A 140,756-nucleotide genomic window follows, 5' to 3' on the forward strand; every position below is an offset into this window, starting at 1 on the left:
TCACAGGGATTGGTGGAGGGGGACAAAGCCAGAGCGTTCCTGGGGCCTCTGGTCCGTCAGCTGAGCGGGACCCTGCATGCCTGCCTCTCCTGACCTGGACCTGGGCCCTCCCCATGGTGCACAGCCGGGCACAGTGACAGGCAGAGAGAGAGGCGTGGGCTGCAGGTAGAGCTTCGGGCTGGGCGGCACACAGGGGACCCTCGGAGGGAGGCGAAGGCGCGGGGAAGGGCAGCCGAGGACAGGCCTGGCCGCCAACCAGCATTTGGGATACGTGGAGTCTGAGGTGCCAGGCGGGGGAGGCCAGCAGCTCTGTCTCAAGGGTCTGGGAGAGGAGGGGCTGGAACCAGGGGGCTCCCCCAGGAGCCAGGGCTCCACGGGGAACTCTAGGCCTGAGATCTCCAGCTGGGCAGTGAAACCAGGCCTCACAGCTGAGGAATGAGGTTCAGGGTGGGCCGCTGACTGCCCCGGACCATGTGGTTCAGACAGGCCTGGGCCACACTCGGACTCGGGCCCTGGCCTGCTCTGTAGAGGGCCTGCCCTGCCCAGCTTCCTCCTGGGAAAATGAGGGTATGATCCCTGTCTGGGTGAGGGCAGGCAGCCCAGCAGTTTGGGCCAGGCATCCCAACAGGGGAGGGGCCCACACTCGGGAGCCCGCCGCTTTGTTTCCAGGGAGACAGATGCCCCCTTATCCCGGTAGAAAGGCCTCTATGGCCTCCCCCTGAGACACCCGGGGCAGGAAAGCCCAAGGCTCTGAGCAGGCTGGCAGTCGCCTGGAGCGGAGCATCCGGGTCCCTCTGGAACCTGGATGGTGATTTCGCGATTAGCTCCGAGAGCAGCAGCAGCCACCAGAAAGGGTTACAAGGCAAAAACAGGGAGCACAGAGGTGAGAGGACAAAGGTGGCCTTAGCTCACCCCATTCTCCGGAGTGGGCGGGGCCCCAGAGATGGTGGTGCGGACTGGAGGTCATACCCCATCCTGAGGTCCCCGTGTCCCTGTCCAGCCATGCCACCAAGGAGAGAAAGGACACATAAGGGGGAAAAGGGGACAGGAGACCCAGACGAGGTGATGGGGACGGGCAGGCCCTCGAGCCACCAGCTCAGATGTTCTGCTCTCACAGCCCTTTGATGCCCACTCTCCAGACCTCTCTGGGCCTCTTGCCTCACCTAGGAGGACGGTGCTGACAACAGCCTATTCCAGGGACAAAACTCCAGCCCTGGGGTATTCCCTCCTCCCAGCAAGTGCATAGCACTCTTCCTCGGGCACTTTGTCCCTTTTCTGCTCTTGGGCGAAGGTGTCACCCCCATCCCTGGATCCCAGTGCTCAGGCCTGGCCGATCAGAGCATGGCAACTCCATGGCACATACCCAAGCCAACCCGAAGAGAGTCCATGGACTTGGCTGGACTGTCAGGGAGGAAGCTTTCATCCATTGGGGGATGGGTAGACAGGCCCCAAGCCTGGGTTGCCGGTGGCCACTAGAAGAGGAGGGCAGTAAATGTAAAGGGAAGCAGATCCAAGAGGCGAAGAGAAACTGTGTCCCAGTAACATAGTTGGAGCACTTGATCCGACTAGACCTGAAGCCAACACCATCTCTCAAACCACTAAGTTGTTTTCTTCTTGGTTTTTTTTTTTTTTTCTTCTCTCTTTTCCTTCTCTCTCTCACTCCCTCTGGCTCCTTTTTTTCTTTTATTGTTAAGCTCATTCAATTTGGGCTTTTGTCTTTTGCAGCCTAGAGAATCCTAATCATACCTAGACTATGAATTTCATCAACAGTGCCAAGAGTGAGTCAACTATGAATTACTCCTGTATGACCCTCCCACACAAGCCCAGCATCGGAGCCGGACTCCGCCTCCCCCAGCCCAACAGACCCCAGCCTTGAATGGACCCTCCCATGGGGTCGTTTTCTAGGTCCTAGACACCCTAAGCCTGGCAGCTGGAGCCTGACGGAGAACCTCTCACCACCCCACCCTGGGAAACCCCCAGCTCAGCACCCACCCACCCCACGAAAGAAAGAATAGCACAGGCACACGGCAAGTTTCTGAAATAGGCTTCTGGGTTTTTATTCAAAACATGGTGGCAGCTGCCACTTGGTTTCTCTACGCCTGGGCCATCTGGGCCAGCAGGGACCAGCGCCGTCAGGAACCAGGAGGGAAGTTCATTCACACCGTAGAAACTGTACAGCCACTCGGAGTGTGATAGTCACGGTGGTGGGCCCGGGCTGAGGGCTTCTCGGAGGTGGAAGCCTCTGCCTCCTCCCCAGGCCCTAGCCAAGCCAGGCTCCACCACGAACACTGATTATTGCACAAAGACAAAAAGAGTATGTGTATCTGGGCTAAAGAGCGGCTTCTAAGACCCCAAGCCCTTACACAGCGCAGCAAAGAGGGCCGGAGCTGGCCCTAGAAAACAGAAGGCTCTAAGGGAAGGATCTAGGGGGAAGACAGGCCAGTGGGCTGGTACTGTGCACGCTTCATCCTTTGGGGAGCTACCAGGTGCAAAGAAGGTTGGGCAGGGGACAGGAAGAGTGTTTGGCCAGGGTGGGCCACGGCCCTATCGGGTCTCGGGTCCCTCTGTGCAGATGCCTGCCAGCCACCACTCGGCACAGCCCTGCAAGCAGATAGCTTGGGGCGTCCAACATCAAGTTCCCCTCTCTCCCTGGGGCCAGATCTGTGGGATTTAGGGTACGTTTGTGCTTTTGTGATGAACGGGTCACGGGGTCAGGAGGGCGGAGGGGCCATTCAGCCAACCCCCATTCATTCTGGCTTGTCCTAGCCAGCCGATCACAGCTTCCCTGACCCCCTAACTCCTGTAGCTCCCAGAAACAAAGCCCAGTGCCCGGGAACAGTACCTGGAGCCCCCCGGGGGAATAAGCCCCTTCTCCCACAACCACAGCCCCTCCCACCCCAGAGCAAGCGTCTCTCTACCTTCAGCTGATCCCACTTTTAGACTCACCCTGCTCTGTCGGGCCCGGCTTCGCTAGGGCTAGTCCCTTTGCCTAGACCGTCCTCCCCACGCGTCTGCTCATTCTGGGACCACAAGGCTGAGGGTAAAAGGATGGCTTTGTGTCGGACACACCAAGGCATGTTCCCTGCCCCGGCACCCATCACCTGGTGACGCCGGGAATGTCACTTCCCCGGACTGTGCCTAGCCACAGCCATGCACACTGCTAGGGGCTGCCGTGCAGATTAAAAAAGACGATACCCAGGCCCGGAAAATGGACGCTGTTGATAGGTGTCAGAGACCAAACCCTTGAACCCAGTCAGTCCTCTACTCAGTCTTTCCAGGTCCCATGTCCCTCTTCTGGTTCCAGCACACACGTCCCTCTGGGAATGTGCTGACTTGCACACCTAATGTGCGTGTGGACCCCCCTCCAGCCACGATGGCTCGGGCCCAGTGGCAGGCTGGGAGGGAGGGTGAGGCCGAGCTACCCGGGGCCTCTTCTTCCCCGGAGGAGCTCCCTCTATCCCAAAACAGCAGGGCAAGGGATGCAGCACAAGGTTCACAGGAGCAGGGAGCTTGGGATTTGGGCTCAACCTCCCGCAACCCCGCTGAGAAGCTTCCAGGAGCAGAAGAGGACAGGACCCGAGGTCCAGCTGCTCCCTGAGAGGGAGGGCTCAGACAGCCCTCCCGCTGGAGGCTGCCATCCTGGGAGGGGGTTCAGTGCTCGGGCATCTCCTTGCTGTCTGCACAGCGGCCCCCCATCCACACTTCCGGGGGAGGAGAGCCAAAATCCAGAGGCTGAAGGGCTGACGCAGGTCTGACCTCCACGCTGGCCCTATGGGGTTCAGCCAGCGGAGACCCACATGCAGGTTTCGCCTTCTGAACCCACTCCTTCTGACCACGGGGCACACTTTTTCATACCCCACACACCCAGGTGCTGGCCCCCTACAGAACTCCAGGACACTGAGGTATCCCCAGCTGGCCACTTCAACCTCTCCAGGCCTCAGTTTCCTCATGCGGGAAGTGGGCCTGCCCACCCTTCCCCACTCCCCGCACCAGCTCTGAAAGGTGGGTCACTGCAGACCACAAAGGCTGAGTCACTCACTGTCTCCTGCCCAGGCCCCAAGCTCCCAGAAGGTGCCTGGAGCCCAGGCAAGCTGCCAGTCCCCCAGTATCACTCACCAGCCCGGCCCGAAGGCAAGTTTCTTTAAGGTCAGGGTTTGGGAATGAGGACAAGAGCCCCTCCGCAGGGCCCCGCTGAAGCCATCTGAGGGGAACTCACCAAGGCAAAGGACCCAGGTTATTGCTCGAAGTGTAGCATTTCCTGAACTGGCAGCCTTTCCCACCCCAGGACCCCGTGGGTGTGCAGACCAACAGCCTCTACCTTCACCTTCCCGATCAGCTTCTTTAAAGTGACCTTAAACCCATTCACTTCTGAAGACTTCCCCTTGACCTAAGCAGTATCTGTGAAATGAAATCATGGGTTCGGTGTATGGTTTATTTCCTAATAAATACTGAAATAAATGCGTGACTATTTGAAGAAAAAAATACCCAACTGTGAACCCACTTGGGAAGCACAGCTAAAGTAAAACCTGATCTGCAGCCTTGGAAAGTCGTGGGGGAGGAGAGCCAGGCTGGTCCCAGGGCTAGGCAGGTGCCCCATCCGGGCTTAGAATCCTGTTGAATCTGCTTTCCCCTGTACTCCCCTGGAGGGGAGCAGACCTGTCCAGGGGCCTGGGGGAGCATGACCTCCCGGAATGACCATGGCTCAGAGCCCACCTGGCGGATAGATAAAAGGTGGCATGTGATGGCCACCACTGCCTGTATTAGCCCAGGGCACCCGCAGGGGAGACTGGCCGGCACAGACCAGGCTGGTACCCTTGACTTCCAAGCTTCTGCACACCCTGCTCAATACCCTTTACCCTTCCTCTCTCCTGCTGCCTCCATGCCTGCCCTTGGCCTCCCTGGGGGGCAAAGCCATGGCAGACTGCCCTCCCCCACCCCTGGAAGTGCCCTGCCCACTGGCTGAGGCCCCTGCCCAGCCTTGGAGCTACCCTCCACCCCCCACCCCTGCCCTAAGAAAGTACGACTATTCACCCCTGGTTTTCCTAAAGAAAGACATCTAACTGGTTGACTAAGAGTGTGCTCTGGGGCATCTACAAAAGACTGTTCACGACAACTAGACAGTCAGGAACAAGACAGACACCCCAATACGTGGGGGGAGGATCTTAGCGGCGTTTCTTCTTTAAAGGAAAAAAAAAAAAAAAAACGCACCCTGAATTTCACCTCTTCTTCTGAGCCTGTCTCCCCGGCCACTGTAACTTCAGAGGCCTGAGAGCTTGTCCCAAGCCACTCCCAGCCCCGGGCCGGGGGAGATACCAAAGAGCTCCGCTGCTGACGCCCCAGCTGGACCATCCGCCCTGGGGTAGGTCTGGCCTGGGTCCGAAGCATTCGGCAAAAGCCCTATATCTGGGCACCAGCCCGCACCCCCCACCTCCAACTGTAGCACTTTCTGGAAATCATAAGCTCTCAGTAAAAAAAATAAATAAATATATATGTCTGTCTCTCTCTATATATATGCATATATATATGTATATGTATATGCACGGGAAGGACCACGGCTGCGGTCCACGGCCAGGGCCACGGCCGGGCCTCGGCGAACCCAGACCCTGCTCAAGCCCACCCTCTCGGCGGCCCGGCGCTGGCTGGCTGGCCCCTGTGCGACGCCCAGGTTGTGGCCGAAGTATTGCTGCCTGCCCCCTGGCTCCTGAGGTAAAAGACGGTGGGACGGGGCGTCCGGCTGGGCCCCGGCGGCCCTCATCTCTTCCGCTTGCTGGCCGCGTCGGCCGGCTGCAGCTCCGCCGGGCCCGGCTGCTGCTCGGGGGGCGCCGCGGGGGCCCCGCCCGCGTCCTTGCTGCGGTCCGCCGCCCAGGAGGGGCTCCGGGCCAGGCCGCGGGGCCGGGCGGGGTTGCGCGGGCGGCGGGGGCCGGGGCCGGAGCCGGCGGCCAGGCTGCTGGTGCTGCTGAACCTGCGGGCCGGCGGGAGCCCCGGGGGCGGCGGCGGCCCGAACAGCGACGTGAGCGACAGGCTGCTGAGCGTCTCCGAGTGCTCGCTGCCCGCACCCCCGCCGCCCGCGCCGCCGCGGCCGCCCGCGCCCTCCTCGTCCGAGGGGTCCATGGAGTCGTGGTGGGTGCAGCCCGGGCTGGTGGAGCCGCCGCTGCTGTGGCTGCGCTGGTGCGCCCGCAGCCCGCGCAGGCTGAACAGACCCCGGCCCCGCAGGCTGAGCCGGCGGCGGGTGGCGGGCGACAGGCCGGCTCGCGGGCCCTGGGCGGGGGCAGGGGGCCCCAGGGCGCGCCGGGGACTGTCGCTCAGGGTCAGGCTGTCCTCCAGTGTGGTCTGCAGGCTGCCCGCCGAGCTGCTGCGGCTGGCCTCCAACGATGTGTCGCTCCCTGTGGCCTGGGGGGCAGTGGGGGGAGGGGTCGGCAAGTGGAGGGGCGGCTGAGGGCCCGCAGCAGGTGTCCCCCATTCCGCCGCTGGGGCAGGCTGTCCCTCCCAGAGACACGCGCACAGCAGCCCCTCCGATCCCTCAGGAGCTCCCTTCAGAATGCACCCAGGACCTCACGGCTTCTCCCCTCCGCTACATCACCACCCATCCCTGATTCCGGGTGGCCTTTGTCCAGGTAGCCACTAGGAGTGGCCTCCTGCTGCGATCCCTGCGTAGCCCCCCCCCCCTTACTTAAACACACTCATGCGGTGACCGGAGAACCCCATTCTAGCCCTCTGGGACCTTTCTTCTCACCATCCTCACTCTCCCCCTCCCCCCAGGACCCCTCAACCCTGGCCCCTGGCTGCCTGGAAATCTGTTCCCTAGACATCCATGTACCTCACCCCTCACTGCCTTCCCAGCGCCTAGAACTGCCCCCCCATAGCCCCTTCCTGGGCCAATGTTCTGCCGGCCAGGTATCACTCTCAAATAGATGATGATTTTCACGCACTTCCTTTGGCTTTCCCTCTCCTCTCGCACCCCTGCAACACATACACTGAATGGCACAGCGTAAGCCACGGGACAGGGATTTTGTATTCTGTTGCCCCCTAGCCTCACACACAGCCAGGCACCTAGCTGGGACCAGCAGCTGGCCTAGCGGGGGACCAGCTCTGCTTCCACCATATATGCAGGAGCTGGGGCAGCTCCTGCTTCTCCGAGCCCTGGGGCTGCGGGCTCTGCGTGACCTTTCTGCTCTGTGCTTCTGCCCTCTGCATGCCCAGGAGGCAGCCCCAGCCAGTGCAGTGCTGGTAGCCGTGTAGGTCAGACCTCCCTTGCCCCAGATCTGCCCCTCCTTCTTCACCTGGACATCAAGGCCCCACTCAGATGCCCCACCCCCCAGCAGGAAAGCTCATGGAGACGGGGAGGTGCCCATACCTGCCGGAGGAGGCTGCAGTTGACACTCGGCGACCGTAGGGATGCCCAGGAGCCCTGCAGGGCAATCTTGGGGAGGGTCCCAGTGCCAGGGCCTTTCTCCTGCCCTTTCTGGCTGGCAGACCCAGCAGGGTGGAAGAAGTCGGCGGGCATGGGCAGGAGAGGGCTGGAGGCATCCGGGGAGAAGGGCCTCGGGGGTGCAGCTGGGGAAGGAGGAGAGGGGGCTGGGGAGCGGGCTCGGGCTGGTGGGCTCCTGGAGGATGCCTTCTAGACCCGCAGGCAGGAGGCTTCCTACCAAACTGGCTATGGGACTGTGGGTATGTCTCCCCCTCTGAGAGTTGATGTCTCCGTTGCGAAAGCCAGAAAGAAATACTGAGCCAGCCGCTCTGATTCCTGGCCACTGGGCAAAGACAAGCTTTTGGAGCCGGTGGACCCAGGCTCAAGGACCCTTGAGCTCCTTCCTCTTCAAAAGAGGGACCCAAGGCTGGATAACCTGAAAGTCTCCAGCAGGCAGGGGGCGGGGGTGGGGCGGTTCCCGTTCTGTGTCCTCTTATTGTTTAAGGACTACACAAATGAGTTAACTAAAGGGGACAGGCTTTTACTCAATCACAGTGGCACTTGGATCCTGCGCCCTCACTCTGGTCCAGGAAGCCTGGGGTCTTGGCACCTCAGCCATCAAGGCCACTGCCTTTAGGGAGAGTCCTAAGAAAAATCACTCCACCCCCAGCTCCTGGAAGGAACTAGATGCCAGGCCTTCCAGAAAGTACCTGGGGGGGGCCTAGGGTCTGGAGGGGTCTCTTTGCTGCTGAGCTCATCCCAGCCAGTGCTGTGGAACCAGATTCCCACCACCCTCCAAGAGGACTTGAGGTGAAGGTGAGCCCAATTGACGAACAAGGGCACTAGGTCCTCTGACCTCCGCCCACAAGCCCAGCCACAAGCCCAGTGCACAGACGCAGGATGCTGAGTGTGGGGCCGAAGGATAAATGTCCCAACATTTTACAACGGGCTTTCTGTTGCTCAAAATCACCTCATGTGAAGATGTGGACAAACACGTCTCAAATTCAGCTCTAGAAAAATACCGCAATAATTTGGCAGCTTTCCTTCTGCTTAATGAGAACTCTATGTGACCCCTTTCCCTTTTCACCACAGCTTCTAGGAGCTCAGCATGAACCTCCCATTAGATCAGGTTGCCAGATAATTATTATCTCGCCTCCCTGTATTATCTTGATCTTTTTATCATTGTTATATCAGACCAGAGAATCCCATCTTTTATTGTCCATTAAGCATCTGGTTCTTTCTGGACTCAGCAGAATTGTCTGGGCAGAGACCCTAAGAAAAGCACTCGGCCAGCCCCACTGCAGCCGCTGCCAGAGATCGGGGCCGTGGGGAGCTGATGAGGGCTCCCCCTCCTCACCTCGGCTGCTCTCCTGCTTCAGCCAGGACCGGACGGGATTGGACGGGACCGCCTCCCTCTCCCACAGGAAGTTCTCCGGATCCGATGAGACAGCTGTGTTGGGCAAGGGGAAGAAGCATTCGCCCACCTCTCCTGCGTGCACGGGCTCAGGTGTGTCTGGCTCACCCTGCAGGAAAGGGAGGCAGGTTAGGGTGGTGACAGGGGGACCCAAGGAAGACCCTGCCCCAGCTGCCTTTATGCCCCCGCTCCACAGCCTTTGCTCGGGCCACTCTCATCACCCAAGATGGCCCTCTCCTCGCCTCTTCCACCTGGCTAACCACGGTCATCTTCCAAAACCCAGGTGAAAGGGCCCCACCTCCAGGAAGCCCTCTCTGGTATCCCAGGCAGGTTGCCGTTTCCTGCTCACTCCAGGCTTGGCCCTGAGATCCCCAGGGTCTTCCTTGTCCCTGTAACCAAGTGCCTGGTAAAGACCCAGGCCCAGTGCAAAAGTCAAGTCCAAGTTGGTGAAAGCATCAGAAGACAGGTGGAGCGGCCCAGGGGCCTCCCTGTGAGCAGGGTGGTGGGCGGGTCCCTTCCGTTCGCCAAGACCCGGCATCCACATCCATAAATGAGAGAGAAAGCCCTCCTTCCTGGGTCTGGCCCCCACAAGCTGCCTGGCAGTCCTGGTGGCCCTCTCTAGGCCCAGGCTTCCCTCAGCCCTGCAGCCCAAGGTGACCCCTGCCCAGCAGCGACCCCAGAGCTGCCTCAGGGTACCCTTTCAAGGCAGATGGACCCCCATGACTTGCTCTCTAAGCCCAGACTAAACCCAGCTACACTTGCCGAGGCCCAGCCAGGCCCCAGAAGCAGAGCACGTCCGATACCCTGGGTGGGAGAGCAGTGCAGGGGTGCAGAGGCAGGAAGGGGCTGGGGGGCGGGGGAACAGGAGCTGCCAGCTATTAGGGAGGGGATGCAGAGCGCGGTGAGGGGACTGATGGAGGACGGTCACGAGGGACAGTGGGGCCAGGCCCAGGCTGCCCTGCAGGGACAGAGGCTGCAGGGGAAAGAGGCTCTCACAGGCAGTGCCTCCGCATCCCTACCTCAGGCCAGGCAGCGCCCTCCCCCTGACAGCTCCTCTTGGCCCCGAGGTCCCAAGCCCAGCGGGGGACCTCTCCTGCCTAAGTCGGCCACAGGGACACAGTGGCATTCCTGCGTGAGGGGAGCAAGCCGCTTCGCTCCCCAGAGCCCGGGTTTACACAGGTACTCAATGGAGCTGAGTCGTCCCCACTACCCGGAGCGGGAGACGGGCAAACTGGAGCGCAAGTGGCGGGTGCACAGCAGGTGTGTGCGTCTGGTGCCGCCGTCCTCCGCCCCCTTCAGCCTCGAGCCCCCTTCCCCAACCCCACCCCTGAGTTTGTCCTGCTTGGAACAACCCCCATTAAATGGATAAAAAATATCCAAAGAAACAAGGAGTGGCTGAGGCCACTGAATGCCATGCCTGGGGGCCTAGCTGGGCCGGTTGCTGTGTGACTTCAGGTCCATCACTGCACCTCTCTGAGCCCCACTGCTTTCAACCGCCCAACAAAAGAGGTGGGCCCGTCACACAGCAGGTGCTGCTTCTATCTCGGTGCACGAGGAAGAAGCAGTGTTCTGGCTGGCCAGGTGGAGGCCAGCCTGCAGGGACAGCCCCACGAAGCCCCCTGGGACCACTCACCCTGCTGTCCTTGGGGCCGAGGGGGCATGCTGTGGGATCCTCGAGACTCAGGTCGTCACCCAGCAGGATGGAGGAGGACTTGTCTGAGTTCAGGGAGAAGGCCTCCGTCTCGGCCAGCTGCACCTGCAGGGAGAGGTGGCTGCCTCAGGTCACGCTGGGGGCTGGGAGGGGGCAGGCCTGGTCCTCCAGAAAGGCACAGGCAGGTGGTTAGAGGGAGCAGAGATTTGCTGAGCATGGAAGCTATGCCACCATGCACCGGGGACCCAGTCTGAGCAGGGGGTAGGGGACGCACGATGGCGTCACGGTCAGCACAGTGCTAGGCCGGGGCTGGGCCTGCGGGTAGCCTCACTGTCACAGACTGTGAGGACCAGCGCTGGTCCACATGCCCCCAGACTCAGCACCCCTGGCAGCTGAACGGCGCTGGTCAGGGGGGCCCAGGCTCTTCCCTTGGGCTGTCCTCCGCCAGACGTCACGCTGCCCCCACCACGGGGTGCCCGCTGCCCACCGAGGCCGCCATTACCTCCTGCTTGTCGTGGTGACACTTCTCACAGCCGGCCGGCGAGGAGTAGTGGTGGAAGATGGAGCCGGACAGGTTGTCGATGATGGTCAGCTCCCCCTCCAAGGAGTCCTTGATGATTAAAGAGACGCTGTCCAGCCACAGGTTCTCCTAGGCGGACGGGGACGGGGTGGGGACAGGCGGGATTATCGGCGGCTCCGGGGGGGGACTGTGGGGCGGGCGGGACCCAACCCCCTCGTCACAGGGTCACCCCTTCAACGGAGCGGGACAGGGCGGGGCTCAAAACGACCCAGGTCTCTGCCTGAGGCCTCGGACGCCCGACTGCCCCCTCCAGCCCGCGGTGCCGCCCTCTGCACCCCTGCCCACCTGGGCCGGAGAGTAGCAGCGCCGGCACAGGCGGCCCTCGGCGTCGCCCCCGCCGCCCGCCCCGCCCGGGCCCCGGCCGGGGGCCCCCGGGGAGCTGGTGGGCGGCCGCGGGCTGGGACCCAGGCCGTGGGCCATCTCGAGCTCCAGCTCTGCGTCCATCTCGGCGTCCTCCTGGGCCTCCTTGTTGCTGTCGTCCAGGTGCTTCATGAGCACGGCCACCACCACGTTGATGAGCACGAACTGGGCCGTGAGCACGAAGCTGACGAAGTACAGCGGCGACACGAACTGCAGGCTGCTCAGGCAGCTGCGCTCGTCGTGGGTGCAGTCGCGCAGCGTGTCCTGCCCCGGGGGCGGCGAGGCTCTGTGAGGGCCTGGCAAGGGCCCGGGCGCCTCCGCTCTGCGCTCCCTGAGCCCCGTCCCGCCCAGGCCGGGCCGTGGGCCACAGCCAGGGAGCCTCCCCTGGGTGGGCAGGCGAGGAGGACCGGTGCCTGCAGCCCCTGACCCTGGGCTGTGGGCCCCAAGTCCCCTCTAGCCCTGGGCGGAGCCCTGATCCCAGAGCAGCAGGCAGAGGTCCCCAAAGAATGATTTCTGGGCTCATCTCCACCTCGCTGGGCTTCAGAGCTCCAGGCAGGTTCCCACTGCCCTGCTCTCCCCTCCCATGTGCAGTGGAGCGCCAGGCGGGAGCCCTAGCTGTCAGGACCCTTGCTCCCAGACCCCAACCCGCTGGCTCCCTCCCCAGCCTGCCCCCGGGTACCTTCATGATCCCGTTCCAGTTGTCACCGGTGGAGACCTGGAAGAGCGTGAGGAAGGCCATGCCAAAGTTCTCGAAGGTGGCATGCCGGCTCATGCCCTCACAGGGGTTCTCGTCATTGCAGACTGAAAGGTGAGAAGAGATCAGCCCTGTCCCACTCTAGCCTCATTTCAGGGTCCCCAATCCTTGGAGGTGCATGTGGACTGTGCTCAGCCCACAGATGGAGAAACTGAGGCTCAGGGAGGGGCACACAGACTCTGGGAGCCTGGCTCCTCCCCTCACTGGTGTATCAGGTCCTGAGAGAAGGGAAGCAGGGGTGAGGGCCAGCCCCCAAGGGAGCCCCGCTTTCTGAAACCAACCCTGTGCAGGGCCGGCTCAGCATGGGCTGTGTTGCCCTCGGCCTCGCTGGAGCCGCGCTGGCTCAGGACAGGCACTGGTGAATGTGGCCAGAAGGGTCATCCTCACGGAGGCTCAGACAGCAGGGGGGGGCTCCCAGTCAGGGCTCTGTATGCCGCAGGCCTCGCGAACGCCGCTGCATCCAGGCTGGCGTCTCTCAAAATACCACCGGTCCCGGGGGCGGGCGTCGATGGCTGAGGGTCACCCCTCCATCCCCACATGGGCCAGCTGTGGGATGTCCCCCACTACAAAGACCCTGATGGGACACTCGGCCACGTCTGCGGCCTCCCCACCCTGCTAGCGCCCTCCTCTGGGCCCGTTCTGCCCCCTCACCAGCCCCGGCCTGCTTCGGGAGGCACTCACCCAGCTTCCCGAACAGCTCCACGCCCAGCGCGGCGTAGATGAAGAAAAGCAGCATGAAGAGAAGGCCCAGGTTGCCCACCTGTCCGGGAGGAGGTGGGGGGCTGGCCTGAGGGTCGGGCTCTGTGCCCGGGGCTGTCACCCCACAGCCGCCCCCCCGGGGGAGACCGGTCCGGCACAGGACACAGAATAACAAAATGCGGGCAGAGCCCTTCCCCCGAGCTGCCGGTTTCAAACACCTCCGATCCGTAAGCTCGCTTACCCCACACAGACATCTACGAGCTACAGGTTACCCCATCCTGGAGATGAGAAAGACACGCGCTCAGTGGGGAAGTGGCTTGCCGAGATCACATTGCTAGGAGGCGGGAGGACTAGGATTCAAACCCTGCAGGCACAATCACTCCACCACACACGCGTGTGCTAGGCCACATCCCGCGAATGGATGCGGGGGGGGGGGGAGGGGAGTCAGCAACAGCGCTGCTGCCCGTGTCCCCATCACCGGCCTCAGCAGGGCCGAGAAGCCTTGAGAGCCGGGACGGGGCTGGGTTAGATTGGGTCTGCCTCCTCCAGCCCGCGCAGGGCCTGGCCGTGGAGGGAAGCGAGCAGAGGAATCACGCAGGGTCGTGAGCCCCCGAAGCTTCCCGCAAACCCAGCCACCCCGGTCCCACGGCTCCTGTGGGAACAAAATGTCCCCGATTATAAAGCTATTTCAAATCCAGCCATACACGGGAAACGGCCTCTAACACATGCTACGAATGAGATAAGCCTCGAGAACATTCCTGCCCTAGAAACAGACTACCTCCCGGAACCCTCAGAAGGCCTGCATGCACAGAATCAGAAGAGGGTTTGCATTAATCGTTGAAAAGTAAACCATGTTAACCACAGCCCCCTAATGTTTCTCTGCTCTGCAGGAGGATTTCCTTCCGAGCTGTTGTACAACCACACCAGTAGCGTCTGACTCATTAGAAGACACTCTGCTCGTTAACGGTGCAGGCACTTACTGCGCACCTCCGAAGCCAGGGAGTGAGTGTGGCCCTAGACCTCCGGTCAGCTTTCCACCCTCTGCAGGCCCAGGTGAGCGGCGCTTCTTAACCAGGGTGGACCTCACCTTCCCGGTCCGTCCCTCCTTCCTCCCACGGCATCTCCTAGAGACTGCACAGCCCCAGCAGCCTCCTTGTTGGCCTCCCTGCCTCCAGCCTCGCCTTTAACCCACTCCTTAAAGGCAGACCTGCTTGAGGCCTCCCCTGTCCAGAACCTCTTATGATGCCCACTGCCCACAGGATAAAGCCCGAGTTTGCTGTCCTGGCATCGAAGCCCTTTGTGACCTAGCCCCGTGGACTAGCCCCCACCCCGGCCTGATCATCCCACCGCAGACTCCAGCCGCACAGAAACCAGACTCCATTCGCATATTCTGTTCCCCATGCAGGGAAGACCCTTTCTCTGTCTTTGCCTAGTGAGTGCCTCTGCCCGATCCCTCAAAACCCAGGTCAAGAGTCACCTCCTCTGAGAAGCCTTCCTTGTTGCCTCCTCTCTCTGCAGGGGGCAGAGACTGGTGGAAATGTCATTTTCATAGCACTTTACACAGAACGGAGAAAATGTCCGATGTCCATATGACAGCTAAAAGATTTTGAGGGTACGTCCCCCATCCTACGTGGTACTTGATGTGCACGTTTCTTAAAAGTGCTGACATGACCGTCATTACTATCATGTTTCCTACTTGAAGCTGGGACCTCCCGGGCATCTCCATGTGACAAATTCCTCCGAAGGGATTGCATGTTGGGAAAAACCACATCTGTCTGAAAGAACATCCCTGCTTGCTTTCTTTCCCTCCAGACCTGATGAGAGCCGTGTCGCTATCCCTTTGTAAGGAGGCTGCTGGGACACTCAGAGCAAACTCGCGAGCATCCTTGGCCCATGTGCCTGAGAGAATTAGCTTTGAAACTTCCACCTTCCCAGGGCTGTTCATTTTTTATCCTCATTTTTATCATGCTGGATCGTGCCCTTTATTTTAAGATGACTAAAATTCCTGAAGACTAGATGAGTCATCATGAATAAATGAATGTGTATGAGGCTCTCCCCAGAGCAGAGGCCACCCTGAGGTGAGGGAGAAGGGGAGTCCTAAGGAGTCAGGACAGAGGGGGAGGGGAGGACTGAGATTTCGGATTTCCCAGGAAGATGAAAGTCACATCCTGTGTGGCCCTGATCCTCTCTCCCTTCCACTGGCCAATGGGATGAGGCAATGTGCACTTTCCTACTTCCTAGGGTTTCCACCCAGGTCAGCGTCTCATGCTGTCCCCACCAAACAGGTCCTATCCAAACCTCCCATCCACATCACCACCTCCTTCTGCCAAGCCACCCCACAAGGTCAAGTTCACGGTCCCCTGATGTCCTCCCTGATTTCCCCAGGGAGTGTCAGGACCCCTCCTTCTCCTCCCCACATTGTCTGGAGCCATCTGTCTTCCCACTAGCCTGGAGACTCCTGACAATAAGGGTTGTCAGAACCCAGCTCAGGGCCTGGAGTGGAGCAGGCACTGTGAGCACTTGAAGTCGGGAAGAAAAAGGCACGGGGGCCCTTTCCCTCTGTCACAGCCCCGGGCTGTGGAACCTCGACCCTGGAGACAGGATTCTGCCCTTGCTCCGGGCAGGCTGGAGAAGGGAACCCTGGACCTGTGAGACGCGACAGCCAGGCAGGCCGCCAGAAGGGGGCGCTCTTACCTGGGGCAGAGCCTGCACCACTGTGTCCAGCAGGGCCCGCATCCCCGTAGCCATCTTCAACAGCTTCAGCACTGCAGGCGAGACCCAGCCCGGCCCACTCAGCCCGGGGGCAGGCAGTGTGTGTGTGCGGGGCGGGGAAGGGGGGGAATGTGTGCGTGTGTGCGAAAGTGAGGTGGAGAAGGGAAAATCCAGAGGGGCATGTGAGCAAAGGGGACAGCTCGGAGATGCCGCACCGTAAGTACGTGGGTGTCCCTGAACAAGGGTGTGCACAATGGTGCATGCACAAGGTGCAGGTGTCCGTGGGAATGTGTCCAAGAGAAGGCGGGCACACACACAGTGGGACCAAAGCGTGTCCGTGAGCACAGCTCACTGAGATGAGGCCAACGTGCCCGAGTGCCCACATCTCTCCCTTCCCTCAGGCTAAAGAAAGCTCCAGACTTCTGTGCCGAATTTCTCCACACCCTCCCCACCTGGGAGCCTGGAGGCAACAAGCTGTTGCAGGTGGAGAAGCAAAAGGCCTGGAGGCACCTGGCCAGAGGCAGGAGGTTTGTGAAGGGAGTGGAGGTCCAGCCTCAGGGTGAGAGAGGAGCTTCTGGGGGAAGCAAAGGCTGTAGGAAGCATCGAGGACTGCACGTCTTAGCCAGTGTTGGACTCACGCCCACGAGGAACTAGAGCTCCCGGTGCCTTCCCCGCTGCCCTGAGCTCCTTTCCTCCCAACCTGAGGCTGGTGCACATGGGTCATGGTGTTACAGGGAGAAGGGGTGGGATGCCTGGGCGGCTCTGTCAGTTAAATTTCTGCCTTTGGCTCAGGTCATGATCCCAGGGTCCTGGGATCAAGTCCCGCATCGGACTCCTTGTTCAGTAGGGTGTCCACTTCTCCCTCTCTTTCTGCCTCTCCTCTGGCTTGTCTCCGCTCCCCCCCCCAAATAAATAAATAAAATCTTAAAAGAAAATCCGGAGGTGGATGTGCAGTGTGCTGTACAGAGCAGTCTATGGACAAGGGCACATGAGTGAGTACACACACGGGGCAAGTGTGTATGTCTGGCGTGTGCTCCTCCTGGCTGCTGTTCTCGCTGCTCAGCAGGAAACCCATTATGCCCACATGCCTCTCCCCACCCCACTCCTGGGAGTCCCAACCAGCCCCTGCCCAACCCCACCCCATCCCTCTTGCCCCTCACCCCGGGCGATGCGCAAAACCCGCATAATGCGGATGATGGTGGGGTTGATGGGCAATGCTGCGTTGATCTCGATCTCCTCCAGCGTGATGCCCATGACTGACAGCAGCACAATGGCCAGGTCCAGCTGGTTCCACCTGCTCAGCCGGGCAGAGGAAGGCAAGAGTGGGAGGCAGGGCTAGAAGCGCTCTGGCTTAGAAATGCCTAGGTTGGGAGGAGCGTCACAGATCTCCACCCTCCTGCTGAGGCCCACGGCTATGTGTGGTCACCCTCCCTACCAGCCGCACCAGACCCCACTGAGTCTCGCTCCCTCTTTGACCCTCACAGCCTCCAATCCCTCAAGCGAGAAGCTGACCATGTTAAATAAACGTCTCTGGCCTCCTGAAGAGGAGGAGGAATGAGCTATGACTTCTAGATTGGAATCCTGCACGTGCTCCCTCCATGCGACCTTAGGCTAGTCCATCAACTTCTCTGAACCTCACTTGTTCCTTCTGAAAAGGAGGACTGGTGTGAGGTACGCCCTGTTCTGCCTGTGGGTTACGGAGGACCCATGAAAAATGAACTGGAGAGGTGTAAGAGAGTGCCCTGTACCTGTCAGGTGGGACCATAATCACTCCCTGTTCAGAACTGCAGGCAGCAGCTGGGGGACCTGGCCATCAGTGCCCACTTATTGGTTCCCCTCCTCTGGCTGTTCCAGGCTTCCCCAGGAGTCAGGACCCCTTCCCCATCCGGCAGCCCACTCCATGCTGCCCCAGCCCAGCCAAGCTGCTCACCGATCCTTGAAGAAACGCCTCAGCCCAAATGCCACCAGCTTCAGCACAGCCTCCAGCACAAACACAGTAGTGAACATGTAGTTGCAATACTTGAGGGCTGTCTCCAGGGACTATGGAGGGCAGAGAGAAGCATGATCCAGACCCCAGGGGCTGCCCCCTACCTTCCTCCACTCAGAAAGTCTCTGCCTTTTTTTTTTTTTTTTAAGATTTTACCTATTTATTTGACAGACAGAGATCACAAGTAGGCAGAGAGGCAGGCGGGGGTGGGGGGGTGGGGAAGCAGGCTCCCCACTGAGCAGAGAGCCCGATGTGGGACTCGACCCCAGGACCCCAAGACCATGACCCGAGCCAAAGGCAGAGGCCTAACCCACTGAGCCACCCAGGCTCCCTGAAAGTCTGTCTTTTAAGGGGAGAGTTTAGTCCATTCACATTTAGTGCAATGGTTTCTATATCAGCTTTTATTCCCTCTATTTTAATTATCGTGCACTATTTGTTTTATGCTGCTGTTTTTTCTTCCTTATTTCTGCTGATTTGGTCTAGTTATGCCTCTGGAGGCAGTATGAGGCAATGGTTAAAGAACAAGGCTGCTTAGATATAAATCCTGGCCCAGCACACACTCCCTATTCACTATGTGACCTTAGGCAAGTCACTTGACCTCTCTGGGATTTAGTTCCCAAATCTATGCATGGGGGATAATAACAGTACCTACCTCAAACAGTTGCTGTACAAATTAAGTGAGGTAATAGTCCAGTGCTGGGCCCACAAGAAATAGCATCGTTACCCTACTTCTTCATATTAATTTGGAAGTTCTACAATTATTGTTCATTCTGCCAATGGTTGCCTTCCTTTCCCCTGCATTTGTAATATACCTCTCCTGTCATTTAAAACAAGATACCAAAACCACACGTGGAGGCTCAGCTTCACCCTTTGTCCCCCCAGCTCCAAAATGTTGAGGCTTTTAGAATGCACTTGTCCCTACATGCTCCTTGCATGCCCCTCACCAGCGCTGCTGGCAACTGGCTGGGAACTGGTCATTTCCCTCCAGGCCAGTGTTTGCCTCCAATGGTCCTGCCACAGGAATGCCCCTCCCCCAGGCTCCATATGCCCAGGCAGTAGCGGAGGCCACATGGTAGATCTTGAATGCAAATCTTGAGTTCCAGTCCTGGCTCTGCTACCTATAGGCTAAGTCATCTGGGTAGCATATGTCCTCTGAGCCTCAGTTTCTTCCTCTACAAAATCTGTAGAAAGGCTCCTCCCCCACCTTTGGTTGCTGTGAGCATTAGAGTAATATCTGTAGCCTGTCTTGCGGAGTCACGTTGCACACACCACTGCCACTGGCACCCATGTTCAAGGCTGGGCCCGAAGGTCACCTCCCCACTCACCAAGAACAAGTGACATTTCCCTTTCTCTCATTTGTCCTACCAGGTCATGAGCTTCCTGGGCCCAGGGCCCCAAATGGGGGTGCTGCTCGGACTCTCCTGCCTCACCCGGTCCCTGGGTCCTGCTGAGGACCCAACCCTACCATGTGACCTCAGGTTGGGGCCAGGGCTCACCGTGGGCTGATTGTAGTGCTCCAGGGACATGGTAACCACATTGAGGCAGATGATGAAGGTGATGAAGATGTCCAGGTAGTGGCTGGTACACATGGAGTGGATGAGCAGCCGGGTGGGACAATAGGTGGCATAGTAGGGCAGCCGCTGGGCCTCTGCAGGGGGATGTGGGGGGTGGGGGAATGGCACAAACCACAGAGGGTTGGGGCCCAGGTAGGGAACAGAGCACGTGGTGGGAACAGCACAGGGGAGGGAGGAAGCAAGGGGAGAGACGTCAGAACACCCCGGGCCCCGAGAGTCAGAGTTAGGTCTCTTCCACCCAGCTGATGGTGGGGACACAAGGAAAAGGGGTAGGAGGTGGCAGAGGGCAGGACAATGACTGTCCCCATCTCCTCCAAACATGCCCGTGGCAGGGGCTCCAGATCTGCTGGGGGTAAGGAAGGGGTCCCGCAGCTCATGGCTGGGCGCCCAGGCCTTTGCCCTCAGGAACTGAGCCAGCAGGGGGCTACCAGTGGAGTCAGCGGACAGCAACGGGGAATTGGGTCACCTGGACAGGCAGATTCTGAAGGAGGGGGCAGGGCCAGCGGTCCAGAGTCCACCTTCTGTTCCCTTCCAGCCCCCGAGGCCCAGAGGGTGCATGGGGAAAATCAGTTGCTGCACCAGGAAGAGATGGGGCGCACGCAGGCAGGGCGCACACAGGATGGGGCGCACACAGGCAGGGCGGCCCAGGCCAGGGAGGCCCCACCCTCCGCAGCCACCCACTCACTCCGGCGCTTCTTCTCCAGGCGCCGCAGCCGCTTCTCCTCGCGCCGCCGAGCCTCCTCGGCCTCCTGGTGCTGCCGGCACTTGTGGAAATTCTCCACCACGACGCCCACAAACATGTTGAGCACGAAGAAGCTGACGATGAGCAGGAAGGAGATGAAGTAGAGCAGCATCCAGGGGTTGTGGTTGGGCACGGGCTGCGGGAAGCAGCAGATGGGGCTGAGGCAGGCCGACCACGGGGCACCGCGATAATGAGCCTCCGGGAGCTTCCACAAGCGGACCGGGCTGTAACACCCTCCCTGATTCCCACTGCCCTCAGCTAAACTCCAGCCCTATGCCCTGGCACACACAGGGGCCTCCTGACCTTCCAGCCCTGCCCAGCCTCTCCACCACCTCCTACCACCTACCCTCAACTCACGACTCCCCGAACATGGTGCTCTCTCACGTTGGGCCTGCCCTGCTGTCCCTCTGCCAACTGGCTCACCCCCTCTCCTCTGCCTGCAGTTGGTTCTAGATACACAAGGCTCTGACCCTCCATGCAGAAGCCAGCCTAGCGTCCTCTTCCTGCATAGCAGGGGGTTTGTGAAGTAAATGGCACAATGACTCATGCTGCCTTAACGGTGGCAGATTCAGGCTAGGACGGTGAGGGGTGGGCCATGGCTGGCGGGGGCAGCGGGGGGGACACCAGGGCTGGGGATCCTGCTGATGCCAGTTTCAGACAACCGGGCCCCAGAGATACCTTGTCCCTCCCTCACTGCCCTCTGCACTGGCCCCAGCCCACCCCCACCTGTTGGTCCACAGCGACAGCGTCCAGTCCATTGTACATGATGTTCACCCAGCCGTCCTTAGAGGCCAGGACAAAGAGGGACATCAGGGCCTGGAAGACACAGGAGGGAGAGGACCTGGGGTAGTAGGTACAGACAGCTCTCCATTTTTCTGCCCTCAGGAGGCAGAGAGACAGCGGCCTTCCCTGAGGATGACAACAAACCGTTCCTGAGGACCTGCTAAGTGCCCGCCATAAACCCTACAGACACTCCTGCGGGTGAGTGAGCACTAAACCAGGAGTCCTGGGCTTGGCTCTGAAAATTCGAGAAGATTCGTGAGCTCTTGTCCCCTCGTCCACAGAATGGAGCTAATGCTTAAGTGCCTGCCAGCTGGGTCTGCTGAGACTTTAAACGAGAGGGTTCCTGACAAGCATGAGAGGCCCTGCCACCATCCCCCAAGCTTGCCTCTAGCACCTGAAAGCAAGAGCTTACAAAAGAAGTCAGGAGCGCTGGGCCCCGCCCCAGCTCTGCCACTCACTGGCTGTGACACGGGGGCAATTTCCTCAACTTCTCTGGGCCCCAGCTTCCTTGTCTGTGAGTGGCAATACTTGCCTTCACTAGTGTGAGACTTTTTAAATGGAAGGAATGCCCAGGAGACAAGAGCCAAGGCTCCTACACAGATGGCAGGCCAAAACACACTCATGTCCCCTCAACAGCTCGACGGACTGGTCCTGCAGCAATAGCTGTGAATGTACAGTGCCCTGCATACAGTAGGTACTCAATAAAGGTTTTCAGAGATGGACAGCAGCAGCCGCGCCATCCCTGCAGAGCGCCAATCCCCAGCGGCTGACCAGAGGTCACACACCCACTCCAGAAGCTCCCCGGTTCAAGCTCACACTGGCTCCTTTGTTGTGGCCCAGCCACCCCGGGCAGGGAAATGGTGTTCTGGGATGGGTCTCCTGCCCCGCAGGTGCAGGCCCCTCCTTCCCACTCCCCAGGGCACAGACTCCACCTCCTTCCCTCCCGCTGGGAATGGTGCTGAGGACTGCCTGGAAAGGGCTCAGGCCCAGGAGGACGACAGAGCAAGGGACACAGAGGGAGCCCTCGTGGCCAGGCAAGGGCATGAAGCCCTCACCTGCCAAGAGGCAAATGTTCCTGGGGGCCCTGGGGTCACAGAGGCCTGAAGTGCAGAGCCTGGGCCCCGGGAAACACACAGCTGCTGTCATTTCCCCCTTTACAGGGGAGGGCACCGAAGCACAGACGCTGGAACCTTCCTGAGTGGCCTGGCAAGCAGCCAAAGGCTCTGGGCCGCGCTCTAACTCCCCCATACGGGCACTGAGAACACCTTACTTCGAGAACACCTTACTGGGGTGTTAGCCTGGCATCGAGCAGGCCCAGAATGGGAAAGGGCTGGGGATGCTCCCTGGGCACAGGGCCCTGGGCCTGGCGCTGAGCTCAGGGAGTCGGGAACAAGTTCATAGAATGCCTCCGCAGGCTTTCCCTCAGCTTCCCGGAACATTTTTTTTTTTTCAAACCTCTTGTTTTATCAACCACTGAGTCATTAACAACTTGAAAGGCACTGCTTCTGGAAAATCTGGAGGGGCTAGGGGAGCTCCCGTGTCCCAGTTCCTGACTCCCTTTCCCTGCCCATTCGCTGCTGCCCTAGGGCCCATGGCTCCGCTCCGAGGGGGCATGGCGAGTGGGATCCCTGGTCACGTGAGGGGACAGCTTCAGTGGCATCCAGCCAGAGCATCCCAAGCAGAGGAGCGGGGCATAGGCCCAGGGTCCCACAGGCCAGATCTTGTTCCCTCCTCGTATGACCTGGGGAAGGCACTCCCCGTCTGATCACACCTAGCTGCCCTCAAGGTCTTCTCATCTGGGGCACGACCAGATGGGCCACGCCGGGCAGGCCCCCCAGGACAGGGGGACCACAGGCAAGGCAGGAACTGGGCAGGGGGCCTGCCTGCCCATGGAGGTGGAGAGCAGAGTAGATGGGTGCTGGGAGAGGAAACCCACTCTGGACCAGGGGCTTGCTACCTTCTGTTACCATTGCCTTCCTGCTAGGCCATCACATTCCCATTTTACAGATGAGAAAACGGAGGCTCAGAAAGCCCACAGCTACAGTAACTGGCACAGAGCCGGGATTCACACCCAGGTCTGGCTGTCTCTAAAACTCCTGTCCAGGTACCCGGGGGGGTGGGGGGGAGGTGGGGGCCAGGAACCAGTGTTCACTGAAGCCCCTGCACACACCTCGCACTCCCAAGATGCACAGCACTTGGGGTCTCTAAGCCTCGCACCGCCTGTGATGTGAGCTCCCCCCCACCTATTTTGCAAGAGAGAAAAACCAAGCCCTAGAAAGAAGTCACAGGGTCAGTCCCTGCAGAGCTGGACCAGAGCCTGATCTGTGATCCCGGGATGTTGGCACCGAAGAGCTTGTGCCCCCATCCACTGGGGAGCGGGGGCTCAGGGCAGGGGTGCGCGGGCAGGGCTCACCTGGCCCAGGTTGTCGAAGTTGTACTTGTGGTGGACCCAGCGGTAATTGGCGGCCACACAGTCAGAGCGGTTGGTGATGTTGCGGGTGTCCACGCCCAGACAGTGGTAGAACTTGCCCTTGAAGAGCTGGGGGATGGGGGGTGGAAGGACCATATGGTTAGCGGACCAGTCTACCCAGGCTGGAGGAGAGGGGATGTAAATCGGGAAAGGGACCGGCCCCACAGGGGGCACTTCCTCTGTGCACAACCTGGACCAAGCGCTCAGCACAGCATCTCACCAAGTCCCCCAACATGGGGTTCGCCTGCTCTCAGCCCATCTCACCGATGAGGAGACAGAGGCACGGTGGTGTTAGGTAATTTTCCCAAAGTCACATGAGGTTTAGGAAGGGGCAGTCAGGGCGCCTGGGTGGCTCAATTGTTTAAGTGTCTACCTTCAGCTCAGGTCGTGATCCCGGGGTCCTGGGATCAAGCCCTGCATCGAGCTCCTTGCTCGGCGGGAAGCCTGCCTCTCCCTCTCCCACTTCCCCTGCTTGTGTTGTCTCTCTCCCTCTCTCTCTGTCAAATAAATAAAATCTTAAAAAAAAAAAAAAAAAAAAAGGAGCAGATCCAACGTCTCCCTGATTCCTGGGCTCTTCCGCAGACCTCAGTCCTGAGAATATGGGCAGAAACTCCACAGGAGAAGTTGCCTGCCTATCCCCAAGCGGGAGAGAGAGAGGTAAAGGGACTCTCTCTAGGGACCCAAGCACCTTGCCTGGAAGGGGCGGGGCCACTGTCCACATGGAGGCCGCATCAAGCCCTTCCTCTCGGCAGCCCCAGAGGACACCCGTGACCGGAGGTCCTCTGCAGCTCCAGCCCCACACCCGGGACCAGGTGAGGAGCCTGGGGGTCTCAGCTCAGGACTCAGACAAGAAAGAGGAAGTTCCCAGCTGCAGCTCAGACCCCAGAGGGCCCAGATCATTCTAACCATCACCCTGCCGCACACTTTCATGATGTGCCTCATTCCTTCTCCCTGTCCAGTCCTAAAGCCCCATCCTATTCCTGGGCTCCAAGGCAAAATTCGAGTTAGCTCAAGGCCCTCTCTGTGACAGAGCCTCTCCATGGTCTCCACCCCCACAGAAACTGGCCCAACTTCTTTTATTTTCTTTTAAGCTTTTATTTATTTATTAGAAAGACAGAGAGAGAGCACAAGCAGGCAGAGCAGCAGGCAGAGGGAGAGGGAGAAGCAGGCTCTCTGCTGAGCAGGGAGCCCAATGGGGGCTCGATCCCAGGACCCTGGGATCATGACCTGAGCCAAAGGCAGACGCTTAACTGACTGAGCCATTGAAGCACCTCAACTGGCCCCAACTTCTTAGCTGCCATTCCAGGCCTCTCCCACCTTGGCCCAGCCCACCATCTGGCTCCTGGCTCTGTGCCAGACCTAGCTCCTGAGCTCACCTCCACACACGTGCCCGCCCTCCCCTGAAACACCTTCCACCAGCCATGACCTGTGGAATCACTTCCCCTTCCAGGCCCAGTGCCCAGGCCACTTCCTCCAGGATGTTTTTCCTCTTGCCAGCCCAGCCCTGTGTTTCTGTGTAGCTTGGACCCCTGGGATCCCATTTACCCAGGCTTCTTTGCGCTCAGACATTTAAGTCTGTGTCCGCCCCTCTCCCCGGACTGGGCGCTTGCGGCTGGCAGGGACATGGGTCGTCTGGCAGGGCTGCCTGAGCCCGCAGGTTGGTCAACACAGGTCGGGAGAGTTGAACAGGAATGCAGAGCCCCTTCCCCAACCCCAAAGCTCACCGCAGTGCCTGCCCAGCCTGAGCACCCCTCACCTGCACCCCCAAGATGCCGAAAATGATGAAGAAGGCACAGCAGATGAGGACGATATTGCCAATGGGCTTGAGGGAAGAGATAAGTGTCTCCACTACCAGCTTCAGACCAGGTGCTCGGCTGATGACCCTGGAGGCAGACAGGGGCCGGGGGCGCCATAAGCCCACAGCCATGTCTGGAGAAAGCACCTGCTTTTTCCCAGAGTCACCAGGGGAGAGAACCCCAAAGCCCAGATCTATATGCACAGCAGTGTGCTATGCCCTAAGCCCGTCCCCTTAGGGTCCACACCACACCATCTTCTGGAGACTGAAGGCCAGAGATGGCAGCGAGCCACCCAGGGGGACACAGAAAGTGGGTAGCAGTCCTGGGGGCCACCTTCAGTCCAGCCTTTCCAGCACCCGCCTCCCACCAGGGTCTCCAGGCTCCTCCCCCAGGAGCAGCATCAACAGCCTGGTCCCTGTCCGCACAAATCTGGCTATCAGAGGGCTGAGTGCGTAAGGAGGGCCAGAGGAAGGGGACCACTTAGACCCCAGGAGCTCACTAGACCGTGCAGGGATTCTCCCATCCGCAGGGGAGGAGTCCTCACCGCAGGGGGCGTAGGGTGCGCAGGAGCCGTAGGACCCGAAGGACCCCTAGGATCTTGGCTCCCCCGGCTGAAGCCACGGAAACCACAATGTCGATGATGGACACGAAGACGAGAAAGCCGTCCAGCACGTTCCAGCTACTGCGCAGGTATGCCTGCTCACCAAAGTACAGGCCCAGCGAGACCACCTGGGGGCGGGGCGATGGGCGGAGTCAGCCGGATGGCGATTGGGGACCGGGGCGGGGTGTGGCCAGCCTCTGCGAGGGGGCGGGACGAGGTCAGGTGGGACATGTGGGGACCAGTCCCGCAGAGGGCAGGGTGTATGGTCTGACCCGGGACACGTGCTCCACCGCCCCCCGAAACAGGCCCAGCGGGCCACCCCGTTCCCTGCTCCCCGTACATCTGGCTAACCCAACTCAAAGCCGACCGCTCTGGGAAGCAGCCGGGAGGGAACCTTTCCCCCCTGCCCCACACCTGCAGCAAGTACCCACATTACACCTTCAACGTTTCCCTACATTAGCCTTTCACGCGGGATGTGAGCTCCTGGAGAGTAAGGACGTGGCTGACCCCCTCTGAGTCCCTGGAGCCCAACCTAGGGGCTGGCACCTAGCAGGGACCGGCCTCCGGGGCCTCGGGTGGAATGTGGCTGGGGGGCAGGTAAGTGACAAGCTTTCAGAGAGGCTGGCCCAGAGCCAGGGGTCCCAAGCCGGGGGTGGGAGGGAATCCCAGGTGAAGCCGGGAGGGACCTTCAGTGTCATCTCGCCTACGAAGATGGCCGTGAAGATGTAGTTCGACACAGTGAGGAAGATACGTTCCTGGAAGAAGAGAGCTTTCGTGGGCCCAGGGGCTCCCAGAACCGCCCCGCCACCTGGTCAGCCTCTTCCCTTCAGCCAAGGGCCACAGTCTTAGGAGACATCCCCCTCTCCAGAGGCGAGCTCCTACCACACGTCCCTCCATGGGGCTTGGTATTGGGCCTGGCTGAGCTCTCCTAGCCCCCTGAGCCCGGCACAATGTCCCAGGGCAGGCCCTGGTGGCCTGGCCCCTCTGCTTTGGCCTTTGCCCTGCCCGAAGGCTACAGCCACTCACGGTGCTGCCAGCCTCAATCTGGGGCCTCTCCAGGGCGATGGTGATGCAGTTGAGAAAGATGAAAGCCAAGACGACATAGTCGAAGAGCTTGTGGGCGATGATGGTCTGACACAGGACCCGGAACCTGGGTGGGGTGGGCAGGGCGCCACGTGAGGGTCAGTTTGCCCACGCCCCAGCCGGGAAAAAGGCAGCAGACCCAGGCACACACGAGGACTAGGACAGCCTAGAGAAGCTGACGTCTCTCTTCTCTGGTCTTTGTGTATGCTCAGGGTGCCCACTCGAAGCTGCCTTCCCCGAGCACGCGGCAAAATCTGGCACCACAGGACAAAGGGCATCCCCCTTGCCCTGGCACTCAAGGCCCTACAAACACGGGTGCAAATCTCTGAGCCCAACTCCCAGCCACTTGGACACACATGGCCTGATACCCTCCCCTTCTGCCCCCAGGCGTCCCCTCGGGCTGCTCCCTCTCCCTGGACCAGTCTTCACGTCTTCACAACCCCTGCTTCACCTACTGGAATGCTAGCTGCCTCCAACACCCAGCGCACAGGCCTCCTCCTCCAGAAGGCCTACTGATGCCCCACGCTGGGAGCACCCCAGGTGACTTGAGGAGTTGTCCAACCCGGTGCCAGCACAGGAGTGGCCTAGACGAGGGATCTAGGACACCTAGATCCTCCCCCTTCCCTGCAGACCCTCCACACTGGACCACAACGGCCCTCTAAGATATGGAAGACCCTCCACCACTAGCTTTGCCTGGCTTGGCAGAAATCTCTCCCTCCCAGACATGCCAAGCTCCTACTCCAACCTCACAGCAAGCCTGGCCTTGCGCACCTGTTCTCGGGAGAGAAGAGGTAGACAGACCAGTCCTCGCGGACCTCGCACCAGTTCGGCTTATAGACGTCGATCATCTTGCGGACGCGGAAACACAGGGTCTGGCAAGGCGAGGATGGCGCGCAGACGGGTCAGTACTGCGCAGAGCTACCCATCGCCGCCCACCCCGGCCATATACTAGACTGGGGCCCCTGATGACCTGCGAACTGTCCCAGACCAGGCAAGGGGGGGCCTCTCCACCAGCGCGGGGCGGGGGGCAGTGCCGGCCCGCCCCCTGCACGCTCTCCAGCAGTCCGGTCCCCCTCTGGCCCCGCCCCTTCTGGCCCCGCCCCCGGCTCCGGCCCCGCCCCCACTCACGTAGTCGATCTCCTCCTCGTCCTCCCCGCGATCCCGGCGGTGGTCCATCTTGGTGAAGACGTCCTTGGCGATGCTGGGCATCCTGCCATTGCAGTCTTCGTGCCCGGGGGCCGGGCCCACCGCCCGCCAGGCCGCCCGGGGGTGGGTGCCCACGGCAGGCACCAGCTCGGCCAGGTCCATCGAGTCTCTGGTGTCGAGGGACAGCGTCCGGCGGTGGTGGCGGTGCCGGTGCGCCGGGTGGGGGCCGTGGTGCGCGTGGTGGGCGTGCGGGGCATGCGGCGGCGCGGCGCGCGGCGGCCCCTCGTCCCTGGCGCCCTCGCAGGCCCGGGGGCCGCCGCCGCGCTCGGCCGAGAGCAGCGACTCGTGCTCGGCCGACAGCGGCTTGTGCTTGAGGCTGTTCCAGCTGGAGCGGCGGCTGGCCCAGGCCCCGCTGCGGCCCCACGGCCCGTAGTAGGAGCTCCGGGAGCTGGACTGGAAGGAAGCCACCACCCACACAAGCCACTGCGGTGACTGAAGGCAGCCCGCACACCCGCTGAGGCCCGAGGAGGGCCACCGGCCTGGCTAGTGGGTGACAGAACAGGCTAGGCCCCAGGGGTCCTCTCCCTGCCCGGCTCTCACTCTTGGACATGGGGGCACCTCCGGGAGGTGGCTGCATCTCCTCCGGCCCCCTTATTTCCCCCGAGGAAGCTACAGCGCCTTAGGGTGGTCCTCTAATTGCACAGGTAAGGAAAAAGGTTCAGAGAGGGCTGTAACTTGCTCGTGGTCACACAGCTTGAAAATGGCAGAGGCCAGATTTGAATTCTGATATGCCTGACCCCAAAGCCCAGCTCTTTACCCTACACACTGCAGCCAAGATAAAAGCTCTCCTAAGGGACTTACTGGCACTACTCATTCATTCATTCATTCATTCATTCTTTGTTGCCAAGTCCCACTCTGGCACTGGGCACCCAGGAATGCAACAGACATGGTTCCTGCCTGGTTTTAGCTAGAGTCTGGTCCCCCAAACCTGGGTACCAGTCTGAGGCTAGACTGACAGGCACTTCTCCCCAGGGTCCCTCACCCCATGCCCCAGCAGGGAGCACCCATCCAGAACACCCCACAAGGACTCACCAGGGAGCGCTGGTCATAGCTCATTCTGCCCAGTGACATGACACTGCTCTTGCGGGAGCCCAGGGCCACCAGGACAGGGTCTGGCTGCAGTGAGAGGCGGGGGGCGGGCGCTGCAGCTCCGGCGGGGCCCAGATGTCCACCCAGCGGGAGATTGGGGTCCAGGTGCCCATTGGGGGTCATGGGGATCGGGCAGAGCTTAGGATCTGGAGGGGTGAGATGGAGACAGAAGGGGGACAAACAAAGAACAAGAGCAAACAGTCTTCCTGGGGAGACCTCCTCCACCTTCTGGGTTGGACCATAAGTCATGTGCCTCTCATCCACCCTTCCTGGAGAGCGGTCAGCTTGCTTTTTTTCCTTTAATTAAGTACAGTTAACATACAGTGTTTCTTAGTTTGAGGTGTATAGTACAAGTGACTCAACAACTGTATACATTGTTCCTCAGAGCATGTCATGTCAGCCTTTTTTTTTTTTTAAGATTTTATTTATTTATTTGACAGACAGAGATCACAAGTAGGCAGAGAGGCAGGCAGAGAGAGAACGGGAAGCAGGCTCCCTGCTGGGCAGAGAGCCCGATGTGGGGCTCCATCCCGGGACCCTGGGATAGTGAGCTGAGCCAAAGGCAGAGGCTTTAACCCACTGAGCCACCCGGGCGCCACTAGCTTTCTTTTTTTTTTTTTTAAAGGAATGGACTCTAAGTCCTGTTTTCTATTAAGTTGTATTTTCTTTTTTTTTTTTCAAGAGTTTATATTTATTTGACAGAGAAAGACATAGCAAAAGAGGGAACAGAAGCAGGGGGAGTGGGAGAAGGAGAAGCAGGCCTCCCGCTGAGCAGGGAGCCCGATGTGGGGCTCGACCCCAGGACCCTGGGATCATGACCTGAGCCGAAGGCAGACATTTAACCACTGAGCCACCCAGGCGCGCCATGTCAGCGTTCTTTCTGGATGAGCAGATCCTTTGTCTCCTGTGTTCAGCACCAGCCCCAAGCTTCACCCAGCCTGGGAACCTCACTCCTGGGCCCACTTCAGGAAGCAAGGCAAAGATGGTGCAGCCCAATTACCAAGGAGGACACTGGCTCGGGGTGGGGGAGGCTTCCTTCCTTCCACGCTGCCCAGTGGTGCCAACAGGGCCAGAACCCAAGTGTTCTGAGGTTCGAGCCTCTTCCTAACGGGCACGCTGTGGACGGGTTTGGGTGAACTGCAGCTCCCTCCGTGGCTAGAGTTCAGGAGGGCAGTGAATGTCACTGACCTCTTTTGGGGCGTTTGTGCGTTTCTTTCCATTGTGCACGTGAATAAACCACAGCAAATTAGCAGTCCAGGAGCCTGGGCTTGAGGGGAAACCCGATGCCATGCCCTTTGCCCTCCTGCATCACTGGGGAAGGGTCCTGGTCCCCTAGGTGCCAGTGGAGACCTGCTTACCTGCGCCGCCATCCAGGCCTTCCTGAAGCTTGTCAAACTCCTCCATGTTGCATGAGCTCTGGTCCTCGTCCGAGTAGGAGCGATTGGCGTCACCCTGGGAGACCATCCCTCTTGTTGGAATGCAGGCTGGCTCAGCCCGTCCCTCCCTTCTGAAATTTTCACCCCCATTTTACAGATAGGGGAAACCGAGGCCCAGAAGAGGAAAGCGAGAAGCTCACGAGGCCATAAACACACATCTGTCTGACTGCAGGTATCCCCTGAGCCTCAGAGAAGGGAGGAGGCAGGATCCAGACCTTAGGGGCTTTCGAATTTCAGAAATGGAGAGACCTAGTCCTACACCCCTAGGGGAAAGTCGGGGATCTGAGAGGCAGCCTCCATTTGCATGCTTGCTGCGACAGGAAGCTCACCACCTAATTGGCAACCCCCTCCTTGGGACCTTGTTACCTGCTGGATGTTTGAGTTGCAGCCCTCCCCAATCCAGACCCCCACACACACCCAGCGCGGGCCCCAGGGGGTGCTGCCTCTGCCAGGGCTACAGTCACCTCTGCCTGGAAGCCCTCCACCAGGATGGCCACCAGGAGGTTGAAGAGCACGTAGTTGCCGAAGGTCATGAGGGCGACAAAGTAGAGGGAGGCCCAGGGGGAGGTGGAGGCCATGCCATTGTAGAGAACAACGTTCCAGTCCTCCTGGGTGAGGATCTGTGGGGGAAGTGGGAAGACAGCTCAGCCCGGGGGCACCCCCAAGCCCCAGCCCAGCCCGGGGGCAGATGGAATCCAGCAGGTGGCAGGCTGCATGGGTGAAGAAACAGTCTCAGAAGAGAATCCCAAGGTGCCCAAGTCTTGGGCAGGAGTGGAGGGGCAGGGACGGACCCTAGGCGGTCACTCCAGCTCCCAGAGCCCGTGCAGTGCCCCCCGACCTGGCACCCGGACCTGTCTGCTGGAGGCCAGAACTGAGGGGCCTCCCTGGCGGGTCACCCCTCTTCTCTGGATTCTCCGAGGGGCCACCTCTGAAAAAACCACCCACGCAGCGGTCCTGGGAGAAACCCCTTCCACCAACACACACAGGAAGACATGCGGTCGCTCACCTGGAACACCGTGACGATGGCCCAGAGCAGGGAGTCAAAGTTCTTCCTGTCGGGGACAGTGTCTCCCGTGTCTGTGCGGAGGCTGAATTTGCAGCCAAAGATGTGCATCCCGAGGATACTGGGGGAGGAACGGAGGTGGCTCAAGGGACCCACCCACCTTGTTTATTTCTCAGAACCCCCCGGGGAAGATGGCAGGGACGGCAGCACTGGCTTGATTTTACAGAGGCGAACACTGAGCCTCAGAGGGCAAGGACTTGCCCGAGCCATCAGAGATGAAGCGATGGTGTCAGGATTCACACCCAGGTCCAGGGTGCTGCCCGGAGAAGCTTGGCCAGCCGTGCTCCCGCAGCCTCCTGCGCGTGGGGGTCCGGGGTGGGCGGGGCTCACCTGAAGGTGCTCCCCCAGCCTCCTGCACCTGTGCAGGTGGGCGGGGCTTACCTGAAGATGAAGATGAAGAGCATGAGCAGCATGCAGAAGGTGGCCACGTTGTCCATGGTCTTCATGAGCACCACCAGCTGGCGCCGCAGCGCTGGCATGAAGCGCACCAGCTTCAACACCCGCAGCAGCCGGAAGGTCCGCAGCACCGACAGCCCGCCGTCCGCCTGCCCCACGATCTCCCAGATGCTGGGAGGAGGGAGAGAGGCAGGAGGGTTCAGCAGAGGGCGGGTGGGGGTGGGGAGGAAGGCAGAGGGAGGACGGAGAGACCGAGAGCTTCCATTCATTCATTCATCCATCCCACAAATAACACATTTCACGGGTCACTGCTGCTGCGGGGTGTGCTCTAAGTCAGGGGCTCTTGACCTGGAGTCCGTGGACACCCCCCACGAGAAGTCTGGGGCTAGAAGTCAGGAGGTCTACCCACCGACCTCTTTTTGAGATTTAACATTCTTTTGGTTATGAATGTAAACAAGCCACAGAGAACCAGCAGTCCCTTTGATTTTCTGGCTGGTCAAAATCACTGATAATTTTCTATCTTATAACTGTTGATGTACATATCTCCAAATATTACTGACACTCGTGCTTTCTCGGAACAACGGTAGTCACGAGATCCACCGCTAGGTCTTACTATTTCATGCATTAATCTAGAGGCACGTAGATTACTGAATGACAGATGTTTAAATATTTGATAACTGTGTTTGGGTGTAATTGATTTCCTTTGTGTTCTTACGCGCTTTGTTTCCCGGCCCGGGGTGGGTGCCTTAGATCCCCCTCCTCCCCACTCTGGGCCTGTGGGCCTGCAGCCTGCGGTGGGGACGGCGGAGTGGGAGGGGGGGCGGCACCTGATGATCACAATAATGCTGTCGAAAATGTTGTAAGGGTTGCGCAGGTAGTCGAAGAGCCCGAAGGCAGCCAGCTTCAGGAGCATCTCCAGGGCAAACATGCTGGTGAAGACCACGTTGCAGATTTCCAGGATGTTGGTCAGCTCCTCGGGCTGTGGAGGCATTGAGACAGAGGACAGGGACCCCGTGAGGCCAGAGCACAGCCACGGATCCTCTCTGGATGCCCGTCGGCTCCAGGACCCCCAGGGAGGCGGGGCAGGATCCTTGCTGGAGCACATGGCCTTGAGAATCTTACAGGGGGCCTGGCCCTCTGCTGCCGCCCTGAGAGTCCACCAAGAGGGCGGGACACCGCCAGGCTGACCTTCCACACATTCGGAAATGACGCTGGTACCGTGTGCACTGAGGGAGCTATCGTGACACCCATTTTACGGATCAGGAAACAGGCCCAGAAGCTGACTCGAGGTCACATGGCTTGATGCAGAGCAAGGCAAGAAGACAGGCCAGTCATTGCTAGAGAGTCCCTGTCTGCCCATGACCCCACTTAGGAAGCACTTACCGTGTGCAGGACCTGTCCTTTGAACTTTATAGGCCTCGTGTCATTTAATCCCACACAAGAGCCCATTTCTCAGAGGAGGAAGCAGGTTCAGAGAAGGCCAGCCCCCTGCCTTGGACTGTGGAGCAGGTAAGGAGGGGAGCCAAGATACGAACTCAGTCAGCCCGGCTCCAAGGCTCCCACCCTTCACCCGTGCCTGTGCAGACCTCCCTCCCCACGCTTCCCTTCCCCGGCAATGGTCAGCTCAGGATTGTGGGTGGCTGGAGAACACTGTTCTCTGCGAAGAAGAGACAGAGACCAGGGCACCTATTGGGTCCCACGACGTTTCTTTCCTGTACTTCACGCGCTTCTCAGCAGAAGACACTAGAACCCGGGGAGGTCAGGGGTTAGAGTCACTAGCTGGTCAGAAGGCGACTAGTACCCCTGGCCGGACAGCCACCCTCTGAGCCCAGACGTGATTACCTCCTGGTTTTTAGCAGCGGGTGACACCCGACAAATGGAACCATGCGAGCAACGCTGGTGTATAAAACAGGCCACCATCTGGGCCATGACTAGGAGGTAGGGTCCCAGGGGCTTCTGCCGCCCCGCCCCCACCTCAGTTTCCTCATCCATAAAGCAACGGCATGAAATAAGATGACATTGACTCCGGCCCTCTCTGCTAAGCGCCACACAGGGCTTCGGCCCCTCTCCCACGAGCCCTCTAGCACCATGAAGTGTCTGGTTTCTTCTCACCACCAAGCCACGATGCTCCCGCCTGAACCACAAAGAAGGGAAGGGCCACCACGTAGGCCTGACCACCTGCCCACACTGAGCCCGATACCCAACACAATGACTGACGCCTCCGACGACGTGCAAGGCCGCTGCTGGTGTCTCCGGTTCACAGAGAAGGACACGGAGGCTCCAAGGAGTGCGCTGACTTGCTCTGAGCCCCCCAGCCGGGACGCGCCAGAGCCACGGAATCACGCCCCAAACTGTTCTCCCCGGACACACACACAGAGCCCCCCAGAACCCACCCAGTCGCGACTTCACACGCCCCCATGGTTCACACCCTCCTCAGGCCCGCTGAGCGGTCACTAACGGGCCAGGCACGTGCGCTCCCCAGGGTGGCCGGCGGTGAATGCATCGGGACATTGTCCCTGTCCCCAGCAAGCAAAGCCCAACACCCAAGCTGACAGAGAAAAGCTGAGGGTGCCTTGAGGCAGTGGCGATCCTGCAGTCAGGGGCAGCTTCCTGGAGGAAGGGACCTCTCTGCAGAGACCCTAAAGCTGAGAGGGGGAGCCCAGTGACAGGGACGGGAAGAGACGGGCTCCAGGCCGAGAGAACAGCTAGAGCGAGAGTGGGATGTGAGAGAGAGCGCCGTCCACTGGCATCCCCATCCCCCCGCCCAGTCCCTCCATCAGGCGACAGGGTGACAAGGGGCTTCTCTAGCCTGACTGATTCCATTTGGGTTAAAAGGAGAAGAGGGGGGAAAAAACCCCGCACACAACCGCCCACTTGCAACCAGTGCTTGGGAAAACTAATGGAACTGCCAGGTCCTCTCACGCCCGGAGGAAAAGCGAAGGCCCCACTTCCAACTGTAATTACATTTGACTCGCAAAACGGCCCCAAAAGAGGAGTGGGATCCAGAGAGGGGCCCTGGGTGGGGAGGGGCTGGGCCCAGATGCTGCTCGAAGACACCAATTTCCCAGCCTGCCAGAACGACGGTGGCAGCAGAGACGGAAAACGGGGCCGCTGACAGTCCGACAGTCCGTGATGAGGGTCAGCCCGCTCTGGACCCCACAACGCCCCCCCCACACTCCCGCCCCGTAACGGACGTGGGACCGCCGCTCTCGGGGAAAGGTCACCTGCTCGCCCCCCGCCCCCCCCCCCCAATCACAGCAGCTGTTTCTCTAGTCCAGTGCACACCCGTTCATCTTTCTCTAATGGACCATCCATCACTCCCGCAAGCATTTTTCTGGGAGAGAGACCAGGAGTGAAGACAGATGGATGAACACAGACTCTTCTGTGTGGTGAGATGAGCGGGGAGGGCGTGTGGATGGGGACGGGGGCAACTGTGAGGGAGAGGGACAGACAGACAAGTAGGGACACGGGGAATGAGAAGCAAAGGTGGGATGTGGAGACAGGAAGAAAAACACCTGTGAAAACATAATGAAGGCCCAAGATCAGGACCTTGCGGGAGTGGGTGAGGGGCCAGAAACATGAGAGACAGCAGGCAGACAGAGCGCAGGGCGGAGGCGGCGGAAACCCACCCAGTGGAAGGGGGAGGCGAGAAAGGGTGGAAAACCATGTTAGGCAGGAGGCAGGAGGGTGGAGGGCAGGTTAGGAGGAGCTGCAGACTGGAGGCCCGAAGTGGAGGGAGAGGGACAGGGGCCTCACTCCTCCTGGCCCAACGCCATGGAGGCATGAGGCCACCCAGCCTCTGGCCGTTTCTGCAGGCATAAATAAGGTCCTGCTGGGCAGGGGCCCCTCCGATGTCTGCAGGAAGCCGTGGAGCCCGGTGCCACCCCATGGCAATGATGGCGGCTGGTATTAAGGGTCTCCCCTCCCCCAGTGGGCGCCCAGCACTTCCCTCAAATTATCTCATCTAGATTTCAAACGTTACCCCACAGTATCCCCATCTCATAGATGGGAACACTGAGGCTCAGAGGGAAGTGACGACTCAGGGCCAGGACCAGGAAGTGGTGGAATCAGATCTTAATCTGAATCAGAGGAATTCTCCCTCTGGCCTGTCCCCTCCCATGGCCCTGACGGCTTCAGCTGCCCCACTGTTCTGACGTGAGGCTCCAGCTCAGTATACAGACATGTCACTGCCCTCCTCACAAGTCTTCTGTGACTCCCCAGTGCCTTGAGGACAAACCCTGCCTTAAGACACTTTACGAATGGAGGCACCTGGGTGGCTCAGTGGGTTAAAGCCTCTGCCTTCGGCTCAGGTCATGATCCCAGGGTCCTGGGATCGAGCCTCACATGGGGCTCTCTGCTCTGCGGGGAGCCTGCTTCCTCCTCTCTCTCTCTGCCTGCCTCTCTGCCTACTTGTGATCTCCATCTGTTAAATAAATAAAATCTTTTTAAAAAAAAAGATACTTTATGAATGGACAGAACCCCTGGCCTCCTGGGCTGTCTCCTGCCCATCATGCACATCCTCCTTGAGGGCTCAGGGCCCTTTGGGGGAATGCCTGTGCTCCTGGTCCCTGTACCTGTCCCTCCTCTGTCTCACTGGTGAACTCCTCATCAATCTTCAGGATCCATCTCCAGAGCCACTGCCTCTGGGAAGCCTTCCATGACTGCAGCCCATGTAGGCTCTCTCCCTTAAGTCCCCACAGAGCTGGAATATAGGCACCAAGCCAGCCCGTCCTCCTCTCCCCAGAGTCATGCCAGACTGGCTGCTGCAGGGAAAATAAAGATGGCTTTGAGCCATCCACTGATTTGGAGGCCTTGAATGCCATCCCCTGGGAGCAGGGGTCAGTGACCTACCCTAGCCTGCCCTGGGAGGTTGCATGCAACCCAGCCCTGCTGCCTGGTCAGCGTAACCCTCTGTTTCTTCTTGTCCAACGCGATGACCATCCTTCAGTTCCCGAACAGGATGGGGCTGAGCGCAGCCCTGCCCAGCTTGGGAAGAGTCATGCGCCGGGGCAGGTGAGTGCCAGGACAGGGAGAAGGTGCCCCTGGAGCCCGGCCTCCCCACCCAGGCCTCCCCAGTGCCTCCTGTCCTCTTCACGGAGCCTCCGCCTCTGCCTGAGCACCCTGGAGCCTTGCTCTGACAGCTGCTTACCAGGTCACCGGGCAAGCCTCAGTTTGCCACCTGCCCAGTGGATCTAAGTCACCGGCCTTGCCTGCCCCATAGGGCTGCCATGAGGATCACAAGGAATGTGACAACACAGGACAGCGGGTGATGATGGAGGGATCTGGGCCCCCCAGCTAACCCCACCCACCTGCTCGTCGTGCAGCCTCCGTCATAGACCCCTCGGGGCCTCCCCTCTCTTCCCTTGGGCTACTCGGGAGAGCAGACTTGAGCTCTATCTGACCACCTCACGGGTCACAAGCAGGCCTGTCCCCTGTCACCTTTACCTGTCACCTCCTCCCAAGCCAGTCCCTGCAAAGAGCAGCATCTTTGCCCATGAGGACCCTGGGGGTGTTGGCGTCCCTTGTGATTGGGGCAGACATGGCCACCTAAAGGCCAGCAGCACCCACAGCCTTACCTCTCGTGGGAGCACCTGTGACTACAGAGGCAGGGGCGGCAGACGGAGCAGGACGAAGTGCACAGGCCTCGCCCCATTCTCACTCCCTAGCACCCCCACGACCCTGCCGGCCTCCCTGCCGCAGTCACCACCCCTGCAGGAAAGGGGCTGTGCGCCTTCGCCCGCCTTCTCCAGCTCCTGCCCGCTCTCCCCGCCTCCCAGCGGCCCTGGGCCACCTCTCTCTGCAGACACCACCTCAGACAGGGTTTTGCCCAGAATAAACACGGGGGCGGACCATTTCCCGCCAAGCGGCGTCTGGGAGCCGAGGGGAGCGGAGCGAACCCGCCAGCGGGCCCGCAACAGGCCCCGTGCGGAGCTGGGGGGGACAATGCCTGCCACTCAGGGCAGCTTTAAAAAGAACATTTTTAAAAATTCTCCCTCCCCCTCACTTTTTATTTAATTAATTAATTTTTCCAGGCTCCAGACAGCAGAAGGTAACCTCACCCCAGGGGCGGTGATGGGAGGCTCAGACAGAAGATTCCTAAATGGTTGCAAGTCAGCGAGAACCTACTGTGTGCCGCGCTTCCTAGTCAACCCGCCCGGCCCCTCTGTGACGAGGGTCCGTGTGCCCGTTTCCAGATGGAGCCGCCGGCTGGGGGAGGCCAAGGGACTTGCCCGAGGGCCCCAGCTGGCCAGTCACAGAACCAGGGAGGGAGCCCAGTGGGGAGTAGGGGCAGGAGGCAGGGGAGGTGTGTGGGGTAGAAGCCGGGCCTCTGGGTAGGGGTGAGGCTGTGACCCAGAGAACCCGACAACAGGCCTGTGACAAAGTGCCCCGATCCGCAGCACATGCCGATCTCTATGGTGTAAATACTCTCACCACGGCCAAGTTTAAGCTACCAACTGTTTAAAAACAAGCTTCCGACATTCCTAAGTGTTAGAAAATTGGCTCTCGCAAGCTGCTTCTCCCGAGCCCCAGCGGGAACGGGGCCCAGGCTCCACTGCGGCAGCAGCGCCGTGACAAGCCCTCTCGGTGCCACCGGCTCAGAAAGGAGAGCCAGCGCCCCGACATCACCTCGTCCCCCGCGGGGCCCCCCTCTAGGACCGCTGGCCCAGCCAGGCTCCTGCCCCCCTGGCAGGCCAAGGCCAGGATAGGCCAGAAGTCTGAACCTGAGGCGAGGGGGCTCTGGGCCGCTTGTCTACCCAGCGTCACCCTGCAGAGAGCCGTCCCCGCCCAGTCCCCCCCCCCCAGAGACCTTTTTAATTAAGCCTGAACGGCTGGCAAGCCGGCAGCTCCGTCCGAACAGAGTGTCGCTGCAGCCCCAGGGGCCGCATTTCAGTAAATTGAATGGAGCCAAGGCTTGTCGAGCTAATGAAGAGGGAAATGAGAGTGTGGCCCACCACGGGGCATGGAGGGCGGGTGGAGGGCTGCCACGGAAAGAGGGCGGCACGGAAGCCAAAGGGGACTTCGTTCTAAGCCCACGGGGGTGTCGCGGAGACGTGTGCTAAGCCTTCCATCCTGTGTCCCTACAAGGAGCCTCTTATCTCTTAACGGACCCTCCCTGAGCTCCTGCCACGTCTCCCATGTGTTTTACCCCCTTATGACCCTGTCTCCAAAGTCCTCTCACCCTCAAAGCCCCAGGAGTATCCCCAAGGGCCCAAGGGGCCTGGGACACACCATTCGACTCAGCCAACACTCGCTCTGCCCTCTCTGCACCCAACGCTGAGGACAGAAGAAACCACGGGGCCGGCGGAGGAGGGAGACAGGACAGTCTTTGCAGGGCAACATCGGAGCCACGCTCAGTGCCTTGGGGGGGTGTGGATGGCGGACTAAGTGGGGGGCATCGGGGACAGGAGGATGCCCCACGGGCGGAAGACACTGCTCACAGAGGAGCCGTGACTGTCAGAGGAAAAGTCTGGATTTTGTGCCAAGGGCAATGGGGAGCTATGGCAGTTCGGGGCAGGGGAGAGCCCAGACTTGGGAAAGATCACTCCACCTGCTGGGGGAGAATGGACAGGAGGGCTCATGGGGAAATTGATGACCGGAAGTCAGGATGGCAGGGACTGACAGGAAGGGCTGTAGGTGCCTGGTGTCCAGACTGAGCTGCTCAGGAGAAAGGAGCTGGATCTGAGCCCCACAGTCCCGGGACTCACGTGCCCCCCTCGCTCACTCGCTCGCCCACTGAACAGACCCCCAGAGCTTCTCCCTCCCTCTGGGCTGGGCCCTGGACCTAGTCCCTGTTGGGTGTGAGACAGACACACGGGGGCATCCCCCCCCCAGGGCTGCATGGGTCCCGCCTGGACATAGGCACCCGACCCTCCCTCCTCACCCGCGCCCAGCCCTGCACCCGGCGCCCACGCCCACTGGCCTGCTCGTGGTGCTCAATGCCCATGCTGACGGTGTTGACCAGGATGGCCATCATGATGCCCCGGTTGAAGTACTTGCTGTCCACAATGCCTCGGAGCTTGGCTCGAGTTTCCCGCCACACATCCCCGCACAGCCGGGTGGCCCCGGCCGCCCGCTCCTCCTCGTCCTCCTTCCCCAGCCCTGAGGAGGCCCCATCCTCGCTGCTCCGGGCTCCGTCCCCATCGGCCTCCTCCGAGCCACCACCAGAGCCACCAGAGCCCGAGCCCTCCTGGCCCGAGTCAGTGCTGCCCAGGCCCGAGGGCCGGCGGCTCGCCTCGTGCTGGCAGCGGGGGCAGCTGGCGGGGTCGGAGGCCAGCATGGCGGAGATGGGCTGCACCAGCGCGTGGGGCGTCAGGTCCAGCGGACTGTGTTGAGGGCACAGCTCTGCAAGGCAAACACAAGGCAGGGGTGTTGTTGCCTCGGGTCATGCAGGTCGGAGGGTCTCAGAGGCACAGTCCCTGCCCACACCAGGCCCCAGCCTGACCCTAGGACACAGGCCCGTGTGTGTGCCTCAGGCTCCCGGGCTCCAGGCTCGCCTGGGACTCGAGGGGCCCAGCAGGAGACCAAGGGGCCTGTGGCTCCTGGGGGATCAGCTTCAGCTCTCTGGGATCTGTGTGCCCCTGTGTAAAGCCAGGACTCGGAGCGCCTCCTTGCAGGGCTATGGGGAAGGATCAACAGTGCTGCGTGTGGTGTGTCTGGAACCGCGCCTGGGGCACATGTGCCTGTTACCCAGCCTTGTTCCATCATTCTCTGGCCCGAGGCCCGGCCCTCCCACCGTCCTGCTTGCTGACGTCGGAGCTGGGGAAATGGCTGAGGAACAGCTTCTAGAAGAGCCAAGCTGGTATGGAAGATGGACGCCCCTCAGGGGGAGCCCAGGTGGCCTGTCCTTTGTCCGTTGTCCCACCCTTATGGGGGGCTTGTGTCCCGGGGAGGGAAGGAGGCCGGAGCCCTGGGCAAGGGCAGACCCTCGCTCTAGAAACCGCCTGACACTTCCCTCCTCACAAGGTGAGAGTCGGGCTGGCTCCTGGTAGGGGAGAAGGCACAGCAGGGAGTGGGGTGCGGAAGTTTCCATCCCCTTTGCTGCCCCAGGGAGAGTTTCAGAAGCCTGGGCCAGTCGCGGGCCCGAGTTCTGTGACCCGTGCACCCTTTCAAACGGGTGTCAGGGAGGTTCCTTCTGGGTGGTTTGGTTTCTTTCTGTTTGCCTATATTTTCCAAGAATAAACGTGTTTTGCTTATGTGAGCCATAAATAAATAAATAAATAACATTAAAGGGAAAGAAAAACATGTAATGCCTACCCTTCCTTTCCAGACTTTGCCTCCAAATAGCTCCCAACGGCCTGGACAAGGCCCTCGGACACATTTGTCCCCTGGAGCCGGAGGGGGACAGCCAGAATCCCAGGGGTCGGTCCCATCTCAGCCAAGCCCTGCTCTGCCCCACTTGTACGTGGGCTGGGCCCCTGAAACTTGCTTTCCAGGGAAGGGGGAAGGGAAGGGGGAAGGCACGGAGGCCCCAGAACAGGGGGCACGGTCTCCCTCCAGACGGCCCCCTGAACTTCCGTCCACACATGTTCCCTGGGGGAGTGGGACAGCAGCAGGAAGCCCTCCCCACATCTCCCGGCCTCGCCAGACCCTAGCTCCCCCGTCCACGTGCTGGGCCAGCCCACGGGCCACCTGGAGCCTCCTCCAAGACCATGCCTGGACGGCTGGCACCCGGGGATGGGTGGGCGGCTGCTCTGAGCACCAGCTCTCCGGCTGCCTCCCAAGAATCTCAGATTCCCAGGACGTCAGAGCCGCGGGAGCAGGGCCTGGGGGTGGCTGACTCCCACTGCTCCTTGAGCCTCCCTCCCACTTTACAGAGCAGGACCCTGAGGCCCACGGAGGGGCCTAGGCTCTCCAAGGTCACACACTGTGCACCTGCTCTGGGGTCCAGTCCCTGCGGACCCCCGTAACACCAACATCTGGGCGGGGGGGGGGTTGGACTGGGTTGGGGGGCCATCTGCCAGGGTGCATTTGCCTTCTGTGGGAACGGGAGCATTCATTTTTCACTACCCCCTGAGGCGAGCTCAGCAAACCCAACTCAGATGTCCCTGATGCTGTTTTTGTCCCCGACACATCGTGTGACCTTAAGTGACCCCCTTCAGCTATCTGGACCTTAGTTTTCCCATCCAAAAATGGGATCATGTCACTCGCTGGGCCCCCTCCTTAGGACTATTCTCTAGAACAGATGAGAAAATGAATGGAGAGCGCTTTCTGAGCCTAATAGCCAGGAAACAGGAGATCACAAAATGGCTCAGGTGTCCCTTACACACCATGCCTTTGCGGGGGGGTGCACCCCCTTTATTCCAGGTGGCCGGTCGTCCCTGCTCTGGTGTGCTAGGAAGCACATGGGGGCAGCAGGAACCCCGTGCAGGGGGTAAGGCGGGCTGAGTGGATGGGAGTTTCAGGGTTTTACCGACAGGACAAGTGTTCGTTTCTCTCAAGTGTGAAGCCCAGGGTGGAGTCTGAGTGCACAAGACCACACACCGGGACCCCAAGGGAACCTCTCCAGGGGCAGGGTGCTGCACCCACCACCCTAGCCCAAGGCCAGCCCCCGCCAGGCCCCAGCAGGAGGTCAGGGATAGGAAAGCGGGGAGGGAACAAGGGGCACGGACTGGAGCTCCGCCTGGGCTCCCCCTGCCGGACAGCTCTGCCGGCACCGAAGACAGGGGGGCTTTGCGGTGCCCCGGAGGCCGCGGAGGTGGGAGGGGGCCCTAGGGCACCCCCTGAGGCCGCGCGGGCGGGCCACTTACTATAGTGCCTGGGCTCCTTGGCGTGGGGCCCGGGCTTGATGCTGGTGGGCGCGCCCGGGGCCGGGGCCTGGCGCCGGCTCTGCAGGGCCTGGTAGAGGCCCAGGGCCCGGCGCCTGGCCTTGCGCAGGATGTGGCAGACATACTGAAAGATCTCCTCGTAGCAGTCGCCGGGCTCCGCGTAGCTGGCCACCGTGCTGGAGGACAGGTAGCGCTGCCGCTGCTCCAGCATCAGCCGGTGCTCCCGCTGCTTGGTCTCCGAGAACTGGGTCGCTATGACAACGAGGCACAGGTTGATCATGAAGAAGGAGCCCACCTGTGACCAACGGGAGGAGAGGACAGGGACAGGAACAGAGGGGACAGATTGGGGTGGGGCAGAGATGAGGGAGAGGAAAGCGAAGAGAAAGAGAAACAGAGGCAGGGGCGGGGCGGGGGCAGAGATGGAGCCGGAGTGACAGCGGCAGGGGGAAGCAGAGGGACCCAGAGGCAGTAAGGAAGACAGGAAGGGGAGAAGGGACAGATCGGAGGCACCAGACGGGGACGGGACAGAGCCAGGAGGCAGACAGCCAGAGATGGCCAGCAGGACAGAGAGGCGACAGGAGAAACACCGAGAGAGAGTGACACGGGCTCAGAGAGTACAGGGCAGAGGGCACAGCGGACACAGCGATGGGGCATGGGGAAGCAGGGAGAGAGAGGGGTGGAGGGTGGAGGGCCCAGAGAGACGGAGAGGCACGGGCACAGATAGGGACAGGAAAGGATTGCTGAGGCCTTGCTCCGACAGGAGGCCAGGGCCCCAGGACAGCAGTGGCCCGGGCAGCTCCCTAGGCCCCACTGGGACCAGCCTCCAAACCCGCTCCCGCAGGCCCACAGGCCCAGGGCCACGGCTGCCCTCCCACCTGGGACACCAGCACAGAGGCCGGGGAGGGCGACTGGGGAGGGCAGCCCAGGCCCGCTCAGGCCATCCAGGCCCTGAGTCCCATTCCAGCCCTTCCCTCTTTCTGGCTTGACTTTGGCCTCGGGTGGGCACCCAGACAAAAGAGAAGGTTCCTTCAGAAAGCGTTTACTTGTGTAGCTTTACCCCTGCTTGGCTGGAGGAGGCCGGGAGAGGCTGCCCGGTTCATCCTAGGAATCCTGCCACCTCCTGACTCAGGGCCCAGTTCCAGCGGCCACCACAGGGAGCAGCGCCCTTCCTGCCCTGGTTTCCAGAGGGCAGGCCGCAACCCTGGTCTTTGCTAAGCCTTTGAAGGGGATCCACAGGCCCCGTCAGCAAGGGGAGCGGCTTTGCCTCCTCCTCCTGGCCGCCTTCCTGAAGACCCCAGATCCAGCCACTGATTCACCCCTCCCTCCTGTCCCCCAGGCCAAAAATAGGGACCTGGGCTTCTGGGGTGATGGGGGGGAGGGCTTCCTGGCTGGAAGATTCTGGAAAAATTCCCCAGTAAGAAGATGCCCTTCATTGGCTCTCTTGGTCCTGTCTTCCAGAAGCATCTCCTAGGGCCCTGCCCAGCACCAGGCCCATGGGAGGGGTCACTGGGAAGAAGAGGGCACAGCGCCTTCCCTCTGGGAGCTCACGCCTGTCAGGCTTCTACCCAGCCTGCCTTCACAGGGGCTGCCCTGTGGCCACGGGGCCCCCTACCCCATCCCTTCTGGACCTCTGTTTCCCCATCTGTAAAGTTGAAGGCTCAGGAGAGACAAGCTTAAGACTTTTCCCGCCATGGGGAACCCTGAGGTCCTCTCGGCTTGCTGGAGCTCCGGGTCCTCACCTGAGGAACAGAGTGGCCAGGTGGCCCAGCGGGGTCAGGGTTGTCGGGCAAAATGACAGCAAGGTCGCTCAGACTCTGCTCTCTGGGCCCTTCCCAGCGCCTGGAAAACTGTCCGCCGCCCTGCCAGTGTCCCTTCTCTTAGGACAGGGCCTCCTGGGACCCAGTAACAGCAGTGGGCACACTGACGGGGTGCTTCCTGTGTGCCAGCCAGGAAGCCTGGGTGCCATCACTGTCCCCTACTTTACTGCGGGTCGGGGACGCTGAGGGGCCTGCCTTGGGTCACGCTGGGAGTCACTGACCCCACATTCCCAACCCTGACTCCATCCAGAGGGGCAGACCACATTCTCGAAGCCACTCCCTGAAATTCAAGGCTCCTCTAAGCGACCCCAGTGTTTGAGGTCCCGCCCTCAGGACTCTGCCCATTTCAAGGGCTCTGTGTGCAGCCCCCTGCCCAGAAGGCTCTCCCCGCAGCTGACGGCCCTGAGCCTTTAAGGCTCAATTCTGGGATCACCTCCTCCGGGAAGCTTCCCACTCCTCCAAGCTAGATTTGAAAGATCCTTTGGGTTCCCTTAGCCTCTCAGGCTTCCTTCTGTCACGGCTCCTAACATGCTGCCCGGTCGCTGTCAGCTACAGCCCCGGCCCCCCCAACCAGCCCGGGCCCCCAGACTAAGCTCCTGGAGAGCAGAGCCAGGTCCCTCCTCACTGCTCAGTTCCCAGTGCTCGGGCTCAGGCCCCCGAGCAGCGCAGGCTTCCCTGGTTGTGCTGGGAAAATGGGCAGACCAGTGGGTGAACCACAATCCTGATCAAAGCCCGGACCCCTCTCCTTTTATCCGACTGTCTCCTTAGGGGTCCACGGCCCGGGCCTCCCCAGGAAGGCATCAGAGCAAAGCTGACAGCGGGGATGTCTCAGGTCACTTGCCAGCTTGCCCCGAACCCCTAGGTCAAGGTCCCCCCAGCTCAGAATGGGGTGCTGCCCCAGAAAGCCAAGCATGCTCTCTCCCACCACCAGGACGCCAGAGAACTCAGCCTCAAAGCAGCAGGGAGCCAGCCGGCGCTGACTCTCCCGGGAGTGAATCACCTTGACATGTGGGGGATTGTACCAGGGCTAGGGCTGCAGTCAGGCATGACAAGGTGGATGAGCTCGCTTTGGGCAGGCTGTGGGGGAAGGCAGGAGGGGCTGCCGGCTGGGGAAGGGCCCTGCTCTGTGAGGCAGAGCCCCGCCTGCACCCCAAAGTGACCCCCACAAGGCAGAACCACTTGAGAGGTGGGGATCCCTCCGAGAATTCAGGGAGCCCCATGGAGAAGCAGCTGGCGGGGGAGGGGGGCTTCCATCTCAGGGCATCTCCTCTTCCCACCCCAGGAAGAGAGGAGTAAGCTGGAGCCCTAGAGAAGCTTCCGTCCAGGGGCTGCCCCTAGTTAAGGTCAGGAGAAGAACGCAGTCCCCGTGACCACGAGGCAGAGAAACATGAGCAGAAGCGACTAGATGGACTTAAATGCCCAGAAATGAGAAATGAAAGCAATAGAAAATGATGAATGCTTCCCGCCGCCGCCTTGACGAGTCCCTTCCATCACCCGCGGCTCGGAGGCATTTAAAAATCGCCCCTCCTGGGGAGCCCGGCTGGCTCAGGCAGCGGAGCCCGAGACTCCTGATCTCCGGGTTGTGAGTTTGAGCCCCACGCTGGGTGTAGAGATCACTCAACAATGACATCTTTAAAAATTGCCCCTCCTGCTCCCTCCCACTCAGATCCCCCGGCTCTGCGGGGTGCCCTGGGACCCCCCCAACCCCATCCCTCATCCAGGGGTCCTTGAGCTGGCCCAGAAAGCCCCAGCTTCCCTGACACTTACTATGATAAGCAGGATAAAATAGATGAAGTTGTAGAAGGAATGAGCGTCCATGACATAGTACATGATCTCCACCCAGCCTTCCAGAGTGATCACCTGCAGTCAGAACAGAGTGGGGCGGGAGTGAGCCCGAGACAGGGCAGGCAGGACCCCCGGGGAAGGCAGGCAGCAAACGCAGCGTCCCAGGCAGAAGCCCTACTGTGCACCAGGCCGCTTTATACACATTCTCCCTCGGACTCCTCACAAGGCTCGACGGGCCAGCCATCCTCACCCCCCGCACACACGCGAGGAAACAGAAGCTCAGAGAGGTTACTGTATTCGCCCACTGTCACACAGCCCGGAAGGCAGGGGAGCCAGACTTAAACCTGGTGCCTCTTGCTCCAGAGCGCCCCCTCCAGTCTCCCACATGAAGGCAGGAGGGCTGGAAGCACGAGGCCCTGGGCTCTGGCCCCAACTCACCAGCGGGGCCATTCTCTGAACCTCGGCCGCCGCTGCTTCTTCCAGGACACGGGCTAGCAGGCCACCTGGTAGGCAGGGCTAGGGTGCGGTTCGGCTGAACCCGGAAGCGTGGCTGTGATGAGGCTGGTGTGACTGCTGTCCCCATTCTCCTTCCCAGAGAGCGAGGCAGAGCAGCCTTGGGCACAACAAATGCTGGGCCCTCCCCAGCGCCACCCTCTTGGTTGCTTCTGGAGCAGGAGCCCCTGGGCAGCCCGCTCACCCTCTCAGGGCCAAGGATCTCCAAACGCAGCCTCTGGGCTGTGATCACATCATATCACAGCTCGTAGCTCTTAATCCCGTGATCTCACTGCTCCCCAGACCAAAGCCACAAAGCAGCTACCTCAGTAGGGCCCTCCCATCTTCTTGGAGCCTCTCAGCCACCGCCCTCTCTGCTCTAGCCCTGTTCTTTCCTCTGACGGCAGCATGCAGGTGACCTTGACCGAGCCCTCGCTCCACGCTGGGCTGACTGCTCTGCTCATATCGTCTGGTTTCTTCTTCCCAGCCGCTCACGGTAAGAGAGCTGTTATTACCCCGACATTAGGGGGGAAAATTTGAGGCTCAGAGATGTCAAGAAGTACACCCAAGGCCACACAGTCCTAGTTCCCTCAACATACCCCATCCCTGTCCTCTGCAATGCACGGGGGGCCATGCAAGGCCATCAAACCTTTGCACACAGTAAGATTAACACTGCTTCGTGGAGGGGTGCCTGGGTGGTTCAGTCGTTAAGCATCTGCCTTTGGCTCAGGTCATGATCCCAGGGTCCTGGGATCGAGTTCCACATCGGCATCCTTGCTCAGCAGGGAACCTGCTTCTCCCTCTGCCTGCTGTTCCCCCTGCTTGTGCTCTCTCCCTCTCCCTCTCTCTCTCTCCCTGATAAATAAACTCTTAAACAAAGGAAAAAAAAAGGCTGCTTTGTGTGCATATATATGTGTATATCCATGCGTTGAGTAAACTGTAATTCTTAGTGACTGATCAAGAGAACTGTCCAAGAGACCTTGCCCAACCCCACAGACAGCTCCTTGGTGCTCTCTGTACAACCCCGGGGCTTCCCTGCACCCCGGCCTTCGCTCCAGCGCTCAGCTCCACCAGGAATGTCTCTGCCCCCACGTCCTGCGTGTGGGCCTTTCCTGGTCAGCCCCTTGAGCGAGGCGCGAGTCTGGCCTCTCCCCTCTCTAAACAGACTTCCCTGCTGGGATCCATCTCCCCCCAGGCCAACTGGGATTCCACAAAGAGCACAGGCTTTGGGGTCACCCAGACCTGGACTAAAATCCCGAGTCTCCACGAAAGAGCACGTAACCCTCACACAGCTCGCTTCCTTTCTTTCCAACCTCAGCTGCTCTGTCTGTGATTGGAGCTTGATAATGTCCCCTGTGCCAGCGAGCCGGGCAGATTTCAACAAAACCCAGCACCAAGCCCCACCTGCCCGAGGAAGCTGTTCGCTCCATCCCTTGGTCCCACTCTGGTCTCCTGGGCCCCCGGCAGGGGTGCGGGCACCGGGCCTGAGCGGCCTCACCTGGAAGATGACGATCCAGGCGTAGCCGATGTTGTCAAAATTGATGGCGCCCTTGTGGGGATTGGCGCTGCCCGTGCGGCACACATTGTAGTAGCGGTTCCAGTTGACACAAAGCCCGCTGGCATTGAGGTCCTGGCGCCCTGCCCCGAAGTCGTAGACATCATCCTTGGACAGGCAGCACTCGCGGCCCTGCTCCTTGAGCGGGGGGATCTCGTGGCAGCCCATGATGCCATTGTCCCCCGAAAGGGAGCAGATGAAGGGCATCTCGTCGTCCTCCTCCGGCTGGTAGTAGGGGGGCAGGGCCACATCCCCTTGTCTGTGCACAGGGGATGGTGGGGAAAAGAGAGAGGGGGAGGGGTCACCGCCAGGAGGAGCAGAAAGGGGAGAGGCAATGCGGTGTGTCGGAACTCTCCCAACAGGTCCTATCGTTACCACGTTGTTCCCCTACCTGGGACACCCTTCCTTCCCCAGGCTCGAAAAATCTCCCACTGACCACCGTGGTCAGCACCAGGGTACCTCCCCCCAGGAGCCTTCCCTAAGGGCTAGTCCTTGGTCCCCTGTGGCCAGACTGTGCCCTGCATATACCCCCATATTGCTCCTGGGCCATAAGCACCCAACGTCTCTGGGGGGCTGCAGCTCCGCTGGGGCAAGGACCGGGTCTCAGCCTCCCCAGTCCCCACACACGGTTTGGTCAGCCCAGGGGATATATTTAACTGATAGATGCTGACTTTTACTGATCCGAGAGATGACGAGCTGATCCTCTGCCCACCCCACCCCTTCCCGTCTATGTGACCTTGAACTGTTAATTTCCTCTCTCCCCAGACCTCAGTTTCCTCATCTGTAAGGCAGAGACGACAATCACTGCCCTGCCCATCCTGTGGGGCAAAACAATGATCCGCGGCAATCCAGTCAAAATCCCAACTTGTTTTTTCCCATGGAACCTGGCTCCACGGTTCTAGGATTTATCTGGATGGGAGAAGAGTCAAGACACTTTTTTAAAAGGAGGAGGAGGAGAGGAGTCCAACCCGACAAGAGAGCAAAATACAACTACAGTTATTACTGGAGTGTGATATTGCAACGGAACAGAAAGATCCATGGAAAACCACAGAGCACAGGGACAAACCCATACATAAAACAGAATTTAATCTATTATAGAAACACCTTTTCAGATCCATGGGGGGATGGAAGAACTAAACAACAAATGGTATTGAGATAATTGTTGTCTGTTTGGAAAATAATAAAGCTAGATCCCTACCTCACTCCATATACAAAAACAGACTTCCTGAAAACTTAGTATCAAAAGAAAAAAAGAATGTAAATTATCTCATTAATTATTTATCTTAATTGCACATTGAAAATAATCATCTTTTGGGCGTCTGGGTGGTGCAGTCAGTTAAACGTCTGATTGCTGATTTTGAGAGGGGGCTTCTCCAGGCAGTCAGAGTTATTCTTAAAATAGAGAAGGTTGGGGCGCCTGGGTGGTTCAGTGGGTTAAGCCTCTGCCTTCAGCTCAGGTCATGATCTCAGGGTCCTGGGATCAAGCCCTGTGTCAGACTCTACTGAGTGTGGAGTCTGCTTGAGATTCTCTGTCCTTCTCCCTTTGCACCTCCTGCTCTCTCTGTTTAAAATAAGTAAATCAAGGGGTGCCTGGGTGGCTCAGTGAGTTAAAGCCTCTGCCTTCATCTCAGGTCATGATCCCAGGGTTCTGGGATCGAGCCCCGCATCGGGCTCTCTGTTCAGCAGGGAGCCTGCTTCCTCCTCTCTCTCTGCCTGCCTCTCCACCTGCTTGTGATCTCTCTCTGTCAAATAAATAAATAAAATAAAATCTTTAAAATAAGTAAATCTATCTTAAAATAATAATAATAATAATCATCTTTTGGATATATTAGGTTAAGTAAAATATATTACAGAATTTAAAGATATAAACTTCTGGTGAATTAAAAATCATAAATGCAACAAACATAACCACAGAAGTATTACAAGAGAACAGGGAACATTTTTGTTAATTCAAGATATATGAGGCCTTCTGGATAAAATACACAAAATCTAAATGCTACACAGGAAAAAGTCAAAAGGTCCTATATACAATTTCTTTCTTTCTTCTTCTTCTTCTTTTTTTTTTAAGAGAGAGAGGGAGAGAGAGAATCTTCAGCAGGCTCCATGCACAACATGGAATCCGACACAGGGCTCGATCTCACAACCCTGAGATCATAACCTGAGCCAAAAGTAAGTGTCAGACATTTAAGCGACTAAGCCACCCAGGCACCCCCAAATGTAAAATTTCTGTGAGACAAAGAGGGAGCATACTAAGTAAAAAGGAATGAACTGGGATAAAGCAGAGGTAGGCAAGCTTTTCGTGTAAAGGGCCAAATAGAGAATAGTTTTTGCAGACCATATAGTCTCTGTGCCAATTACTCAGCTGCACCACTGTAATGAGAAATAGTCATAGGAAACAGGTAAACCAGTGGCATGACTGTGTTCCAATAAAACTTTATTTACAAAAACAAACCAGGGATTGCCATTCCCCAGGAATGAATCCTGGCAACATATAACACAAATAAAAGAGGGGCGCCTGGCTGGCTCAGTTAGAAGAGTAGGTGATTCCTGATTCCAGGATTTTGAGTTCAAGCCCTACACTGGGTGTAGAAATTACTAAAAATAATAATAATAATAACAGGTAAATAAACTTTAAAAAAAAGATAACTACAGCATATTAAAATCACCTATAACTCAGTAAGAAAAAGAAAAATAACCACTAGGGGAGAAAGGACATAAAAATGCAAAGAAAAAAATTCACAGAAGAGGGGCGCTTGGGTGGCTCAGTGGGTTAGGCCTCTGCCTTCGGCTCAGGTCGTGATCCCAGGGTCCTGGGATCGAGCCCCGCATCAGGCTCTCTGCTCGGCGGGGAGCCTGCTCCCCCCTCTCTCTCTTTCTGCCTGCCTCTCTGCCTACTTGTGATCTCTCTGTCTGTGTCAAATAAATAAAATAAAATCTTTTTTAAAAAAATTCACAGAAGAAATAAAAATGGCCAATGTACTTGAAAAAAAGGGGGGGGACTAATATATCAATATATAGGAAGAGCTGCACACTTGGCTAATAATAGGAAAATGCAAACAAAAATAACATCGAGATCACTTTACACCATCCAAATGGAAATGTATTGGTGTTAACAGTACCAAGTGTGGAAAAGAGTGAGTACAAACAGACATGCGCACACGCTGAGGGTGGGAGTGTGTGCTGATACAAACTTTTTAGAAGGCAATTTGGCAACATCCATCAGCAATTAACATGTACACACCCACCCCACATCAATTGGCCACCTGACAGTCAGAGAGACAGCACTGTGACTCCGCAGAGCAGGGATGCACTTCTTAGTCAACGGTGCTGGGACGATTGAATGCCCTACAGAGGGGAAATCTTGACCCCAACCGCACAGCTTACTGAAAATTATCTGAGATGGAATACAGACCTAAATGTGAAAGATAAAGTGGGAAGCTTCTAAGAGAAGACGTTGGAGAACATTTTCATCACCTTGGCTTAAGAAAAGATTAAACTGGACACGAAAAGCAATACTAAAAAAATGATTGGGGGGCCCCTGGGTGGCTCAGTGGGTTAAGCACCGGCCTTCGGCTCAGGTCATGATCTCAGGTTCCTGGGATCGAGTCCCGCATCAGGCTCTCTGCTCGGCGGGGGGCCTGCTGCCCCCCCCCACCTCTGCCTGCCTCTCTATCTACTTGTGATCTCCGTCTTTCAAATAAATAAATAAAATCTTTTAAAAAATTTGGTAATCCAGATCATTACAACTAAGAGCTTCTTTTCAAATCAAATAACACCATTAAGAGAGTGAAAATGGAACAGGCTAGAATAAAATATGTACAATACGTATATAAAAACACATATTATATATACATATATAGATAGATATGTAATATGTATATATATCCACACATATATACCAAATATATAATTTCTATATATATCATATATACACATAAAATATCTGCAATTATATGTACGATTGTATACATAATATATATATATATATCTACCACCAAAGGAGACATAATCCTGCATACAAAGAACCAGCCACTACAAATTTATAATAAAAGGACAACCCAAACTAAAAATAGCTAAAGACCATAACAGACACCATGAAAGAAGACGCACGAATGGCCCATAAGTACATGAAAAGTGCTAATCACTAGACACACGGGCAGTACAAATTAAAACCACAATAAGATACCACCGCCCTCTCACTGGAATAGTTAAAATTAAAAGGACGGACAATACCAAATGTTGCTAGGGATGCCAGGCCCCTGGAACTCTCCAACTTCACCAGCAGACGTTTAATGCAATCAATCCAGAAACCCATGCAACAAAATCGACGCAAGCTGAACACACGGGTGCCCTTCACGATTCCACTCCTGAATATCCACCCCAAAGGAAGGATGGCTCTACCCACCGAAGATATGTCCAAGAATATGCATGAGTCATAAGAGCCAAAAAAACTCAGAAACAGCCCAAATCAACAGTGGCATGAAAAAGATAAATACTTGTATATTTGCTCAATATCTACCCACAGCAACGAGAAACAAAGCGACTGCCGCCCGCAAGCACGTGGGTGACTCTCAAGACACATTCCCCTACGCCGAAGAGGCAGACACAAAAGGTGACTTTCTGTATGATTCCACTGAGAGAAACCTCAAACACAGGCAACACAAGTCTACGGCGATAGAGGTCAGAGTAGCGGCTACTTTGGGGTGACGGGGATAGGAACCGGCCAGGGGCAGGATGGAGCCTCCTTACAGGGAAAACTTCACAAAGCTGTATACTTAGTAGTTGTGCCCACGACTGAAAGCAATTTGTATCTTAACCAATAAAGTATAAAAACAGACATACATTGGGGCGCCTGGGTGGCTCAGTGGGTTAAGCCTCTGCCTTTGGCTCCGGTCACGATCCCAGGGTCCTGGGATCGAGCCCTGCGTTAGGCTCTCTGCTCGGCGGGGAGCCTGCTTCCTCCTCTCTCTCTCTGCCTGCCTCTCTGCCTACTTGTGATCTCTGTCCGTCAAATAAATAAATAAATAAGAATCTAAAAAACAGACATACATTGTGTTAGTAATTATGAGCCTAGCCGCTGATCGCTGCGTCCATACGGATCAGGCGCGTGCACCTTGAACTTTAGTACGCAAGAGTAACACCTTGGAAACCACACAAGGTCCATCAACAGGGACTGGCTGGCTGAACTGTCATTTCTCTGCGGAGTAAGAAACACTGGTGTGAAAACACCCTCAAGCTACCCTGTCAGAGCGATCTGCGTTTTGAAAAACCTGCCTGGGATGGGAACCGGCGTGTGCGTGCATGTTAATGCTTAGACAGAATCTGGAAGAAGGGACCAGACGCTTTGCAGAGGACACCGGCCCTGGGCTCCACATTCTGGCCTCTGCCACTTCCTAGCTGGGCGATCCTGTCTGGATTTTGTGCTCAAGAACCCCCAGACTGACCATTTAGGGTCTCCACAGGGGCTTCTGCGTGCTGGGAGCACGCTCACCGGGGGCAGTCACAGCAGACTCTGAAGGCAGGGGGACCTGAGTTCGAATTCCAGCTCTGGCTTTGTTAGGCTTGCCCTAGAGCTCAGTACCCCAAGCTCAGCCTCGGCCACCGGGCCTCCACATGGGGTCAAATTTCAGCGTCTCCTCCGTCACACCTGTCACGCTGGGGCACTTCATCACCGTTAGCCAAGGAAATAAACCAGTCTAGAGACACTCGATGACCAAGTTAAATAAACTCACAAGTGTGATTTCACACAGAGATGGTGCCTAGAGGAAATCAAACCAGATAATGCAATAGGGTGTCTGGGAGTGGGGGGCCGTGGGGGCTGGTGAGGGAGAGCCTCCAGCAGGTGTGACATGGGGCTGCGGTGGGATAATGAGAATGGGGTGGCCACAGAATGACCTAGGGGAAGATGCACATAGGACAGAGGGGTCTGGACATGTCCTGAGAGCTCATGCCTGTACATCTCCATCTTTGAAGCCCAGACCAGAAGAAGCAGGTGCCCCCCTCTTCTGCTGCCTCAGGGACTACCTCGTCCGAGTGATTGACAGAAGAGTAGACCCCCCCCACCCCTCCCACAGGGCCCTTCCCACAAGGGGGCCCCTTCTCTGGTCTACCAGGTGTCCCACGAGTCCCCCCAGCAATGGGCAGGTGAGCCAGGCCCCTCCCTAGTCCTCACCCTGGCTCTCTGGTTTTAACCTCATCTCCATGACTGACAGGCTACGAGGGAGAAAGTTCAGCCCACGCCAGGCCGTGTCCCCATGCCTCCCGCAGCGTCCTCGGTCCACAAGAGTCACTCAGTAGGCATATCTGTGACCGGCTCCCCCAGGGCAGGAAGTCCATCTTCTGCTGGGTCCTCAGCACTAAGCACGGGCTTGGCAAGAGCAGCCACTTGAGTGCTTTTGTCGAGTGAGAGGCTGAAGGGACACACTCCCCTATTCCTGTCTCCCCGGGGCCTGGCACCGGGCAGGAGCGCGCTAACACAGTAAAGCGGTAGTAGGCTCCTGTCCCAACGCATCTGTGCAGGTGCGCACGCTCCAAGACACGGCTCACCCCTCACCACGGCATTCCACAGATGCCAGACCTCTCGGACAACTCCACACAGCTGCTCCAAGAGCCGAAGCTCGACTTGTGTTTGGATGGCTTTGACAATCACCTCCCTGAGGGGCAGCCCGCCCACCTGCTCATCAGGGCATTGGCCGACTGAGAGATGACCTTTCCTTGATGACTCAGAGTCATGGAGAGGAATGTCTGTCATTGGGCCAAGTTCTGTGTCTGCTTTTGAGGTTTTCTGTCTCCCTTTTCCCTGTTGGCATCACGTCTGCTTGGGTCTTAACTGTCCATTTCCCTCTTATTTGACCTCCTGGTAGGAAGCTTCCACTCTGTCCATTCTTCCACTAGGCCCCATTCCCAATTACCGAGTAAGTTCAAACTGTGTGTTAAGTAAGAGTCACTGGGAGCTGAATTAGCATCTAAGGACCTATTTTAGACTAGGACTTTGCGATGCCCATTTTGAGGCCTCACTGGCCTTTTGTGCCCCTTTTAGTGCCCAGCCATTCACAGGAGACCCACCACCGATTCACCCGAGCACATTTCTTGACTTCTCTGCCCCACTGGGAGTAAGGATTGAGACCAGGGGCTCAGTGGGGAGACCAAGCCCTCAAGCATCGGCACCACCGCCACCCCAGGCAACGCTGGCTGGCGGCCACCAGGGTGGCAGGGGCCAGACTCACATGGTGAAGTTCTCCTCCAGGAAGCAGCGGTTACGCAGGAGGCCCGCCCAGAGCTGTACGCCGATGATGCCAAAGATGAAGAAGACAAAGAAGCAGAGCAGGAGGACATTTCCCAGCATGGGCAGCGTGTCCAGGAGCAGGTTCACCAGGATCCGCATACCTGTGGGTGGAGAGACTGTCAGACGTGGGAGCAGAGGGCCCCAGAGGAGAAAGGGTCAGATCAGGCTCAGAGAAACAGTGAGAAGGGCCCAGGGAGGAGAGGTGGGGACACAACGGGCAGGGGCTCCTAACTGCTCCCAGCCTGCTCAGTGGCCATTAAACACACGTTCCCCTTGGTGTCGGCCCTTCCACCCAGAGGCCACGGAAATGGCTCTGGGCCCCACCGCACTTCCACCAGATTCCGGATGAATAAGCAGCTATTTAGTTATGGAGCAAGATTTATGTGCCAAATTCTCTTCTGGGCAATGCACAAATATGATCTCCTTCAGCCTTCATGACAAATCTGTGAGGCTGGTGATATTATCCTTATTTTATAGAAGGGGCGACTAGAGGTCCATAGAACTAAAGCTACTTGCCTGAAGTCACACAGCTGGGAAGAAGCAGGGTCTGGATTTAAACCAGGGGTCCTGACACCAAGTCTGGCCTTCCCTCCACAACCCCCCATTACCTGGCAGCCTGAGACCGAGGCTGGCTCATCTCACTCTGCGCAGAACCCACCCAGATGAACACAGTAGGTGTCTAATGAATGTGTCCCAAGTGTCCTTCATCGCTGGGGCAGCCACTGGTTCCGGCCAGAACCACTCTGCTGACCTACCCCACCTCATGGTAGAACCAGGCCGAGCTCTCAGACAACCTACAGAAGAGCCATACCAGCAGCGGTGGACTCAGATCTGGCCGGAGAGCAGAGAGGAATAGCTACAAGGAACCAGCCAACCCAGAGGAAAGAAGAGGAATGGAGACAGAAGCCCCTTTGTGTGAGTGCTGGAGGCAGGGTGGGAATCCGGGTGAATGAGGGGCGTTTCAGGCAAGTATGGGAAGGGGGAGCAGAATGTGTTGGTTACATCCTGGAGGGGCCTGATATCTGGGAACCTGGCAGGTAGGAAAAGAAAGCCTGTGGAAAGCATGCAACCTCTGATTTAGAGAGATCGGGGTTCAAATCCTGCCCTATTTCCTATGTAAACTTGAGCCAGTCCCTTCCTCTCTTGGAAGATGAGGACTTTCAGGAAAGGGGCCCAAGAAGACAGCAGCCACTCTGCAAAAGTTCCTCAGCCCCAGGACCACGGCCCTATCACAGCAAACCCTGGTTTCCACCGCACAGCTTGCAGCCCAACCCCTCCCACACTTAGCACCCTTCACATCTACCTCCCTGTCCTTCCCTTCTGCCCCTCCTGCCCTGGGCTGATCCACACCACTGTCCACACCCTCCATGCCCTCCTCCTTTCCACAGGCTCAGTCCCAACCCCCAGCCCCCGCCTATGAAACTGACCTGCTCTCCCAAGTCTGGGTGATGTCATCCATCATTAAGACCTCATTACCCATCTGTATGCCACCCACTCCCCCTTGACTCTACTTAGGAAGATCCAGCCACTCCAGTAACTAGAGAATCCACAGGTGTACAAACCCCAGGCAGATGGGTCACCTCTGCCTTCGGTTTGACCCAGAGTCCTTTCCCAGCCCTGTGAACACAGCCCCATGGGGCACTGGGGTGGCTCAGTCCATTAAGCACTTACCTTTGGTTCAGGTCATGATCTCCGGGTCCTGGGATCGAGTCCCACATCAGGATCCCTGCTCAGTGGGCAGTCTGCTTCTCCCTCTCCCTCTTCTCCCCCCTGCTTGGTGCACGCACACACTCTCTCTCTCTCTCAATCTATCTTGCTCTCTCAAATAAATACATAAATCTTAAAACAAACAAACAAAACAAAACAAACCAGCCCCACTCCCCCACTCCAGTCCCCGTGGTTTGACTGGGCTACCATGGAGATCACATGACCTGGGCCTGACCAATCAGGGGCAGATTGGCACATTCTGTTCCCCTAGCCCCAAGGGTTGGTCCAGGATGGGCACGTGACCCCATCCAGGACCAGTGAGTGTCAGCCCTGAGACTTGTGCTGGAACGACCCAGGGAGAGAAATGCTTGCTTTCTGCAGAGCTTGGAAGCTGGGAAGAGTTACGCCTGGAACTACTGGGACCGCCGCTGGTACCGTCTTGCCTTAGCAGGGCAGCGCCTGCCTGTGATTGAAGCCAGCCGAGGGAAAACAGAGCCCAGGACAGAACAGGGGCAATTCCTGACAACAGCCTGGAAGGGCCGCAGGAGGTCCATGAACCTTAAGAAATTGCTACAAAATGTGCGAGTGTGACAACATGAATTTTTCTTGGGGGAAGGTCCACACAAATGTCTGTGGCCCCAACATGGGTCAGGAGCTGGTAGATCATTCTTGAGTGCTTACCTTCCAAGATCCTGTGAGGTCCGACTCTACCTACCTCTCTAGCTTTCTCTCTCTCTCTCTCTCTCCTTCACCTTTGCCTATTTCTCTCTCAATACCAAGTTATTTGAAGTTTCCTAAATATACTATAGGATTTCACACCTCCGTGCTTTTACTCATGCTATTCTTCCCGGAACAGCCTTCCACGTCTCTTATGCCTGGCACATCCCTATTCAGCCACCACCGCCCAGTCAAAGCTCTACTTTCTATCTGTAAAGCTTTCCCCTACTCTTTCTCACTCCTTCCCAGGTAGAGTTCATCCCTTTCTCTTCTGCTCTGAGCAATCTCAGCACCTCTGACCTAGCCTAAGCTGCCTTGGACAGTTGTATAGGTTGCATACTGCACAACTTTGGAGGCCCCATTCACTAGGCAATCTTCTAGCCCTACTGTATAATTAGTTTTACTCTCCTGTCTCTTCCATTGGGCTGTTAGCTCCTGGGAGCAAGGCCTGTATCTGCGTCAGCATTCTCAGAACCCAGCAGGCCCTAGCCCAGAACAAAGACTTGACCAACATTTGCTGAATGATGTGACAGGTCATGAGGAAAGAATGGAAAATTGGAGATGGGAGGATGAAAAGCTGGTGACAAGGAGAGCAGGGGCTCTATCCGGATTTTTGCTTATTCCAGGGGTGATGCTACGGTGGTTGGTTGTTAACGAGGGTAATTTGGAATTTGCATCACAAGCTCTGTGTGGTGTGATTTCCAATCAATAATTAATGCCTACCCCATCCTCCTTCCCCACAAAACTAGGTCAGCCTCCTCCGGGGAAAGGCAGGGGGCTCCCTAGTAGGCTGCGACCTCCAGCTGAGAGCAGGACAGGGCAAGTGAGGACTCATACCCCACCCCACCCCCAACGGGGTAGCCACGGGTGTGCAGGGGAGGGAAGCAAGGAAACAGGTCAAGCACCCACACCATCCTTCCAAATCCACACAAATGTGACCTTAGCCAGTTGCAGGCCTTGCTGGGGCCCCATCATTCATTCGCCTATGTCTGCCCGACACAGTGCTGGGCACGGAGGAAGCCGAACGCAAACATTCCACATCTCAGCCCTTCAGAGCTTGCCGTCTAACGGGGGCTGGGGAGGACGCAGTGTTGGGAAACACAACCAAGCCTGGGGAGTGGTGGCAGCTCTGGGAACCTTCCTGGAGGGACTGACTTGAACCAGGCAAAGCCATGGCAAAGGCACAAAGGTATGTGACCATTCGGAGAGGCCATGCTTGGGGGCGGCTGCAAAGCGGAGTCCAAGGAGCGTGGGGCTTCATGCGAGGTGACGGATCTGGGGGGCTTCATGTGAGGTGACGGATCTGGGGGGCTTCACGCGAGGTGACGGATCTGGGGGGCTTCATGCGAGGTGACGGATCTGGGGGGCTTCACGCGAGGTGACGGATCTGGGGGGCTTTACGTGAGGTGACGGATCTGGGGGGCTTCATGCGAGGTGACGGATCTGGGGGGCTTTACGCGAGGTGACGGATCTGGGGGGCTTTACGCGAGGTGACGGATCTGGGGGGCTTCACGCGAGGTGACGGATCTGGGGGGCTTCATGAGAGGTGACGGATCTGGGGGGCTTTACGCGAGGTGACGGATCTGGGGGGCTTTACGCGAGGTGACGGATCTGGGGGGCTTCATGCGAGGTGGCGGATCTGGGGGGCTTTACGCGAGGTGACGGATCTGGGGGGCTTCACGCGAGGTGACGGATCTGGGGGGCTTCATGCGAGGTGACGGATCTGGGGGGCTTTACGCGAGGTGACGGATCTGGGGGGCTTTACGCGAGGTGACGGATCTGGGGGGCTTCATGCGAGGTGACGGATCTGGGGGGCTTCATGCGAGGTGACGGATCTGGGGGGCTTCATGCGAGGTGACGGATCTGGGGGGCTTTACGCGAGGTGACGGATCTGGGGGGCCCATGGGCAGATTCTGAGCAGGCTGAGCCCTTGGACGGGGCAGGGGCAGAGGCAGGATGCAAGCGCTGGCAGCCAGCGGCCACGGGGAAGAAGAGGCTGGGTCAGAAAGAGCGTGAGGAGGCAGGTGGCTGTGCTCGATCCCAGCCTGGCTGCTCCCCGGGCCCGGCCTTTGTTGCTCAATTAATTACATTTCCCTTGTTCTCCAGGATATTGAAATTCTGAAAGGCTCCTCAAAACCTGCTCAGCTGGCTTCCCTGAAAGGCAGCCCATTCCCCCCTCCTCTCTTCCCTCTGCCGAGCCAGGCCCCAGCTCACTCCACAGCCCTCCCTTGGGCCCAGGAAGTCCCAGGGCCACTGAGCCAAGGCATAATTAGCTAATTAGGGCCTCAGAACGAATCCATCGTTTCCGTGCCAGGGAGAAGGGGCCACAGGATTAGGGAGTCAGGGAGGACCCCGAGAGACCCCAGTTAATCCTCCTTTTATGCCCGCAGTCAAGTAATTAGCTAAGGCAAGTCAGCCGGTTCCTCTCTGCCCTCTGTTCCCCTGGCACTGGCCAAGGGAGGCGGAGGCAAGGAGAAGAGGGAGAACATGAAATGGAGACAGAGGACAGAGATGGAAAGCAAGAGACACAGAGACAGAGACATCCGCCTCAGACCATCCTTCCCACTCATGTTCCTCCACACCTATCCCCCACCCAGCCCTCCTCCTCCAGGCAGTCTTCTCTGGTTTCCACCCTCCCCCCCCCGCCCCCGTCAGTCATGAAGCCATCCTGCCTCCACTTCCCGCGGCTCTCACTCGCCATCTCTCAGGATGAGCTTATCTGGTTCTGCCTTCTTAGTGTGACTTCTCAGGCCTTCAGCCTGGGGTTGAGTCCAGAAATAGGCTCCAGGCAACCCATGAGTGGGGCTGAAGGCCCTGTTTCCCCAGCCGAGAAGGGAAAGAGGACCCTAGAGTCCGCAGGACATCCAGTGCAGTCTTGACTTTGCCTAGAGCACCAACCCAGGACAGGATATGCGGGAGCCAGTTCTGGTCGGGTAGCCTTGACACAGAGCTTGCCCTCTTTGGGCCCCGGCGGCCTCGTCTACAGAAGACAGTCCAGCCAGCTGCTCCAGAAAAACACAGGGTCAGGATATCTCCGAGGGGGACAAAAGCAGAAGCTGCTAGCTGTCCATCCACCCCCACAGGGAAAGTACCCGCCAGCTCCTACTCACGGCCCCCAGCCTTTCCCCCCAGCCACACCTCCCTGTGTCCCCCAGGCCACACCTATACACCTGCTGTTCCAGCCAGAATGGAGATGCCCCCCGCCCCCAGCATCCCTACTCCCTACCTTTGCGCACACTCTGCCCCACCTCTGTGGCCCTCCTCCGCCACTGGGCAGTCAGTCGTGCCGGGTCCCCTTCCCAGGGCCGCAGGGCTCCAGGCTGTTGTGACACAGCCAGACTGATCCCCTGCCGGCCCCTGGAAAGCCCTCACGCACACTCACAAGGCCGTCTCTCCTCCTTTCTTAGACCATAGCTGGGTGGGTGTCTCTTCTGGTCCCCAGGCCAGGCTGGTCCCCCTGATGGGAGCACCACTGCCCCACCCTCCCTCTGTCACAGCACTTTGCACGCTCTTGGCCTTCATCCGTTCCTGACTCCACCCATGCCCCCCAAAATGGACAGTGTCCTGAGCATGAGGCCCCCAATGGGTGTTCTGCATCCTTCAGTCCAGCCCAGGGTCTGGCACAGAGTGGCCCCCCGAAGGAAGGCCAGGAAGGAGTGATGAATGGGTGGATGGAGCCATTCAACTAATATTTAGTGAGGACCTACTATGTGCCGGGCACTGTTCCAGGCTCTAGGGGGTGCACCAGTTAAAACAAACAAATGGATAAGAAGAGCAAGTCCCCTGCCCTCCAGAGATGGGACATTCTAGATGGGGGAAGGGGAGACAGAAAACCACAAACATAAATAATCCCTTTCCTTATTTATTGGGTGGTAAGTGTTATGAAAGTAAGGAGAAAGGGGGGGGGGGCGCCTGGGTGGCTCAGTGGGTTAAAGCCTCTGCCTTGGGCTTAGGTCATGATCTCAGGGTCCTGGGATCGAGCCCCGCATCGGGCTCTCTGCTTGGCAGGAAGCCTGCTTCCCTCTCTCTCTGTCTCTGCCTGCCTCTCTGCCTACTTATGACCTCCGTCTGTCAAATAAATAAATAAATAATCCTTAAAAAAAATTTAAAAAAAAAAAGAGTAAGGAGAAAGGGATGGGGAGCACCAGGCTGGGCCAGGGGCATGGTGGGTATGAAGGTACGAACAGGAGCCAGGAAAGGCCTCGCCGGCAAGACGATGCAGATCACAGGCTCAGGGGAGCTGAGGGCGTCCGCGGCGGGCACATCTGGGGAAGAGTTCTCCCGGCAGATGGAGCAGCCCGAGCAGGACCCGCGGTGGGGGCGAGGCAGGCAGGCTCAGGGAACAGCCAGGAGGCCAGTGTGGCTGCAGGAGAGTGGGGGGAGGATGGGGTGTGGAAACTGGGCTGCCCCGCAGGGGCGAGGACTCTTGGCCTCTGTTCCCCCGAGGGTCATGGGCAGAAAGGAGATGCGGTCCTACGATGGTTGGAAAGATCACCCCAGCTGTGGGGGCAGCATGGACTCTGGGGGGCCAAGGTGAAAGCGTTCGGTCCGTGGGACGGTGTACAATCATCTGTGCGTCGCCCCCAGCACTCGCACACATCTTGGGACGGGGGGGCCTAGCCTGCAGGCTCCGAGGCCAGGGGCGTGAAAGCGGCCCTATGGCTGCTGCCTCCTGAGGACAGCCCTGCCTTCCCCCGGGACAGAAACGGGGAGCGCTGAGGGGAGCCCACGAGAGACGTGGCCCTGCTCTTGCCCTCCCCATGTCCTCCCTGCTAGACGCCGGGCTTCTGCGCGACTCTCGGGGGGACGGAGCCTCCCGTCCATCTGTTCCTCCCCAGCCTGCCCCACCCGGCCATCGCTCACCTGCCATGACGATAATCCACATCTGGCTGGGTCCAGATGACAGCCACAGCGGAGGCTGGGGACATGGCTAAATTCTGGAGCTTTCTGAAGGTCAAGCGATTGATGGGATGGAGGGGTGGGAGGCGGAGGAAGGAGGAGTCGGGGGAATCTCCCAGGTCAGGGGCCTAAGGCCAGAGCCGTGGAGCTACCGTCACGGGGACAGAGGACTCGGTTTGGACACGTGGCATTTAGGGTGCCTGGCGGACGTCGACGTGAAGACATTTCATTAGCTCGTGGGGTCTGGAGTTAGGGGAGTGTGGCCTAGAAGTGTCAGGTGGGTGTCCTCAGCGTACAGATAGTCCCTAGATGGCACTTAAACTCGGGTGCCAGCAGGAGACAGATGGCAGAGGGGCAAACTGTCGGAGCTGTTCAACCCATTCACCCGCTTTCACCGGGGACCCCTCGACCGGACCCCCTGCTCCAAGGAAGCTGGGCAGCACTGGGACCGGAGGCCCTTGGTGGCAGTTGGGGAGCTGGGGCGGGAGGGACAGGGCCAGGCTTCCCGATGGGCATCTCCCCTGGAGGTCTGGGGTGCTGTCTGCAGACAGCAGCTGTCAGCCCCCATTAGGCAGCCACCCCGCCGGACCAGCTCAGGCAGAAGGAGCCGGACCATCGCCAGCCCCTGCCAGGGGCACAGCCCACAGCCGGGAGAAAGGGTGCAGGGCTGAGGACAGGAGGGGCCGAGGCTGTGGCCGGCCCAGGGGCTGCCCTCCTCTCCGTGGCCTGGCTAGGTGAGCAGAGGGTGCTGAGCGGGCGGGAGAGGCCGTCTGCCATGCCTGCTGCTCCAACGCCAACTAATCCGGGGCACAGTGGGCGCCGGGGAGGCCGGGCCAGGCGGCATACGGCCGTGCTGCCGGGAACACAGCTGCTGGCCGCAGCCCAGCGGGGGAGGGGCCTGCGGGCTGATGAGGGGGCCTCGGGGGAAACGAATGCCAGCCAACGAGTGTGCACTCCGATACCCTCCATCCCAGGAGAGTGTTCACGCACGAGAGGGCGGTCCTAGCTCCAGTCCGTGGAAGGTCCCTGAACCCACTGGGGCCCCAAGAACTCCCACCCATTCTTGGCGTCCCTTCTTTGTAAAACCTCCTCAAAGGACATGTGAGGGGCCCTTCCCCTCAGCCCCCTGCTGCCTCCATTACAGCACGGGTCCCACCAGCCCACAGATCCTGGCTTGAGGATCTGCCTGAGAAGGGGCTACGTCCAAATCTCCATGGCCCCTTAGTGGACGCTACTGCGGACGGATGAATGAATGAATGAATGAATGAATACACAGTGCACTCCCGTGACCTGGTATCCCATCCAGGAATTGCTCCTTCCGGATTTGTAGAGGAGACCTTGAGATTGATGGTGGGGGAGGGGAAGGACACCTTCACCCGCCCCACGCCCAGGTGTTTCTCCTTCCACACCCTTGGCTTCTCTTCTTGTTGATGTCTGGCCCAGATGTATTCCCGGCTACCTCCATCTCTTCTGAGAAGGCAGCAGCCCCGGGGAAATTGGGCCCCTCCTCTCTCTCTTCCCCCCTCTCTGCACCCCCCACACTCTTCCCCTCCCTACCTTCCCCATGGGGGCTGCAAGGGGACCGAGCAAGTCCTTTCTCTGGGAGGCCCTGTGGGTGCCGAGGACTGTCAGCCCCGAGGTCCAAGTTATGGCCTGGGGTGGGACCCTCCTGCAGTGACCCCCAAAGCCCAAGTAAACGTGCCTTCCTGTTTCAAAGTGAAACAGCTTCCTTTCCTTTCCTTTTCTTTCCAACAGATGCCTCACAAGGCAGGATCCAAGAAGGAATCCTGGGGCCTTCTTCATCTATCCTCAGCATGGCTGGCCTAACCACGACCCAGATGGGCATGAACCTGGGCAGAAAGGGCCAGAGCAGACCTGGGATAAGGGACAAGGTGCCAGCCATGAGCTCAGAGCCCCTAGGTCTGATGGGCAATCAAAGACATGCCTGCAAAACCAGGTCATTTGAAGACTTCTTCTTCTGAGACCAGAACCCCGAGAACCCCTGAAACCAAAAGTCTGGGATTCTGAAGCTCGATGAGTCTAAGATTCTCCGTGACTTTCCCCAAGGCTAATTCCAAGATCCCAAGAGTATAAGCATCCCACGCAATCAACGTGTGGTACGGGCACCTGCCAGGAGCGGATGCTGTGCGGACATCTGCAGCCCCACAGTCTAGCAAAGGAGGGCTGGGGCCCCATTTTAGGGATGGGGAAACTGAGGCCTGAGAGGTGGAGCCACTGGCCAAGATCCCAGGTCCAAACCCCAGTCTCACTGCTCTGGACACCACCCTCTGAGGCCCCAACACCGGGGCCCTCCCTCCGTGAGAGACGCAGGGCAGGGGCTGGTCACTGGGCACCTGTTCTGTGCCTGGCGTGCAGACAAACCCAAGGGAGATGCTACGTGCCATCCTCACTGTGCAGGCAGGGGACCGAGCAAGAAAGGAACCTTTCCTGGGGTCACAAAGCTAATCAACATAGGACCGAGCTTTGAATCCTGGCAGCAGTGCTCTGTGCAGAACGACTGTGCCTCCCTGCCTCCCGCCCTGACTTGTCCCTGTCAGGTCACACAGAGCCCGGTACCCCAGGAGCTCTGTGCTTTGCCAGTGAAAGGTGTTCGGGAAGGGTCCTGACGACGTCACTTCTGCTTTGACCCTGGATGTGGGCAGAGGCTTTCCTGATGCCCTGCAGACGGAGTGGCTGACTGGGACACCTACAAGTTCTGGGGAGAGGAAGGGGTGGTGGAAAGGAGCCAAAAGCCCTGGGGTCTTGGGAGCTCAGGTTCAAATCCTGCCTCTGCCCCCAGCCAACTGGGTGGCCTGGGGCAGTTTATTCAACCACTCTGTGCCTCAGTTTCCCCATCTGTAAAGTGGGCATCATAGCGGCTCCACCATCCTACGGCTGTTAGGAAACCAAAGAAAGCAGCCACGTAAAGCCCTGGATGGATTTCGGCTATTTATCACTCTTGGTCAGTCCACAGAGCATGCGCAGAGTTCAGCTCCCGCCCCGCTCTGTGGTGCAGCCCCCCTGCCCAGTCCCCAGCCTGGGGACTGTTTCCCCACCTCAGCCTCTGCCAGGATGCCCCGAGGCCCCTGCCCTCTGTCCTCAATGTTCCAGCATCTTCCTCACAAAAGTAACACCTACTGACCATTTACAGCACATCGACCTCTGTGCTAAGCCCTTTATGCATGTTATAGCATTTTGTTCTTATAAAACTGTAAAGAAATTGGTCTTATCAGCCCTATCTTATTGTTGGGGAAATGGGGGCCAGGAGAAGAGATGGAGGCCTGAGGTCCCACCGCAGGCAAGTAGAGCCCTGGGACTTGAACCTGGGCCTGCGTAGATCGAAGCTTCAGCTCCGGGTCCCACAGCTGGGACCTGACTGGCTTCCTGCACAGCTCTGTCGGCTTGGCCTCCCTGCCCTGGGAGCAGGGCCTCCGCCTCTCTGCCTCATCCCCACCCCAGGCCCAGCCCAAACGCCCCGGCACAGGAGCAGGTGATCATTGCCCCGGGGACCGTGAGCTGGACAGGACTCTGCGGGCTGGCAGTGACCCAGGCCAGGCCCAGCATCCCCAGCAGCTGCCCCTGAGCTCCCCAGACCTCCCTCCCGCCCCCCTCCACAGCCTGGGCTGAGGGGCGTGATGGTCACTGAGCTACAGATATGGGCCCACAGGTCAGACTCAGCTGGCTCAGAGCCTAGCGGTGACTGCCCTAGTTCCCTACTGGAGAAACAAAGGGCACTTCTCATATTTAAATGGCGCGGCCAGTGGCCTTTGGAAGGCACTGCCAGAGGCTTTCTGGAGGTGCAGGCCTGGAGTTGCCCGGTGCCAGGATGGGGCACTTTCAGAGATAATCGGCCCCATCTTAACAAGGCCCAGAAACGGACAGTGACTTATGAAAGCCACAGCAAGGAGCCAGAACCCCGCCTCCTGACTCACAATCTGGTGCCTTCCTCTCTCCCTCCCCAACCTTCTCCTCCATGCTGTGCTACCTTTATCCATCAAAGGCTGAATGGCCGGACAGAGCCCGGCGTGGTAGCATGGAGGGACATATTTTATAAGGTTTGTAAACAACACTGTGACTCCCAGGTGCCCCATCCATCATGCACAACGTTGAGAACTACACATCGAATCCAGTCCTCCTCTTGATTTGTGCAAGTAGACAAAGTGAGGTCCAGGGACACCAAGGGACTTCCCGGATCACAGAGCGGGGTCCTGGCAGAGCCAACAACCAGACCTTGCGTCCCCTGCCAACCCAGCTAAGTCTTCCGGATTGATCGCGCTAAGGCTTTGCAGCCATGGCTCTATTTTTCCAATTGCAAGGAGCTGCCCACTCTCCAAGGTTTTGCAATTAATGGCCCAACCTTTCACCATTCCTGGGTCTCTAGCCTGCCATCTAGTGGCAACACTGAGAGCTACAGGCTATTGTTGAAAAGAGGGAGTCCCAGGGCAGAAGGAACTCCGAAGACCAACAGAAGGACTTGGAATGTTTTAGGGAAACATCTAGAAAAAAAGGAGGGAACCAACCAAATCTCTCTAGGAGGCACTTGTAAGAACTAGGTCCCCGCCCCCCGCCATGCCACCATTCCTCGGTGACTCTGGGCAGAGGAGGTGGCATCTGGGACCAAAGCGGCCCCTCCCACAAAGGCGGGGAAGGACCAACCAACCTGCTCTAACAGCCTGAGGCTCCTATTAACTGAATTCCTCACGAATATGCATTGCTCTTAAGGTCTCTTTCCAAGGGGAGCACAGGGTGGTTTCTAAGTTGGGGGAGGGGACGCCCTGGGTCTATTTTGGCTCCCAACACCCCCCAGCCAGGTTCTGAGGCAGCGAGATTCTTTCTGTCAGCTGAGAGGGGCAGTCAGCTCCCTCTGAGCAGGAAACCATGCCCCAGCTCTGGCTGCCTGGGCCTCCCAGTCACGCCTATTAGCAGGCGGGAGGCCCCTGAGGAAGGACCCGGACTCCTCCCCGGGCGCTCCAGGCCAGGCAGCCTCCAAAATTGGAAGCTTCGGGAGAGCAGGGCCCATCGCTGGAGAACCAGGCAGGCTGGCACTGGGACTGGGAAGTGACCTCCACAGCCAGGAGCCGCCTAATGAGCTCCTCACTCAGTCCTGCGGCGGGTGGAGGGGCACAGGGAGAGACACAGGCGCCACACAGGCCACATGCACACGCATGTACACACACGTGGTCTCCTGTGGTCATGTAGACCCTCAGACCAACATGCATCCACACAGAGATGTACAGAAACCGCCCCACAGAGAGAGACCTCCTATACCCTGTCCCCTCCCCCCACACCTTCTCTTCTCAAATGTCCCCTTAGGTCACTGTTCCCAAGACCTGGAGGTTCAGAATGCAGGACGATGTACAAACGCCTGCGTGTGACCCCGGCAGAGACACACACACCGCTAGGAAGGGGTCCCGGCCCATGGGCTCAGTGGCCATAGAGGGACTGCCTCCTGAGAGCTGCCCCTGCTTGCCCTGGGGCAACAATGGGGAAGGCCAGGGCCAGGGGGTGGGGTGGGCAGGAGAAACGGGGCCCCTCCCACGTCCTTCCTCTGAGGTGGCTCAGACGAGACGCTGGGCTTCCCCCCTCACTCCCCAAGGTGAGACCTGGGCCTTCTGGGCATCTGCTCCCTCAGTCCCGCCCCACCCGGTCACGGTCACGGCCATCACTGACCTGCAGTCCCAGAGCCACCCTGAGTCCGGCTTGCCCCACCCATGCTCCCCACTCCCGCCAGGCATTTCTGAAACACTCCGTGGCCTGGTTAGTCCCTGGGCCGCACAGGGTCTCCATTAAGACACCGTCTTGGACCACCAGGCCCCCGCCTTCCCCACGTCTCGCCCCACGTGCTCCACGATGCCGGGACACCTCTGTGTCTGAGCACCGACGGCCCCGTGGCCCTGGCACGGGACAGCTGCTCAACACACTTGCTCAGTGTGTCCCTGACGCGTAGTTCTTGCGCGGCTTCCGTGTACCAGGGTAGCTGTGGGCGCTCCACGAAGGAAGACCATCCCGTGGCCGGCACCCCAGGAAAGGATGGGGGGGCGTCAGGGAGGGGGCACGCACTGTGGCGAGCATACTGGTTAGACGCCTGGGCACCAAGGTGCCGGCTGTGTGACCTTTCAATGGGCTAAAGACGGTTTTGAACTGGGTGATCTAGAAGGAGTCTTGTAGCATTGGGGGGGCTCCCCCCCGCCCTGCCCCCAGTGGAGTCTCCGCAGAGCAGTGGGAGGGGACGAAGGGCACAGTGATGAACTTCTCCTCCCCACGCCCCTCACACTCACAGCTTTGCTCCTCATCACTCACCCCTACCCCGCCCCAGCCTCCCCATCCTTCCCTCAGAACCTTCAGAGTAGCACTTGGGGCTCCCTGGGGTTCCTACCACGTCAACATTCACATGTGAGGATGTGACCCTGTACGTGCACCCCGGGGACCCACTCCGTATTTGGCCCGGCCTGCCCATCTCAGAATGAAGTTACCGTTGGGCCACCCAGCCTACTCCACAAATACCCTTAAGTGTGGCCTCCGCTGCCCTACCCCACCGGCCCAGAGTCAGGCCAGCCCCACGGGCACTCGCCACCGACCTGCCTCACCGGGTTCTCAGAGGATTCAGTGAGCTGTCAGTGCGTCGAATGCCACACAGGAGGTGAGCAGGTGCTCACGAAACTTCCCGTCCTTTGCTGATAGGGCTAAACCCCAGGCAGGAGCCGGCTGGGCGCTCCCTCCTTCTCTCCTTCCCCATCCCCCATCCTACTCGAAACTCAGGGTCCTAGAAAGAACACTGCTCAGGAAGTCAGGAGGCCTCTTGAGCAAGCTACTTGGCACCTCTGAGTCTCGGTCTTTTCGCCTCGGTGTTCCATGAGAAGAGCCCACCTCCCTCACGGAGGGATCATAAGCTCACGGAAATCACGGAGATGGAAAGGCTCCGACGATTATGAACATGGGCAGATGCCAGGGCCTGTCATAACATAACCTCTCAACACTGGGCGGGTGGACAGACAGACAGACGGTTGGGTCCTGGTGTGGGCGGGTGCGCGGGCACGTGGTTGGGGGACGGAGCTTGAGTTCTAAGTGGGCACCAGTAAGGGCTCTGGGGATCCCCTCCCCTGCGAAAGCCGGGGCTGCTCTCCCTTCAACTAAGCAGCTTCTCTTGACATGCGTGTCCTCCTTGACTGCCGCCCCCCCACAAGAAGCCTTGTCCCTGAAAAACCAGACTCCCCAGAATCCTGCCGTTCCAGTTCTTACGGGACTCACAGCTACCAGGACCTCCCTCCCGCGTCTTCGGGCCCAAAAACGGGCCCAGGAGCCTGGTGGGAGCAGGACCCACATCTGTCCAGTCACTGAGGGATCCCCATGCCCAGCACAGGCACTGGAAGGTGCTGGTCAGTTTTGTCTTAGTGCAGGAATGGCTGATTGGCGGGGAGGCAGGGGCAACGGGGGGAGCCAACTCACTGGGCACACGGTTGATGGCTTTGAGGGGCCTCAGGACGCGCACGGTGCGGATGGCCGACAGGTTGATGTTCTGGAGGTCCAGGGAGTACTCGACCATCCTGCAGAGAAAGGGGGACAGTGAGGGATGGAGCAGGAGGGACACAGGGCTACGGACCAGGCCACAGCCATCGAGCCACCCATGCTCGTCCATCCATGCCCATAGCTGCCTGGAGGGGAGAGGAAGGAACGGGGTCAGGATCCCGGCTGGGGCCCAGCACTAGCCAGGTGGCTCTTGCCAGTGCTTCCCCAGCAGCCTCTGAAGCAGGGAAGGCTAGCAGGGGAGAACCAAGGCGGGGGGCAGGGGAGGACCCCGGCTGACCCCAGGCAGTGACCAGAAGGCAAAATCACAGCTGCAGGGTCAGGTCCTGGCTGCCGGCAGAGGCCTAGAGCCGGGCTCCCAGTCCTTCCATCTCCCCCAGCCGCCAGGTCTCCAGGAAGCCTGGCTTCGATGCCCAAAGTCACAGACGAGGAGAGGAGCCAGACAGAGGTGACATCGCATGTCCCAGGTCGCCCAGCCAGGGTCACACCACATCTGCCCCTCCCTGTCTGCTCTCCAGTCATCTGAGCCCAACCACCGGCTCCCAGCCGTTCAGGTGTCATCTCCGGGGATGAGACAGGCACGCCGTACTTGGCTTGCAGGAAAAATCCGTGCTCTCCCAGGCACGCTCCCCGCAAGGCGCCCAGGCTCCAGCCTCACGGGCTCACGGCACCCGCCACACCAGGCCTCTGCGCCCTCTGTCCCTTCCACCTGGGATGCTCTTTCTCATCTGTCCACTGAAACCTTTCTCATGCTTTAAGGATCCGGTGATGCCCCCTAGAGTCCTGGAAGTTTTTCCACACCAGAGTCTGCAATGAACCAAGCCAGTATGGGCGCTACAGGCCCAAGAAGGACTCAGAGCTGGCCCCAGCCCTCAGGAGTAGCCACTCAAGCCAGGGAAAGACCCAAAGGCAGAAATGACACCTGAGCCCTCACTGCTCCTCCAGGACCTCCACCAAGAGGTCCACCCTCCCTCACCACGTGCAACCGGCCCTGAAACACCTTGGAGGAATGTGGTCTCCTCCAGGAAGTCTTCCCAGATTTCCACCAGAAGGCAGCTCTCTGGGGTCCCCTCTGTGGTTTCCCAGCTTCCATCAGATCCTGCCTGTCCTGCTCAGTTCCTACCTGTCCCTGCTCTCCCCCTACTAGGCCTACAGCCTCGGCCTGACCCGGGGTGCAGGTCAGCAGACCCTCCCACCCTCTCCCCCCAACCCCATCCTCCACCCTGGGTCTCCAGCACGGCCGCCAGCTCCACCTGTCACTACCATCAGCGGGAAAATGAGGCACACACCAGGCAAACCTGTCCAACTGTTGGGAAGCCACCGCCCCCTCCCGCTGCTTGAAGAATAATTGAGTGGAAGCTTCTTTGCCTGAAATGCCTCCATCCATCCCCCAGCTTTCTGGGGCACAGGCTCTGGCTCCCATGCTCTCTCTCGCACGCACGCAGAGTCACACACCTGCACACAACCGTCGGTGCACGCGTACACACTCACTCCTTGGACACCCTCATCCACACACACTCCTCCTACCAGAGCCCAAATTCAGAAGAGGGGGCGTGACCAAAAAAGTGACAGAATTAGAAGGAGAGATGAGACCTGGAGGACCAAGGAGGGGAGGTAGAGGACGAGGAGGGAGGGAGGGAGGGGGAGGAAAAGGAGGCTGAAGGGGGAGGAGGAGGGGGGAGGAGGAGGAGAGAGGGGCGCTAGGGGCGGTCGCCAGGCAGAAAGGGTGCTGCAGGCTGAGGCCAGCCCAGGGGCAGTGGGTGGGGAGAGAGGGTGATGTGTGGCGGGCGCGGAGGGAGTGGAGCTCTCTGAGGATTCCGTGCGTGGGTGAGCCAACTGTCATTTTCATATTTTGTAGAAAGAGCTCTCCAGGCAGCCAGGGAGACGTGTGTGATGAAGGCACTGTGGGGGCGGCACACACAGGCACACAAACAGGCGCTCACAGTGGTTCAGGCACACACACACACACACACACACACACACACACACCCTGCCGGCCCGGGAGAGCTGCCCCAGCTGAGTCCGCCCCTCCCCCACGCCCCTCCCCCACCTGTCCTCTTCCTCCTGCCCTGGCTCCCTGCATCCTGCCAGCAGGGACAGCGCCACACCCTGGACACAGCTGGGCTCCCCAAGCTCCGTGTAGGCTTTGCTGGGGGTGCTGGGGTGGGGGTGCCCCAGCCTCTGCCAGACTGAACCCACCAGGATCCTTTGTTTTGGGAGCCCCAGGGCACACCTGCTGAGCTCTGGCAGGTGACAACCCAGGATTTGTTCCCATCCCCACCAAGTCTCGAAGTCTCGCAATAAAAATAAATAGATGCTTCCCAGACTGAGGGCTAGACAGAAACAGCACACGGTGTCGGAGGGCCTGCTGCCTGCCGCCAGTTCTCATTCCTTACCTGCGTTAACCCGTCTGAGCCCTCCCCATTCCTCGGAACCCACCACACCATTCCCCATGCTCCGCTGGGGGCTCCCCACTGCAGGCGCCCTCAGGCCAACCCTGCCTGACCCCTGGCCCTGCCTCGCACTGCTCCAGGGGCTCCACGTCCCCCCAAGCAGAACCTGTGGGAGACTGGAACACTTGGTTCTTCATTAAGCAAGGCTGCCCACTGAGACCACGCCCCCGGCCCTGCCCTGGGACAGGCGAGGACCAAGAACTGGAAACATCTACAAATACCGGGCCTATTCTGGCCTCGGGGTGAGAAATCAGGCTCAAGCTTTCCCTCTGTGTTTCTCTAAAACAGGGAGGGGACCGGCCCCTGGGTTCTGAGTGAGCCACAGGGTGTAGGTGAATGTCACCAAGGCCCATAATTAGCCAGAGTCAGGAAGTTTTGGGATCTGGGCACCTCTCAGATCCCAAGCAGCTCGTGGGAAGCTGATCAGACTCACCATGCCCGTCTCTGAGGTGGACTGAAGCAGCCACACTGCCTGGCAGGCCCAGAGAGAGGCACTAGCCAGCCTCTCCCTAGACCCAACCCTCCAGGGCTTCAGTGTGGAAACACACCTTCGCAGTCTACTACAGAAATGTCCCTGAGACCTCATCACTTGCAGCCCTCAGGGGATCCGCTGAAAAGCTCCCATGAGAAATTTCTTGGAGAATTTAGTGTTAGGAATCTTAGCTCTGAGCTTCCTGAAAATCCAGTCAAGGAAGAAAGGTGATGAGTTAGTGAGTTCTTAGCAAGAAAGATCCTTCCAGGAAATCCACTGGCCTAAACAGTTCTCTGAGGTTCTATACCTCTCTTCTATGTTTCTACTTGGGGGTGTTATACTGCACCTACATCTCCTGTCTGGGGGAACCAGACAGGTTATAAACGCATTCAGTGATAAAGAACACATAGTAAGTGAACAGTGAAGAATCCAGGAGTTCTCATTCTTCTCTGAGGGGAAGAGGACAGAAAGGGGGATACTGGACGAGGATGGAGAAAGATGGGCAGAGCATGTAACTAGAAGGGTGGAAATGCGGGTTTGAGTCTATTTCACAGGAAACATGATGTCTTGATGGTGACTCTGTGCACCAACTTGGGACAGTCTACTCACAGCTCTCGGACCCCTGCCCTAGTCTGGTCACCATCCCTCTCTTCTGACAGCCACAGCAGCCTCCTGACCATTCTCCTGTCTCTTGCTTCCTCTCCTCAACCCCTTCTTCAGTCAGCTAAAACCTCCTAAAATTCCAATCTAACTGTATTGCTCGCTGACTTAAACTCTCAATGGCTCCCCATCGTTCTCAAAACAAAGTCTAAGCCCCTCTCTGCTCTGACTTATTCCACACTCTGTTCATACCTCCTGTCTAGTGTGGGTTCCCCCACAATAGACCCTGAGCCAAGAGCTCCGGAGGTGATTCCAAGGAGTGTGGCAAAAGGGAGGGGAGGAAACAGAGAAAAGCCAATGAGGGGCTGTTCGTGAGCAGGTCACTGATGTGGACCATGGGGGCACAATCAGGACCCCCTGAGAGACTGTGTGGAGCGGGCCTCAGAATGGGACCAGAGGAGGCGGGACTGGCCAGTCACCCCCTCCTTCTGAGACATACCCCCCGCACCAAACCCCGCACAGCATACAGTGGGCATTCAGGGATCTGCTTAGCATGAATAACTCTTTGATAGAAGAAGCTCCTTCCTTCCACACCCTGGATGACAGCTAGGGAAGACACCCCCTTCCAAAAAAGAGAGGGTGAAGAGGGGCCACTCTATGGGTGAATAATCACTGGGCTGACTTCCCTCGGGCCCCAAGTAAGACATCACTTACGGGAGTGAGAAATTAATTCCTAATTACACAGTTACTTTATCACACAGCTTTCGGTGCTAAAAGTCTAAAAAAAAAAAAAAATCAACAAAAACCCCCACTACCTCCTGCCAGCTCCCAAGCACCTAATTAGGTAAGTAATTTTGCTTTAAAGCGAACACTTCTGTCCTGACATCACCCCAGGAGGAGAGGAGCTGAACCCAGTTCCAGGGCTGTCCTTGAGGAGAGGGGCAGGTGCAGGAGTGGGCTGGGAGAGGAGAGCCCAGGTCTTCAGGGCACAGCCCTACCTATTGCTGCTGAGGGGCCTTCCTTCCCCACCCCCAGATCCCCTGGCTCCCAAGAGAGCCCTAGAGGTCCAGGCCGGGTCACGTGGCAGACACCAACCCCCAGCCACCATGACTAGTTCAGGATCCGCATGGGACCCCAGGTGGGCCGTGAAGGGCAGCCCGGCCGCTGAGCTGGGGTGACAGGGAAGAGGGCTTTCCCTGGCTAAGCTACCGCCTGGAAACCCTAAGGCGCTAACAGCCATCTTGCCTCCATGGCGGCCTAAGAATTCTGCCAACTCAAAAGAAGGCTGAGTCCAGAGCTGGAGAGAAGCAGGAGCCTGGCCATATGGTTCGAGCACTCCCTCCATCCAAATCCCAGATCTGCCCTCTGCTTTCTCCAGTTGTGAGCCAATACACTCCCTCTGAGGCTTGGGTCCCACTTGCCCTGTTGGCTTCTCCCACTGACGACTCAAGGGTCCTGGCTGGTTCACAAGGGTTTCCTGAGCACTACATGCCGGGCACTTGACGCACCTTCCCGTAGACCTGGCCCCCACTGCCAGCTTTGGAAGCTGGGACTCCGAAAGAGGCCAGATCACACAGCCAGGGAGCGTGGGATTCGAGAGCCCTGTGCGGCCCATTCCCCTCTTCATCAGGCATCAGGCCAGCTGCCTTCTGGCTCCCAAGCACCCCCGCCTCAGCTGGTCAGGTAGCCAGGAAGCCCCCCCACACACACGGCAGTGCCTGGAATCGGGCAAGAACCCCTGGGGGCTGTTTTCCCCAGTGGTTAGAGCATAGAGCCCGGATCCCAACCCCAGCGTACCGTGTGACCCTGGCCAAGCCACTGAACTGACCTCCCAGGGCTGTGATTTCCCAGGGAAAATGATATGGGCTCCTATATGGAGTCAGTGCTTAGAACAGGGCCTGGCCCCGGGGCGCCTGGGTGGCTGTCGGCTGAACGTCAGACTCTTGATATCGACTCATATCATGATCTCAGGGTCCTGAGATCAAGCCCCGAATCCGGCTCCTGCTCAGCGGGGTGTCAACTTGAGTTTCTCTCCCTCACTCTCTGCCCCTCCACCCGCTTGCACACACTCTCGCTCTCACTCTCTTTCTCACAGGTGTGCGTGCGCACTCTCTCTCTCTCAAATAAATAAATCTTAAACAAAAAAAAAAAAGAAAGAAAGAAAAAGAACAGGGCCTGGCCCAGGGAGGAGCCAAAGAAACGCTGACAGTTCCTTCCTTTGTCGCAGCCTCGTTCCCCACCTCAGCTCACACCTGCCCACAAGTCGCACGTGCCTGCCTACACCCCTCCCTGAGTCCCACCTCCTGCCTGAGAAAGCCCAGCAGGAAGGGCCTCTGGAAGCTCTGACGTGACCCCAGCACCGTCCGCCACGTGTCCTGCCTTCCAGGAGCGTGTGCACACCCCACATTCCCACAGTGCCCTGGGCTTTTTCCAGGCTACCTGCCTTTGCATCTGCCCGACCTACCCGGGGGCCCCAAAAAGACCCAGGGCCCACCCCTGAACTGAGCTCGCCTGCCCTGTGTCCCGCTGTCCTCTAGGAGGGCCTCTCGCTCTGACATGTGCTCTGCATGTCCCCGTTCCTCAGGGCAGGGCCTGGCTCCGAGTCCCAGCTAGGTCCCCGGTGCCCCAGCCCAGGGCGGGCTCTCCATGCCAACTTGTCAAACACAGAACTTGAGGGACAAGATCAGGGAAAAAAAAAAAAAAAAAATAAGCCTGGAACTGACAAGAAGCAACATAAAATGACTGAGATTTAACATCTTTCCAGGAAATACCCCTCCCAGGAGATGATTTCTGTGTGTTGCTGATAAAAATAGGGTGTTTCCTCAATCTTTGCAAGGGGCCCACGGGGGCTTTCTTAAAATGTAATTTAAGATGTAGCTAATGGAAAGGAAGCTGAGATGCTGGAAATGGCAGATCATCTGTCAGAAGGCAGCCCTGTGATGACTCAGGCATGCTCTAGCGGGTGACTAGACCACCAGCCCACGCCGCTACCCTGCACTTAGCGCATAGTAGGTGTGCAGCTGACGGAGGTTAAGGAGGGAGGAAATAATGGAAAGAGAGAATTATGGAGCGATCACATTAACCTTTGACCTTGGCCAGCACTTTCTGGTTTACAGGTCACTTCTGCCCATATACCCTCACACAAATCCTATGAAACCAGAAAACAGGGATTCTAAAACCAACTCGGGCCAAGTTCAGAGTCAAGGAAAGATCTGGGGCCTCAAAGTCGAAGGAAAGGCTGCATACACAGACCCCAGGCAGGTGAGACCCAGGGCAGCCCCAGGGACCACAGCAGCAGGAGTCTCCGCTCGGATGACAATACTCCAGTGACTTCATCTCTAGGTACAGCTGCCACACAAATACAGGATTCCCAGGTAAATCAGAATTTCAGATAAACAAAAACACGTCATTTTTAAGTATAGTTCCCAAATATGCCTCCCGATGTCTGCCTCATGAAATTTTGCACGGTTACACTAGCCTCCTCTGGGTACGACCAGTGGACACAGCTGCTGGGAGCCAGACAGACACTCTGGGCTCTACCAGACTTGAGGGGGTAAATGTCCCTCTCGGAGGACTCAGCCGGCAGCCCTCTGAGGGCTGGTGAAGCTGCCCAGGTCCTCAGGGGCAGGTGGACTGGAATATTTTGGCCTCTGAAAAGGTAAAACCCTTCATGCTGTGAGTCAGCATGGGCTCTGGGACCAGCCGTATGTGAGCACATCCCAGATCTGGGCTCTGGGACCAGCCGTATGTGAGCACATCCCAGATCTGGGCCCTACAAGCTGTGTGACCTGGGGCAGGCTGCTACTCTCTCTGAACCTCCATTTCCAAATGTGCAACATGGCATCAAGCACCCCTTCTCCCAAGTTCTCGGGATTGTGAGGACTTAAGGGAGCGCAACGCCGTCTGTAAACATCACTTCTGGTAAACCCGCTGGTTTCTGCCTACCCGGAACTCCCTTCCCAGCTCTTGGGCGAACAATCCTGGCACTTTGCAAAGTCTACGCTTCCCACTCTCAGGCCACGTGGCATGGGTGGGGCCCAGGCTCGCAGTCGCCAATCAGAGCACAGCCTCATCCAGCCGCAGTGATTGGTTCAGGAATGAGCACATGACCCACGCCAGCCAATCCAAGTCAAGGGAGCGACGTTCCACACTTCTTGGAGTGACGGTGAAAGGGAAGGTCCCCTTCCAGTGAATCCAAGAGAGGGCTCCGAGGCCGGGGCTGCCCTCTGCCACCCGCACCCCGGCAGGAAAGCTGCCGGGATGTATGTCAGCACAGAGCAAGGAGCAGAGCTGTAAGATGGAAGGACACCGTCTCTAGTGATCTCTTCCAGGATTCTGGATCAAATGGGCCCTGAAGCCAGAGACCCCGCGGCTTTCAGGAAAGGAAATGATAAACTCCCCTAAACCAGGATCGGCAGGTTCCTACCCCGTGTAACCGAGAGAGGCCTTCCTGATTCATGATTGACTGGTGTCCGGCTGGTCAGCCTGTGGCCTGAGAATCTCCGGCGACTTGCCCCTCGGCCCTCATAGCGTGTAGCATCTTGTTTCCATGGAAACAAACCTGAGTGGTTATCATTGCTCTCTTCCACTCTACTCCACAGCAAATGAGAAAAACATCCATCCCAAGGCTCCCACTGGAATCTGCCCAGGTCCACAGCCACCCAATGCCAGTTCAGCTTAAAGTAAGTGGCTCCACACATGGGTGGCTCAGTCGGTTAAGCACCTGCCTTGGGCTCAGTTCATGATCTCGGGGTCCTGGAACTGAGCCCGGCCCTGGGCTCCCAGCTCAGCAGGAAGTCTGCTTCTCCCTCTCCCTCTGACCCTCCCCCCTGCTCATACTCTCACTCCCATGCTCTCTCTCTCTCTCTCTCTCTCTCGCAAATTAATTAAAAAAAAAAAAATCTTGGAAGGAGGGAAGGAAGGGAAGGGAGGAGGGATGGAGATAGGGAGGGAGAGAAGGGTAGGAAAGAAAGGGAGGGAGGGAAGAGAAGAAAGGAAAGGAAGAAAATGGCTCCAGATACCCTCTCCTGCAGCTCCACAGTGCCTGGTCACAACAGATTCCAAACAAACAAGTCATGGAGACTCCCCCTCCATGCTGGCCCAGGGCCCAGCTCTGGGGACTCTGGGATGATGAGTCAGCCTCAGCCCTGCCCTCAGAGCCCCAGCGCTTGGAGCAGTCAGACCTGTAGAGCCCAGGATAAATCAGGATGTAAAGACGGGAAGACCAGGAGGGTGCCCAGGTCTTGTTGACATAAGGAGTGCTTCCCTGACTCACAGATGATGCATACAGAGTCATGCCAGAGGGAGGCCAGCTCCAAAGGCTTCTAGAAACAGCCACAATGATGACACTCTGACTTCCATAACCGCAGCCCAGTCTGTGAGCAGGGACAGGCCTCTGCACAGCCTGCATGGGTTGAATTTGACTTTAGACTTCTCAGCAGATCACATACCTTGCCCTGTCAGCCCAGGCAGAGCTCCAGAGGCTCCAATGAGGCTTGGGAACATGACAGGGCCACAGCTTTGGCCAAGAGCAGACAGAGAAACTCAGGCCCTAGGAATGGATTGTGGCACACGCTGAGAGCTGCCCACATAATGGGCACTCTCTCTTCTTCCAATCCTGCCTGGCCCCAGGGAACAATTCTTGGCTGACGGAGCCAACTTCAATGATGTTTTCTATTTTGCTGGCTATCCCTGCAGCAAACATGGCCACAAGACCCAGTTCTGGCCAAGTGTGCCAGCACGGAGGAAAGATCTAGGAAAGAAAATGTCTTCCAGATCCAAGTGGACAGGCACGACTGGCATAGCCCCGTTTCCTTTCATCCTTCCCTCCTTCGATGCAGGCACGAAGCCCACAGCTTCAGCAGCTACCTTGTGACCATGAAAGGAAGGCCTGGAAAATCACGGACGTTAGCCCTCAGATCACAGAGCCATCATCAGCACTCATCGACTTCAGAACTTGATGTTATGTTGGAAAAAACACCCCAGGTGTTTTTGCTCGAGCCACCGCTGGTTGAGTCTTCTGTTACTTGCAGCCAAATGCTTCCCAGCAAGTTAAACAAAACCAGGACTCAACCCCCGCCTCTGGAGCCTCGCTCCCTGGGTTCACCTCCTGGCCCTTTCCCTTACCAGCCCGTGACTGTGGGCAGGTCTCTCCCTGCTACCGTGCCTCATCTGTGAAATGCAACTCACCACGGTCCATCCCTCGCAGAGCCAGTCTGAAGATGAAACCAGCAAATGCCCAGCTTGGGCCCACAGTGAGCACTCGGCAAACAGTAGATGTTCTTACTTTTTATCACACTCCAGATGGAGCCGAGGAAGATTCAATTCCCTTTGCTTTCTAAAGAACCACGGACGGGCACTTCGGACAAAAGGACCTCCCAGCAAGCAACTGCAGAGGGGACGTGCCTGCCTGCTCTTTTTAGAAAGCTCCAGTCTGGGGTTGAGGAACAATTCTTATTGACATTTTGTTTCCCCAGAGCCTGTAAAAGTCAGGATGGGCAAGCTGTTCCCTGTGTGTGCTCACTCGCGCCCAAAAAGAGGTTCCCAGGGTCTGATGGACACAGACCAGCCCCTCCTTCTCGCTCCCCGGCTGAGGGGCTGAGTTACTGACCTTACTGCTATCTGTGTTAATATTTTTAATGATGATAAGAAATTCTTAGGGGGAGTCCCCACAGTTCTGTTCACGAGGTACGTCTGCCTGTCATGATCTGTCATAATACTCAGATCCCGGCCCCAGATCAGAGACGGGGCCCTCCTCGTGCTTCTTCCCTGGAACTGGGAATTGTCATCTCCACTGGAAGCTCCCCCGGTCAAGGGCATCTTGAGGGTCAAATGAGTGAAAGCACCTGCACTGGGGCCACCCGGACGTTTGGTTAAAATGCAAATTCCTAGGCCCTCCATACCCAGATCCCTGGGTCTGGATCCTTGGGGTGGGAGGCCTGGGAACCTGCATTTTAACATGGACCCTCCCAGAGATCTTGTTGCTCCTTGAACTTTGAGGAGCACTGAGAAGGGGGGCAAGGCTGTGCATGTGTCTGAGGAGTGGAGAGGATGGTTGCCCATTCCTGGTCTGCTCGTGCTCATCCCTTAGCTTTTCTACTTTCCTACACCGAGGTCCTCTCTGGGATGCCATCACAGTTGGAAGTTATCAAGGGCTTTCTGACTCAAGGCAGCTTCTGTTCCCTGCATTCAACCAAGGCGGAGTCCTCACCAGCCATACCCTTGGCAAGACTCTGCCTCAGCCTCATTCTGGAGAGGTCCCTGCAGCCCAGTCCCCCAGCCCTGGTTCACCTAAGAAAATCATCACTGGAGGGGCGCCTGGGTGGCTCAGTGGATTAAGCCGCTGCCTTCGGCTCAGGTCATGATCTCAGGGTCCTGGGATCGAGCCCCACGTCGGGCTCTCTGCTCCGCAGGGAGCCTGCTTCCTCCTCTCTCTCTGCCTGTCTCTCTGCCTAGTTGTGATTTCTCTCTGTTAAATAAATAAAATTTAAAAAAAAAAAAAAAAAAGAAAATCATCACTGGAATTCCTGGGGAAGCTTTTAACAGAAGTGCCCAGGCCCCTCCCCACACATGGCAATGACCATTCAGGTTTTTGGTTGGGGGAGGAGGTAGAATTACCAGCACAATGCACCGAGAGAGATATAGAAATAAAGAATATCTCAAGTTCAACAGTAATGCCATTGACTACGTCATGACTTCCTAATAGACAAGAGCAGATAAGTGTAGTTCAGATGAGACAGTGAGGGGGGTTCAAGCATAACCCATGCTTACTGGAGGTTTGTCCCACACTGAAAGAGAGTCTCTAGCGAGGTGCCCCAAGGCTCGCTCTCCTGAGCAGATCAAGCACAGGAAGTAAGGAAGGAAGTGTAGTGAGTGATTGAATCAGGACTCCAAGGGGTCACTGTAAGAGCAAATTAATGGCAAAACACGCGAAATTTGGTACTTGGGTTAAGAAAAGGTCAACTGTGTCTAGTTCCAGGGTGGGAGAGACCTGGCTTGGAAAGTGAACACAAAGGGCATGGCAGAGAGCACAGCCACTCAACAGGCCACCACGTGGCACGGGGACAAGGACAGCCCATTCTCTCTGCCCCGTGAGCTGTCATTGGGAGTTTGGGGACCTACCCCAGGCCAGGCACCATGGCAGCCTCAAGTGAGCCCAGCAGGTGAGGTGGCCTCGGCTGTCCTCTGACCAATGGTGGCAGGTGTTGGGGACATTTCATGTGAAGAAAGGGAGCACCTGGGGGCCCCAGTCAGGTAAGCATGTGCCTTCGGCTCAGGTCATGATCTCAGGGTCCTGGGATCGAGCCCTGCGTTGGGCTCCTTGCCCAAAAGGGTGTCTGTTCCTCTTGCTCTCTCCCCCTCTACCCCTCCCCCTACTTGTGCTCTCTCTCTTTCTCTCATTCTCTCTCAGATAAATAAAATCTTAAAAAAAAAAAAAAGGAAAGGAAAAGGAAAACGAGAGGGAGCCTCAAGGAGGGAAGGAACCGCCTTCCAAATTCTGAAGGACTGTCATGAGTCTGTCAGAGATGACCTCCCCTGCAGGTTCTGGGCCCTCTCTGTTATCAGGCCCCTGCTTCCCTCTCTCCCCTCATCTTTGAGCACCCGCCCACCCACCCCCATCCTTAGGCTCCCAAATTCCCTTCACACACCTTCCCCAAACAGCCCCGGGGCCCTCTGCAGGCCGTCCCCTCTCCTTTAGCATTGCCTGTTCAGCTCTTACTCCCTGCCCGGGCCTCTCTTCTTCAGGGGGCATCCACCACACCCCTGTGTAAATCAGGTCCCCGTTCCACAACATCGTGGTCCTCTACACTTCCTCGCAGTTGCACTGATCCCAATTTAGAATTTACTTAGCATCATATTCTCTGTTTTTTATCCGTTTTCTAAACCATGAGAGCATAACGGCATCTGTCTTGTTCAGCCCAAGGCCTGGCATGTAGTAGGTGCTCAATAAATACTAATTTTGTAAACAAACGAGTGAATGAATGTTCCCAGCAGATGGGAGCTACAGGAAGACAAATTTGGCTCAGCAAAAGAATTTTCTAGCACATCGGGCTGTCCCCGTTTGGTATCGGCTGCTAGGTGAGTTCCCCACAGCGACAGCCTGTGAGCAGGGGCTGACTGGATGTGGAGGTGAAGGCTCTGACCTCGAAGGAACCTTCCAGCGTGGAGACTGTCTCCTCCACAGCTTGAAAAAGGAGCCAGTAATTTGGGGAAGGGGAGGAGCAGGAAGGAAGAAAATGTCCTTGGGATGTCAGGCCCGTTACTCAGGAAACCTAACATTTATAGCACCGAGCAGGGCTGGGACTGGGGAGCTGAGCTGTGGAGCCTCGGGTTGTGGCCTCCCATCCTGCCCTCCACACCCACACCATCCCTAGGCACAAAGGACAAGGATGACCTTGAGAATAAGACAGGTCTGGGTCACCCAGATGGGTTCATGACTCTAGTAAAAAAGTCTCCATTGAACCTCCCCCCAACCAGGACCAGCTACATAATTTGTGGGACCCAGTGCTAAATGTAAATGCAGGGCCCCCGTTCAAAACCTAGAAAGAATTTCAAAACCGTGACAGAGCAGGGCATTAAACCCAGCACGCCCCCCTGCCGTGACTGCGCATGCGTGCAGCCCTTGCGCTCCCCCACCACCCCCGACCCCCGACCCCGCACCTGCCCAGCGGGATGCTGGCCTACAGGACCCCACCCAAGGACCGAGAGAAGATACCAAAGACCTCGCCAGTCCTCACCCTGCTCAGCTTGGATTTTCAGTGTCTTAATTAAGCAGAGGGGGGAACTCAATAAGCAAGAGAGACTCTTCAAGTCAAAAGGGCAAGGTGGGGGGGTGCTCGTAGGAGGCACTGAGTGGAACCGGCAAAGCAAATGCCTTCCCCCAAGCAGGAGTCAAGAACAATTATCCTAAAACCTGGAAGTAAGGCACAGGGAGGGCAGTATTTCTCACCGTGTCATTTCGGAGCATTACTTAACAGACCCAGCTAAAGATAATTTCACTATCTGGCGGAATATCCCTTAGTTTCATTCACTGTTGACTGTTAATTAAAGGTTTGGCCGCTGTGGAATCACATTAACCTGCAGTTTTGTAAGTGATTTCTGCACAACAGAAAAGATAACCCAAGTTATCGTTTTATGACCCTTTAGGTCGTTAACCAGGTTTGATTCCAACCTAACTCTCTCATCCCCACATTTTCTCTCCAATGCCTGCTTTCCTAATTCTGCCGACTACCAGCTTGCCGGTTCCTCATTAAGACGGGGGCTGAATCACGTGCCTTTTAAGATTCGTGTGCAGGTCATTTTTTTTTTAAACCCTTCGGAGATCATACTTTGACTTCAAGGTCAGGAAAGGACTATTAAGAAGCCTACTTAGTATCCATAAGATGAGAGTCGAATGAATATTGCACCCGTAAAACAAGAACAGGTCTGAGAAACCCAGGAACAAGAAATGATCTTGGGAATTAACAAGACGCAGGAGAGACGAATGATTCCAGGAGGGGCAGTAACTAGAGGAAAGGACATCGTTGGTGATTCAGAAGACAAGTCAACAAATTCTCCTCTAGTACAGACGAAACCTTTGAGGGAAAAGAGGGTAAATGCAGAGAACAGGTACAGGAGGAAAATATCCACTTCATGAGACTGCCAGCAGGCAGCAGAGAAGAATGGACAAATCTCAAAAACCAATAAAAGAAATACATATTTTTTGTGACGAGAAGGAAAATACCAGTTCTAAAAGGCTCCATGGGGAGCAGTTCTATACCTAAACTTGCCCTAGTGAACTGTCTGAATTCTGAAGGTGAGGAGAAAACCCTACAAGCATCTGGTAGGGAAACAGCCAGGAAGAGGAGTCAGACTTGTCCTGGACTCACCCGCAATTCGAGCTTGTGGATTTCAATGGGACCACATGCAGGGCTCTGAGGAGAGAAATTATGATTCCAGAGCGAAGCGGACAAAAACTGTCCTTCGCACAAGAAGATCAAAGGAATGTAGGTTTGGAGAGACAACTCTGAAAAATTACACTATCCAAACACCTTGTCTTTAAAACAACAACAAACGAATTAAGGATGGCCTCAAACCAAAGCAAAATGAGAAGGAGAATGAAAGACTTGACCACGGGAGGGGCACAGTTCACAAGAAACCATATGAACCCAGCACAGCTTCCAGCGAGTCCACGTAATTGACAGGGTGGCGGTGAAGTCGAACTCTGTTCTCAGGAAAGCCTGCTTAGCAGAGGTGTAACTTTTTTTTTTTTTTTTAAACACTGGCGGACAAATCATTTCATTTCAGAACATCCCTGTGGGTTTCAGCATACACTTAGTGGTACTGATTTCCCATCTCAGCTGGGTGCCTGTCCTCCCTCCTTGCCCTGTCCCAGGGGCACCTCGCACGCACACACGCACTCACACTGACACACATACGTGAGTACTCGCACTGTCACAGACACCCACAAGTGCACACTCGCGCACACACCCGCAGGCCTCCAGCCTTTCCCTCTCCCCCTCTGTCTCTCACCCCTCTCGGTTCTGTCCTGTTGACCCACTACCGGGCACGGTGAACAGCTGCTTGTCCTCCCGCTCTGTGTTTCACCTCCTCAAACCCCCAAGCCACCACGTTGTCTCAGAGATGCTCTCAGAAAACCACAGAGCTTCTCCCAGAGCCCTTGTCTCTGTGTGTGCGGCACTTTTGCCTCCCTAGCTGGTGGATGTCCCTCCCTGCACAGTAGCTGGGAAGGACAAGGCCTGTTCTGCGTTTGCTGTTCTTCCTACCCCGCACCTGGGACAGTGCTTCGAAGGAGCTCATTGGACCCTTGGCCGTTAGATGAATGAAAGAGTAGCCACCAGCCCAGTCTGACCCAGGAAAGCAGGAACAAAGCAGGGTCCAAGAGGCTCCAGATGGGCTAACTTGCAACCTGGCTTCTCTCTGACTGTAGTTTGTGTCTTGACAGAAATAACCACAGTTTGGAATCCCACAGTGCCTGAGTCTGGGCTGTCTCTGAACTGCTGAGCGATTTAGGGTGGTAAAATAATAGTTAACATTGATGGGGTGCTCGTTTTGATAGAGCCATACTTATCCCCATTTTACAGATGAGGAAACTGAGGCTCAGGTTAAGTTTCTTTCTCAAGGTCCTACAGTTAGTGTGAAACAGACCCAGTATCAGCAGAGAGTGCAGGAGGACGCATGTCTTCCCAGAGAGGGGAGGCAGGTCTGTCTGTCCAGGCCATTCAGCAAAGGGCCATCATTCCTCCCACCTCAGGAGTCCAGGAAGGCCCTACCCAATGCAGCCTCCTCATAAATACCAAGAAGCCCCACAGATTAACTACATTATGTCTGGTGTGCACCAGACGCTAAGACCTGTGGGATATACACTACTTACCCTGCCATGACAATGAAGAAATCCAGTCGGTTCCATGTGTCCCCAAGGTAGCACTTCTTGCCAAAAATGCCCAGGGCCACCATCTTGAGCACCATCTCCATGGCAAAGAAGACGAAGATGAAGTCATCAAAGACCTGCAGGGATGGGAGGAAGACAAGAAGCAAGGGACCGTATGAGGCTCTGGAGCAGAACCACAGGGTTGGAGCCACAGTGTGGGGTGGGGACAAAGGCATGGACATGAGGGGTCTAGAAAAGACCTGGAGACAGGCATCCCTTCTTGGGCAGGAAGAGAACCTCAGAGATCCTGGTCCAGTGGAGTCACTTCACAAACGAAGAGACAGGGGAAGGAACAGGCCTAAGGTCATACAGCCCACCCTTTTGTTCCTGAAAGTCAGACCTACTGACAAGGACCCCCGATAGCAGCAGGGCAAAGGGCTCTCCCTGATAACAGCGGCCAAGCACTAGGCTAGATAGCTGACCTGCATTCTCTTTCCTAATTCCCACAGCAACCCCATGAATAGCCCCATTTTAGGGGCAGAAACAGACTCAGAGAGGTCAAGCAACTTGCCCCAGAACATAAGAACATACCGCAGAACACAAGTGGCAGGATCAGAATTGACATTCGGGTCTATCTGATTCCAAAGCCCACGTGGAAGGAGCTTTCTCAAAACGGACCTGATGCCCCTGTGGGCAGGTTTCAGGACTGCCTTCCTCTGTTTAGAAGGAAGGCCCCAAATGCATCCCTAAGTATGGGCTCAAGGGGATGGGTATTTCCTGAGCACAGGGCCTGGGTGGAATTCCTCTTTCCAGGATCATCAAGGGCTGTGGTCAATTCAGTTCAACAAATGGGCCCACTTCCTGTGTGCCAGGAGGGAGGCTGGGTGTCACTGACATAGAAAGGAGTCCTTGATGAATTCACCAGCTGGTTAGGAGGCCAGCCTGGTACCCACTGAGGCTAATCGGTTCTAGCTACCCCCAGGGGCCTGAGGCTGGATAAGGAGCTTGTCACCCTCTTAGACCCAGGAACTACCACCGCAGAGATTCTGATTCGGCAGATTTGAGATGGGCCAGGTCTGCATCTTTAACAAGTGCCCCGGGGGGATTCTGAGACCCTGGACTGCTCGCAGGCTGCTCAGAACTGCTGAGTCCCGTGGAAACACAAGATACAGAAGGCGACTCCTCCCAGGAGAAATCTGGCTTTCCCAGGGACAGGACATGGGATGAGGATGTTTATACACATCTGTAAAATGGACCTGGGAGATGAGAACAGGAGAGATACAGGAGGCTGGCTCCTGACGGGAACTGACAGCAAATAACGGAGTTTAGCCCTCATTCCAAGAGCACCAGGAGCTAAGGGCAGGCTTTGAGCAGAGGAGTGTCAGGGTCACTGGCACTCTGGTGGCATGAGGCAGTATGGTTAGTCTGAGATTGGGGAGACCAGGAGAAGGCTTGGGAGGCATCCAGGTTGGGAAGATGGGGGCCTAGGCTAGGGCAGAGGCTCCAAAATATAGAGGGGATGAAGGGGAGAAAGGATCAAGAAGGGGAATGGGTAAGACCAGTTGGGAACAATGAAGAGGACTGCCAGTTGAGCGAGAGCAAGCAGGGCGAGGCAGGGTCAAGTAGGCAATGCATGGCAGAAGGGGCGGAGTATGGCACACGGGGCGTGGCGGGGCGGGGCGGGGTATGACGGGGGTGGGGCAAGGCCGGTGGGGGCGGGGCCTCGTGGGCGGGGCGTAGCAAGCCAGGCCGAGTAGGCCGCCTCACCTGCAGGATCTTGCAGCGGTCGGACAGGCAGTCCATGTCGTCGCAGGGCTGGTACATGCCAAGTGTCACGCAGTTCAGCAGGATCACCAGCATGCTGACACATTCAAACCATGTACACACCGAGTCAAGGACAAAACAGTCGGGAAGACAATAGCCAAGGGAGCGCTGAATGCTCCCTGCAGTATAATGCCCCGCCCACCACAAATGCAGGCATATACCCCGGTGCCCTCCAGATGCCTCCCCTGAGTGGGTCAATGCCCAAGTTTTCAAAGCCCTTGGAAACAAGCCCAGCCTAGCCACCTCTCAACAGACATGGCTGCCGGTGTGGGACCCACCAGAGGACCCAAATCCTACCAAGCCCCCGCTCTCGAGGACCCCTCTCCCATTTCCTTGCCCCAGCCTAAGTGTTCCCTTTGGGGCCAGGAAATGAGAAATCCAGAGAGGCCCAGTTGTCAGGCCATCTCTGGGCTATCCCTGCCTGTCCATCTCTGACCACCTCCTTCTGACCATCATTGCCTCCCTTCTCTGACCACCTCTCCCCTCCCCTGACCTATGCCTCCTCCACGTCTGCCCCAGGGCTGAGGCTGGCGCCTACACATGGCCTGTGCAGTGTGGCTGGGATGCGCTGGACACCCCTGTCCTTCCCTCTTCTTCCACGACCCGGGTTAGAACTCATCACCGGATTCTGGAATATCTGAGCCTAGGCCCTCACCGGCTTCTGCACCAAGAGGAATGGAACTCAGTCTCCACAGGTTCAGCCAGGCAGAAAGTCTCGTGCAGCCACCAGCTTTAGGCAGGGACTCTAAGGCACTTTAAAGTCTAAAGTTGTCTTGTTGGCAGGCTTGTGGCCTTTACCCCAACCAGAACCTCCATTCCAAGGGACAAGGGTTTTGCATTCATCCCTCTAACAGCGACAGGCATCTAGTAGGAGCTCCGTAAACGTCTGCTGCATGAATAAGTAAATCTCTACCAGCCCTGCCCATTCTGATATCCTGTGATTCTTGTGTGTCTCCAAATGAAAACCCTGGCCCCTTGCTCTAAGCTGGGATGTAGCCACACTAGCCAGACCCCACCCACTGGGGGTGAACACCTCTTCTTGCCTGACAGTGGATGGACCTGGTTTCGCTGGCAACGGCCTCCCTCTCATCCCTGGGCCCTCGCTCACCTTGGGATGTTGCCTTCCTTCCTACCTCTCCTTTAGACCTTCCCGGCCCAGCCCTGCTCCTTCCTACCCCCACCCCCCACCCCGCCGCCACTCTCCTGCCATAGCCTGTAATTAAGCGCAGTCCCTGCCAGGGCCCCCTTCTAGCCTGAGACTGCTCTGAGCAGCAGCTTTGTCATTAATTAACTTTTTTGAAGTTCAAGCGTTCTAATTACCAGTGAACATCCCCCTTGCTTTTCCCCTTGCCTGCCACACTTTCTCTCCTCCCAGCTGCCTCCTTGACTCCCTCTGCCCTCCCTGCCATCTTCAAGTTCAAAGGACTCTTAGCAGGTATCTCCCAGGAGCCCAGATGCCCCCACTCTTACTCACCGGGGCCCTGAGTAATGGAGGTCAGCAGGCCCATTGTACAGATGAGGAAAATGAGGCTCAGAGAAACTAACGGCCTCCCCTAGGTCACACAGCTCGGAAGCACCAGAGCTGAGATCCACCCCAGGCCTGCTGGACTCCAAGCCAGGGCTCTCCTCTGTGATTCATGGTCTGTCTCTGCCTGTGACTTCCCCCTCCCTCCCCTGAGGTCTCAGACCATCCCCAGAGTCTCTCGCCTGGACCCTGCCCCGCACCTCCCAGCCTCCAGCTCTGATCTCTGCCCCTCCAATCTGCCCCACACGGTCACCAGGCGAGCGCTGTGTGTCCAGTACTATCTGAGCACTTTGCAAGCACCATCTCAGTTAATTCTCAGAGTGCTGTTGGAAGTCCCACCGAGAAAGGAGGAGCCTGAGACACAAAGGGAAACCTGATTTGCCCCAGGTCACCCGCTGGAAAAGAACAGAGCTGAGATTCAGAACCATGGCCTGCTTTGCTTGCCCCCGGGGCCATTGGGCCACCGCCAGATTAATCTGCCTGAAGCCCAGCTCTGATTATGCCTTTCCGCGGTTCCGGAACCTTCCATGGCTCCTGCGCTCTCCTTAGCCTGACACCCAAGGCTGCCCACACCCTGAACTCAGTGAGTTCTTCTGGCCTTACCTTCCACCCATTGGCCTTGGCATGCACTGAACTTCTTGCTGTCCCCAAACATACCCTTTGCATGCACTTCCTTTTACTGTCGCTACCAGGCAAACTCCTACTCGTCCTTCACAGCCCTGTTCATTTGTCCCTTCTTCTTGAAGCTTCCCTCGAAGCACCTTTCCCCATTCACAAAGTGGTGGCCCAGCCTCCTCTCTGGAAGTGCTCCCTATCCGCGTGGTCTAGCTTGTACCACAGTAATGAACTTGGCAGTAACCACGACTACTGTGTGCCAAGTCCCTAGGGACATGGCCCCGGCTCTCATCGCTTCTCACTGGGGGCAGATGGAGAAACAGGCCTGGAGAGCTGGAGTGATCTGCCCAAGGTCACACAGCCGGTAAGTGGCCCAAAGGACCTGACTCAGTGGTTCCCAGAGCCGCTGTGTGGTGCTCCTTCTGTTGCCGCCCACTGCACACAGTCCCCCGAGGAGGTGGACGGAGGGGTTTCACCTCTAGCTTGCCCAGCCCAGACATTCAGAAGTGGACAGTCCCAGCCCTGCCCCGAGGCACTCGGGGAAATCCCAGATGGCGAGCCTGGGCCCTTTCCAAGAGCCGGGGAGGTTCAGAAGTCAGGCCAGAGCTGGCATTGGAGTCCACGGTTCCTGACACGCTCCCCACTGGCCCAGGGATCAAAGGCACCAGCCGTCCTTGCAGCCGAACCAGACCCTGCAGCGTGGGGAAGGAGGACTGTCAGAGGGAGTCAAGGGCTCCAGGCTGCGGAAGTCCGTGGCCTGCCCCCACGCCTCAGGTTTCCACCATTAGTCATAAGCGGTGAGGAATATACCACTGGCAGAACTCCGAGGTTCCGGGGCCATTTGAGGGAGGACGGAGGCCCCAAGAGGGCAGTCAGGATTTCTAGGTAACAGGGCAGGCCAAGACTTGAGTGCTGGATCCACGAGGGCTGAGAGTCCTCTCACAGCGAGGCTCAAAGCCACCATCTAGCACCTGAGACCGTGCAGCGGGGACCCCATCACCTGCCCTCGTCCCAGAACAGTCCCACCAAGGTCTGCAGGAAGGAACTGCTCCAATCCCCCACTGCGCAGATGGGAAACTGAGGGACAGAGAGCCTTCCTTGCAACGCAGCGAGCCAGGAGCAAAAGGGACCCTCAGACAACAGAACCCCTGCCCACGGGGGTTCCTGAGCCAGGGCTGGATTTCAGACAGACACCAAAACCCCTTGTTTTCCCCAAAGGTCCAGGCTCGCAGGTGTCACACCTGCTCAGCTCAGCCAGGGGATTCGACCCAAGATAGGCAGCCACAGGCACCTCAGAGGAACAGGGATGGGGGGACAGATCAATGGCCACGCAGCAAAGCTTCCTTGGTGGACAAAACCTTCCCAGACCCCCACCCCCCGGCTGGGGGCAAACTCCTACTCATCCTTCGCAGCCCTTTGAAAGAAACGAAGGGTTCTTGGGGGCTGCAGAGGCACCACAACCCCACCCCTGGCCCCGACAGAAGCCTCAGCAGCCCTTCAGCCAGCCCCCACCCTGTTCCCCCTGCTCTGCTGGCCGCGCCTCCCATGGCCCTCAGAGCCCAGCAGCAAATCGATGAGCATACACCGAGCGTCTGCTGTGTGCCAGCCCTGGGTCAGCAGCAGTGATGAAACATTTCTCAAGTGCGCTGCAATGTCTGTTTGCCAAAGCACCTTCCAATCAAACAGCTCGCACTATCTCATTTAAACCCTCCAACAAGCACAGAGAGCCTGTGCAGTCCTGGGCTCGAGCCAGGTTTCGTCACGCGATGGGTAGCAGGGAAAGCCCTCTTTTTGTCAGCCTCTCCCGTAACAGGGGCCAGGGTCTCCTATCCTTTGGCTTGGGGAGGGGGAGAAGCCAAGTCACCGGCAGAGGACTGAAATCCCCTGCTCTCCCTGCCTGCTGACCTTGTATGACCTTGAGTGAAGAAGAAGAGGCTATACGGCCTTTCGGACCCGTGTCTGCTGCCCAAGGGCCGAATCTTCACTAACAGCCTTCTAAAAAGAATCAATCAGCTCAGGTCAGGCAACACTGAGTCGCCCCCGAAACTTCAGCAAAAAGTCCCCTATAACTGACAAGTGCTGCCATTATCACAGAGGAGGAATTTGAGAAAGAGCTGTGGCTCCAAGGGCTCCTGCCACAGCCACTGAAGGTCACATGGCTGTCACGTGACAGAGGCGGATTTGAATCTGCCCCCCCCCCCCGCCCCCCACGCTGACTCCTAATCTTGCGTTCCCAGCCCTGTGCCTGACCCCCCGCAGACATGGAGCCTGGAACACGAGAGGCCCTCGACTGGCATGTGCTCAGTGGAATATTTGCTTTTTAAATCTTTTTTTTTTTTTAAAGAGTTTATTTATTTATCACAAGTAGGCAGAGAGGCAGGCAGAGAGAGAGGAGGAAGCAGGCTCCCTGCGGAGCAGAGAGCCCGATGCGGGGCTCGATCCCAGGACCCTGAGATCATGACCTGAGCCGAAGGCAGCGGCCCAATCCACTGAGTCACCCAGGCGCCCCGAATATTTGCTTTTTAATTCTAACCCACATCGTCTCCTCCCGATTGGACCAGGGTCACAGGTGAGCTGGGAGTCAGGAAGGACGACAAGTATGGCTGGGAGGCAGGGCTGCGGGGAGGGCAAGCCTGGAAGGGGAGGGTGCTGGTCTCAAGGTCCCCAGTCAGTGAGAAGTCCAGTGAGAAGTCATCACTCCACTCCACGTCCCAGCCGCTGTCTTGAAAACTGGAGGGACGGGGTCACCTGGGAAGCCCACCAGGCCAAGGGCCTCCTCAAACCTGCCACTTCCTGGGGGAGAAGAGTGACCAGCTGGAGGGACAGTGCCTGACGCCCCATCAGGCCCTGCGGGGCAGTGTCCTCTCCAGGAGCCAGAGCCGGAGGCCAGCACGGTTACCATGGTGACCACCACCCTCCATCCCGTAGGCCCAGATGACAGTCACAATTTCTGTAATTCGGAGGGCTCGGGGGGGGGGGTGAGCATGAGCGCTGGGTTTGGCTGAGGCAGCCAAATTTGTTTTTATTTTTGTCAAATCTGAAATCTAATCCATTTCCCAGGGTGTACCTCAGTTGTCTACACAAATCAAGTGGACGTGGCATCCTCCTGGACCAGAGAGGCAGGGAAGGTGAGCCAGCCCTGACATGGGGTCCTTCCCTTCCTGGTCCTCAGCGTGTCCCAGGATAGATAGGAGCTCAGGCCTCCGGTCCTCGAAGGCTGGGGCCTGAGGTTCCAGATCCCAGTTCTTAGGATGGCCTCTCCAAGGCCGGGTCCACAGCCTTCCATGGAGCACCTGCTGTATCCTGGCCCGTGCATCAGGGCTCTGAGATGAACCAGGCTGACACCCGCCCTCCAAGTCCCCAGAGCACGTCCTTGTCCTAGGGCCCGGCTGCGGTGTGTGGCTACCATTCTGAATGACAACTATGCTCTAGACGCGTGAATGATTCATTTAACCTGTCTTATGAGCAAAAACCACTTGGAAAGCTGTCCGGCCTCTACTGAAGTGAAGCAGGGACCCCTGTTAGGAGCCAGCCAGGCCACTCCTGGGTGGCAGAATGCTCACAGCCTCCGTAATGGCCCAAGTATGCGTCATCGGGAGAATGAGTCGCGCAGCAAATTTCAACCAGGGATGATTCTGACCCCTGGGGGACAGGTGGCCATGTCTAGAGACATTTTTGATCACCCCAGTAGGGGGAGGCAGGGCACTGGCATCTAATGGGTAGAGACCAGAGACGCGGACGGACATCCTACGATGCACAGGAAAAATTCCCCAGCCCCACGGGTCAGCAGTGCCGAGGCTGAGAAAGCCAGTGGCAGAGCCGTTCATGGAACATCCCCCAGCAATGACAAAGAGCAAACCACCGACAGGCACGACGGCAGAGACGGAGCTCACAGGCCTAACGCTGGGGAGCCGAAGCTGGGCATAGGCAAAGAGCGTGTGGAAAATCAGGCAAAGCAAACCCAGCAGTGATGGAGCTCAGAGCAGTGGTGATGTCGTGGGGGGGGGGGGGGGACGGGGGGGGCGCCCTTTCTGGGTGGGGCGTGAGGGAGCTTCCGGGGTGCTCTCCATCTTTTGGAGAAGTTCTTGTTGGCCTGAGTGTGGTCACTAGAGTATACTGCTATAGGAAAATGCCCTGAGCTGGACACGAAGATTAAAAAGAGCAACAAAGGGGCGCCTGGGTAGCTCAGCAGCTAAGTTCCCAACCCTTGATCTCAGTTCAGATTTTGATCTCAGGGGCATGAGTTCGAGCCCCGAGTCGGGCTCTAGGCTGGGTGTGGAGCCTACTTAAAAGGGGAGTGGGGGGGCGCCTGGGTGGCTCAGTGGGTTAAAGCCACTGCCTTCGGCTCTGGTCATGATCCCAGGGTCCTGGGATCGAGCCCCATGTCGGGCTTTCTGCTCAGCAGGGAACCTGCTTCCTCCTCTCTCGCTCTCTGCCTGCCTCTCTGCCTACTTGTGATCCTGTCAAATAAATAAATAATATCTTTAAAAAAAAGAAGAAGAAGAAGAAGAAGGGGAGTGGGGACAACAAAACACGATGAAGGGCAATTGCTATGAGGAAAAATAAAATGCAACAATGAAAACCACACAAGCACCTGCTGGGGTGGTCACTGTCACAGACCGCACCCCCATCACCGTGTCAACCTGCATCACAGCCCTGCACGGGAGAGAGCGACTGATTTGCCGAGGCCAAAGCTAGTGAGGGATTTGAACCTCCCACCATCCTATCTCCTGTCTCCTGTTTGTTTAAGGATTCGTTCCTCCCAGGGCACCTGGGTTCGGTCGGGTAAGGTCCAACTTTGATTTCGGCTCAGGTCATGATCTCAAAGTTGCAAGACTGAGCCCGGCTTCGGGATCCTCATTGGGCATGGAGCCTGCTTGGGACTCTCTCTCTCTCCCTTTCCAAAAAAAAAAAAAAAAAGGATTCATTCCTCCCATGCCCATAGCAACCTCGGGAGCTAGGCATGTCAAACATTGTTACATCCACTTCATAGACACAAAAATGAAGGTCCAGATGTTTGCCCAAGGTCACACACTGGTTGAGCTGGGACAAAAAGCTCCTCCATAAAGTGGACAGGCTTGCTGGGCAGATGGTCCTAGACCTCTCTACTTACTTGCCTCCAGCAGTGGGGAGCTCCTCACATGACACATTGGTTCTGCTTATATGCTAGAGTCTTGGTGGGCTGAGAACACTTACAGGGTCGAGAGGAGGGAGTAAGCACTCCCTTCCTTCCCTGCCCCCAATCCCACTTCTTAGAGGCCCCTTAATTTGAGAACGCATTGAATTTGGCCAAAGTCTCTGATTCCCAGATGCCCAGCAGGCCTCGGTGCCCAGTGCAGACAGCCGGAGTGGGGGAGGCAAGGGAACAGGGGCTGCCAGCTTGGAAGAAAACCCAGGGCGGACGGTCCATGGGATGGGAACTCCAGCCAAGGAGGCTTCAGCCCCCGCTGCTGAAAAGGGGAGGGCGGGCAGACCGCTGGGGCCCAGGGTCCCACAGTCTGGGGGCTGACCGAGCCTCAAGAGCCCACCTGCAAAGAAGGTGTGCCACCAGAAACCCTCCTGGAGTCCTGGGCAGGGGGTACAGACGCCTCCCCCGAGCCCTCATAATGTCTCGGATGTCACACTCCCCATTATATCAGCAATCCAACTGAATGTGGTCTGTCCTGGTTTCTCACCACCAACCAGGCTGTGCTGTCTCAGGGCAGAGGGTATCCATCCCTCTCTGTGCCCAGAGCTCTACCTGGAACAGCTGCCCGTGAGCACAGCAGCCTCATAAAGGAGTGAGGTCCCCATCACCTGGAGGTATCAAGGAGCCTAAGGAGGGATTTCTGTGCTGGAGGGATTTGCAGCCTCCTTTCCCACCCTGTGCCCCCCTCTTCTCCCTTTTAACATCCATCACTCCTTGTCCCTTTACTCTGCACCCCCTCACTGAGACCCCCCCCAGGTCTGGCCCACCGTGGCTCTGGGAACCCCACATGAAGAAGATGCAGTCCCTGCCCTCCAGAAACACAAGCAGACACTTAGTGGAGACACGGACATTCTTGCTCGGTCTCCTGGGGGCCTGTCCTCCACCGCATGTCTCCCCTGCCTGCCAGTGACCATACACGGGCGCGCCCCACATATGCATTCCCACGGAGCACCACAGCCCTTCGGGCACCCTCCTCTTCGCCCATCTGGCCAGCAGCCCTGGGCACGGCCAGCCCACTCTCCTGCAAAAGCAGTTCTGAGGCTTTTCCGGACCCCCCAGGGAAGTTCATGAACCCCTTCTCACAATCATGTTTTCAATGCATACATTTTTTTAATGCCTAGAACTAGAAAGGAAGGACGCCAGTTATGTTAAAATAGTTGTCAAAACATTAAAAAAAAAAAAAACTGGGGATGGAGCACCACACGAGATCCATTATCGACACAAAGAGCCAGAGCCAGCAGCTGGTCTGAAATGTGCGAGCTTAGAGCCCCGAGAAAGTCCACAACCACCCCAGCGGGACCGGCGACCGCCACTAGTGAGTCACAGGAACGGCCCATACTCACCCCACAGTCTCTTATCTCCGTCACAACAGAAAGGCTCAATTTCACTCAGACACCCATGAAAACAAATGTGCAACCTGTCCCCATCCAAGTTCAAGAACCCCAGGTGAAGATCCTTATTCTAGAAACTCTCTCCCCCTTGGGTCCCAAGGACATCACAAGGACCTAGGCAGGTCCTCCTCCTACTTCTTGGCTGTGTCCCTCAAATGCTCCCTACCCTCTGGTCTCCCCTCTCCTCTCCTTGACCACATACCTACTCCCACAGCCCCAACTCTGCCAGTAGGAGGGTTGGTAAGTGGACCAGGTCCAAAAATCTGTCCCAGCCCTGGGCCCGCTCACTGCCAAGCAACACAGACACCCTCTAGGATGTCTCTGGGACCCTCAGATTCATCATAATGGAGTAGGTCCTGTTCTCCCCAGATCACCAAGTTCTCTGCTTTCCAAACCCCCAGGGGATGCTTTCCCCCCAACCACCACCCATGCTGGACGTTGCCCAGAGGAGAACCCACCAGAGGCTCCCTCCCCCTTATCCCCTTGTGCCTCTCAGAAGCCTGTCCATTTCACCACCTAAATCGCTCCCCTCCAGATCCCCTCCACAGCCCCAGGCGGGCTGTCCTCCCTCACCCCTGATCTGAATCACAGCCAGAGGGTTCCTCCAGAACCAAAAGCCTTCCGTGGCTCCCCACTGCCTTCTGGAGAGCTTCCAAACTCCTTGGCTTGACCTTGAAGGCCCCTTGTGTAAGTTCTCTCGGTCAGCCTCATCTCTGTCCACACACCCTCCACCTCCCACCTTGCTTGCTAGGGTGCACGTCACTGGAAGCTTCACTGCACACCTACTATGTGCAGGGCTGAGGGCCATGGCCTAAAGAAGGGACAGGTATGAATGGAACATGGAGCCCACAGTCTAGACGGTGAGGAGAACAGGTCAGGTACAAAAAGCCTTGTCAACAATGTATACGAAGAGGGTTGAGTGGACATTGAGCAGGTGGGTGGCAGGGTGGATGGGAGCTGGGGCAAGTGTGTCGATCAACCAGTATCTGCCACACAAGTGAATGGATGGATGAGTGGATGGGTTGATAGATGGATAGATAGGAGTGTGGGGTGGGGCCTTGGGTCTATGGATGAATGAATGGGTTCATGGTCAGGGAGGGGGGAATGAATGCATGAATGTAAAGGTATATGGATGATGGGTTGATGGGCATATGAATGGATGAAGAGATGGAAAGATGGATGGACGGATGGACAGAGAGATGGACAGGCAAATGGGGAGACGGACGCATAGGTGTATGGGAAGGCGTTGAAACGTGATGCTCTTATAAATGGCGGCTCTAGGGTTCAAACTCAAGTTTATTTGACCACAGGAAACCTTCAGGTTGGGACTTAGCACTGTCTCCTCTTCCTGCCCCAGAGATCCCCCCTTCTCGGTCCCTACCCTCCTCGCCCCAACGGGCTCCATTCTGTGCTTACACTTTCAGAACTTCAAGAAGTCCCAGGAATCACCTAGGCCAGGGGTTTTTGGCCCCAGCACTATTGACATTTAGGACGTGATAATTCTTTGTCATGGGACGCTGTCCCCTGCATTGTAGGATATTTGGGCTTTATCCACTAGAAACCAATAGAACACCCTCCCCAAGTCGTGACAACCAAGAATGCCTCCAGACATGGCCAAATCTAGGGGCAAAATCATCCCAAGTGAAAATCACTAACACAGCCTAACCTCCCCCACCCCATAATTTTATAGATGAGACGCTGACACCCAGAGAGGAGGAGAGACCTGCCCGAGCTCACGAGCTTGCACTTAGTGGAGCCCAGACCAGACCCTGGGGGACAGTCAATCCCCAATCACCCCCTCATTCAACGGAGGAGTGCGGTGGAGAGCCTCTCTTGCCACTCTCTGGGGGAATCCAGGTGCAGACCTTGGGCACCCGCTCTCCTTACCTCCATCCTGGCCCTCTCCACGCCAGCACCCCAAACCCTCGCATTCCTACAGCCCCTCACAGTTAGCCAAGCCTTCTCCTGCTGTTTTCTCAGACAGAAACTGTCGTCCAGAGAGGTTGAGCTGTGTGCTCAGCACCACACAGCAGGAAGTACCCACATCAGGATTTGAACCTGGGGAGAGAAGAGGGAGACCAGAGCACAGCTCCACAGGGCAGAAGGGGCCAGAAGTGCGGAAGGCAGCCCCACAGGAGAGCTGGAGAGAGATTAGCAGGGAGACATTCTGGCTGATTAAAAAGACGGATCGATTTCTCTCGGAGAGAAACAAATGGGGCTGTTTGTCTCCCAACAGGATGGCGAGGAGGTCCGAGGGAGGTGGCAGGTCAAAACTGACTTCTGACACAGACGCAGAAGCCCGGGCAGGATGGACGAATAAAAATCCAATCATGTTTTAACGCCCCAGGAGGGGGCTGACACTTCATTAGCCAGACGGCCCTCTCCTAATTCTCCATCTCGCTATCAATTACAACTAGCCTTGCGGTCAGCTCTCCCGGGGCCGCGCACACCCTGGGCTCCCGCCCAAGCCCCCCTCGGCCACCCGCCCAAGCCCCCCTCGGCCACCGCGGCCCTGGACAAGCGCTCCACCTCTCTGGGCCTCCCTAGAGCTGTCTGAGCTGCGGGAAGATGGAATGCTCCCCGCGCACAGGTGGTGCTTAGTGAACGCCAGTGACCTCCCCGTGCAGTCTCCGGCTTCGTCCTCCGAATCCAACTGTCCTTCACTGCTCAGCTCCCACCCCGCTCCTCTCCCAGCCCCCACGCCAGGCGATTACCAGCATCCCGGGTGACCCCAGGGCTCTTGACAAGGCACTTTCCTCAGTGGGGTTGCCGTCCTCCATCCCCCCCAACTCTCACCCATCAGACACTCTGCTGCCCTGGCTTGGAGGCCTCCTTCATCGGAAGGCTCCTGCAGCCTCCCCAGTCTGGACAGACTGACCACTCCGTCCTCCGGGTGGCCATGCCCCCCCCCATTAGGGTCACTCCACTCAGCCTATACCCGACTTTGCTTCACAGGTGTGTGATGTGGGTCTGGCCCTGCCTTGCCCAGCAGGCTAGGGCCTCCTCAGGGTCACGACCGAGGATCCAGGCCTGGTATTCCAAGGCTCCACCGACCACGGCTAAACAGCCCGAGGGCACTTGCACTCCAGTGTGGAATAGTGGCCAAAACGCTTCTGAAGCTGCCCTTCAGTCAACACTTGTTCAATCCATCAATCAGTCAACAATCGCCAATCAATATTTGCTTCAGAAGTCTACAGCTTGGTCTCCGGGCCTCTCCCTCAAGCATCCTCCATTCTGCTCCAGGAGTGACCATTCTAACAAAGGAATTTACTCATATCCGATCTCCGCTGGACACCCTTCAGTGGCTCCCCACTGACCCAAAGGTCAAGAACAAGCCCTCAACTGGCGTTTGACACCCGCTATGCGGCACGTGCCTCACCCTGTTCCAGCCACACTAAACTCACTGTTCTCTGTACGATTCTCTCTGCCCGGAACACTATCCCGCCACTGTGCTTCTGCAAAACTCCTACTCACGCGGCAAGACCCAAGTCAAATGCCTCCTCCTCCAGGCAGGCTTCGCCAATGCTCCCAGGCTGGATCAGAGGCAGCTTCTTCACCTACAGCTCTCTTCACACAGGAACCTCCATGTGATGGAACCAGAGGTTGCCCTGAGGATCAGGTCCTCTCTGACCCAGCCAGACTCCTCCGACTGGCTGTCCAGCCCACCCTGCTGACCTGTCGAGAGTGCAACAGCCACTCCGGCCCCGAGAAGCCTCCCTAGGGCGCGGCTCAATGCTGACTTGGACTTCTGAGAAAAACAAATCTTCTCTCCACCAGATGGAGGGAAACAGACAATTTCCCCGACATGTGTCGTTTCTTCCAGCGACACTGGCCTCCCATCTGGGCATTCCCATTAGCCCCAGGCCGAAGGAGGAGGGGATACTCTCCCCTAAGGAGCCCCTTCCCCAGCCACAGGCAGGCCATCAGCACAGCCCTCAGAGTCTAGAATGCTAGGCTCCAGTCTGCCCTGGCTTTCTGATGACTCAACGTAGGCCCCTGGGCAACGCATGCCCCCTTCCTGGGCCTCAGTCTCTCCGGCTGTAGAATGGGGGTTACCAAAGTCCCGGCCCTGCCAGCTCCCAGAAGGTGCTGAGAGAACCTGAGAGGCCAAGGCAGGTGGGGAAGTACAGAATGAACTGGAAAGCCAGGCAGGAACCCACCTGCGCCAAGCCCAGGTTGGGCCACACAGTCCAGTGAGAGCCGCAGCGCCGCGCCCTCTGGGACCTCCCCCAGATAGAGGAGACAAAGCTAACCACGGACAACTCCCCTGAAGCCGGAAGAAAGTTGTAAGATAAAGAGCCACAGGGTCAAGAGAGGAAGAAGCTGAGGACCCAGGATCACTCCCTGGAGGTGGGGGTCAGGCAGCTGGGCCTGGGGGACCGGGGGGATTTGTAGCCATAGAGGCAGGGAGAGGGTTTCCGGGGGGCGGGGGCAGACCCAGCAGAAGCCAAGGCAGGGGAGGATGGCGTGTCCGGAAACAGCAGCAGTCGTTTGGGCTTCAGAACAGAAAGCATGAAGGCAAAGAGCAGGAAGGTGGCTGGAGGACAGGCGGCGGCGGGGGGTTGGGGGGGGCTGGATGGCCGGAACCATAGAAGGACCCAAATCCAGGCCAAGTGAGACTATTCTGGGGGTGACAGGGAGCCATGGGAGGTTTCTGAGTGAGGGAAGAAGGAGTAAACAAATGAAAGGAGGCAGGCAGGGAGGGAGACAACAGCCGCTCCTGGGCACGCGGCACTCTGTGGGTGACAAACTCCTTCCACGGAGGGGGCCCCAGGAGCCCCTGCTGGGGAGGGTGCAGGCGGGGGAGACGGGGTCCAAGGCAGAGGAGACCGCCCATGTTGCACAGCTCCAGGCTCCCGGGTGCTCTCCTCACTGTGCTGGGGAGGGAGGGCACCCCACCTCATCAGTGGGCATTTGAGGTGAGATCCAGGAGCCGTGCGTTTAGACAGAAGGAGATGGAAAAACTCAGATGTTCCAAACAGCACAGCAATAGGGCATGGGCTCAGTCCAGGAAGGGTGGAAGTTAGATTAAGGCAGGGCTTCCTGATAAAGACCCTCAGAAGGGTCCTAGAGGCCTTGATCTGGGGGGCCAGATGCCCTGTCTGGTGCAGTAAGACTGAGAGGAAGCAGGTCTAGAGATGGGGGGTGGCCCAGGTGATCACATCGGCATAACAGGGTGATGGGAGGGGGTCTTCTTCCTGCAGGCGACACCCCCTTTCTCCTCCAATCCATTTGGGGCTCCCCAGGATTTCTTCTCCTCCCGCTGCCCACCCTTCATGCCCTCCCTCCCCCAGAAGCAGCCTGGCCCACGGGCTTCTCAAACCATCATCGAAGACTGGGGGCCCAGCTGCCACTACCTTCAGGACTCTTGGTGGCTCCCCACAGCTCCCCACTTGGCCCCAGTGTGCCCACAGCTGCCACTCTTCACTTAACCCTCCTAGAAACCCAGCCAGCGCTGGCTCGGGAATTGTCACTTGGCCCCCTGACATTTTCCCCCAGCCGCTGCTGTGGCCCCACCTCTCAGATGAGCAAACAGAGGTTCAGCAATGGCAAAGGCCTCTTGGCCAAGAAGCCAGGAGCAAGTCTGCACTCACACTCACACAAGCCACAGTCCCTGCGGTCACCAAAGTGTTCTCCCAACACCACCCCCAAGGCACCAACACCAGCACCTGGACCCCCGTCTCCGGGCCCTGCCAGTGCCCCGGGCCATCATCAGTCCTCATCACCACCCGACAGGAGCCTTCTCTAGAGGGGCTTCCAACCGATGTCTCTCCCGGGGAGTCAGAGTCAACTTCCCTCGCACAAAATGGTCATAGCTGTCAAATGATCGGGTCAAATGATCTCGTGAATGGCTGAGAGATGAATGAGAACCCATTCACCTCCAACAAACATGCTGAACCCCCAGACTGGATAGCACAAGGCTTGAGCGAAAATGAGAGCATGGGCCCTGGTGACCGGCAAGGTCAGAGGGTCTGCACGGTGGGGATGTTGGCCAGCTGGACCTCGAAGCAAAAGGAAGCAGAGGGCGGGAGCCAGGTAGGGGACCAGAAGCAGACAGAAGGGGCCCAGAGGGACAGATGAGAGCAAGGACCACAGCCACAAGCACGGAGCAAGGGAGCCCACCCACAAGGAACACAGCGCCTGAGGGGGGTTTCCCGAAGACACCACTGACATGATTCCGAGGAGGGCCGGAAGTCGGTCCCCCACCAGCCCCTTCCCAACCTCACTGGCCAACTTTCCCATCCTGCAGACGGGGAGACCGAGGGTCAGGGGGTAGGGTGGTGGTAACCTATCCAAGGTCGCTGGCAGCTGGCGTCTCCTTCCTCCCAGCCATGCCCAGCAGAGAGGCCGCCTTCACAGCCCACTGGCTTCCCTCCACGCGTGGCTGCTTCTCCCCGCCGCAGAAGTGCCGGCTCCCCACTGGCTGGTGCGCGGGAGGCAGCAGCCTGGGAGCAGCAAGCCCAAAGGGAAGGGGCCGCACGCGCTCAGGGGATGGACCCAGGCGGGCCGCAGAGGTGGCTGTCCAATGTAGATGCTGAAACCCAGGGAGACCCTCCCCACTGCCTCCTGGAAACGTGGAGCAAATCTCCCCGCTCCGCGTGGCGCTTCTCCAGACTCGGCAGGTGTCCGCAGTGTCCTGGATACAAGCTGAAGCTGGGGATTCAGAGGAATCGAGGCTTTCATCCCAGCTCTACTACACCCTGGCTGTGCGACGCGGGGGTACAAGTCAGTCAACCTCTCGGAGCCTCAGCTTTCCTGTCGGTGCAATGGGGCTTGCACAGCCCTGGGGGAGGGGGGGTGGCTACAGGCGTCAAGGCAGCAGAGCGCTGAGCGCCAGGAGTGCCAGCCCTTATCACCACCCCGAGCCGCTCCCCTGGCCCGGCCTCACTGCTGTGGGGGTGCTTCCAAGTCGTTATCTCCAATCACCTGTAATCGTCCATTACAGAGCAGGGAAAACCAGGGCACAGGCAGCCCACCATGGGCCCTTCTCCCCCATGCAGCCGGGCTGGCTCCCCAGAAAGGCTCCCGCATGGAAGCCGGGGAGAAAATAGGTAGGTTTCGGCCGCCTGGCAACACCGTGCGCGTGGATGGGGGCGTAACGACCGGCGGCGTAACTGGCGCAGGTTTCCCTAAGAAACGGAGATCGAATCTGATTTTCCCTGGAAACAAAGTCCTCTGGGGGCGTTATGTACTCTCTAAAGACCTGATGCCTACCGTCTCTTTGCATCTCCCAGAGCGGAGCGTTGGCTCGGTTATCCATGAGGCCCGGTTCACCCGTGAGCGCAGGTGTGAGAACCGCGGGGGTCTCTCTCTGCAGAACCCCATGTCCACACTCGCCCTGTGTACTGCTTGGTCTTCAGTGCCCTCCTGAGAGGGGGGTACTACCACCCCCATTTGACAGCAGAGAGAACGGGGCTCCGAGAGATTTAAAAAACCCGCCTGCAGGGGCGCCTGGGTGGCTCAGACGGGGAAGTGTCCGCCTTGGGCTCAGGTCATGATCTTGGGATCCTGGGATCAAGCCCTGAATCCGGTTCCCTGCTCAGCGGGGAATCTGCTTCTCCCTCTCCCTCTGCCCCTCCCCACTTCTCATACGCTTTTTCTCCTCTCTGTTTTCTTCTCAAATAGATAAATAAAATCTTTAAAAAAAAAAAAAAAAAAAACTTGGCCCATGATCACACAGCAAATAAAAGGCAGAATGAGCCCTGGGTCTGCCTGACTCAGGGCCCCAGCATTTTCCACTTGCCACCTACCCATGAGTCAAACCGCGCGACCAGTCCCCTGACATTTCAGACCCGGAGACTTGCCAGCTGAAGCCCTGGCTGGAGGTGCGTTGCTCAAGGCCCAGGCCCGGCCGGGGGGTGGGGGGGGGTGCGGCCCTCCCTCCCAGTGCGCCAGCCCCTCTCGGTCCCGGCAGCCTCTTCGGGCTCTCTGGTGAGTTGGGGAGTCAGGTGGTGACACAGGGTTGAGCTCCAGGCTGGGTGAGGAGCCGAGTCAGGGAGCACCAGCTTTCAAAGGACAAGAGGCTCCCAGCCAGGGCTCCTCACTCCCCAAGGACTCGAGTGCTCCAGATGGTCCTTCTGAGCAGACCCTGCCATCCTGACCCGCCACGACCCTGGACCTGCTGGGCCTGAGAGCTGCTCCCACAAGTCTGACTTGGATGCCAACACGTCCATCATAACTTTGGGTTCTTGATGGGAAGCGGAATGGTGTAGAGTCTAGAGATGACAAAGGTCATTTGTGGTTGCTACAGAGATCAGGGGCCACTACCTTCTACGATTTAGGGACCGAGAACACCAAATATGTAATATGCAACACAGTCTGGACCGCAAATACTGTCACATCCAAAATGCCAGCCGTGTCCCCACGGAGGAGCACTCGCTTGAGCACTGCCCCTTCCCGGACCTCCCCCAGCAAGGAGAAGGTGGGGGAAGGGAGGTTTCTGTCCAGGGAAGAATCCTAGAGCCCTTGGCACCTGATCAAAGACACCCTTCACACACACACACACACACACACACACACACACACACACACAGCAACTCTAAAACTGGGCCTGAGCGTACCCACGGTCAAGTCTCTGATTCGGAGCCCCTGCTGACACCAGCCAAGGTCACCTGGGCCTGCACTTGCAGAAACGTGCCTCGGTCTCTCTCCCATGGGCCCGACTCAGGCTATGGAATCTGAACGCTGAACCATTCTATTCACAGAGCCTAGAATCTCGGGTCCCTGGACTTCCACACATAAACCATCACGGCCACCAGATCCTGGATTCATGCCCTCTTTGAAACACCGAGCTTTACAGGCTGTGAATCACAGAGGCTTGGAATTTGATTGTCAGTTAGCCTTACATCGAAACTCTGAACCCTGAGACTCAATCCCAAAAGCTTCCAGGCTGAGAGACCCAGACCTGACTTGCAAAGCCACTCCACTCCAGAGTCACTGGATCTCTGGTCCAGAAGGGAGCTTGGAAGCGAGGCAGCCAGTTCAGGCAGAGACCTGCGCCCTAGCCTCCCAGCCTCTGTCACGGGGCCCGGGGAGCCCAACACCGCTCTGAGCGGCTCCCAGTGTTGGGGAGTCCCTCCCGAAGGCGGGGGCTGAATTTGGCAGCCCTCCTCCCCTGGGCGGTTTCCACACGCTTGGACGCAGGACTCTCCCTGAGACAGAAGAGGACCAAGCCCAGCCCTGCCCAGGAGCGGAACCCTTTCCCTCCCCTCCAGGGGCCAGCCCCATGGTTGCTTCCAAGCCCAGGCTCCCACATGCGCTGGGGGGGAGCCCAGAGGGATGGTGAGAACTAAGGCCAGAAGACCCCAGGGACTCAGTTTCCCCAACACACCAGAAATGTGGCAAATTGGAAGGGTCTCTATGGGCTGCTCAGTGATGAGGGCCCAGAGTGCCTGAGGTCAGAGTGCCTGAGGTCAAGACCTTATCCAGGCCCTGTCTTTAGGGAGAGGCTCTGAGGCTCAGAGAGAAGGAGCTGCCCAAAGTCACACATCTAGTTTATGGTAGGTGGGACTCTACCGTAGATAGGCGTCTACCCTAGATGGCTCTCTATCCAAGGGCTTCCAAGACATCAGGACCAGCCTAGGGCTGCTTCTGCCCAGCCAGACATGCCAGAGCCTGTCAGAGAGTAAGCTGAGTCACACTCCCAGACCAAGGCCATCTGAGCCATGCTTCTGCCTCCAGCCCAGCCCAGATCTTGTCAGTCCGGACATATGAGGCTCAGAGAGGTAAAGTAACTTTCCCAAGGTCACACAGCACCCAAACAGCAGAGCCAGAATCAACCCTAGTCCCGCACAGGCAAGGTACCCGCGACGTGGTTCCATTGTGTCCCTGGTCTTCCAGCGAGCCTTTCTCTCCCTCAGACCTCCTGTGGTCCCCCTTTTCCTGGCCTGCCCACCTCTCAGCTCACATGCTACAGTCTCCTAAGGTTTCCCCAACATACTGTACTAAAACTGTTCCCATGGATGGTGTCTGCGCCCCCAACTCCTGGCAGCTTCCCAGGGCGGGGCAGCTAGCTACATTTCTCTGTCCTCTGAGATTCCAGGGCTGATGCTGGGGAGACCTGGGTGAACAGAGTTATTGAACAGACCCTCTAACCAGCCGTCCTACAGAAGGAACACCTGGCTTTTGGCCCTCCACCCAGCTAAGGGCACCCAGACCCACACTCCACCGATTCCAGCAGAGACCATCCAGTTTCCAAGGTTATCACCCAGCCCCCTCCCCAGGAGGGAGACCAGCACCCTGGGCTCTGCATGTCTGCCTCCCTCAGCCTTCCTGGGGGCCACCCTGCCACCCCAGCCAGCATCCCGGGTAGCCCAGGTGTCCAGAGCTGGGCTCAGGCACTACCCTGTGTAGCCTTGAGCACTGGCAGAGACTCTGTTCTGCTGGGCAAGCCCCAAACCCAGAGGCCACCATGTCTGTGTCCCAAAACCACCTCCTCACCAGCCCCCAGCCCTCAGCTCAGCCCACGATCCATTTCCACACTGCACTGAGCCGTCGATCCTTCTAAAACACGGATGGTTGCACATCACATCCCAGCTGCAAACTTCGCCTGGTCGCCTTGCCCTGAGAACACAGGCCAGCTCCTCACGTGGCCCCGCGAGCCTCCCTCTCCCCGTCCAGCCCCACACTGGCACTCCCTCTTCCACTCCAGCCACAACAAACTGCCCTCAGTTCCTCTCTTCCCCAGGCTTTTGCTCCTGATGCTCCCCCTCCCCAACACCGCTTATTACTGGAGGCTCAACTCCGACACGGCCAATATGCGCCCAGTGAGCACTGAGGCCAGACTTCGTGCTGGGGGGCTGGGGTCCGGCAGCAGAGACAGGCTCGGCCCATGTCCTGCTCACCGGACGGGACCCTGAAGGAGGCAACCCCCACAGTCGTCAATGACGCTCACGTCAGTAGGACACCAGGTCCTCATCAGTCGGCCCTCCGTGCCCCCGTGTTCCCCCAGACCCCACATCAGAGCTCGACCACCACACCACTGCCACCACGGCCTCCAAACCAGAGGACAGTGTGGCAGGCAGGGCTCAGTCAGGAACAGCTTGCCCCCTGCCCCCCACGCAAAGGATATGGGTTACACACCATCTTGATGCACCAGTTCCGGGGGCTGGTGGTCTGTCGCAGACAGAAGAAGGCAACGGGCGCCAGGTCCGGGTGAGGGACTTCAGGATCGGCTCCATCCAGGGGCTCCTCTGGGCCTGGAGGGGAGGGAGGCGGGCTCTGGGGCCCCGGCTGCTCCGTGACTCCGGGCTCAGCTGCTGGGGCAGCAGCGGCAGAGGAGGAGGGCGGCGGGGAGCTCTCAGCCATGTCGGTGCCGAGCAAGGAGCCCTGGGGGAGGAAGAAGGGTGGCACGTGGCTGGGGCTGCCTGGCACCCACCTGCCCCCACAAGGGGACACAGCCCAGACAGCCCATAGCCCCTCGCTCTCACTCTGCCACAATGGTTAGGAGCAAGCCAAGGGCCTCCCATGCATCCAAATCAAAATCCACTTCCAGGGAGGGGTCCTGGGGCAAGTCTGGTCAACTCCGCGCAGGCTCAGTTTGGGGAGATGAAGAGTGAGAATAAGACCTACCTAGAATGTAGCTGTGATATTAGTTGGATTTTGTTTTGTTTTTATGAGACCGTGGTTGTATATTTACTACATCATCGAAGACAAGAAAATTTGCACGAAAACAGGGAAGTTACTGTCAAGTCAGACATCATCACCAGGATGACAGGCGTTAACAGAGGAGAGGTTAGAGGGCTGTGGAGCCAGACACCGAGGGAACTGGGCAAGCCAGGAGGAAATCCGGGCAGCCTTCCCTGAGGAAGTGAGCCCAGGGATCTCCCCCCACGACCTCATGAAGGTGAGAACTCAGGGACCTTACACACCAACAAGCTTTTCAGCTGGAGAAACTGAGGCCCAGAGACAGACAGGACAGACACACAGTCCAGCAAAAGCAGAGGGAGAACGCTCCCAGGGCTGGCTTCTTGGGAGTGTGACCAGTGCGGCCACCCAGGGCTCCACGCTCAGAAGGGCCCTGCTCTGGGTTCAATGCTTGGCTGTCACCAACTTGAAATTCTTCATCCTTTGTGATCTGGGGCCCCCACGTTTCCGTTCGGCAGCGAGCTCTGCAAATTACATTGCTGCTCCTGGCTTCAGCAAAGGGGACACTTCCACATTCCGGTCTCCTCTGATGATTCCAGCAACCCCAGGAGCGCTCCCATGCGCATGGAGAAACAGAGCCAGGGAAGGAAGAGGCGCACCAAGGCTAGGGCACGCTTCAATGCTAGAGTCCCAGCACCGGCCCTCCATTCAGTGATGGCTGGCCATGACCTTGCCTGGCCCCCTCTGCACAGACGGCCAACAGTGAAGGAGGAAGGACAGCCACTTGTCAGGGCCTGCCCCCTCCCCACCTCATCCAAGAGGCCACCCACCCCCGAATCGCCACGTATTGGGGTCTCCCAGGGCTTAGGACCCCGACAGGGCTGGGCTGGACAATGGGAGTTGGAGACAGAACCCGAGCTCCCGGGGCTCAGCGGACTGCTGCCCGCGGCTGCCGAGCTGCCCAGAGCTGATGGGTTTGGACATTTCTCTGGCTCCCGGGGGCAACAGGCGGGAGTTGGCACTTCCTGCCACTGTACCCGGCTGGTCAGGGAGGCAGAGTTTTCTCCCAAGCTCCAGGCTTCGCTCTTGGTTCCAGAAAAACAGCCATGGGCCTTACATAAGCTTGTAGGCAACTCGGCCTGCCACGTGTCAACCCCTGGGCTGAAAAACACCCTCCCTGGAGTGGCTCCAGGCCTGCCCACCACAGGGCCAGCCTCTGAGGACACCGTCCCTCTGCCTGCCCCTTGCTTCTGGCATGCTGGACCTCCTTCAGTCCTAGAGCTCCAGCTGCCTCCTCCAGACCTGTGTTCACGCCTTCCTCTCTCCCCGGAACACCCTCTCCTCCAGCCGCACGCCCTGGTCCCCAGGCCTGATGATGCATTCATTTGTCCAGGAACTATTTCCTGAGCACCTACTATGTGCAGGCACGGGGCCGGCACAGTGGCTCCGCCAGTGAAGAAGGCAGGCTTGGCACCAGCCCGCATTTCGGCTGATGCTCCAGCAAGGGAGGGAGACACATGAGTCAATTAATTTCTCTCCCTCTGGGTTCCAGAGCCCTTATCACCAACACACATACCGTATAATTTATGTATTTATATCTTTATGATTTAGTGCCTGTCTGCCCAACCTGGAAGGAGGCTGTAGGAGAGCAGGGACTGTGGTCCGCTTCTTTCACCGCTCCATTCCCCACCCCACCAGTGCCTAGAACAGTGCCTGCAACATTCTAGGGGCTCAACAAATCCACACTGGATAAATTAATAAAATGTGCTGGGAAGTAAACAAACAAGGGGGAAAGGCACCTAGTGGAAGGAAAAAGACACCAAAGATAAAAATAGGAAGCAGAAGGCACCAGCCATGCGTGATCTGTAGGACGAGCTCTCCAGGTAGAAGGAACAGCATGTGTAGAGACTGGGGGGCTGGGACGAGCTCGGTGCATTTAAGGAAGAGAAACGAGGCCAGTGTGCCGATCCGAGGGCAGGGAGGGGATGAGTGGAGTGCTTGGCAGGCCCCACTGAGAGCCTGGGAAGGAGTTTGCTTTTTATTCCAAGTGCAACAGGAAGCCGCAGGAGGGTTTTAGGCAGGAAGTGGTGTGCTCTGGTCTGTGCTTTTAAGCCAGTCCTCTAAGGACTAAAGGGAGAGTGAGTGGTGGGGCAGGGGTGGGGCTGGGAAGGCCAAAAGGAGGTGGGAAGGATGGGCTGGCCTGGCCCTGGATTCCGGTGGAGGCAGGAAGAGTGGGGTGGACTTGAGACATGTTTTAGGGGCAGAAAAGCCTGGCCCTGCCTTGGCCCTGATGGCACCCCAGCCGGGTGCCACCAAAACCCTTCCTGCAACTGCCTGGGTGCGAAGAGCTGCCACGGCCCCTGGAGCCACGCGAGACCACCCCTCTCCTCCCTCCCAGCTCTGCCCACTCCGTCCTAACTTGCTTTTCACCTCACTTGTGAAGGTGTCAAAAGGTTATAGTCCTTTGTCCTCACAGCTTTCCTGCCTCACTGTGGGACTCCTAGAGACCACAATTACCAAGGCCACCGCCCCCAACCCACTCCCCATGCCCACCCAGCCTCCACCCTCTGACCTGCTCTCTGGTGCCCACCCAGCCTCCACCCTCTCACTTGCTTCCCAGTGCCCACTGAGGGTGCCACCCTCTCACCTGCTCCCCATAGTCCAAATTCCCTCTGCCCTATGCCCAAAGCCCTGCTCCTGTCCCCAGCTGCCCCACTGCCTAGGGCTAGAAGCTCTTGAGGGGTTGGCAGCTGGGCCCCTTGGGCTCCAACCTGTCTCCAAATGGAGCCTCACAGAGATGGGAAGTCTGGCTTCTGGTGGCAGCACTGAGGGACTCAAACTCAGGTGCGTCTGGCCCCAGACTCTGAGCTGCCTCCACGTCCTGGAGCCTCCCCCTTCTGAGTACTCCCAGGATGGGGCCACTGCCTGGTGGACTGGACTGGCCTCTGTGAGCAAGTGCAGGGGCAGGAGCAGAAGCCCACTGTGTCGGGAACACACACCCCCACTCCTGACTCCACCAGCCTCTTGGAGCCTCGGCCTTTCCCTCCGTAAAGCTCAGGCCTCCTCCTGCCTGTGTCACCAGTTCCCACATCATGTGGATGGGAAAGCTCTCTAAAACTCATGAAGGTAGGTGTCTAAGCATGCTTCAGGCCAGCTGTGCCATCCCCAGGGGCTGCACCCCAGCCATCTCTCGCCCATAACTACCACCATCACCATCACCAGCACCACCACCAATATCATCATCATCATCACCACCACCATCACCACCATCACTAACATCACTGCTACCACCATCACCACCAGCAACACCATCATCACCATCAACACCACCATCCCAATCAACACCATCATCACCGCTGCCACCACCACCACCATCAACACCAGCAACACCATCATCACCATCACCACCATCATCACCATCAACACCATCATCGCCATCAACACCATCAACACCATCACCACCATCATCACCATCATCACCATCAACACCATCATCGCCATCAACACCATCAACACCATCATCGCCATCAACACCATCAACACCATCATCGCCATCATCGCCATCAACACCATCAACACCATCATCGCCATCATCGCCATCAACACCATCAACACCATCATCACCATCATCGCCATCAACACCATCAACACCATCACCACCATCATCACCATCATCGCCATCAACACCATCATCGCCATCATCGCCATCATCGCCATCAACACCATCATCGCCATCATCACCATCAACACCATCATCGCCATCATCGCCATCAACACCATCAACACCATCATCGCCATCATCGCCATCATCACCATCACCACCATCACCACCATCAACACCATCATCGCCATCATCACCATCACCACCATCATCACCATCACCACAGCATCACAGAGGCTCTGACTGAGTCTGACTGTGCCAGGTAACAAGCAAAGGGCTTTCTAGGCATCACTTATATGCCAATTTCTACCATCACCCCCTAAAGTACAAACCATCCTTATTTCTACTTTATGAAGAAAGAAACTGGGGCCCAGAGAAGTCCAGCAGTGCCCATTGTCACTCTGCTGCTACAGGACAAAGCCAAGGTCCCAGTTCAGGCCTGCCACTGCCGAGCCTAAGCACTGAACCTTCACAGACACCAGCTTGGGACAGGGAAAGGTGCCCTGGAGCCGGGCCTTCCCTCCCAAGCTGGGTCCCCAGACAGTGCTGACATCACTGCTGGCGCAGCCAAGACCCCCCAGTGTGGACAAAGACCCCGCAGGTCTGTGGGGGAAGTCTGCCTCCCAGAATCTTCCAGAGCCCTTGGAGTATGGTGTGGAGAGGCCTTGTGTCTGCAGAGCTCAGAACCTGGTTGGTGGAGAAAAACACGAGGCCTCTCCTGGTCATCCCAGGCCCTGTGTGAGTGCGTGAGTGTGTGCGTGAGTGTGTGCGTGAGTGTGTGCGTGAGTGTGGGTGTGGGTGTGTGCACGCATATGCATACATGTGTGTATTCATGTATCCACCAGCACACACCAGCAGACAACCTGCTTACTCCTTTACCAACAACCACACATCAGCTAACGTCACAGCTAGGAGAATAAGCAACAAATTCATTCTGGGAATACTAGAGTCTAGGAATCTCAGAATCACCCAGGACTTTAGAGGCCCGACATATTAGCTACAATAACCTCGGACTTCCGTAATGTGGCATTTCAGAGCCCAGGCTGCCAGGCAAGCCCTGAGGTGCCGTCCCAGCTCTGCATCAATACCCCTGGCGCCCCACGCAGCCCGGCGGTGGCCCGCGGTGACTCCGACTATAAAGGGAGGGTGACCACTGCGCGTGGCAGGACCGCGGGAGGACGGAGTGGGGTGACACCCACCAGCCCTTGGCCGCACCACCAGACACCAGGCCAATGCACAGTGGGCCTGTGACCGTCCCCCATGCCCGTGAGTGCCATTGGCTGTGAAATTCCAGAATCCCGCCTCTTTGGAGACCCAGAGTCACAGTGCCTGGTTTTCGACTCCTATGGGCACCAGATTTCCACACAGGGAGTCTCTGAAAAGAACGGGGTCCCCAAAGGGGCATAGTGGGTCACCATGTGCTCATCAGCCCACAGATCATGCACTCACACGCATACTCACGCTCACACACACCCATCCACCCACACAAACACACTCACACACTCACAGATGTAAACAGCCGGGCATGGACCCTCACACACAAACACACACAGCATCTGCTCACACAAACCCAAACACACCCTTCACATACCCGTCAGATTCACATAGACACACACTCACAAACACACAATGCCAAGGCAGAGCCCGCATCTGGCAGCCTGCAGGAAAGTCTCTGTGAGGCTGGGGGACACGTGCCTCCCAGAATCCTCCAGCCAGCATCCCAGAACCCCTGGAACCCTCTGTCTGCTCCCTCTTCCGCACGGCAGCCCTGCAGATGCATGACGACAGCCCGCCCGCCCCGGAGCCTCGTCTGCCCCGGGCCTCTTGTTGCCAGCTCCCTCAACCCTTCCCAGGGTGACATTTCCAGATCATCTACTCCTTCGGACCTATCCCCAGTCATACTCAAGTTTGCCTACGTTCCCCTGCAAGGGTAGGACCCGAATGGCACCGAATAACAGAATAGAGCAGGAGGTCACATGCCTAATTCTGCAGTGGGGCCATCTCCTGAAGCAGCCTGGGAGCCCCAGCGCCTGGCTGGCAACTCAGTCAGACTGCAGCATCTAGGGTGCATGTGGTCCACCAGTGCCCTCAGATCCTCTTCAGAGAAACTGCAGCCAAGCAAGTCTCCTCTAACCTAAAGATGAGTGGCTCAAGGATGGCCCCAGATGCATGACCTGAGGCAAAGCTTGCTCTGGTCTGCCCAGCCGGGTCTGCATACACCGCAGGCATCTTGGTCCTGTCACCAAAACCGACAGCCAGCCCTCCCAGCTTTGCAGCATTCAATGAAGGGAATCAGAACCCCTTCCCACGATGGCTACCAAGAGTCACAGCCAGCATTAATAGGGGAGCACTTCTTGTGGGCCAGGCACCTCGTTACAATCCAGCGACGTAAGTGTTTTTGCTCTCTCCACTTTACAGGTAAGGAAACTGAGACCCAGGGAGGCTAAGGGATTTTCCCAGGGTCCAAGGTCTGCTTGGTGAAAGAGCGACGGGTCAGCTCTGGAAGGCCCCGATCCATGCTACCATATGAAGGGCCATGCAGGCGGTGGACAGGACACTGCAGCCCGCCCACCTGCGCCCCGGTACCTGTCCACATGCCTGTCACTAGACATTGTCGCTGTTTGCCAGCTCTCAGCCTCACGACTCATGCCAGCCAGCAAGACTGTATCTGAATCTCCATCAGTGTGTTTGAACATTTCCCAGCAGGCGACGCTGGTGATCATTTTTTTGCTCATTCTGCAGTAATGAGGGCCCTCGGTCTTACTTCAGCTAAACAATGAGAGTGGATGCGGTCCCTAGAGGGAGAAAAGTTGTGCAAGGAAGGGAGAGCACTGGATTGGGAGTCTCGGGGCCCAGGTTCGGCGCCCAGCCCGCACTCACCGCAACATACAGTCTCCCCAAGCTTCATGTCCTCTGGTATAAAATGCAGAACGGGACCCCTTCGCTACCTCACCAAAGGGACAGCAGACAGGGGGAAAGAACTGGAAAGTACCTTCATGAAAGAGAAACAGCTTCCATTCACTGTACCAGGCCCCGTGCTGGGCACTGCAGAGACATGTCTAAGCCTCACAACAATCCTTTAAGAAGCTGAGTCCCCCCATGAGGCTAAGTGCCCTCCCTCCCTGGGCCATGCCCATGATGGTGAACGTGCTCATGTCTTTCCCACCTGGGGACAAGAGCTGAGTGGTCCAGGGAGAAGGCGTAAGTCCCTGGACCGGCAGAGAGCTGCCTGGGACCCTCACTGTTCATCAGGGCCAGCAGTCAGTGAGGAGGACAGAGAAAAGCCTGACACTTGTTCTCAAAATGCATGATCCTGAGACCACTGTGGCCAGAGTCCAGGAAGAGGCGGAACTGGCAGAGGCAGGGCCCCTGAGATGAAGGCAGGACTGGGTCTGTGCTGACTTCCAGCCCCAAAAGACCATGGCCTCCATCCTGAAGAAACCACTTCCCTCTTATCCTCTCCTGCTCAACGAGCCCCCCAAACCCCTCACACTTGTTCAAGGACATCCAAACACCTGGTGCTTTTAAGCCCTCCACAATCTGCACCACCCACATACCCAACAGAGCTCCGTTCTCCCTGGCAAGGGCACAGGAGAAAACCAGGCCTTGTAGCTGTATGCCCACATAGCCCCTGGCAGGGGGGAGCCCCAGGCCCCCTCTCAGGGGCACAGAAGCCCCAATAGGGCAGAACTGGTCTGCTCCCTTTTGTTCACCACTGTGTCCCCCAGTAACCAGAATAGAGCTTGGCACATAGTAGGTGCTTAATAAATACAAGAGAGAGAAAAGGAAATCAGATGTGTTTTCTTCTTTCCCCAGGCTGGCAGTCATGGGGGGGAGCGACTCAGCCCACATCTTCCTGGATATCAGGATCCACGGGCCCATGGATCTACTGGGCCGTGGATCTCAATATCCACACGTCCACAGATCCACAGACACGTACGCCCACAGACCTATAGATCCTCAGACCTACGCGCCTGCAGACCCACAGACCCACACACGCACAGTTCCAGAGAGCCACAGAGCGTGGAGCATGGAGCACAGACATGCCACCTGTCCGCCCATAGCTCCGTCCACTGTGGGCACAGGGGTTGAGGGCACAAGGCAAGAGCAGATCCTGGGAACGTGTTTGAAGGAGGCATTCTGCAGAAAAGAGCTGGGGGGGAGAGAAGGGGTCAGAAAGGAGCAGAGGGGAAGGGACGAGAAAGGAAGCAGGGAGGAGAGAAAGGGATGGAGAGGAAGGAAGGAGGACCCTGCTCTCCCTGCAGTGGGGAGAGCATCCCACCCCCAGCCCGGCATCCCATCTTTCTAGACGTAGTGTTTGAGCACCCTGAGCTGGGAGCTGGGGAACTCAGAGAACAAGCTGGAGGAGAGGGAGACAGACAGGAATCCGGGAGCCCCACGACAGCCTGCTTTGTTACCTTGGAAAGAACTCAGAAGCTGCCTGGGGGCGGGAGCTCTTCCAAGGTGGGGGAGAACCAAGTGTCGTCCAGAAACTGCCTTTCCTGGGAGGGCTGAAGCCTCGGGGAGTCCCACATGGGGTGTGGGTGGTGGAGACAGCAGTAGGGGCGGGGTGGCATGAGGAAGGGGACTGGGAGAGTCACAGGTGGCGATGCCCTGTACTCTGTGTGGCTCTGGGTCGGGGCACAGAGGAGCTATAATCACACAGCCATCCCCCAAACTGCTCCCAGCTTGGCTGTGGGCTCTCCGGAGGAGTCTGTCTGGAGCTGGTGACAGAGGGTGAGAGAGAAGCCGTTCTCACGGCCACCTCCGTCCCCACCTCCCCACCCAAGGTCAAGGGGAGTCAGGGCTCAGGGACTCGGGAAATGCTGCTTGGTGCCCTCTGGTGGGCCTAGAAGATGCCCTCTCAGAAGCACCTGGAATGGGGGCTGGGGGGTGGGACCGGGAGGAACCTTCTGCCAAGCCTGTAGCCCCTCCCCAGGGCTGCACCTCAGGGTGCCAGCGGCAGGCCGGGCTGCTGTGAGCGGCCAGGAAGAGAGTGCTGGGACTCGGTGTGGTGCCCAGGCCCTCTGGGGCGTGTGTGCCTGGAGCTCGAGAATTTGGTGCCAGACTGGCTCAGCACCAAGCCCCAGGATGTGCTCCTCCCTCTTCCTCTTCCTCCCCCGACTGCAGCCTCAGAATTGGTCCCCACTCTGTGTCGCCCTACTCTGTCACCCACTGGCGTCCCCTCCCTCTGGCTCAGCCCTAACGGTGGAGGCGGGAAGGGGACAGGGAGGTAGCTAGACTCCCCACCCTGTCTCCAGCCCAGCCCAGGTCCTGCAGTCTGAACAAAAAGTTTACCCTGAAGGGTGGACAAGAGTTTCCAAAGCCAGTCCGTGGGGCCGAGGGGGAAATGTTGATCCAAGAGGCGACCTGACAGTGTGGGCAGGGCCTGAGGTTCGCAGCCTCGGGAAGCAGGCCCGAACTGCTCGGCCAGACCCTTTCCCAGGGCCCAGCCCATGGATCCACATCCCTATGGGCCCAGCACCCCAGTTCCTGGGTGGTGCCGGGATCTGCTGGGTGAATACTCAGGGCGTGAGAGACGGAAGGATGGACGGGCTCCCAGCTCAGGCCAACCTGAGCCCTCCAGTCCTCAGGGGTTCCTGACATGGCGTGTCAGACCCCATCACACCATACGGGCACAGACGCAAGCAAGCTTTCTCTCTGTCTCTCTCTTTCTCTCTCTCTCACACACACACACATACACACACACACACACACCCCTGGACCCAGAACACAGACTCACACGGCCACAGTGTAGCTCGGGGGTCTCCCCACATGCCAGTCTCATCCCTGGCTCAGAGCCCCCAGGACCCCAGAAAGGAGAAAGACACAAGCAGACGGACTGCCTGCTGCCTCAGCCTGAACCCACCCAAAAAGCCCCCTCCCCCAGCAACAAGCCCTCCCCCCAGAGGCTTTCCCACCGCCTGCCAAGGCCTTTTGCCCCCCACATTCCCCCCACACACCACCTAGCAGACAATTAAAACCCAATCATCATAAACATTCATTATATAACCAGCCCCAACCTGCTGAGGATTCCTTTTACCCCCCAGAGTCCCAGCTCCAGCCCCTGGCCTGGCTTCATGCAGCGAAGCCTTGAGTACCCCAGGGGGGCTGGCCCAGGAGGGGGCCCACTACCACCTCTGCCTCCAGGAAAGTTACCGCTGCCTGGGCTTCCCCCATTCTAGCCCCCTATCCTCTGCCTGTGCAAGCACTCCCAGCTCAGCCCTCGGACACTGACACCAGCGCTGGTCCCGCTGCCACAAAGCCGCAGCCATGGAGGGGCCGCGGGACAGACAGACACACACTGGGCGCCCCCCCCCTCCCCGGCCGGCAGCCCGACTTGTTGAATAAATTTCTGCAGCGCTGGCTCAGCCGGCTTCAGCATTGGCACCGAGAGAACTTTCCTGGCCTTGGAGAAGGGACCGGTCAAAGTTTCCCGTCCTTCCCCCCAAGGCACCTGCCCAAAAGCACGGGATGGGGGCCCAACCTGCTGGGCACGCGTGGGGGGGGGAACCGGTCCCCAGAAATAAACAAATACACGCCTCGGTAAAGAAAGCACCCGACGCGCTAAGAAACTGGCCTCGGAGCGGAGCCCTCCCTTCCTCCCCCCCCCCAACCCCCACCTACCTTGGCATGGACTTGGCAGGGCAGCAGGGGGTCGTCCGGGTCAGAGCCGCGGGGACGCCGCGTGCCCCCCGAAGCCGGAAATCGAGGGGACCCCCGGCCCCGCCAGCCGCACCCCCACCCCCTGCCAATTCAGGATCAGCTGAGCCCCTGGGGCGCGCGGGGCGGCGGGCGGTGGGCGGCGGGCCCCGGGGCCCGGGCCATGGCGGGAGGAGACGGCGGGCGGCCGGAGGGTCGGCAAGGCTGGGGCGGGCGGCGAGGAGCCGGCGGCGCGGGCGAGCCGCGGACCGCGCCGGAGTTGGAGCGCGCGGCGGGCGGCGGGCGGGCGGGAGCGCGGCGCTCCGGGGCCGGGGCCGGGGCCGCGGCCGGGGGCGGGGGCGCTGCGGGCACGGAGCGGCCGGCAAGTGGCCGGGGAGGACTGCGCGGCGGCGGCGCGGGGTCGGGGCTGGTCCCTCGCCGGGTTCCGCTCGGCTGGCGCCTCCGGCCGCGGGCTCGAGGCGCGGGGTCTGCGCGCGGCGGGGGCTGCGGAGGAGCCGGAGCGCCCGGCGGTGCGGGGACGTGCGGCGGCGGCGAGACCGAGCCGCGCCGCGTGCGAGGCAAAGCCGTCCTTATACTGACACCAAATGTCTTCGGGGAAAGCTGCAGGCGCGGGACGCTGGAGGGGGGGAGGCGTGGAGGCGACAGACAGACTCACGGCGGCGGCTGGTGAGCCCCCACTCCTCCCCAGAGGGCAGGAAGCCCCAAGCCTGGCGGCCACCCCCCTTATCATTCAGGGTCGTGCCCGGGGGAGGGTCCTATTGAGGGGGCTGCGTCATGCGTAAAAAGGGAGGGGACCTCCCCATTACTGACCGACCACCCTCGTGTCCCAGGTCCCTTCTTGGCCACGTAGCACTCTGAATTCGCACTGAGGTACTGTGAGATTGGGGGAAGAGGTCCCCCACTGCCCAAGAGAGGCGCTGCCCAGCTGAGGCCCCAGCTGGAGTAGGCTGCGTGTGGTGGAGTTGGCTGCGACTGGACTCCAAATCGGCTCATCGGCCCAGGCAGCTTCCTTCCTCCTAATCTGCATTCGTGCTTCGTCCCAACTTTCAGGGCTTGGCTAAAAGGTCACCTCCTCCAGGAAGCCTTCCAAGAGGTCTCCCAAGTAGAACAGAGGCTTTTTTCTCCAGCTTCAAATGTCCACAGCCCCTCCACCTCCCCTGGGCAGTCTGGGCCATAGGAGCCTGAAGCATATAAGAAACACTCAGCACTCTCTCCATTCCCACCTCATCTCCTTGGAAAATGGGGGGGGGGGGGGGGCGGGGAAGCGGGTCCTGCATGGGGCTGGTGCTGGGTGGGGGTTGATAATGAGGATACTGAGGCCTGCCCTGGGGCCACTTGGCCTGGCAGATGAGCAGAGCTGTGGAGGAAGGGGCACTCAGTTTTGATCCCAGCTCGTGGCTTCCTGACTGAGGAAGCCCCTTCAAGTGTCTGAGCCTCAGTTTCCTCATCTGTGAGATGGAAAGGAAAGTTCACACTTCGCAGAATGAGAACAGTCTATAAAGGGCTTGGCACTATTCCTGGCACCTAGTAGGTGCTCAGCAAATATTCAACCCTTCCTACCCTTTAATCTGTGCGGGGAGACGAGACAAACCTTTGACACCAGACCACAGCGAAAGGTGTTGTAGGCAGACCTAGGCTAGGAGGTGTCTCATAATACAGAGTAAGCAGGCCAGAGGGTGTCCATTTGTGGGGCGGACTTATTTCGGAATGGAGTGGGCTTCAGATGGGGAGTCTTCAAGGGACAACCTCCCCAAAGGCACGAGGCTCACACGGAGCCTGGGACGCTCCTTTGACTGAGAGAAGAGGAGAGGTAGTGGGCGGAGAAATGGCTTCCAGGAGGAAGAAAGGACAGAAGCAAAGGCACGGAGGTAAGAAATAAGGTGGCAGGGGCAGACACGCCAGGCCCTGACCCACTGAGTGCCCCGTGGAAAGCTCTGGGCCTGGGAGAGTGACAGCAGACAGCAATTGGACAGCAAGTCAGGGAGAAGCTAACAAACATTGCTCACTTTCTCTCCATTGTCCTCTGGCAACATTTTCATAAAGCTCGAAAGACTGGATAGGACCTTGAGAAGCTGCCAGACAGTGAATTCTCAGGACTGGGTCTCTTTAGCTCCAGCCTTCCAAAGGGGCCATGCAGCCCCTGCCTGCCTACCTGGGGTGACACTGAGCTCCCCACTGCCCCCGGCAGCCGCTTTGCTCCCTGAGCACCCCGATCGTTCAGAGTTCTCTTTCATATTGAAGGAGAAATTTGCTTCCCTCCATGATTCTAGTGCGTTCCCCTGTTGGAGGGACTAACACACACCCCCACCCTGCAGCCACTCGGTCTTCCACTCGGGCAAGAAGTTCTGCTTTATGTCCACCCACAATATTTGACGCCTTCGGGGCGCCTGGGTGGCTCAGTGGATTAAGCCGCTGCCTTCGGCTCAGGTCATGATCTCAGGGTCCTGGGATCGAGCCCCGCATCGGGCTCTCTGCTCCGCGGGGAGCCTGCTTCCTCCTCTCTCTCTCTGCCTGCCTCTCTGCCTGCCTCTCTGCCTACTTGTGATCTCTCTCTCTGTGAAATAATAAATAAATAAAATCTTCAAAAAAAAAAAAATATTTGACGCCTTCATTGTCCGTTCCTCCATTTTTCTGCCCACAGCATAGGGCTGGGCACAGGGAAGCTACAGACGGACCAAAGGTCATAGAAGAAGTGAGGATGAGGGGAAGGCATTGCCACTCCAGGTCTCGGCCAGAGGCGGGGCTGCAACAGTCCCTCCCAGAGGCCCGACTGGAGGCAGGAGCTTCATTTATTCATTATTGCTATTTATACTGTGTCTGGTATTTGCAGAAGACTGCAGCAGCGCACACGCTCATTACCCCTGCCTTGCCCTGGGAACGGGGGGCCTGCCAGGACAGCAGGTGGACCGCAGCCTGGAGTCCCTTCATGCACCCACCTGAGCTAACAGCTTGGCCAGGCGCCCTGGCCCCTCCCCCAGGGACTAAAGACCAACCAGGGCCTCCCTCCCTACTCCCAGAGCAGCTCAGGCTCACTTGCGTCCCCAGGAGAACTTTTCAACAATTGAAGTGGCTAGAAGGGTCGGAAGAATCTATGAAGGGAGATAAACAAGCTGGGGTGTAAGAAAACTGGGGAAGAATTCCTGTTCCAGGACAAGAGATGAGGTCCCTTCCAGGAGCAAAGGTCTTAAACACACAGAGACAAAGATGCCAATATCCTCGAAATCCACACTGATTTATTTCTCAAACACAAAGCATTTATCTGCGCCAGGCCCTGGTTTAAGACCTCGACAAATATGAACATATTCAATCCTTTCTACAATCTTGTAAATCATCACTCCTCTTTTATTGGTGAGGGTTTGGCACAGAGAAGTCAGGTAACTTGCTCAGGATCACACAGCTTTTCAATGGCAGAACGGGGGTATTTGAAGTGAGGGTATCTGGCTCCAGAATCTGTGCTCCAAACTTGAATTCTGAATTCTAAGTTTCAAAAATTCTAAGAGTGAAAGTGTCCAGGATTCCGCACTGGCAGAGTGGCCCCACCTCTCAGAGTAGAAAGGGACTCAGCCAGTGATAACCTCACGTGAGTCACCTTATATCCACTCAGAGCACATTCCCCCTGGGCCACCGGAAGGGACTCCTCTCCATGCCCAGCAGCAACCTAAACACCCAAGGACCGGGCCCCGGGAGCAGCCCCCTGTGGGGAGAAAATCCATGGCAGAAAATGAACTTCAACGTTCCGAAAGCCTTTATTAAGGATCTACTGGGTCCTGGGCCTGTGCCAGGACCAGAGGACAATCACGTGATGAAAGGTCCCGAAACGCCAACTGTGGGTGAAACAGGGAGGGAATTTGGATGCAGAAGGTTGGGTTCCAGGAACCCAAGAGCCCAGTTAAGGAGTGGTAGCTGAACTGGCCAAGGGAGAATAAGAGAAGTTTCAGAGGGAAAGGGAAAGTGAAGGGAGAAGGGAGGAGGGACTGCAAAATGGAGGAGGCAGGGTCATGGGGGGGAGGAGCAGGGGACAGAAAGAAATGGAAGACTCTGGGGTGAGTAGCTTGCATGGCTGGAGGGCTGGTTCCCCTCCCCCTGACACCCCCCTGAAAAGTCAACCACACACACACACACGGGCTTAGTGCAAGTGGGTGTCTTGCGTGGATGTTGAGATCGGAGCCGACGTGGGTGACCAGCCCTGGGGACTACCCAGTCCATCCCCCAACTAGACCAAGCTGCCTGGAGCGAAGTCAAAGCCAGAGAGGCCCAGGAGGACATTAGCCTCCCCACAGGGTGGCTGTGGTCCCAGGAAGCCTGCCCAGGCAGGAAAGGGGAGGTCATGGTGTCTTACCCAGATAAGAAGCGGGGGGAGCCTCTCTCCCCACAGACAGGTGCCTACCTACTCCATTAGCCCACTCACTCCTGGCAACAGTTCTGGGTGAGAGGTAACGCGAAGCTCATTTTAGAGATGGGAGAACCAGAATCCCCGAGAAATTAAGTAAATTATCCAGGGTCGCTCAGCTAATGAGTGGCAAATGCAGGATCCCATGCCCGAGTGTGTGAGAGAGAGAGACAGAGACAGAGACACAAGATCCTTCTCCCATCTGCCCAGGAAGGAGGCTGGAGACAGGGAAAAGGACAGATCATAGGATCCTCAGGTTCTTGGCGGATGGGAGGTCCCTGACTCTCAGCCAAAGAAGGCTTCTGATGCCCTAGAAACTTCTGGATGGGGCTTGAAGCATCCAGTCAGGGTGCACCTGGGAAGGGCTGCTGATACCCCAGCAGTCTACAGTCGGCCAGGGTGGGGATGGCGCAGCAGTGGGCTTATTCCAGCATGATGCCAGACAGAAGACCTGCAGCGGGGAACTGCCCAAGCCCCCACCCCAGACGGAGACCCCAGAAGCTCCTGTCACATTTGACTGGTGTTTGACTGGTGGCACATCATCTCCTTGGTGCCCCACAACATCTGCATGCATGACCTGGAATCCAGTAGGTGCTCAATATTTGCTGAATGCATTTCTTGAGTGCCAGGGCTCTGAGCCAGCATTTCCAGGTCCATTCTACTGATGAGGAACTTGAGGTCATGAGAGGTGCTGCGGCAGGCCTTCGTTCACCCCGGGGGATTGCTCAGTGACTTTTACTGACCACATACTATGTGCAAGGAGTTGGATATACAGCAATGACAAAACCCAGCCCAGTGGGGAGCAGCCATGTTTAGACAACCCAGGTTAAGTGGAGGAGGAAACCATCGTTTCTGGTGTGGGAGGGTCGGAGAAGGCTTCACACAGCAGCGTGAAGGCTCGGAAGGAGGGTTGGGGTGGGCAGGTAAGAGTTTTTCTGCCAAAGCATCGCAGAAAGGTCATTCCAGGCAGGGGGGACAGCAGGAGCAAAGGCCCAGTGGCATGAAGGAGCAAGGCTTGTTGTGGGAACCAGAAGAATTCCCACGTGGCCAGGCCAAGTGTCCGAATGAGGGAAGCGTGGGTGGGGAGTGGCAAGGTCAGGTTTGTAGAGCTGACTGCAGACTGCAAGATGAGGCCCGCACTAGCCTGGGCTATACGGCTGACAGGAGGGAGGAGACTGGTTTGAGGCATGTTTCAGAGGGCAGAGGAATAGGACTCAGAACCACAAGGAGGGAGGGAGGGCCCTGATTTCCCATCCTTCCCAGGGTGGATGGTGGTGTCTGATGTCTCCTGGAGCCTGGCTCCCAGAAAATTCCCCAGCCTGGAAAGGCAGCCACTGTGGTGGGGGTGAACCGGGTACAGAGAGACAGCGAATCAGGGAGGCGTGGAAGCGTGAGACAGAACAGAGGACAGGAGAAGTGAAGGGAGCCGAGCTCAGGCACAGTGGAGAGGTGGAGCCCAAGGGGCAAGAGATGGGAAGCACAGAGAGCAGTCAACTGTCCGCATCCCTGCCCGCTGCTTTCTTCCCTCTGCCTCTGTGGGTGTCTTTCTCCTTCTTTAGTTCGCCCAGGCCGCTCCCTTCCTCCCAGGCTCTTTCTCTCTCTTCTCCCTTCTCTGACTCTCTCCGTCTTTCTTTCTCCATCCTCCTCCTCTCTCTCACTTCCCCCTCTCTGCAACTCCCTGTCTGTCTGTCTGGATCCCTGTCCCCAGGCTCTGTGCATGTGCGTTTCTCACGCACGTGCGCGTGCTCTCTCTCTCTCTCTCTCTCTCTCTCTCGACTGCTCCCACTGCTTGGACAAAGAATAATAGAACAGGCCACTCTTCCTTTTATCTTCGGCTGGACAAAGGCTGGCACCCCAGCAGCCCAGCCTCAGGGAACCAACTTCATTCAATGTCACCATCAAGGAGATGTGAGTGTGGGTTTGTGCGGGCGCGAGCTGGCTCTGGGGCTGGGGGAGCTGGCCCGGGTTGGCCTTGGCCCCTGCCCTGCAACTTTCTGACCCCTGGTGGCTCAGGATGACCATCTTAGGGAGCAGGCTGGCTGGGCCCAGAGGCAGGTGGGCAGCTCCTCGGCCTCCCAAAGTGCCGGAAATCCCACCATCAGGGCTACTGCCCTTTTCAGATTTTGATCTTTGTTAAAACTGGATTCCCCCCAACACCCCGTACCCCCAGGAAGGATCACAGAGCTAAGAGTCATGGAGCTAGTTCTCCAGCTATGAGGCCTGCTCTGTGCCAATGCCAAGTCTGAGTTTTAAAGAATAATCCTTAGCGGCCCTCTGTTTGGCAGTGGTCTTGGGGCGGGGGAGGGGAAGTGGGGTAGAGCCATAATCAAATGTCTCCACCTAGAGAGCCTCAAATCCTCCAGCCTGGCGGAGACATCTCCTCTGGGATCACAGCAGGTCAAGTCAGGGGTCCCTCACTCCACCCCCCTGCCCAGTCTTGATCACCTGTCTCTCTGCTCTGCCCTTGCCAGGCTTGGAGCCCTGGGAAGAGTGGGGGCACAGTGTAGGTACCAGAGGTCTGCTGAGTGAATGAAGGAATAAATAAATGAATGAATGAATGAATGAATGAATGAATGAATGATTATCACACAGGAGGGTGTGGCGGGGCATCTCTGTCTTTCAACAGCTCCTTTTTTTTTTTTTAAGATTTTATTTATTTATTTATTGACTGAGAGAGACTGCATGTGTGTGCGAGCTGGGGGAGGGGCAGAGGGAGAGAGAACCCCAAGCAGATGCTGCTCTGAGTGTGGGGAGCCCGGCACAGGGTTCCGTCTCACACCCCGAGATCATGACCTGAGCCAAAATCCAGAGTCGGACGCTTAACCGACTGAGCCACCCAGGCACCCCTTCAGCATCTCCTTCTGAGCCCCAACTGTGTGTCTGGGGGCACAGCTGTGAATAAAATGAAGTCCTTGCCCACAAGGAGATTATACAGGAGGAGATGAGTCAGAAAATACAGAAGAAAAATACATGAACTCTACAGGACATCAGTTGATGATCCACCTATAGAGAAAAATAAAGCAAGGGAGATTGGTGGGGAATGAGGATGATGGGGTCATTGGAGGCCGTGACAGATCACCCTGGCTGCCTGGTAGAGACTGCCCTGGGAGGGGCAACATTCATCAGTCCCCACCCATCCTGCGGCCAAAGGAGTGAAGCTTTCTCAGCCTACTCCTTGCTCCCTGAAGCAAAGTGTGAGCGAGAACGACCCAGCTGGAGGCCCAAACACTTCTCCATTCTGGGTGAGCAGAGCCAGGGCTAAGAGCCTGACCAGCCTCTCAGCCCTTAGCGCACCCCTGCTGTCCACCCCTCGTCCTTCCTCTCCTACACCATCCCTGTGGCACACACATTCATGTACATGCACTGTTCCCTTTTGTAAATCCTTTCCAGGAATCCCCTGCTGCACCCAGGTACAGGGACCGTGGTGAGGGTATTAGAGAGGCCCAAGGAGGAGGCAGATGCCCACCTTGACAGATACCTGGGGAGGTTTCCTGCAGAGAGCAGCTTTGAAGATTTGTCTCGAAGGTGGGAGTGGACATCCACTGATTAAAAGGGGGGACACTTCCAGTGGGGGCATCCAGCCTCCAGTTCTGCCTGAATGTCAGGAGAGGCTGCATGAGCCTCTCTGAGGCAGAAAACGTATACCTACCACAGAGGCCTTGGGTATCCCAGGGACCAGCCTATCCTCCCCATTGTCCTTCTGCCCCTCTACACCCATGAATGCTCCTGCTCCCTGCCCCCAGCCTGGCGAGGTAAGCAGGCTCATCACATTCCTCTGCCAGACAAAGAAGCAAGACACAGAGAGGCCAAGAAATGGGCCCAAGGTCACACAGCAGAAAGTGGCAGGGCCCCAAAGCCAAGCCTGGCTCCACAGATAGCCTACAGCCTGAGGCTGCCTCGCTCTCAGTCTGTAAGGGCCAGAGATCCGCCAGCACAACAAACCCCCAGAGGAAACTGGGGGAGGGGTTCTCCACTGCCTAACCCCCAGCATTTACTTCTGGGACACGGAGCTACCCTTCCCTCAGAAGGGAAGAAACACACAGAGACACTGACACACAATTCTCACACTCCCATGTATGCACTAACACACACACACTGACACATTCACACAGACTCACAAACACCACAGACACCCTCACACGTACACCCAAACAGATATAATTTTTGTTAAATACACCCTCTCACCAAGACACAAATTCACACAGACACATGCACACCCCCTCTCAAGTACACACAGACACATGCATGTTATTATTACTCGGTTCAAACAAAGACAAATGCAAGAGCAAAAATACCCTTTCCCAAATGCATTCAGGAAGAGGGAAAGACATATTGAAGTATGAGAGAGAGGAAAAAGGAAAAAGGAAGACTAAAAATGGGGGGAGGGGTCAAGGAAAAGAGAGAGACCATGCAAGGGGAAGGGCAGATCAGGGAGGGATGGGTTGAAAGCATCCAGGAGGAGAGATTTAGGGAGAAAGGTGGGAGGGGCGAGATGGGGAGAAGAGATAAGGAGATAAGGAGGCAGTAAGGGGAAGATGTGAGGAAGGGGAGGGAGAGGGGAGTGGGGAGAGGAGAGGGGAAGGGGGAGAGGGGAGAGGGGAGGGAGCCTGTGATTGGAGCCTAACTTTAGCTGCAGCAGCACTGATGACTCACGCTTGGGGGGGAGCATTGAGTCCGCTCCAGGTTTCTGTTTATATACCTCGATGAGCTAAATATACAGGCTAAGGGGTTCTTCTGTTCTAGTCCAGCAGTTCCTCTGCATTCTCCCTCCACCCTCGCCTCCACTCCCCGGCACACACACAAACACCCTTGGAGCCCCTGCCTCTCCCTCTATCCAGCCCACTGGGCCCTGTCTGTGTCCTCCTGCAGCAGCCAGCACACATCCTGCCCTTGCCTACAGTTCTCTCCACCAGGGCAGTGGCTGCCGAGAGCTGACCATGGGGTTTGGCTCCAAGCTCAGAAATGACACGGTCTCAACACCCCCTTTCTGAAGCCAGGAGGTCAGGTGGGAGGGGCAGGAACGCTTGCCCAAGGTCATACAGCAAGCAAGTAGATGAGCCACACCAGATCCTCCTGGGACTGCCAGGCAAGGAACTCCCCCAGGAGCCAGGGGTGAGGGCCTGGGGTGGTGGGGCTGAGTGCCCAGGGGCAAGGCAGGGGACTGGAGATGAGAGAGTGAGGCTGGGAGGGAGACAGAGCACAGCCAAGGCCTGCTGAGCAAGGAAGAAATGGAACTGGGTGTGTGTGTGTGTGCGCTGGGGGAAGATGGGGAATGGGAGAGTCAAGAGTCTTGGGAACAAAGGAGAGAGTTCCATTGGAAAAATAATCTCTGGCCCTGGAGAGAGCTATTCTGACAACATCAGCCCCCAAACCAAGCTCCCTGAACCCCACCTCCTGAGTCAGTAGCATCAGAGGCCGCCCAGCCCTTAAGCCTGAAGAGTCAACCTCCTACTGAGCAGATCCTGTGCCGCTGTCCGCGGTGCTGAACCTGCCATTGCCTCTCCCCAGACTGGACAGTGTAGGCTCCCACCCAGTCCTCACCCAGCAGTCCAGTAGGGTTGGAGGGGGAGGTGGTGGGGGATAGGAGTGGGGGACAAAGAGATTAATGAGAGGGGCTGTAATGGAGGTGGCCCCAGCCAGAGGTTTTCAGAGAGAGCGCGCGCAATTTCTTCTTTGACGTCATTCTCAAATAACCGCAGTGACCAAGAACACTGGGAGTGAAGATGGCTGACAAATCGAGGAACCAAAGCGGAGTGAGAGGCCTGCAAAGCTGGGCAAGTGTTGACATGCACAAACAAATCCAGGCCAGAGGGCGGAAACTGGGCAGGCTGGGAGTAACATCCTCAGCAGAGTTGAACCAAAGCACTTCTAGTTTTCCTGTGTTTTTATGACCCATCTTGGTGAAAAGGCTGTGAGTTTTCACACTGTCAGAACAAACAGCCGTGACTCGTTTCCCAGGGTACGTAGCTGTTTCATGGACTCCTCACAGCTTCATCACATTTCTGACAATTTCAAAATCTTTGTTTTCCTCTGGGAATGTAGAAAAACTCTAACCCTCACTCTCCCCATCACATGCCAGGCTCAGGAGCCTAGGTCCCTGGCACACACCTGCCCCCCAATGCTTCAGTTAATCCATGAGCAAGGAGTGTGTCATAGGTGATCAAAGGGAGAGGTCTCCAATTTCTTAGGTAGAAACTTACTAGGCAACCTTAAAGACAATTTAATACCATGTTCCCTTCCCATTTGCCTCACTGTACAGATGAGAAAATTGAGGCTGCAAAATGAGACAATGTGGGGAGGGATCTGTGCTAGGTTGTCCGAAGATATCATGGGCATCCTGTAGTTGTCTGAGACTGTGGGGAGCTCATTCTGAGTGGGAACGGGTGGGGAAGAGGCTAGCTCTCTTACCCAGGCTCCCAGGCCCCATCTTGGCCCCACACACATCCCTCAGGAGAGAATCTTTGGGCCCTGGCAGAAAGATGGCCCCACCTCCCCTTCTCCACCACTCCACCTGCCAGAGGCTCCCAGCCTTCGAATAATGAACGATTCCTAATTTAATTACATCTTTAATTCATCTGGGTCTCTGAGGAGCTTTGAGCTGGAGTCTGAGGAAATGCTCAGTAGTTCCCAAGAGGGAGAGAGGATTTCCTTTCCTGTTTTGGAGAAGGAAGAAGGAGAAGCCAGGGTCCCATTTTCCTTTGAAACTGAGTGTGCCTCCTACTTCCCTGCATGGAATCCTTCTATCCAACTTGGGCTTTGGGACAAGCAGGATGCTAAGTAGAGGTCCGGGAGGCAGCTGGAAGAGGAACCAAGGTGCAGAGGGGAAAGCCCCTTCCTGGAATTTTAAAAGTCCTCATCCACATAGACAAGGAATTGGTTGTAGATTGTCATGCAATGCACTGGACCCCATATTTACTGTGATCACTTTTTGAGGGTTTTGTCAGACACTTTGTCTGACTTAACTTTAACCTCACAGTTTTACCATCTGCTTTTTTTTTTTCAAAAGAGGAAGCAAGGGATTAGTGAAATAAGTCAATCAGAGAAAGACAACTATCATATGATCTCCCTGATATGAGGAAGTGGAGATGCAACATGGGGGGTTAGGGGGATAGGAGAATAGTAAATGAAACAAGATGGGATTGGGAGGGAGACAAACCATAAATGACTCTTAATCTCACAAAACAAACTGGGGGTTGCTGGGGGGAGGTGGGGTTTGGAGAGGGGGAGGGGGTTATGGACATTGGGGAGGGTATGTGCTATGGTGAGTGCTGTGAAGTGTGTAAACCTGGTGATTCACAGACCTGTACCCCTGGGGATAAAAATACATTATATGTTTATAAAAAAAAAAAGAAAGAAAGGATGAATACCCAACTTTTGTAGCAACATGGACGGGACTGGAAGAGATTATGCTGAGTGAAATAAGTCAAGCAGAGAGAGTCAAGTATCATATGGTTTCACTTATTTGTGGAGCATAACAAATGACATGGAGGACATGGGGAGATGGAGAGGAGAAGGAAGTTGAAGGAAATTGGAAGGGGAGGCGAACCATAAGAGACTATGGACTCTGAAAGACAACCTGAGGGTTTTGAGGGGGCGGGGGTGGGAGGTTGGGGGAACCAGGTGGTGGGTAATAGGGAGGGCATGTATTGCATGGAGCACTGGGTGTTGTGCAAAAACAATGAATACTGTTATGCTGAAAAAATAATTAATTAAAAAAAAAAAAAGAGGAAGCAAGGGCTCAAAGGAGAGGAAGTAACTTACCCAAGGCCACAAGGTATGTAAAAGGCATAACCAGGACTCAACAGTGGTCTTCCTGGCTTGAAGTACCTGCCCACAAGCCCCATTCCCACAGGGGTCTCTAACACACACACACACGCACACACACACACCTCTGACAAGGAATCCCACGGGGTGTCTAATCCAAGATGCTGACACTCCAGGATAAACCTCCTGGAAATGCTTAGGAAATTGTGCTCATGTGCAGATTCCCTCAATGAATAATAATCATAATAATCATAGCAAACAGAGTCTTTATTATGTGCTAGGCGCTATTCTAAGCACTTTCACATATTAACTCATTTAACTTTCCCAACAGCTTTAGACCCATTTTCCTGATGGGTAGACTGAAGCACTGAGAGGCAAATAACCTGGATAAAGGTCCTGCAGCTAGGAAGTGGTAGGTTCTCAAAATCCTGCAAAGTCAGGCTTATAACCCTGATTCTAGAGATCAGGAAACAGATCAAAAAGGGGAGGGCACCCCCCTCCAGGACACACATAGGAAAGGACCAGGCTTGAACTCACAGCCAGGTCTCACCCCCAAGTCCCACCCTCTCTACTACACCGAGTCGGTGGGTATTTCATTTTCCACATTTCTCAAATGGGTCTGACACCTGTGTCACGGATCAAGTGTGAGGACCAGATTTTAACTGGAAACTGCTCTGTAAATGCATGGGCACCCAAAACATAGCTACATTCATCAAGCACTTAGAACGTGTTCATTTAACCCTCACAATAACCTACAGGGTTCGCATTATCATTAAGCACAACAATATGATAAGGAAACTAAGGCACAGAGAGTTTAAGTAATTTGTCCAAGGTCACATAGCCCATAGGTGGGGGAGCCAGGATTTGAACCCAGGCAGTTAGCTCTAGAGTCATGACCTTTTTTTTTCAAGATTTTATTTATTTGTCAGAGAGAGAGGGAGAGAAGGAGGGCTGAGTCAGAAGGAGTGATCCTGGGACCAGACCTACGATGGGGTCACAGCCCAGCCCACCCCTCCTCCAGGACTGATGGGACCTATGAGCCTGTCTGTACAGAAGCCATGGGGCTCCAAGCACTACAGGTTTGTATGGGGAAGAAGGGGTGTTACCAACCCAAGGGCAGGCAGATGAGGCAGCAGTTGCCCCAAAGGCCATGTGGACCAACACCTGGTCCCTCTATTTGGGTCTGTTCTATTTGGGTCTGCTCCCCAAATGGGCCTCCCAGCAACTCCTGCCCCAAGGAGATATCTCAAGGAGGCAAGCTTTGTGGCAGAGGGGAGGTGGTGTTGGGAAGGGCTGGTGATCTGAGCTGGGAGCATGGTCCTGGGGTGGAGAGATGGGAGAATCTGGAGGGTGATTTTTTTTTTTAAGATTTTATTTCTTTATTTGAGGTAAAGCAAGTAAGAAAGTGTGCACAACCAGATGGGAGAGGTAGAGGGAGAAGCAGGCTCTCGGCTGAGCCAGGAACCCAATGCAGGGCTCCATCCCAGGTGCTTAACCAACTGAGCCACCCAGGCACCCCTGGAGGGTGATTTAGAAGTTTAAATCTATAGGGGAACCCGGGTGGCTCAGTGGGTTAAAGCCTCTGCCTTCGGCTCAGGTCATGATCCCAGGGTCCTGGGATCGAGCCCTACATCAGGCTCTCTGCTCAGCAGGGAGCCTGCTTCCTCCTCTCTCTCTGCCTGCCTCTCTGCCTACTTGTGATCTCTGTCTGTCAAATAAATAAATAAAATCTTTAAAAAAAAAAAAGAAGAAGTTTAAATCTATAGGATAGGGAGCCTGGGTGTCTCAGTCTTTGGGAGTCTACCTTGGGGTCAGGTCATGATCTCAGTGGCTGGTTCCCTGCACAGCGCAAGCCTGCTACTCCCCCTCACCCCGCCCCGTGTTTGTTTCCCTCTCTGGCTACCTCTTTCTGTCAAATAAATAAATAATATCTTTAAATCAATCAATCAATCAACCAATCTATGGGACAAATGACTCCTCTCATGTGGGGTGAAGAAAAAGGGGAGAATGGCTCCCCAGTTTCTGGCTGGGTTGAGCCAGGGCCACTCTAGGACTCCCTCTTGGAGCAAGGCTGCCAAGGTGCACTGTCCTCAGACCAGGTTGTACCTCCCCTCAGGGCAATTCCAGGGACATGAACTTGAGCACGGAAGCTGGCAGACACTGTGGGCATCAGGGGTAGCCTTCACCCCAGCTTCAGAGAGAATTTCCCAAATCTGAGGGCTATCCTGCCAGGGAACAGGCTTCCCACTAAAGAGTGAGCTCCCTGTGGTGGGTTACAGCAACACAACCAACCTCCCAACCAAGCCTTTCTGCCTCTCTTCCGGTCCTGGAGTCTGTGGCCACCTTGCAGCTGCTCCCCGACATGCCCCTCCAGGCTCTACCCCCTCTCACACACCACGCCCTCCTGCTCCCCTGTTTTGTACCTCGAACCTCGCTCAGGCTGAATTCCCTGAAGATCCCTGGCACCTCACAGGGGGCCAATAATTTTTTGCCTAGACAAATGGCTTGACATTCATTCATTCATTCATTCATTCATTCATTCAACAAACACCTGTCATGCATCTACTATGTGCCAGAAACCATTGGAGGTTCTGCAGCTATAGGGAGAACAAGACATAGAGAAGGTCTGCAGTCCTTACACTGTGACTGAGAAGACAGACAGCAAACAAGAATAAGAAGTAAGGGACTCCTGCGTGCTCAGTAGGTCTGGGCATCTGCCTTCAGCCCGGGTCATGATGCCAGGGTTCTGGGATCCTGGGATCGAGTCCATCCTAGGGCTCCCTGAGGGGTCTGCCCCTACCTCTACTCCCCCTCACTCCCCACTCATGTTCTCTCTCTCTAAGCACTGTGGAGAAAAGCAGCATGGAGGGGCACCGGAGGGGACAATAGTTTAAATAGCCTGGGGTGCCTGGGTGGCTCAGTGGGTTAAGCCTCTGCCTTCAGCTCAGGTCATGATCTCAGGGTCCTGGGATCGAGCCCCACATTGGGCTCCTTCCTCAGTGGGAAGCCTGCTTCCCCCTCTCTCTCTGCCTGCCTCTCTGCCTGCTTGTGATCTCTCTCTGTCAAATAAATAAATAAAATCTTTTAAAAATAACAATAATAATAATTTAAATAGCCACCACCAGGTAACAGGTGCATCAGCCCACAGAATCCTCACAACAACCCCCGAAGGTGAGTTATTATCTATTATTGCTCTTATCCTTTCCATTTTGCAGATGAGGAAACTGAGTCACAGGCAGTGACTGCCTGAAGCAGTCCGCGTGGGCCCACAGACTGCGCTGGTCACTGCCATATTAACTGGGGTGCGGTGGGGATGTGTAGCCAAGCGAACACCCCGAGGCTCCCCCTGCCCTGGGGCAGGACAGCAGCAGTGGGGTGTGATTGCTGCAGTCACACAGGGTCCCCCCACTGAAAGTCTGCATACTCTGTTTAATGCTCGGCTGTTACTGTCTTAATAACTTCTGAACAGGGGCCCCTCATTCTTATTTCACCCCGGGCTCTACAAATATGCAGGCAGTCCTGCCCTGGGAGACACAAGTCCTCCCACAGACGCCCTCCTCCCTCCCCTCCTCACCCTCCTGCCTGCCGGCCCTCATCACACCAACACAAGGGGCACTGTTGGCCCATCTTCCCAGCAGACTGCTTGACAATAGGGAAGGAACTATGCTTCTCCATGTTTCTAAAGATCAGACCAGCACGGGGTGAGCGCAGAGGAGTATTGGCTGGGTTGGACCAGCTGGGATGGGATGGAAGGAGCTGGCCCCTCTTGAGGGCACAGCTGGGATGGGATGGAGGGACCTGGCCCTTCTTGAGGGCAATTTCTAACTTTGCTTCTCCCTCTGACATCCTGGGATCCCCTCTGGCTGCCTCCTGACTCTTCACCTAGATGTGGCCTCTCAGGACATACCCAGTTAGGGGCTCTGAGGTCCACACCTGCCCAGCCCCTGTCCCCTGCACCCTCAACTCCACCAGTGTGGGGTGAAAACATCCAGACCTTTCCATGCTTTCTCTGGGTTGACAAGGGAAACCCGAAGGAAGCTGGCTGTAGACTGCCAGCAAGGACGTGTGGGAGCGCGATGAAAGCCCCAGTCTCTGACCCTCGTTCCTCTCTATGCTCCCCCAAGCCATTTGGGGATCCTCAGGTTTCCTCCTTTGTGGTTGAGGAGGAGCCTGGCTGGACATTTAGTGCACCCACAGGCCTCAAGATCCTGACCAGGGAAGGAGAGGATCCAAGACCCAGGCTCCATGGTCCTCTGCAGTCTTTAAGCCTGAATGCTCAGGGGACTGGGCTGTTCACAATGGTGTGGGGGAAAAGGGAAAAGAAAAATTAAATTTCCTGACTACGTACAGCCCACTCACTGACAAGTCCTTGGAACAGGCAAAGTGACCTTCCTCTAGGAACTCAGCTGCCTCCATGTTAAAACTTTACTAAGAGCAAAAGGCAATCTTAGCCTGACCCCCAGGATCCTGTAAGTCTACTTTAACATGTAAAAATTCCTTTGGAAACTTCCTTTGTCTCTGCTCCCAAGATACATGTCGGCAATCATCCCCCAAGCCTAACACCTACTAATCTACGTCTGAAGGGTCTCGTGACTAAGGTTTTATTAGACAGTAATAAATGACCTTTTCCGGGATGCCTCGGTGGCTCAGTGGGTTAAAGCCTCTGCCTTGGGCTCGGGTCATGATCTCAGGGTCCTGGGATCGAGCCCCGCAGCCAGCTCTCTGCTCAGCAGGGAACCTGCTTCCTCCTCTCTCTCTGCCTGCTTCTCTGCCTACTTGGGACTTCTGTCTCTATCAAATAAATAAATAAAATCTTTTTAAAATTTTTAAAATAAAATAAAAGAAACGACCTTTTCCTAACAACAGCTCGCCCCTCAAGGTCCTAGAAACCTTGCTTCCAAAATTCCTTAGAGACATCCACTATCTCTAACCCCCTCCCAACTTGAGAGTATATAATGGGCCGCTCCTCATGACCTCAGTGCATCTCTTTCTGCCCACAGGTCATGTCCCCGGGCTTTTATAAGACCACCTTTTTGCACCAAAGACATCTCAGGAATTCTTTTGTGGCCATTGGCTCCGAACACCAACATCCTTCCTACATCAACAAGGGATGACACAGGTCATCCCAGAGCCCCAGCCCAACCTCCTGGGAGGTCCTGGGGGACTCTCAGGAGGGGAGCTGGGAGGTGTTCCAGTCAGGGTACCATAAACCATGTTGCCATGACAAATAGATCCCAACATCTCAGAGCTTCATCAGAACAAGAGTTTATCGCTTACATGTGCCATCGTCCAACTGCATGGTGGTCTACCATCCACCGCACATTGCAACCGGGTCCTGGTAGCAAGAAAAAAGAGCTGGAGATGACAGGGTAAGCTTTCAAGAGCCAGGCCAGGCCCAGAGCGGCATCATCCCCTCCACCAACATTCCATCAGCAGACACTGGGTTCTGCCCCGCCTAATAGCAAAGGAAGTTGCGGTAGAGGGAGGGGAGATGGTGTAAACACAGAGCACGAGCCTGTCTTGAGCAGTGAGGGAATTAATGCACGTTCTCTGGCCTCTTCTGGGAACTGATTCCCCATCTTGTTCAATAACAGGTGTCTCCAAGACCATCCCCTTCAGCCCCACCCCTGTTCCTGCAGTGATTGGGTTATCCCCCGCCTGCTGTGAAGAACTCAGAATCAATCATCAGCTCTTCACAGCCACGCCCCCCAGCCCCCACTCTTCCCCTCCTGGCACTTAGCACAAGGCCACAATGACCCAGAGGTTTCCGGACTGAAAGGTTCACCCAGAACAATCCACGCTCATTCTTTCTGTCATCATTGTTCATTTATAATTTATATTCCCAGCTCTTTCTAAAGAGGATTTCTTAAAAAGTAAAATAAGAGATCAGAAATAATTTAGGGAACACGAGGGAGCTAAATGTATCGGAAAGTTAAAACGAACGTTTATGACAGTTGAATAACATAGTGATGTAAGACAGTGATGTAACCGGTAGCATTTATCGCAGCAACACGGGAATCCTACATTTCAGTCCGAGCTTCTCAGCGCCAGAGGCGAAAAAAGAAATCACTTCTTCCTCCATATAGTCATCCCTTCCTGCTTCTCTTTTTTTTTTTTTTAAGATTTTTTATTTATTTATTTGACAGAGAGAGATCACAAGTAGGCAGAGAGGCAGGCAGAGAGAGAGAGAGAGGGGGAAGCAGGCTCCCTGCTGAGCAGAGAGCCTGATGCGGGACTCAATCCGAGGACCCTGAGATCATGACCTGAGGGGAAGGCAGCGGCTTAACCCACTGAGCCACCCAGGCGCCCCCCTTCCTGCTTCTCTTATCAACTCTCTTTTCCCTTTCCTTTTTAACCTCTCTTATTTCCAGAATCAATCAGGATAGAAAGATCCACGCACACCCCTCAGTTTTTAGGTGTCCCTATCGCCCTCGCACAAAAGGAAGAGCATAAAGTCAAATGGTGACAGAATTAGCGTTAGGGAAGCATCAGCCCAAAAAAACGAGCCTACAGGGCCCTTCAAGGTCACTCCCAGGCCACCTTTCGGCTCCTTGAGCCCGGATAGAGCAGATGCTAGAACTCCAGCGTAGGACACACCGTGAGCCACACCGGGAAGGGTCTGGTCCCTTCATCAAGGACCTCTGCAGCTCCCCCTTCCCCGATGTCCTACACACTAACTTTTTTAAAAAGATTTTATTTAATTATATGCCAGATAGAGCGTGAGAGAGCACAAGCAGGGGGAATGGCAGAGAAAGAAGGAGAACCAGGCTCCCCGCTGAGCAGGGAGCCTGATGCGGACCCGGGGATCGTGACATGAGCCGAAAGCAGACGCCTGACCAACCGAGCCAACCAGGCACCCCTCCTACATAGTAACTTACTGAGTCCCCAGGATGGCCCAGCAAGAGAAGCCTATAATGTTATACCCAGTCCACAGATGGGGAAACTGAGGCCAAGAAGGGAAAATGATTTGTGCAGTCACCCAGCTCCTCTTCCCTGAAGAGGGTAGGAGAACCCCCCACCCGCAAGCTGTGGGTGAGATGCTGAGTAGACAGGGTGAGCTGGGGGCCCCCAGCTGGGTCAGGAAGGATCTGGAGATGGAGATCAGTTCCCCTCTTCCCACCGCCAGACTCCAGTTGTCATGACAACAGGGCTACCCATCCAGCTTTGTTGGAAATTTGCCTTTTAATGGGGTTGTAATTAGAATCAAAAAGCTGAGGCTTGAAGGGACAAAACCCTGCCCTTCGCCTTGGTAGCCCAAAACCAACTCCCTGCCCAGCCCTGCCCTGACACTCTGATCTCCTGGGGCCTGTTTCCACCACCCGGCCCAGCAGAGAAGGGACTTATTCAAGGTCTCACAGTGAGGCCAACGCCCCAGAGTCTGGGATCCATCCACTCCGCATCTGGGACCCCCTCACCATCGGACTCTGCTCCTGCTAGGGAGATCCCCCTAGCCGGGGAAGGGGCGATGGCTTTCTGAGGACCATTCAAGTCTTCCCCTGAGTCTTCCAAGCTCACCCTTCCTCTCCTTGTAACTTCCTGACATCTCAGTGGCCTTGGGGACCTGACAGGGCTGGGGGCCCCCTTCTACCTTGCCCCAGAGGGACTGAGATCCAAGTGGGGAAGGATATGCCAGGGTCACATAGCAACTTAGTGGCAGAGCTGTGTTTGGGCGGGTCAGGATCAAGCCTAATATGAAACAGACCTGACCTTTGACCCCCACCCAGACTCTCTCCGTTGGATTTCAGATCTCCGTGGAGGATTTCCAGCAGCTTCTCCTGTGTATCTACTAAGTTCTCAAAATGGGTCATGCCAACGATTTCATCTTTTCAATCATCAAAAAGAATCCACTCTACTTCTGCCTCGGCTCCTGCATCTGGGCAACTGCTCGGAACCCTGAAAACCCTGGGGTCATAAACAAAGACCCTCAAGGGACATGTGCTAAGTGTGTAACGGGAGGGAGCATCGCCCCTCCCCTCCTTCCCCTGGAACCACCTCCCTGCCCGCTGCCCGGGGTGTAGGCTCAGCAGATGTCTGTTGGGTGAACACATCATCGAGTGTCCTGCCCAGTGCTGAGCTTTCCACCCAGCCTCTCCCTGCACCCTCCAACAGACCTGGAGGGAGGCACCGCCCATCCCCCCAAGCCCCACAAAGCACAGAGAAGTGACACAGCCCCCCAGGCCACATGCTGAGAAGTGCCCATGGCTGATTCGGAAGGCACACCTGCCAATTCCAGGCTCCTGAGCCCTATCTCAGTAGCCCCAGACCTCCCTGCGCTGATCGCAAGAGCACAGAGTTTCCGTGGCTACATACCTGCGTAGGTCACACACACGGATGCGGGCACGAGTCCCCCACGCACACTGCAGACACCTATGATCATCACTTGTTTACAAACATACGACAATTACTCTGTGCTCAGTTTTCCTTTCTAAGCTCTTTGCACTCAGTCCTCATGGCAAGCCTCTGCAGGAGGCAGGGGCCATTACTATATTTAACTCACAGATGAAGAAACCGAAGCACAGAGAGGTCGTGTGACTTATGCAAGGTCACACAGCTAGTGCGGGTGGGGGGGGGCAGAATTTGAACTTGCACAGCCCAGCTCCAGAACCCAAGCTCCCCCCAGACCTCAGGACCCAAGAATGAGGAAGCTCTGGCCCAGCCCCACCCTCAGAGGGGGCACTGGGAGGAAGGCTGGACAATACTTCTCGAAGCCCAGTTCGCAGAGGAGGAAAACAGGCCCAGAGGAGGAAGGTGACTTGCTTGTGGGCACACAGCCGTGTGAGCCCAGTCTGTGGAACCTAGAGTGTCCGTGTCAGCCTCGGACCCCTGAGAATGCTCTCTCCCCCAGCTCTGTCAAGGAACGAGACATGACACACAAGCCATTACCTTTTAGAAAAGAAAGCCCAAGAGACCCTGAGAGGGACAGGGGAGACCAGAGCCTGAAAGGATCCCCCCCAACGCCACTGCCCATACATACACATCAGCCGAGAACCAGACAGGGCAGAAATGGATTCTTTCTGGAGCTCTCAGGTAAACACACTTCAAAGCCACAGAGGGCAGGAGTCAGAGGCAGAGGCGGAGGCGAGAGGGAGGGGACTCGGGGCTGTGGGCACAGACAAGGGAGGGCTGGACACGTGGAGACTGGCAATCACCACTCAGAAAAGGCAATTGGAAATTCCAATTTGGGTTTTCAGTTTGAAGGTGGAGAGAGGCCAGAAGCTTGGGGGCTGGGGGATGACCGTGGGAGAGATGGAAAGAGAGAGGACTCAGGGACAGAGAAGGGAGGACGGAGGCACAGAGGGAAGGACAAGAGCCAGAAACAAGGACAAGGAGACAGAGACACACAGAGACAGAAGAAAGATGGAGAGAGAGAAGCCAAAGCAAAGCACAGGGTGCCCGGTGCCCCCCGCTCCCCGCCACAACACACACACACTTGCACACTTGCATGAGCCCACACCCCCCACACTCATATGTACTTACACACTCTTGCTCAGGACTGGGAGACCCAGGTTCTAGTCCTGCCTCTGCTCTTGAAATGCTGTGTGACCTTGCAGAACACCTTGCTGCCCTCTGAGTCTCTGGTCCCCCTGAGACCTGGTGAGGTGAAGCTGGTTCCAAGAAGGAGGCAGAGATGGGGTAAGTGGGCAACAGGGGATAGGAAGACGGCAATCTCCTGGGCGCATCCTTCCTGCCCAGAATGGGAGTGCACCACACCCCAAATAGTCGCTGGGGGCTTACCCTCCAGTCCCTGTTCTGGATGCTTTACCAGTATTAATTTTACCAGCTCCTCACTCCCACCGGATTAGGGAGCTAAACCCCATTTGACAGATGAGGAAAATGAGGCTCTGTTAAGGGACTGGCTAGGGTCACTTCCCCACAGTGAGTGCCCACCTGTTACCGTTCACA

The 140,756-nt window shown here is 57.2% G+C and overlaps 1 protein-coding gene across 2 annotated transcripts; it reads right to left on the reverse strand.

The window, feature by feature from the left end:
* Positions 1-2,053: 2,053 nt before the first annotated feature.
* On the reverse strand, positions 2,054-118,779 carry CACNA1I (calcium voltage-gated channel subunit alpha1 I). Of its 2 annotated transcripts, none has more exons than XM_046012719.1 (37): positions 118,664-118,779; positions 107,861-108,117; positions 88,014-88,125; positions 86,250-86,383; positions 70,274-70,371; positions 55,446-55,605; positions 48,163-48,478; positions 46,155-46,247; positions 42,553-42,865; positions 39,726-40,147; positions 32,632-32,783; positions 31,790-31,975; positions 31,352-31,469; positions 30,810-30,965; positions 30,268-30,361; positions 28,853-29,055; positions 27,743-28,213; positions 27,386-27,486; positions 26,558-26,681; positions 26,218-26,286; positions 25,475-25,659; positions 24,891-25,017; positions 23,078-23,203; positions 20,608-20,697; positions 19,825-20,017; positions 19,062-19,213; positions 17,509-17,618; positions 16,739-16,872; positions 15,561-15,631; positions 12,849-12,927; positions 12,093-12,214; positions 11,339-11,677; positions 10,976-11,083; positions 10,456-10,578; positions 8,766-8,931; positions 7,355-7,554; positions 2,054-6,390 (listed from the first exon to the last, which is right to left on the reverse strand). In XM_046012719.1, exons 2-37 carry the CDS (start codon positions 108,094-108,096, stop codon positions 5,752-5,754), a joined length of 6,522 nt encoding a protein of 2,173 aa, XP_045868675.1. In that variant the 5' UTR covers positions 108,097-108,117; positions 118,664-118,779; the 3' UTR covers positions 2,054-5,751. The 2 variants fall into 2 exon arrangements, with proteins under 2 accessions (XP_045868675.1, XP_045868674.1); XM_046012718.1 differs by having other exon boundaries at positions 10,976-11,122.
* Positions 118,780-140,756: the final 21,977 nt, after the last annotated feature.

The sequence above is a fragment of the Meles meles genome, chromosome 7 (assembly GCF_922984935.1).
Source record: "Meles meles chromosome 7, mMelMel3.1 paternal haplotype, whole genome shotgun sequence".
Classification (NCBI taxonomy): domain Eukaryota; kingdom Metazoa; phylum Chordata; class Mammalia; order Carnivora; family Mustelidae; genus Meles; species Meles meles.

Coding starts and splice junctions, on each gene's coding strand:
- CACNA1I (XM_046012718.1), bottom strand. CDS start 108,096: ATGGCTGAGAGCTCCCCGCCGCCCTCCTCCTCTGCCGCTGCTGCCCCA. Junction 28,214..28,852: donor GCTATGACCAGCGCTCCCTG/GTGAGTCCTTGT, acceptor GCTTCCTTCCAG/TCCAGCTCCCGGAGCTCCTA. Junction 12,928..15,560: donor TGGTGCAGGCTCTGCCCCAG/GTAAGAGCGCCC, acceptor CCTCCCGGACAG/GTGGGCAACCTGGGCCTTCT.